The 144,179-nt window shown below is 39.7% G+C and overlaps 5 protein-coding genes across 5 annotated transcripts; 3 read left to right on the forward strand and 2 right to left on the reverse strand.

The window, feature by feature from the left end:
- Window positions 1-4,550: 4,550 nt before the first annotated feature.
- On the forward strand, window positions 4,551-69,609 carry LOC135706610 (uncharacterized). The gene is made up of 5 exons (XM_065228258.1): window positions 4,551-4,569; window positions 5,497-5,610; window positions 5,761-6,091; window positions 59,314-59,699; window positions 68,876-69,609. The coding sequence occupies exons 1-5, from the start codon at window positions 4,551-4,553 to the stop codon at window positions 69,025-69,027; spliced, it is 1,002 nt and encodes a 333-aa protein (XP_065084330.1). The 3' UTR covers window positions 69,028-69,609.
- Window positions 69,610-70,862: 1,253 nt separating this feature from the next.
- Window positions 70,863-80,585, forward strand: Oseg5 (intraflagellar transport protein Oseg5). The gene is made up of 3 exons (XM_065228259.1): window positions 70,863-71,660; window positions 79,070-79,449; window positions 79,511-80,585. The coding sequence occupies exons 1-3, from the start codon at window positions 70,866-70,868 to the stop codon at window positions 80,583-80,585; spliced, it is 2,250 nt and encodes a 749-aa protein (XP_065084331.1). The 5' UTR covers window positions 70,863-70,865.
- Window positions 80,586-87,931: 7,346 nt separating this feature from the next.
- On the reverse strand, window positions 87,932-89,706 carry LOC135706640 (reticulocalbin-2). The gene is made up of 3 exons (XM_065228284.1): window positions 89,567-89,706; window positions 88,506-89,349; window positions 87,932-88,439 (listed from the first exon to the last, which is right to left on the reverse strand). The coding sequence occupies exons 2-3, from the start codon at window positions 89,342-89,344 to the stop codon at window positions 88,268-88,270; spliced, it is 1,011 nt and encodes a 336-aa protein (XP_065084356.1). The 5' UTR covers window positions 89,345-89,349; window positions 89,567-89,706; the 3' UTR covers window positions 87,932-88,267.
- Window positions 89,707-96,393: 6,687 nt separating this feature from the next.
- On the reverse strand, window positions 96,394-118,606 carry Zir (Zizimin-related). Its single transcript, XM_065228152.1, has 6 exons — window positions 118,460-118,606; window positions 115,788-118,311; window positions 113,696-115,726; window positions 97,469-98,513; window positions 97,001-97,400; window positions 96,394-96,932 (listed from the first exon to the last, which is right to left on the reverse strand). Exons 1-6 carry the CDS (start codon window positions 118,498-118,500, stop codon window positions 96,734-96,736), a joined length of 6,240 nt encoding a protein of 2,079 aa, XP_065084224.1. The 5' UTR covers window positions 118,501-118,606; the 3' UTR covers window positions 96,394-96,733.
- A 1,344-nt stretch (window positions 118,607-119,950) lies between these two features.
- shams (glucoside xylosyltransferase 1 shams) lies at window positions 119,951-121,853 on the forward strand. Its single transcript, XM_065228285.1, has 3 exons — window positions 119,951-120,166; window positions 120,240-120,466; window positions 120,522-121,853. Exons 2-3 carry the CDS (start codon window positions 120,318-120,320, stop codon window positions 121,492-121,494), a joined length of 1,122 nt encoding a protein of 373 aa, XP_065084357.1. The 5' UTR covers window positions 119,951-120,166; window positions 120,240-120,317; the 3' UTR covers window positions 121,495-121,853.
- Window positions 121,854-144,179: the final 22,326 nt, after the last annotated feature.

The raw sequence follows: 144,179 nt of genomic DNA on the forward strand, positions 1-144,179 counted from the left end.
TTTCCAAATTTTAGGGAAGGTTCCGGATTCCAGGGACATATTAAAAAGGCAAAACAATGGAGCAGTGAGTTCCATTGCTAGACATTTAATAAATACTGGAGGAATTCCGTCAGGTCCAGGACCTTTTGAGGCATCTAAATTTTTTAAAGCCTGCAAAATGTCCTGCACTTGAAGTTGATTGAGACCAATGTCCCTTGAAAATTCTGGATAAAATGCAAAATAATCGCGGTCACGATCTTCTTCAGAAAATGTCGTATAAATTCCTTGAAACATTTTTGCGAATAGATTACAGTTTTTTTCCGAACTATCACCGACATTTTCGTCTAGATGCATTATTGAAGGAAAATTGTCAGATTTTAATTTCGTTTTTACGTAATTAAAGAAGTTCTTCGGACATGACTTTATTTCACGTTCAGTTTTTGCATTATATTCTTCAAATGCAGTACTGATAGCTAAATTCAGTTGATCGCATAGATCCAAATAAATTAATAAATTATTACTACTATTGTGTTTTTTATAAATTTTATGTGCTTTTTGCTTCCGATTTTTCAAGTTTTTTATTTGTCTGTTAAACCAGACTGGATTTTGTGTGTTTCTGTTACGTCTTTTTTTCTTCAAAGGTATTTCTTCCGAAATTATTTCTGTTAAAATTTTGTAGAACACGTCTATACCAATTTCGACATTTCCTACATTCATTTTTCCACAGTGGATTTAATGATTCGGTCACACAGAAATCTTCATAAATATTCGTTAGTAAAAAGTCCAAATAGCAATTTTGTTGGTTTTTGATGTGGTTAATTTGGTTCAGTCCTAAATTAGCAGTTTTGTCAAAAATGAACTGCAATGTTTCATTATCCCCAACGACTGGGAGTAAGATACATTCATTTTCAGAGTCCAGAATGAAGTCAGCATGGCGTTGATTAAAGTCTCCATAGATGTGAACTTTAACCTCAGGAGGAAGGTCAGATAGAATTTGTTCAGCACTTTGGAAGAAGGCTTCATAAGTGCTTTTATGAGCATGGTCTGGTGGAAAATACACTGAAGCGAACACGTGCGTTTCACCGGCTATGTGTGATTTCACCCAAATATGCTCAAATTCTGTAAATTTTGGTGTAAAGATAATTTCTGAGTTAAAATTGGCCGAAAGAGCTATAAGAACTCCACCACCTGACTTCTTTTCACTAGATTCATCAGAACTGATTATAATACTTAAATTAAATAATAATATTTTGAAGCCTCTGAATTTAATAAATTCTGGATCTATAAAGTTCAATGTGTGAATGAAAATACTTAAGGATATAAAATATTTTTATTTTAAAATGCATTCTTAATAAGAAAATATAGAAAGAAATAAGATTCCCTGAGACTTCCAGCTATTTTCCGGAAAAATAGGATTCCCTGAGAACTCCCGGTTTTTCAGGTTTTTCCAAGTTGTAGAAGCTTGAAGGTTTAGTCATAAACTTTCTATTGAATCTTTCGCTTTAAAGGTTCCCATCGTACATATTTAAGTGTTTATGAGAATCTAATTGAATAAGTCTAAAACATCAAACATTTATTTTGTATGCCATCAGAACTACTATTTTTTCTAACCCTAGGTCACTTTTTTACAACTATAAGTCACTATTTGGTCACTTATTTCTTCAACATGGTCACTAAAATCACTATTTTTGACAGGATTGATCACTACCAGCCCTGCTCCATGTCTGTCTTTTTCATCGGTATGTCGCTTGGTTCGAGATCAAGAGCACATTGCTTTACAAACCTTGTGTTCCCAATCCATACCCTGCCATCCATTTGTTACAATTTGTTACTCCTAACCTCGAGATAGCCGCGAGTAATCGGCCCCCGCTTTACTAACGTTAGTTTTAAGTAATTTTGTGATAATTGTTTAATGACTACCGGCTCCGCAAAGCTACGGTAAATGAGCCTGGAAAAATTTAAAAAATAATTGTAATAGATTATGAGTTTTCTTTTTTTAATTGATACTTATATCGAGGATTGTCATTGAAAACAAGAAAGCACGTCAATTTGTTTTGCTTGACAGCATCGGTTTCAACATTGTTTTTTTTTTAAATATAACAATCAGGTTACACAAATAAGATATTGAGCAACGCGAGTTATTCAGAGTTACTCAAAATTAACTCCGACTTTACTCATGATCGAAAGCTGTCTTATCCCTAGGAGGGGAGGGACTTGAGAGTGTTGTACACGGTAAGAAAAAAGTACCCAAAAGTAAGTTCTTTTCACTCATCTCGGCACTTTAGTGCAGGAACCCAAAAGTAGGTAAAGCGGGTCAAAGTAGTTTTCATTTACTTGTGTGCAATTCGTATGGAATTTTCCACTCGCTTTCTACCCAAAAGTAAGTTAGTTGTACCCAAAGGTAGGTAAATATGACTATACTCAACGTTGGGTTCCCACACTTTACTACCCCTGTTGGGTGGTTTTGCTCCTCCGTTTTTGACAACATTAGAAGGAGGAAAGGAGACAAACCAGTCAAAAGTAGGTAAAAGTGAACTAGCCGTTGGGTACTTTTTTCTAACCGTGTAGTGAAAATCTATGGAAAATGCAAAACATACCACTGTCAAACTCATTTTGATAGATCGTTTTCCATACACATATTTTCCATCCGAGGAATTTTACATGGCGAAGAGCCCATTAATGTTTGTTTCTGTATCTAAATAACAATAATATAATAAATGTACACATTCTGGCACGACTACTGTCTTACCTGACTCAACGAAAATTTATGTATATATATACCTATGTATTTATATTTACAACAATTCAATGAAAAACGTACTACCGAAAAAAAAAAATTGTTCCCATTTCGTTCAAACCTTGTATATTTGTTTTTAATTGATAAATTTTAGACCCTTAGGGTGCCGCTTTTTGAGTTAGGGTGGTCCAAATTATTCAGTAAATGAAAGGTACAGTGAACTTTGTTCAACTGACTTGTGATATTCAAGGGACCATCGAGTTATAGAATTATCGAGTTATAGAATAACAATCCAAACAAAATCGCTATCACAGTAGCCATGAAATTATTTTTTACCATGATTCTATAACTCGATATCGAGTAAGTGGACATCGAGTTGTGGAGAGTTGGCTGTATTGAAAAGGGTTGTCTAAAAAAATATAAAACTGAAGGTCAAATAAGTTTAATTATTCTAAAATATTTTTTTTTTTGTTTTCAAAGTGCCGAGACCAAAGAAACCCTTTATATTATATTTGGAAAGCTTATACTTAATACTTAATAATACTACTTAATACTTAAACTAAACATATAAAAATCCCGGAAAATCTATAAGGAAGAGGAGACAATAGGGGGACTTTTATGAACCAATTTTCTGTCAAACGCGAACCAGCACCTGATTGGTCGGGCGAACGTATAGAAACGCGATAATATTTACAACAGGGAATCAATTTTCTTGTATTTTGACAGTCGACTGCGTCGCTCATAATGAAATAGTTTTTGCACGGTCGTTTCCGCGAGAAAAGAAGAACACGTCACAGACAAAAACAAGCCAGTTGTCTCCTCTTCCTCTTAGAGAAAAACAATATGCATTTTGGAAAAAAAAAACTTGTACGCTGCCAACTACCATAACGTTTGTTGTATGAAACATAAGCAGAGGATGTAATAAATCCAACCTTAAATTGGATGTAAGAGTAATTGTTATACGTATAGTGGTGTTAGTTATTTATTACCGACAGAAATACCGCTAAACGAGACCCAACTGCTAACCACGTGATTTTTAGGCGAAAAACTACATCTAAAGCTAATAATACAATTTTACAAGCCAACATAGCATCATATTGGATCAAAAAGTATAACGTCCCTTGAGTAGAGTTCACTGAAAGGTTAATTTCAATCGTTTGGTTGACCCTCAAAAACAGATCGTTGGTCTTTTGAAATGCCATTTACATAATCTGATATACCACCTCACTAAAAGTAAATTGGTGCGCCCCTCGGGACCCGCTAGCACGTCTCTATTGTTGGGAATCGTACATCTTTGACAGCGGTTTGATCAAAGTAGTCGATCGCGTTCAGAAATAACGTCAAAAGGAACAAAAAATATTGTGCACAAACACCTGGAAAATCTGGTGTGGTCCGGTTCCAAGCTGGATAAAGTGCTGAAGATGCCTAAAACAACAGTTTGTCGAGTGCTCAAAACCTACAAGGAAACCCTGAGTGTGGAAAGGAATCAGCGGACCTACGAAAAAACTGGAACTAGGGATCGTCAGCTGCGCAGCAAGGTGTTGAGGTGCGACAAAGCCAACTCCGGTCTTTCGATCCGAGATGTGGCCAAAAGGTACAACATCAACTTTCAAACGGTGCGGAACATCCTTGCCTGGCAAGTCTTACAAAGCCAGTCAACATCGGAACCGGCACATGAAGCAGAATTCCGTGGCCAAAAAGCGTGCAATGCTCTTGTACGACCGTGTTTTGACGAAACACAAGAGTGGCACTTTGATCGATGACGAAACATACGTCAAACTCGATTTTAAGCAGCTTCCCGGTCAAAAGTTTTACATCGCGACTGGACGTAAGGATGCGCCTGGAAGATTCAAGTTCGTGTTTGCCGACAAGTTCACGAAGAAGGCCATTATTTGGCAAGCTATTTGTAGTTGTGGCCTGAAAACGGAACCATTCGTCACATCCTCGACGATGACATCTCAAGTTGACATCGAAGTATGTCTGAAAAAGCGTGTATTGCCGTTCATCCGCAAGCATAGGGGCAAAGTCATCTTTTGGCCTGATTTTGTCCCCAAGCTAATGAATCCTCTAAATTGCCTGGAATTCCGACCAATCGAAAATACTGGGCAATTTCAAATCAGCGACTTCGACGATTCGGCGGGGCAGTCAAGAACATCCAGCAAATGCGGGCAAAATGGAAGAAATGCGCTGATTCCGTGTCCGTTTCCACTGTGTGGGCGCTGATGGGCTCCATCAAGAGGAAGGTTCGAGATTTCATTCGAACTGGAGAAATGTAACCATCTAATGCTGTAACTTTGAAGTTTTTATAAAATTAGTGTAAAGCAACCATTAATGGACTTTTTAAACTTATTGAATCACGAATTACAGGTCTTTTTGTGCGAACCAATTTAATTTGTGTCAGTCTTTATCCCAGTATACAAACCACAGGCACGTGCCACAAATCGTATTATGCCTATGCACGCCTCTGATGGAGTTGCATTCAGCTTGTTACATTTTAAGCGGAAAATAAAAAAAAATCAATCACAATACTATTTGACCTCATAAAGTAGCGAATTCAAGGAAGAAGATTCAACCGTCTATATCAAATTCCACTACAACAATCACATCGTACAGGTAATCTGACCACAAAAGCCACACAAAACGATTCAATTCCGATATATCAATCAATCCGAAAATTATGCCGCATCAATTCAGCAGCGTTCATCCTGTAAATTGCCGATCCAATGGTAGGCGTTCACCTACGGCTTGTAATTTAATTTCACATTCTGATTTCATTCCAGTTCACCACGGCTCTGAAGTGACCCAGTCTCATCAACCTCAGCAATCCCGGAGCAGTGCCACGTCTAGTCCCACCGAGGGCAGAAATCAAATATCCGTTCCTCAGAAGCGTGGAGGTAAACTAAGTTCCCATCACAAACAACGAACTCTTCATTCCTCCCCATCTTCATCTCGCATCATCTCCGCACGAGCGAACCCATTTCAACCCAATTACATTTCCAATAACAATCGATTCGCATTCTCACTGCTTGCTTACCGATTTCCAGTGAATCCGCTGCTGTACAACGATTTGGACTATTCGGGCAATTCCATCCCCCATGGGGGCTTGTGGGATGACATTAACGGACCTCCACTAGCATCATCGTCATCGGCCGGAAGACTACCCCTCGCTGCGCTTTTCCCCGATCCAGGCAGCGATAGCCAAATGAGAAATTATGACCTGTTGGCCAGTTTGCTTGGTCCACCGCCAGCGCAAACCTTCTACGGCGATCCGATTACACCATCCGTCAACTATCCCTACGTGTATGGCCTTGGCTATGGCGATAGAAGCAAACGGATGGCCAGTTCGAGCGAAAGAAACCCTCCGCAGTCGCTAAGGTAAGTGGCATGCTTGACACCTATTTACAACTACAATGACATTGTGTGGTGATGACCCAATATGAATCAGTTGGAACACGAGCATGTTAAAGTGAAACTGATCATATGAACTTACCAACGAAAGTTTTCCAGTGCATTGATTACAGTAGTGGTTTGTCCATCTAGGATCTGTGGTATGGATGTTACTGTTACAGAAGGAGATTTTATTCCTGTACGGTGTTCACGACCGGGTCCGCCCATCCCCTGAAGGAGGTATCTTATCACATCATATCACATACCTCGGAAACAAAATTCAATGGAATCGATAGCTCCGAATTTTTTTCAGAGACGCGCCATGGAGCCGAATTTCTCACACTAATGCCAGAGTTTTTCTCAGCAAAAATGTTCAACATGCGTCTTGAGCACAAAAATAAAAAAATAAGTAGACCAAGCTCCTGGTGTGGAATATTTTGGAAACCAGTAGTGTAACCACGTGGTAAAGACCGTGCATGCGATCTGTTCTGTCTACATAAAGCACAAACCCATCGGAAATCGTTCTCCGTGCTATTTTTTTTCTTCAAATAAACAGTCGTAAGAATGCTTACTTCTTCCATTGCGTTGTAAAGCAGAAAAGTCAACAAATTTTATCAACACTCGAGTGCTGGCTTGTAACCAAACCAAAACCACTTGAAATGTGCTTCTGGCAATGATATTAAGCAGAAATACACAATCAATATCGATCACAATGTCGTCGCCCAGCATTCCGATTCTTCTCAGTCTGTATCAGTGCACAGTGGTCCAGGAATGGAAATAAGGAGGAAAAAATAGGCCGCATCGTGCTCTCTTGCCGTTGCTTTTTACTGAAGGAAGTGTTATTGCTACCTAAAGCTACACAAAATTTAAACAGCACTTTCCAGTGCTCAATATTACCAGCAAAATGTCTGCCTTGTTTGACTTTTATTCCTCTTCGATCCTAGTTTAAACCATACCTGGGGTAATCTTGCTTGGATATCGATTTGAAACCTCCTAGATCCTTCAGATTCTTGGAAGTCAATTTGGAAAAACGTTTTACTGCCACCATGGTGCCTATAAGCAAAAGAAAAGGGCAATCTCTTGATCTCCCTTCTGATTAAATCTATTTGAGCAATCAATTTAATATACTCACGGATGATGAGAATGATCTAATCAACTTTCCTGGCTTAATTCCAAGAAGAAAAAGATTCCTCTTATTTTTATCCACTTCCGATTTGCGTGCTCTTCTCATGAAACTTTTGAACTTCATTAAATTTAAGTTTTCACTTCAAATTGGTTGTCGGGGTGAATGCCGTGCATTGGCTGAAACCTTCGACGGACTCAAACGTCTTCTCAAGTATCTTACTGAGCAGCAGCACATTTAAGCAAATCTTCCGGCCATTTTCCACAGAGATGGCGTTGTTCCGCTGGTAGGAAGTGATAAAAATCCCCATATAGAATTTGAGAGAAGTGGGAATAATTCGCTTTCGGTGCATATTCAGGTCAAAAAAGTGAACGACAACCTAAAGAAACTTTGGGACTCTGTCGTTCAGTTTTTTCCCGGAAATTATTGTTATACTAGCTACAAATAAATAAAAATGATTTTTCCCAATACAGTTTTACCTGATTTACTACCAGTTCCCAGAGAACCAAAAAATTCAAATTTTAGAGAGAAAATTTGCTTTCACTAGTTCAATTTCTCAACATGCCATGTATTTTGATGACACTCTATTTGGGATTTTCCTCTCACAGACTACAAAATAGAGTAACTGACACTGCAAAATATGTCTGGTACCTCTATATATGCATTTTGATTAACATCCGAAGTCCTTCCTTTTTTACATATTCTGCCGTGTCTGCCCAGCCTTGTTCATATAAATCGGCAGGAAATTCTGTGATGGGTGAGCTATTTTGTGTGCAGAATGTGTAAAAAAAGGGACTTTGGATGTTAATCTACAGTATGCAAAACAAGTTTATCCACCCCCCTACCAATTTACAACTTTTTTGTTTTTTCCTGGTGAAAATCAGTTTAATTTTATGGAGGAACACATGATTTTCCAATTTTTGTTTATTTATCACATTGTCATTTTCTTGAGATTTCATGTGATAAATTATGAAAAAGGGTAACAAATTACGCAACAAAAGTTTATCCACCCCCAAACGGAACTTTCTCGAATGTAAACATTGTGTCTAGCTGTCATGTAGTGCTCTTGAAGTTTTCGTGCTCAAAATTTCATATTCGTGTTCAAAATTGGAAGTTGTTTGTTGTAAAATGCCCAAAAAAGCACAAATTTCGATCAGTATCCGAATTTGATTATTGAGCATCACAAAACTGGCAAAAACTACCGTGATATTGCCGATATTGTCCAGCTTCACAAAGATACGGTCGCTAGAATTGTGCAGATGTACAAAAAGCGTGGTTCTATCTCACCAGCTAAGCGATCGGGGCGTCCTTCAAAGACAACTGGCTGAATTGACAGAGCTATCGTGAAGAAGGCAGAGCTGGACCGGGGACTATCAGCTCAGAAAATTGCGAAACAGATTGAAAGCGAATTTTCCATTCAACTGACATCACAATTCGTACGAAATCGACTTCATAATAAAGGTCAATATTCGCTGCATACAGCTGAAAGTACAGTCGCATCCAGCTTAACCGGCTAAGATGGAACGGGTTTGTGGTAAATGTTGCAAAGAAGTTCGTGACATCGAACCAGCGCAATGTGCTTTTTGCGCAGCATTTTTTCATGTCAAGCCTGAATGCTCGGACGTTAGCCGCAGTCTTTTGGCTATGTACATCATGCAGAGTTGTCCTAGGAAATCGCTATCTACGCGATTTGATTTTGACCTCCCTACGTGATCAGTCGAAGGAAATAGCAGAACTTCGTGAGCAAGTAGAGCTGCTATCGAATTTGGTTCACGATTTGCAAGGCACTATCACCTCGACTGTTACTAGTTGCGAAGATGCAATCGTATCCGAGATACGTGAAGGGACGTCAAAAGGCGAAAAATCAAAACAGAATTCTGTTAGTACCTGTCCTGCGCTGACTACGGACACCAACAAAAACAACAACAACAACAAAAACAAAAACAACAACAACAGCAGCAGCCACAAGCCCCAGTCAAGGAGCAAGGAGTGGATCAATTTGGTGAAACCACTTATTGGAGGTACAAGATCTGTGGAAGGTGGTGACATAATCGTTGCTCCACCCACGTCCAAGGATGTATTCTGGATCTACCTCTCGTATTTCCATCCGTCCGTGAAAGCTGACACCGTTTCCAAGCTCGCAAAGTAAGCTTTGGATTGCAATGATGCTGTGAAAGTAGTTCCGTTAGTGAAAAATGGCGCAGACTTAAATTCATTCAACTATATTTCATTCAAAGTTGGCATCAATTTTGAACATCGGGAAGCCGCCCTTAATCCTGACTCGTGGCCGGAAAGAATCCTGTTCAGGGAGTTCGTAGACAATCGTGCAAAAAACGCGCAGGTGCCCGCATCTCCAGAATCATCGAATGGGTCAGATACAGATACTCCTTAAGTTCACGCTGTTTCTTCGCTTCCGGGATGAATCGTAGAAGATACTATGGAAGACCCTGATCCACCACAGTCGCGCCAATCGCTTGTTCCAGCCATCGGAGTCATCCCGGCCCTAAGTGTGGAATTGTGAAAGAGGTCTTCCAGACTTCAATACTAGGCAAGTACTCGCAAAATTCACTCAACCACGTCTCTCCTGATGATATTTCCCTTACCGGTGCTTCTACACCAGCCAATGTGGTCGCTCTGGTTGCACCTGAACGCATTTCAGAAAGTACCACCAACCGGTGAACACTCGTGTTTATTTCAGTTACCGGGGGACGTAATTTGTGATTAGCCCGGTCCCTTTCAAATTGTATCATTATTTATGTACGGTCCTTATATTTGAAATGACGTTTCACATTCATCTAGTGATGGCCGGTTTTCATTTGAATAATCGATTAATCGATTAACGAACCGAAAAGAAAAATATTTGTAATCCGTTATATCATGTCGATATAAGCATTAACATCTCCAGAAGATCATCACCGATCGTTTCAAACATGTGATGCACTCTCATTGGTGGAAAAATGGCAGCACAACGAACAAAAAAAAATCGAATAGTTGTTAATCGAGTAATTAAAAGATGGGACATCTCTGATTTTAGTGTGATTGTTTTGATCAAAATGAGCGCAAATTTTCATCTCTACCGAGGGAGCAGCAAAACCACAAAATTACCTTGCATACGGGGGGTATTCATTTAATGAAAGGGACCGCGAAAGAGGACACTCAAATAGAAAGTTTTTCTTCCGACAGTTTCATCTTAGTATTCATCTTTGGTACCACGCTGGTCCCTATGCCACTGAACTCTGCCGCGCCGGTTCGTGTTGTATGTAGTTACAGTCTTCTTGATCCGGCAGTCGAAAGTGAATTTCCGGGACGCACGTTAGGAAGCAACATGGAAGCCTCTAATTCACCTAGCACAGTCGAGCCGTTTCCTCATCAATGCAGTCCAAGTCGTCGTGGCCCTGTGTCTGGAGTGGGAGAAGAGGTCTTCCAGCTTGCTCATAAAGGCAAGTATCAATGTAATAATGTGTGTTCCCTGCCTGAAGATGTTTCGCCCCACAGTTGGACTATTTGTTATGCCACTGCGCACTGTTCCTGTCACATTGAACTTCATTCTGAACACGCTGAAGATGCTTCAAACACTGGATTCTCAGGACGCGTCGTGGAAAGCACTTTGGAAGCCTTTGATCTCTCCGACCCGGTCCTGCATACCGCTGCCTGCGCTCTTCACAGTCGTCCCAGACCCGTTGTTGGATGTAGAGAGAGGGTCTTCCAAGCTGCTCTAGTAGGCAAGTACCACGTTAATGTTGGATTGCCTCTTCCTGATGTCTGTTCGAATTCCAGTGGTATTGTATGCAGCTCTTCACCTTCCACCACGGCTCCTTCGGCCGACAACGCATCTGTTGCTAATAGCGCTGTAAACGTAGCTCATCTCCTGCGCATATACTACCAGAATGTTCGAGGACCACGGACCAAGGTAGATTCGTTCTTTTTGTCCACCAGCGAGTGCGATTATGATGTAATTGTATGGACGGAGACATGGTTCGATGACCGTTTATACAGTGCTCAACTGTTCGAAAATGCCTTTTCTGTTTATCGCACAGACCGTTATGCCTCCAACAGTGCCAAAACCCATGGTGGAGGTGTCCTAATCGCTGTTTCATCTCGTTTGAACATTTATATCGATCCGACACCTGTTTTCGATGCTCTAGAACAACTGTGGGTTAGAATCACTACGCCAAGTCGAGTAGTGTAGGCGTGATCTATTTACCTCCTGACCGCTGCAACGATGTCATTGGTATTCAGGATCATGTGAACTCCATCGGTGCTATTGTTTCCAATTTGGAATTCAATGACTATGCTCTGCAACTCGGAGATTATAACCAGCCTTTGCTCCGATGGAGTAAGTCGTACGATGGGTCTTTCCAGGTTGAGCCTCAATCGGTTCTATCGGCTGCTAGTTCAACGCATATCGACGGTTTCGCTTTACATAGCCTCACGCAGATCAATGGTGTATTGAATAGGAACGCTCGCTTTCTAGACCTTGTTCTGTCTAACGAAGCTGCAGCTCTGGCATGCACCGTTTCGGAAGCCATAGAACCTCTGATCTTTCTTGATGCAGACCACCCTGCTTTAGACGTCCTGATGAACCTCCCAGCGCCAATCGTTTTTGATGATTGTTATGTAAATAATCGTATACTGGATTTCCGTCGAGCCTACTTTGTTCTGATTAGTGCTGCTATTTCCGGTATCGATTGGTGACCATTAGAATTAGCTGGATGTGTTGACGATGCCGTTGAATATTTCAGTCAAATGATTTGGGATATCATGGCTGAATTTGTACCTATTGCCCGCCCCGCACCAAAGCCACCGTGGTCTAATGGTCACTTGCGTCGACTGAAACGGTATAGGGCTAAATCGCTACGAAGATACTGCCAAAATCATTCGTACATTACGAAGCAGGAGTTCAACCGCACAAGTAACGACTATAGGAAATGCAACAGATTCCTGTATCGATGATATGTCTTCCGCACGCAATCATCTCTTCGCAGAAATCCAAAGCGTTTCTGGTCGTTTGTAAACTCTAAAACGAACGAAGTCGATTTTTCATTGTCAGTTCATCTCGGTGAGCAAACCGCTGAATCTGAAGCGTAGAAATGCCACCTTTTTGCTCAACATTTCATGAGTTCGTTCAATGAATCTTCGGCCTCACCAAATCAAGTCACGATTGCTATAAGCGATTCTCCAACAGATATATTTGAGCTCCGTCCGTTTCACATCAGTGAACATACCTTCAATCTAGCTCTTCAAAGGTTGAAACTCTCGTTTGCTGCCGGGCCAGACGGCATTCCTGCGTCCGTTCTGAAGCTGTGTTCGGAGTCGTTGCTCACTCCCTTGGCGAAGTTATTTAATCTGTCACTACAGGCGTGGAAATTTTCGTATATGTTCCTCCTCCACAAGAAAGATGATAAAAGGAATGTCCAGAATTACAGAGGAATCACATCACTATGTTGCTGCTCCAAAGTATTCAAGATCATCATCAATGAGGTGCTCTTCAGCTCTTGTAAAAATTACATCTCCACGACTCAGCATGGATTCTACCCAAAACGAACAATTTGACAGAAGTCATGTCGCTCTGCGTTCGGACAATGGACTCTGGCGGACAAATCGACACGGTTTACACTGATCTCAAGGCTGCATTTGGCCGAGTAGACCTCAACATTCTTTTGAGCAAGCTTGAGAAACTCGGAGTGTCTGGATCCTCATCTCGTGGTTCATATCTTACCTTACGAACCGTTCGCTTTGCGTTAAGATTGGAGCTTCTCGTTCTGAAGTGTTCATGGACGTTTTCGGCGTTCCCCAGGGAAGTAATCTGGGACCCCTTCTGTTTTCGCTTTTCGTCAACGAGCTTTCGTGTCTACTGCCACATGGATGCCGGCTTTTCTACGCTGACGATGTCAAAATGTATGTGGTTATCAATTGCATCGCTGATTGTGAGGAGTTGCAGCTGATTATGGATCGTATGCAGAGTTGGTTCTCCCGTAATTTCTTGACGCTCAGCATCAACAAGTGCAATGTGATATCATTTCACCGCAAACAAAACCCGATAATATTTGATTATTCCATTTCCGGGCAACCATTAGAGAGGATTAGCCAGGTCAAAGATTTGGGAGTAACACTCGACTGTGAATTGATCTTCAAACCGCACTACAATAACATCCTGACTAAAGCTAACAGGCAGCTTGGCTTTATGTTCAAAATATCTGAAGACTTCGTTAGTACGTTCAATCTTAGAGTATAGTGCTGTCGTTTGGTGCCCATACCAAGCATGCTGGATAGCCGGATTGAGAGTGTACAGAGAAAGTTTGTTCGCTACGCGCTTCGTCATCTGCCTTGGCTAACGGCTAACTTGCCATCTTACGTGGATCGCTCTCGTCTGCTTGGAATTGACACCTTGGAACAAAGAAGACGGAACGCTCAAGCTGTGTTTGCTGCTAAAATCATTGAGAAAAATCAGCGAGATTGATTCCCCCGAATTACTTCGGCAGCTTTTCTTTTACGCACCTGAGAGAGTGATTAGACAGCGTAATTTTGTACATCTCGCAGCTCGTAATCGGCAATATGGGTTGAATGAACCTATTCGTGCCGTCGCAAATGCGCTTAATGACGTCTATGCATTGTTTGAGTTTAATGTGCCGTTAACTGTTTTTATTAGACTGTCCTGAATTAGAATGTGTCCTGTTTTTGTTTTAATTAAACTTTTTTAATTCATTAAGGCAACCATATGTCAGATGAAACACTGGAACAATAAATAAATAAATAAATGAAGTGGACTTTTATTCCACTCAGGGCTCCCAATTTCGGGGGTTTGTGGGAAGCTGGAGTAAAGAGTACCAAAACACACCTTAAAAGGTTCTCCGTGATGCTTCGCTGACGTTTGAGGAGTATTACACTGTCCTCACACAGATTGAGGTGATCCTTAACTCCCGATCACTACTTCCGTCCTCTTCAGATCCTACTGAGCTCGAAGCTGTCACGCCTGGGCCCTTCCTCATTGGTCGTCCATTGACTGATATTTCATAACCTTCACTCGAAGATGTAAACATTAATAGACATACACATTGGCAGCTCGTCCAGCGTATCCGGGACCATTTTTGGAAGCGATGGTCTCGTGAATATTTGAAAACCCTCCAAAACCGTCAAAAATGGACAAAGGGTTCCAAGAATGTAGCTCCAGGGATGCTGAAGGAAGATAACCTTCCACCTCAGGCGTGGAATCTGGCTCGAACTGAGAAGGTCTACCCCGGATCAGATTAAACTATTTGGGTTGCAGATTTTTAAACTTATCATGGTATTGTCCGTAGCCCAATCTCGAAGTTGACCCCTTTACCCTTTGAATCAACCCAGTCTTCTGTTGTCTACCAAGTTCCTCTTTGCCCGGGGGAAAATGTTTTGTAGAAGTAGTTTTTTGTTTATTAATTTATTTTAAAGGCTCAATCGAATTAACTTTACAGAGCCGAAGTTTCTAGTCATACATAGCATCATACACAATAAACACTTTATCTTCCGCTATCCACCTACTCCATCTGAACCGGAGCCGCTTCCAGTGGTTACATTGTATGGCAGTATCGCCAACGGGGGGCAGAGCGCTTCCATTGCAGTAATGGACGCATTGTAGCAGTAGTAGTAGTTTTGTTTATGTTAATCGCCCTACCCGTTTACCCAATCCTTTAAAACTCTACTAACCCCGAGGCGACCGCGGGTAATCGGTTCCCAACACTAACCATTATCTATCCATCTTAACTTTTATCAAACTAATGGCCTTATTATACGAAACAGCGTCGCATAAGACACTGTTCTGGTAAAGTTGAAATTTCTGGGTCCACATGTTATTTTATACTTAATTTTAATTTCTGAACCACTGTGCAGTGTAGAAACGTGTAACGATGAGGAGGAGGATGAGAACGACGGCGGCAGAGTACTACGAACAGTCAGTCAGCAAGAAAAAAGCACTGAACAATCAATTCAAACATCCATGGGAGCACTGTGTGCATACCTAGGGTAAATCGAGGTAAAACGGACACGTTAAGGAATTTTATTGTTTTATCGACAATAAACACACCATACAACTGTCAATTTATTTTAAAGCTTCACAATTAACACTTTTTTAACCTATAATGCTCGCTAAATTCACATTTTTGTTTTAGATGTGGCTGAAACGGCAAGTGCTGGGGATAAGACGGACAGTCTTAAAAATATAATATTTCTACATTATAAAATCAATCGAAATAATTGTATGATTATCGTGGCAACTCAAGACTGCATTCACCACATCTGGATATGTTCTGGGTACCCCGAGGGAAGTGGGCACAGTGGGCGGATATGCGACGCATTAAGACATATTAGCATATAAGAACAAGATTTGAACATTCTAGGCATCTACACAATTAAGTAAATTCGAATATTAAAATGAGTGTCTTATAAATTATTGGCATTGTCCGTCTTGCCCCGATCGTAAACTATTTACAAAAAACGCCTCTATTTTGCAATCATAAACACAACATTTTACTACTAATTGCAACAAACAATCAAGAAGTGAACCAGGAACAGAATAGTTTATAAACAATATGGTAAGCATTTTACTGCTTTGGTGCTTTACAACCTTAAGAATTGCACAACGAAGTTTACATCACTTTACCGCTAGGGGAATCACATTTTTGTTTTAGTTTAAATTTTTACATTGGACAGCTCCCGTAGGGGAATCAGAAATGCATTAAATATCGTAAATTAAGAGTGAATGTGACATTAGTTAAGCCTTCAAACAATCAACTGTCCGTCTTACCCCGAATACCCCTACTGTACAATTGCTCCACTCGTAAGGAAAATACGAACAAACTTTGCGCCCGAGTAGGAAGGAGCGTGACTTTTCGCCGGCAGCAGCTAGCAGATAGCAATACGCCAGCGTTGACTATGTGGATATTGTTGTCGGAGATTGGAGTGGAGTTCTATTTCTTGACTTTCCATTCACACGGGGAAGGAAACTCTATTGAATAAGGGAATGTTTGGGACAATGACGAATTAGAGTATGTACACCAGTTTGTAATGTTTTCTGAAACGATAGGAAGCAGGTGGGGTTTACCGGATACTTTAGGCAGAATGTCAGGATTGTTTCCTTATGCTTAAATGTGTCATTCTGATGGACGAGGGGGAATTCGTAATGGAATTTTGAAGCAATTGCAAGTATGAATGATAAGTGATTGATTTCCCAATTAACGGCAATGCAATACGTGAGGTAGGTCTAATGAAATTGACGAACAACAGTAATGCAATCAAATGCTTAATGGTTCGCATTTTATGAAGGAGATGCATGATGTGGACTGTCTTGTAACATGTTCTGCATAAAGTATCTAGAAGCTAAACCGGAGACTTATCCTAGACACTGACCAGAAATTAATGATGATGATGGTCCCACCTCTTATAACCCCTACAAGGGTTTGAGCTGGACGATTTATCTTTAAGATAATTAAATATGAAAATTTAACCAGGTTTGCAAACAAAATCGAACTGGTTTCAGTTACAGATAAATATTCCCTCTAGAGTTTACAGTTACTTTACAGCGATATAAATGTGGAAAAACTCAGGCGTCCACCTCTTAGTTCGCTTTTTTGTCCACCTACAATATTCATAAGCATTACAAACAATCAAGAGTTAATGAACAATCAACAAAGCATCCTATTACACTAGCAACCACGCAATCTGATGCTATCATAATTTCCAGCAATATCAGGAATGCTCACGAACCCCCAACATTTGCCAGAAAACTAACTACTAACTCAAGGTATCGTCCAAATAAACTTAAAAATTGCATTTTTTTTGTTTTTATCAGTCATCTATATCCATAATACGAGCGCGAGCCTCAAACCTTTGTAGACAATTTTTTTTATTGATCTACCACTATTAAATTACATATTAAAAATCCAGCATCACCATCGTGGCGAACAAAAATAGTTTTTTGCAGTGCTACAATAATTATTAAAAAGTCATTATGACAGCTATCCATACAAAATAATCCGTTATAGATAACTTCGCCCAGATACATAATTTTTCAATTCATAAAAACAAATGCTACAATAATTATTAAAAAGTCATTATGACAGCTATCCATACAAAATAATCCGTTATAGATAACTTCGCCCAGATACATAATTTTTCAATTCATAAAAAAAAATCACTAGATAACTGATCAAACGAAAAATTTAACGTGTGAAATGTAGTGTCTTTTAAATTCTGTAAGTGTTGCTGAACGATTGATATGTCTGATTGATATGTCTAGGCATTGAATTGAAAACATTTATTCCTTCATAATATAATGAATTTTGTGAAGCACAAGTCAAGAAATGTGGTGTTCTTATTTCAGTCACGTTTCTAGTATTATATCTATGAACGTCACTTCCTCTTTCAATTCGATCACACAAATATCGAGGCAGCAAACCGTTAACTACTTTAAAAATGAACACCATAGTCAAATATACAATTATTTGCTTCACCGACAACCATTGTATGGCGTCTAGCATCAAAGTTGAGGGAGTGAATCTATTACATCTCAATATCAAACGCATTATTTTATTCTGCAAGCGCTGTAGGTAATCTCGATTTTTGTGTTTCATTGGCCAGAAATAAAATGGAAGGGCAAACGTCTAGATGAAGAGAGATGATTGATTTGTATAGCTGTATTTTGTTTTTCAGTCGAAATAGAATTCCATACTTCTTGGCAATTTTCTTGATGACATTGTCAACGTGAGAGTTGAACATAAGTTTGTCATCAATAATCACGCCAAGATATTTAATCTCCCGAACATGATCAATAGTCTCATCATCAATTACAACAGAGACGTTCTCATTTAATCGATTCCGTGAAATTACCATAAATTTAGTTTTACTTGTATTCAATTTCAACTGCTTATACTTCAACCATCTACTTAGAGAACGCAAATCTTCATTCAAGTGTAAAACGGCATCATCTAAATCCTTAGCTGCAATGAATAACACAGTATCATCTGCAAAAAAGATTAATGTCGCAAAATCGTAAAACATGTCGCAACGTGATTAGTATACATAATAAATAACAGGGCCCCTAATACACTTCCCTGGGGCACTCCAAGGTTATATCCCACGGGACTTGAAAAAGAATCATTAAAAAAGTCCGTTGAGTTCTGTCAGACGAATAGCTTTCAAATTTATATGCAGTACTCGAAATTCCAAAGCGCTTGATTGATTATAACAATTAGGGCCTAGAAATTGTTTCAAAAGCGCGTTTTAGATAAAAAATAAAAAACAGCAACAATCGTATCTTAACACTTCAAGTTATTTTTCCACTTCGTTAATACCAAATTCAACGCGGTTTCACAGGAATGACCTTCCCGATATCCCGATTGTTCTGGTATCAACAAACTATTACTATTCAAATACGCCAACAGCTGGCCTTTAACAACAAGTTCTAAAATTGTCTCTAATGTGTGCAACATGTTGATGGTGCAAAACGCTTCGGCTTTAATCGTTCCAGCAACTTTTTGAATGGGGACCACTAAGGATTCCTTCCAAATTTGTGGCACGTGTCCAGTTTGCAATGATTCGTTAATAAGGTCCAGCAAGATGTGGCCAATGACATGAAAGCAATCTTGAATAACTCTAGCATTAACATTATCTACTCCATCCGAATAACAAATAAGCCGGCGCCGGTGGTGTAGTGGTAAGCGTGACTGCTTTCTAACACCCCGATGGGTCTGGGTTAAATCCCAGCCGAGGTCGGTGGGATTTTCTGAGGCATAAAAATCTCCGGTCACGTCTTCCTTCGGAAGGGAAGTAAAGCCGTTGGTCCCGGCCCATGTGTGTTGAATGGGTGCAATATCCTACGCAGGTGTGGAAGCTGCCTTCCTGCACATTCGATTGCCGTCAATGGATGGTTATCGATGTCCGTCGGTGATTGGCACTAGATTGCGGAACAGAGACCGACGTTAAATAAAGGAAAAAAAGAAGGATAACAAATAACTCTAAGTTCATCTAATGTAATTGGGTGAAAACCTTCAAATCTACAACTATTATTAACTGGCTATTTTATTTCGTCAGGTTCATCGACCAATTCAATGGATTGATTAATCAACGAAACACTGTCGACAAAATAATCATTAAACTTAGATGCAATTACTTGTTCTGACTATTCTAATGTGCCATTAAAAGTTATGGACCGCGGTGGTTTGCAATTACTAGGTTTCAATAAAGATTTCAAAATTATCCATAACTCTTTGTTGTTGTTTTGATGCTGATCAATCTTCCTTTGAACATATTCACAACGAGTTTTCTTTATCGATTGTTAATACTTATTATGCACGATTGTGTACCTACTCCAATGATTGTCATCATTTGATCTACAAAACTTTTTGTACCATTTGTCCCTTTTCCGTTTAAGACGCAAAAGATCAGAGTTTTTCTAAGAAACAAACTTTTGCTCAATTGCAATGACTTTAGGATTGTGACCCAACCATGCATCCTAGAGCCCATGGAGCGATTCTCTAGTCATTTTATGTAGCTTATCATAGCGCTCCACGATTTCTTTTGAGATCTTGCTTGAGCTTATTAATGAATCATTGCAGACATAACATGTGCCACTATTTTGCAAGGAATCCTTGGTGTTTCATATTCAAAAAGTTGTTGGAACGATTAAAACCGAAGAATTTCGTCCCATCAACATGTTGCATACATTGAAGAAATTTTAGAAATTGTTGTGAAAGGCAAGCTGTGGGAGTATTTAAATGGCAATAGTTTGTTGATACCCAAATAATCGGGATGTTGGGAAGGTCATTCTTGTTAAACCGCGTTTAATTTGGTTTTATCGAAGTATAGAAAAATAACTAGCGCAGCGTAAAGATACGATTGTTGCTGTTTTTTTTTTATCTAAAACGCGTTTTTGAAACAATTTCAAGGTCCTTATTGTTAAGATCGATTTGGAGTCACGACTACTGCATTTATATATTAGGGTGGGTCACCGTTATATGAAAAAAAACATACTTGACCTCATCAAGCGAGAACAACCTTTTTTGGTTCCATTTGGGGTCCCAAACAACTGTGCAAAATTTGGGGACGATTGGTTATAACCCGGCTTTCCACATTGCGTTTGAAATTAGTATGGGAAAACCTAGTGTTTTGCATTTGCATCCCTAGGGACCACAATTTTGCTTGAACCACGCAACAAATATAGTCCAGGAAGTACCTAACAACTTTGCTGAAAGAAGTACGGTGCCAGAGTGTGTCTAAAAAAAAGTTATAGCCGTTCAAATACTTATGGTTTGAATTAAATGCCAAAAATCACTTTTCCTGCCAACACTGCAGGTCAGATAATAATTTCGGAGTATCTCATCTCATCGACTTTGTATGTTCAGATGAATAATTGAACTATTCAAAAACAATCGATCTATCTCATATGCGAAGTTGGTGAAGAGGGGGGGGGGGTATGACCTCACCCCTCCACACCGCTCCCTTCCCTCATATTAATCGAAGTAAAGATGCAAGCTGATTTAACGTCGGAATTTATTATCTTATTAACTCTTGAAATACACTGACATATTGGTAGTTTATCCACAAGTTGCAAGTAAATAGCAACTTGGAGAACTTCCTTACAGACGGAATCACGTTTTGACGTAAAATCGGTTTCATTGGTCCAATATATGGTACATCGAAATCAAATCGCATCTGTCGGTCTGTCAGAAATAAGTCTGGTAAAATAGCAGGTTTATTTAGGTTCCATCTGCTAAACTTAAATTCACCAAATGGAAAACCTCCTAAGTAAAAGACTTTCGTTAGTTTGGCTGAGCTGACAAAGCATACAATTTGTTGAGGAATACACGGATTGTTTATTATAATCAAAATCGCTTTAGAAAATATCCAAATTGTTGTTGCGCGAAGTTGAACCAATGGACGCAGTGGTTCAACTCACCCAATAAAAAAAAAATAAGTTTGACTTTGATTAAGGTGGGCTACAGTCCAGCTAAAACGTAGCCCACTTAAAGATTGCCCAACGAGTGAAAGAACATAGTGGGATAAGATATCTTCGAGTAATTCTTTATCCAAAAGCTTAAATTAAGTTGAATAAAAGGTAAACAAACCACCACTGGATGTCAAACTGATTAATGTGGATTCATCGCGTTCCTTCGTGACGTTAGGGTAGAGAACTACTTCGGCCTAATCGCTCATTTTGGGCCTATCGAGCAGAAAATTTCAAATAAATCTTGATTTCAGAGTAAACAAGTCAATTGTGCGTTTGGTACGATACTTTAGTTAACACGCTACGGAACGAAGTCAATGAGAACGCGTGCTATGAAGGTTTGCACCCATAATTCCCAAAAACAAAAGAAGCGCTCCGACCGAATCACGTTTTATCTTCATCCGATAGGCCGAAGTGAATTCATTGGCGTTTCAATGACGTTTCAATGCGTTAGGCCGTGTTTAGAATCCGTAGGCCGAGTTTAGCGTCAAGAAGCAGTGTTAGACTTTTGACAATATCTCAACGATTGATTTCTCTTTATCAAATCTTACGGTACGTACGGAAAGGTAAATAAATTTGGAAGCCATTAGTAATAATAGCATTCCGTTTGGTGCTAAACTGCGCTAGATTAAGGAAGACTAAGTGCGGGTTGTGCTTAATAGGCCGGAAATGGGGTAATTAACCCTATCTGATACTAAACTTGTTCTTTGTTAACTTATAATACAGCAGTTGAAGGAAATGCACTTCCCGTCTAAACCTCGCAACTACTCGAGAAGATTGGAAAATCCTAAGTTATTTCAGTCTATAGCCAGATTTTCTTTGATATAAGTGAAGGGGAGGCGATACAATAGCCCTCCTCCTACGCATATTAGATTGAGCATGTTTGAATAATACATTTGAACATTCCAACCTGACACAAACAGAAACACCAAAATTATTTCAGTTTGAAACTTTACTTTCATAGATATAATTGAGAGGGCACTACTACTACATCTACGTTTTTGAGATTCAGCATTTTTTTTTTCCTTGGATTAGTTTTCCGCGCTTTATAGTACGTTCAGACTACAGAGTTATAACATGTTATAGTGCTATCTTGATGGTGGTTTGTGTTGCAATTTTTTGACAACCGTTATAACATGTTATAACTCTCCAGTCTGGACAGCGTTTTACTTCCCTTTTGAAGGAAGCCGTGATCAGAGATGTTATGCCTCAGAACATCCCGGTGGTGCGGACTGGGATTGAACCCAGCCCTGATGGGGTGAGAGGTAATCACGCTTACCACTACACCACCGGTGCCGCTTAAGATTGAGCAATTGTTTTTGAATAATTCATCTGAAAATAACAAAACGATAAGATAAGAAACTCTGAAGTTAGAAATTTGATTGAGCCTTTACTTCCATTGATATTTATGAGTGAAGGGGCCCCTTCGCTCCTCTACATCTACAAATATGAGATAAAAATATTGTTTTTGAATAATTCATCTGAACATACCAAATGGAAAAGATGTGAAACTCCGAAATTATTTCAGTTTGGAATCTGACTTCCCTTGTTGTCACCGGCAGTGTTGGCAGGAAAAGTGATTTTTGGCATTTAATTCGAAACAATAATCTTTGAACAACTATAACTTTTTTTAGAGACATTTTAGCACCGTACATCCTTTGGCAAAGTTGTTAGGCACTTCATGAACTATACTATCATAAATTGATTGTGGCATGGTTCAAGCTAAATTGTGGTCCATAGGAATGAAAATTCAAAAAAGTAGGTTTTCCATACTAATTTCCATAAAAATTTCAAACGCAATGCGGACAGCCGGAAATCATCGCACAAATTATGCAAAATATGGGCCAGCAAACCGCATGATGGCCTTTTACAATCAATATTGCGAAACCATTGACTTTACAATGTCTCGGCATAAACTAAAACAATATTTTTACTCCATAAGGCATTATATCTCATAAAAAAATAGGAAAGCTGACACTGCTTAATTTTCATTAAAGACAAAATTATACTTTTAACCTCTTTTCCAAAGTTGACGAAATAAAAAAATAAAAGAATTTAAGAAAACAGAACTGTATTCGAATATGTACTAGTCTACGTTGGTTGACGAAATAAATAAATAAATAAATAAAAGCAATCATTCCCAAATTTTGCACAGTTGTTTGGGACCCCAAATGAAACCAAAAAAAAAACATTGTTTTGAAATAATGATCATGATGACCCACTCTAATATATATGGTTTGAAAGCTATTTGTCTGACAGAACTCAACGGACTGTTTTTAATGATTCCGTTTTTAGTCCCTTGTGGAATAACCTTGGAGTGCCCCAGGGGCCCTAATACACCTTTTATTTATTATGTTTTTTTAATGACATGAGGACGTGTTTTTTATAAGTTGCTGCAAATTGATTGTGACTGGAAAGAATTGTTCAGTGACAAGTGTGCTGCTAAAGTGCCGTTATACACTTTAATGAAGATTTTCGTTCTCTTGGATGTAATATTAAAATTCATTTTTTGTTGTGTAGCTTCATCTTCTTTTTCTTCTTCGCATTTCAAGCTTATTGCATATCGCATATTAGCTTATTGCGTGCTCTCAACTTAGTGTTCTAGATGCACTTCCACAGTTATTAATTGAGAGCTTTCGATGTCTGTACCATTTTTGCATTAGTATAATTGTGTGGCAAGTCCAATCATACTTTTATGTCCAGGGAAGTCGAGAAATTTTCCAACCCGAAAAATTCGTAGACCGGACCGGGAATCGAACCCAGCCACCTACAGCATGGTCTTGCTTTGTAGCTGCACCTTTACCGACTGAGCTAAGGGAGGTCCCTGTGTAGCTTCGAAACAAGTGATTTAAACAAATCTTGAATTGACCACTTTTACGGATCTTTCAATTTCCAAATTCATCCATGTAACTTCACAACAAGTGATTTAAATAAACATCGCGGATCTCTAGGATCTTTTAGGCAAACTTACTATTTTCAATGATGTTTGTTATTTCCGGCACTTGAATAGCAACCCCCTGTACAATTGTTGCGTTATGATGGAAGTTGCTTTAAGGCGGCTATTCGGTTTAATCCGATACAAATGGAAGTAGATAAATATTGCATTAATTTGCAATCTGTTTCATCAAAATCGGATACAAATTGGTTTATTACAGCCAAAACAAAACAGGTGCCATTAGGTAAAGGGATTGATGAAGTCGTCATCAACCCTTTACCGATTTTATTCATACGATCTATTGGCGTATTCTCATAACATAGGGGAAATGGATGTAATGTCGGCCTAAATGTTCCTAATTTGGGCCCATACATAAATTCAGCAATCGACTAAATTTTCAATAGCGACCAAAAATATTCATTAGTACCGTCCCAATGACGCGTTCATCTAGATAAAATGGATAGATTTTTAGCCATGGGTTCAATCTTAGATCCATAGGCCAACATTAGAGCCATTTATCGTATATTTGTTTTGAAGGAATAGCTTCTGCGATTCATGACTTGGGGATAAAGAATATCGAAAAAATTGTCTTCCAAGAACGGAGCGCCAATGTTTAATTAAAAAAATATTCCATCACTTTAATAGCATTAAAACTCCTTTATTGACAAGATCTAAAAGCAGCGGCGCCGGTGGTGTAGTGGTAAGCGTGATTACCTCTCACCCCAGCAGGCCTGGGTTCAATCCCAGTCGGCACCGCCGGGATGTTCTGAGGCATAACATCTCTGGTCACACCTTCCTTCGGAAGGGAAGTAAAGCAGTTGGTCCACGGTTCATGAGTTGATGAGTCGATATGCAGGTATGGGAGCTGCCTCCCTGGTATCGGTAGCATTGGTACTCAGGACGAAAAACAAATCATGGGAAAAAAAAAAGAACCATAAGCATCTAATGTTTATTTGATGCTGATATAAATATCATTGTTGAAGCCCAGATGTTACAAATGATGACCAGTTTAATGCATATTATCTACATGAACTAGATCCTGAAACAAAAACTCCGAATAAACCCATTAACACTCGCGTCAGTCGGAAACATCGTAACTTTTCTTCCCCATGGTACGATCCATTGACATTGGTAACTGTCGACTTTTTCCCTTCGATTTACTTATGCAAATCAAGAGGACCTTCACACTTCACACCACGCGTCGCTGCGTGCAAATATCCTCCAGTAGATAAACGATTTACATATTTGATTTAGGTTTGATAGCATTATCGCAACACAGCATAGCTTTTTTCTCTGTTTATTTCAGCAGACGGGGACCAATCGGATGTAATGGCTTTTATTTATGTGTGATGACCAGACAACACCCATAGCGCTCGCGAGTGCGGCGGCTCATGGCAATTGTTTGACAAACACTTACCAGTTATCAGGAAAACAGTTGAGTAGAGAGTCAATGTTACCCAAATCCTCTGTGATTAAGTGGATCAACAACAGTATTATTTGAGCTAGGAAAATCAATGACGTAATCCCAGCAGATTTCGGTGAACTATTATTCAAAAGCTATAATTTTCGGTTATATTTTTGCGTTGACACACAAAAAAAAAAGTTCACGATGAGTATGTCTACTCTAATACTGTGTCATTCACTAACAATAAATATTAATATAACCATGCAAATCGTACCCATCGACATCCCATTCGAACCCATTCACGTACAATACATTGAATTTGATGAATAAACATCCTCCTCAACCTTTTCCATGTACCTATATTGAATCTTTCTTTTCACTAGCATCGGACTGAATCAACACGTTGCTAGATCCATCCCGTTGTAAAGCCAGTAGAATTTCAAATCTGAAGCGCATGGGCATGGGAGATAGTGCCGACGACGACGACGACGTACTTAGTTTGATCGCAAGTGAATATGCTATGTGGCAAATACATAACTAAATCCAACCGGCAGATGATTGACGTCAACTTGACAGTCTGTTGTGACAATCACAGTGACAGTATAACACGTGGGGGCCAGAATTGGCAAAAAATTATAATATTCGTTTCTGGCTTGGCGCCACCAGTTTTCTTCCTCGTCCATCATCATTCCCCGAACGGTGCTGGGTGTCCTTGGATTTGAATAGGATGAGATAGTCAGCCGGATTGGGACGGCACCAAGCAAAATGTCTTTTTTTTTCTCCGAGGTAGACGACAACAAAGCGACTACACCGATCGACTGTCATCATTTTTATTTTGGCAGGCTCCCACTATCCAATCACGTCAGCTCAGAAGATTTTCCTCATGTGGCTTGATTGGTAGATGGAATTGAAAGCTGGATTTATAGCTACTTTTCTATTATTATTATGATACGAGTTGAGTGAAAATAGTGAAAGGCATACACACACAGCAATGGCATTACATTTGATGTGATTACATTTACGGAATTTTGTTACTGATTATCTTCGAGAGGTTTGAAATTGAATCATCATTCATACATCTTAATTGCAACTGTGAAAAATTCATGGAAACTAGTGGTATGCCATCATGACTGTTGTTTTTATAGAACACTTTTCAGGTCATTCGTGATGGTTTGCGGCCTAATGCAATTTGGCCGAATATGTAATTTGGCCGAATATGTAATTTGGCCGAATATGTAATTTGGCCGAATACTTTAGAGAATTCATCAATTTTCGAACAATACTAGATTCCTGATTTGAAATAAGAAATTGAGAAATGGAGAAATTGTTTGTTTCCAGATACCAAGCTTAGTGAATCTTTACGATCCGGGACTTAGACATTTCTGGTTTATGCTTTCATATCTTCCTCTTAAGCCCAAGGCAGTGGACTTCTATTGAAAAGCGTTCTTCTCAGGCAAAGACAATTAAAAGGACATTTTCAAGAACCTTAACTTTTCACGCTTCTAAAGTTCAGAGGGACTGTCTTTTCTAAAGGGTGTCCACGATGAAATTGCCACACACAAAATTGATTCGCAAAATTCGAGTTTTCATCCGATTGCCATCAAATTTTCAGGGATTGAGAAATAACTATTAAACTTCATTTTACCATTTTACTCGTATTTTATTTACAGTCCATACGCAAATGTCCGCACCTTGGCCTTAACCCCGGCCATAAGATTCTGCACAACCTGTGAATCAACCGTTTTTTGCATGTAAACCCATACTTTCTTCAGTTCCTCGACTGTCTTCACTACCTTAGGTCGTTTAAGAAGGTGCTGCTTCATAATCGCCCAGTACTTCTCGATGGGGCGGAGCTCCGGAGTGTTGGGAGGGTTGAACATTTTCGGCACGAAATTGACCTTATTGTCCGCATACCACTTCAGCACATCCTTGGAGTAGTGGCATGAGGCCAAATCCGGCCAGAAGATTGTTGGGACGTTGTGGGCCTTCAGGAGAGGAAGCAGCCGCTTCTGGAGGCACTCTTTTATGTACACCTGTCCGTTCATCGTGTCCTGGGTCACGAAAGGTGCACTCCGCTTCCCGCACGTGCAGAGGCTTGCCAAACCAGCAATTTCTTCGCAAATTTGGACATCTTCTGAGTGCGGACATGCTCCGGAACGCTGAACTTATCCTTGGCCGTGAAAAACAGGTTGCCGGGGATCTGTTTGAAGTCGGCCTTCACATATGTTTCGTCGTCCATGATGCAGCATTCAACTTTCGTCAGCATGTTGAGGTACAACTTCCTGGCATGGGTTTTGGCGGACTTGTTCTGCTTCTCGTCGCGATTAGGGGCTTTTGTACCTTGAACGTTCGAAACCCAGCCTTAGTTTTGGCCTTCTGGACAAAACTTCGGCTTAGGTGCAGCTTCTTAGCCACATCCCTAACGGAGGCGTTCGGATTTCGGTTGAAGGCCCCAACTACGCGGTTGTGATTTTTGGTGTTGTACGGAATACTTTTTCCTTCACTTCTGGGCTTCCGATCGGTGGTCAACCGTTCCTCGAACCGCTTAATCACTCGCGACACCGTGGAATTCGCGATTCCCACGTTTTAGCGATGGAACGATGCGAGAGATCCTTGTTCTCGTGATGAATGCGCAAGATTTTATCACGCACGAGCTGTTCTTTCGACTCCATTTCCGCGAGTTTTGATCACAGGACTTTAAAACTTGCAGGATGCAAATAATGCACTATGAACTAAATCCACCCAAATTTTGATTAAATTCTACCCAACGGTTAAAAAGTTAGAGCAATTTCATAGCGTGGCAATTTCATCGTGGACACCCTTTACATCACAGTTTGTTCTATTTCTGATTAAATTACAAGGGAAGTTTCCAATCTATGAAAAGTTCCACCAGCTAGAGTGCGGATTGAACTCTCTTTTCATGGCAATCGCTAGATGTTAGAATGACAGGTGACACCGCCAAACATGAATTTAAGATTTACTAAATTATGAGTAATCAGAAATTACTATTCCATCTTATAAACATTACCATGAGCAGTTCTTTAGAATTTAATTTTCAGCTATAAATCCCACTTACAGTGGGATTACCTAAAAAGATCACTACTCATTTTAAATTTTGATATGCAAGCGAAGCTGCTAGTAATGAGACGAATACAGTCCATTTCCAGCTATATTTTAATGAAACACTGATTTGTGTTTCGTTCAGTGTATGTCTGCATCTTGCACCGCCATCATCTCTCGCTATGGCCTTACATGTGGAATGAAAAAATTACAAATTTAAAAAACAAAACGCGTGAAAAAACTTCTACCTACAAATGTGAAAAGATTTTGCACTCATCAGATGTAAAATGTGTTGTACCCAAGGAATCAAAAATATCTCCAAATGACAAAATGACAAGCGATCAACGAACCGAATAATAACGCTATGTCAGAAATCGAAAGCAATAATGATATAATCTTCTTCGTTCTTTTTCATGACAAGCAGCCCGTGCGACACAACTCACTCGGGGCGGTAGAAGGAAACGAGTAAATTGTTGGCAAGCTGCTTCTCGAAGTAAACCCGAAGATGATACACGTGTGTTAATGGGATTTTTTTGTTTTGTCTTTTCTCGATTCATATCAAGCTTTGTCCCCATCCGTGTATATTGCAACAAAGCAGGCAAGCAATATATCATTATCCTTCTACCACTCGGATCGAGCTATGTTACAGAGCGACTTTGTCATGGTAGTCGTAGCAACCGTTTTGTCTGTATCGTTGGTTGCTTTATGTGTTTGGATTCGCTGGTTGTACCCATGACCTACTAGCTGTTAGATTTTTTTTAGGCTGCATACGTGCTGCTTCATGAATTCTCATGCGCTCCTGTATATACAAGTACCTACATCCCCAAATGCTTTTTCTTCGGATCCCATTGTATCCGCAAATCGTGATAAAATCAAACGTTTGAAAAAAAACTTCGTCAAATTTAAAGAAAAAAACCTATTTTGACCCCAGCATGCTACAATTATAATTTTATAACTTTTAACGTTAGGGATTTTCCGAGAATTTTAGATAACCTTTAAGAAGTTCCGAGAATTTCAGGGAAGGGAAGTCAAGAGAAATCTTTAGAAATATTGCAGGAACTTCATAGAAGTCTAGAGAACTTCAAGGATGTTTAAACATTTTACCGGGATTTTTCATTTATCTCAGTGCATCAAATAAGCACTTGAATTGCGAGCACTTCAGGAATGCTCAAAGAACAGTAGAGAAGATCAGAAAACCTCAGAGCAGTTCAATTGACCTCCATTAAATTACAGGACTTTCTAAGTAGTTCTAATAAATTCAGAAATGTCCGAACATTTTAGCAAAGTTTGAGAGTTTCAGGAAAATTGAGGAATATTCAGGGAAGATGCGGGAACATTTTGTATGAGGTTCCAATAATGTTGTGGCAGTTTTGAAAACTTCAGAAAAATTGCGGCAACTTTTGCGAAGATTAAAGAACTTCAAGGCAGTCCCATTAATTTCAGAAAAATACAAGAGAATTTTCAAAAATTGTCAAGATATTCAGGGTAATTTAAAGAACTTAAAATAAATTTAGAGATTTTAGAAAGTTTGTTTATCATCAGGAAAGTTTAAAGACCTTCGTGCCAAATCAAGAAACTTCAGAGTACTTCCACTAATTTAAGAAAAAATCTCAAAGAGTAATGGGAAATTAAAAAAAAATCGGGAATATTCCTAAAATTTTAGGAAATTGCATTCATTAAGAAATTTTCTTAATATCAGACAAATTGATGGAACATTAAGGAATTTCAAGAATTTCATGACAATTTAAAGAACTTCAGGGTTGCACAAACCAATTCAGCAATTGCAGCTAAAAACAGGCTGTTTTAACCAAGAGAGTGTTAAGTTACGTTGACGAATCGGTATTCGAGTCTACCAGACTTTCCGGAGCACAAATAAAATAAACACAATTAATTTTGGATTGCTACTTTATACACTATTTATTGCCTCCGAGAGGAAGATCGACTAACTTAACAAATATGTAGAAAAATGATTCCTTAAATATTAAATTTGAACAATAAAACTCACTCACAATAATTATTTACAACAACAAAAAACCATACAAGATGTAAACAATAACAAACGCATACAAAACACTATAACCCTAGTAGCACGCTTGTCCCAAATCAATTGTAGAAACTTATATACGACTTATTTCAGTCATAAACAAGTTGCTGTAACTTATTGTGATGAAAGTGTGCTATTCGGGAAAGCAAACAGTGTGGGTCGCATTACTACCATCGCGCCGGGAGGCTTTTGCTGGTAACGCTTTATACACTCAAACGTCGTAGAGCCCGGCGCCGATGGTGCGATCCAACACAGGTTTCTTCATCTTTTCGTCTGCTAAATTGTTTGATTGGAAACTTGATGTTCCGTGAAAATCAAGGAAGTTCAGGAAATAGAACTTTTAAACAGAACAAAGAAATTCAAGTCTATCTATGTCTAGACTTTCGGAGAAGTTTAAAGATCCTCAAGATTTTTTTTTATCTTGTTCGTGGTAGTTTTACGGAGCCGATTATTAATTGTTAATTTTTTTAACCAAAGACATAGAACTAGTAAGAGTTGTGCCGAGTACTCGTGGCTTACCCGAGGTTAGATGGGTACATTGTCAAATGATAGGATCAGGGGAGGAGATTTGAGGTGGGGTTTCATTGTCTTATAAGAGTGTTGTCGACAGTAGTGGTAGTGCAGTTCTAGATTCGTCTGGAGTTCAGCCGGCTATGGTGATCAGTGGGCGACGATGAGACTCATCAAGACGAGAGAACAAGACAAACAAAAACTAATACACAGAGACAAAATACAAAGGGATTCAATTCTTATACTAGACATTTGCAGAAACACATAAATCGACTGCATATAGCAGAGATCGCGGGTTCGCAAGACGTCTCTTATAGGGATATAGGGTTGTCTTCCATTGGCCTCGAAGGTATTCAAAAGTCTACCTGTTGGAGACTGAATTTAGGTACCTTACTTAACAATCCTGCACACCCCCAGGGGTGCAAAGGGCCTTTGTGAAAGATTTCCATCCTGGGCGATTACTAGCTTTGGCCTTGACCTGTGCCCAAGTCAAATTTCGATCAACGTTCTTAATTTCACTGTTTAGACTCCGCCGCCACGAGCCTCTGGATCTGCCTCTACTGCGATGTCCTGCTGGCCAGTGCTTGCCTTCAGATTTCGTTTCCGCTCCGTCGTAGTGTGTGGCCACTTCCGTTCACGAATTTCTGTCTCTATAGGCTTCTGATGGCACAAACGATGAAGCTCGGAATTTGAAATCCAATTGTGGGGCCACCAGGCACGAATTATGTACCGCAGGCATCGATTGATAAACACCTGCAGCTTCTGAGTGTTCTCCGCTGATACACACCATGTTTTACTGGCTTATAACAGCACAGACTTCACGTTCGAGTTAAAAATTCGGATTTTGGTGCATCGCCTGATCTGAATCGCTCTCCATACGTTTCGCAAACTAGCAATTTAGGTACCTGTTAGGTAAATTGTGACATGGCAGTGGATACCTGCTGATTTTTAGTACCTATTGATTAAACTTGTAGATAAAAAATGGATTCTTTAGTGGTTCTTCAGTACTTGGCACTGCAAGTCTGCAAGTAGTAGACGAAATACGCGTATCTGTTAAAAGATAAGCAATTATAACGGAATTTAAAGGAAATAAACTAACCCACTCAAAGCTCTTCATAAAGGGATTCCGTTAAGAGGTTCGACAAATTTAAAGAATTATTCAAAAGTCGCTCTCTAGTGGATCTTGAAGAATTAGTTTTGATTAAAACTGTGAAAACATGTATGAACTCTACAGGAAATCTTAAAACATCATTTATTGATCGATTTAACTTCAGTATAATATCGGAAACCGTACAAAAGTGCCGGGAATTTCAAGGAAGTCCAGTAATTTCTTTTTTTAAGGGTAACTACTAAAACTCCACAGAAGTCCATAGAACTCCGGTTGCGTTTTGGAATGTTTTGAGAACAACGGGGAAATTGCAAAAAAATATCGTGAGAAGTTCAATGATCAATGAATTTAGGTTATGTTTTGTAAGCTTCACGGCAGTTTCAAGTATTGCGAGAAATTCTGGTAAGGTTATCTCAGTTCCATTAATTTAAGGAAAAAAGAAATAAATTTTGAAAAGCTTCCAGTTTTTTAAGGAAGCCTAGAGAACTTCAGAGCAGTGTAGAAAACTTAAGACAAAAATCAGAAATTTCACAAAAGTTCAGGAAACTCCAACGAGGTACAATTCTAAAAACTTCAGGAGAATCTCAAGGACTATAGACAAAGAACATCGATACAGTTCTAGGAACTTAAGGAAAATCGTGGGAGCTTTAAAGAAATACTGAAAATATCTCGTCAGTTCAGAAAATTTCAGGGAAGTCCAAATAACTCAAAGAACTTCGAAAATCTAGCGGAATTTCCGAAAATTTGAAGTTGGAAAAGTATGCAGAATTTGCAATGAACTGTATTGTGGTCCCTGGAGTGTTTTTTAAAATATTTTTTTTTTAACATTTAGCTTATTTTTCGAACAAAATTTGTTTCCCCAAATGCATTGCACCTAGAAAATCATCTCGACATAGTTTTGTCAAAAATATGCATTCATAACAAATAAAATTGCTTGGAAGGTTCCATTACATTTGTTGTATGAAATATATGCAGAGAATGTAAGAGAAATTGTTCTTGCGTGTACATTCTTTTATTATAATTATGGGCGTAAAGATTTTAGGGTGGTGGCGTACACAGTGTTGGCAAAATCTTCAATCAAATGATGTTTTACCGCTCTCATACGCTCTCAATATCACGCATGATATTGGAACAAAATATCATGCTTTGATATTGCGAGACTATTCACAACGTGCAAAAATCAAGCCGAGAGTTGACTCGAAACAAAAACTGATTCCGTTGAACATCGTTTTCTTAGATTCCTACGGGCTCGAGGTAGACAACCTTATGTTCCAGTTCGGGATATTTTAGCTAGACGCGATCTGAAGTTTATGAAACTCATATATGTTTACTTTAAGAATATTAACCTTAGATTGTAAGTTTGACTAACCTTTGTTTGTATTTTGTACGTGTGGGTTTTTATGTTTGTTTTCAAGATGAATAGAAATACGATCATGTTTTAGGATTAATTAAATATTTGTATCGTTAACCTCCTTCTCCCTTTTCCTATCCAAAAAAATTGAAAATCTCCACTAACTTCGAGACAACCGCGAGTATCCGGTCCAGCTCCTTTAACTTAAAATATAAGACAACAATAATGTATAACGAAAATGATAACTCGGCTCTGTACAGTTTATTCGATTGAGCCTGTACAAATAACGTAATTAATAAATAAAAAAAATCGTTTTCTTAGATCGAGAAAGTATTGTTTGCTATCTCTTTTTACTGTTCATCATGTTATAGAAATTTCGGTTGCGTTCGGGTGTAAAGCAAAAATCATGAAGCTCAATCTCACCAAAGTTTGTTGAAATTAGCAGCTGGTGAGTTTTGTTAGCTTGATATTCCGAGCTGCAATATCACAGCTTGCAAAATCAACCGCAGTTGTTTGCTTGTTGTCCACAAAAATCAAGCGTGATCTTGGGCATTGGTGGGATTTGATTTTTTTTATATATATTTCCAATACTGGGCCTACATATGCAAAATCAGTGAGTAACCAGCTCTAAATTTAACATGGCAGCACTGTGGAGAAACAATAACAAGATTTAAGGTTTTTTGAACGCTTTTTGTTTTAATTTACTAAATGAAATTACTACACATATTAAGAGAATTGTATAACAGTTACCCAGAGTGAGTTGTAAAAAACAACCAGCAATCTATTTTCAAGGACTATTTTCGACGGGCCGATTCTACATTCATTATTGAGTTGATATGTTAAGTTGACCAGTGTTGGCAAAATCAAATATTTTTCCACTCTCATACCATAGAGCTAACTCTATAACCAGAAGGTCCCGAAGAAACGTGCTCAACTTTTTGGCTTAGCCTGGTACTCTCTTCGGTCCCAAGCTAATCGATGCACCCCTCGAAACAAGGGAAAATCCACGAACACCTCAATTTACCTGTCGCACTTTCATAGCGAATCAAAACAAACATAGTGTAGTGCTAGAATTTCGACTAGAATGGGGTTGTTCATCGATGTACTTGGTACCGATAGGCTAGTCCAGTGCAAGCCAATTTTAAATCGTTAGTTTCCACCAGTTGGTTATAGGCCACTTCGGCGTAATTTTTTCGTTTCACAGCAATTTTTCGGTTTTAGAATCATTGTGGCTTTCCTAGGTAATTTTTAGCGTTTTTGTCTCTAAATCTCGGGTCGCAAGTATATGGAATTTATCTAAGTGGGTCCCAATTGCTTATCAATATATGTGCGGAAATACGAGAGTTTTTCGTAGTGTATTTCTAGCGTTCATAATCAGACCTAGCTGAAATGATCGATTAACATTTATTTGTGCATTTGGTGTTGCTTTTGCTGGTCAATGCAGTTTGGTTCTTATAATTCTGAGCGTTAGATTTGCATTTTGTTTATTGAAACACCTTACCAACCGCACAAATACAACAAAACCATGTAATCAATATAAATCCACAAAAGAATTCTTACAATATATTGCTTGGCAATGCAGCCACAGTAACTAATATTTAAATAATTGACTTTTCGCTACTTTGAACTCTTCACAAAGTTTTCCGACCATGATGCAAGACCAGTCGCTAAGTTCTCTTCCCATCTAGCATGGTCCATACCTAGTATTGAAAACTTTACTTTATCTACAAGATAATGCAACTTACCTCATCGGAATCTCATCAGAAAATCTATACAACTATGACTCTTTGTTAAAGTTGGTTGATAAGATGAAAACCAAACACAGGAAAATAATAAGGAGAAGAAGATATCATCTCCTTCAGTTGGCGTGCCAGTTTCCGTAGGGTCAATTGAATCGCATTCGACGTCGTCGCCGTTATCTTCGTCGTCTGTTTACCGATGTAATTTCCGCTTGCCACTTGTTGCTAGTCTGTTGTCTTATGTGACGGATGAAGCACGAATGGCTTCCCATTATTCCATTATCGATCACTACAACCTGTAGTTCTGCTACTACCAAGCCTCGGCGAAAATTGTGGTTGGGGCTGGAATTATTTCAAAGTCGACAATGAACCCAACAATGCTCCTAATTAAAAATATCCACCCAGATAACTCAGAACAACAAACAGATACCGGTATAGCGTTCCAGACTTATGTTTTTCTGATAGAACAACAGACTCATGAAATTGGAAACTCAAAACAATCATTAATCAGTTTCACATTAAGTTAATCGATTTCCACAGATATGTCACCGAGACAGATGGATTGCTGACTGTCACGACTCGGTAGAGCGCTTCCCGTGATTCATTGTATAACTTTACTGAAGCTTTAATCTGGTTAAAAAGTTGGTGAACAGTACCAGAGCGTAAAGCATTTCTCTTTATAAAGACGTTTAACATTTTCTTCTTAATTAGATACTATGTATAGTTATACAAATTTTTTTTTTAAGCATTAGGTGAACCTAAATGCTTTTTCGAAACTACCTAATTTACAGTTCTTCTAAAAAACAACCTTTAATAACCGGTACGGTAACAATCTATAGTTACCGTAGGCATGACCCTAGTAGACAAGACATAAACCATGGACCATCGGTAGTATTAGGGGATCGACAAAATGTCTTCACTTCTACATTTAAAAATTACAGGTGGTGAAGATGTATACTCTTTCAGATGTTTTAAACAGAGCTTTTGTAGAAGTTCGAGGACCTTCTTAGAAATCAATGAAAATTCGTAGAACACTTAAGAAATTAATTTCACAGAACTTCGTAGATTTATGGAAATGTTCCTCATAAACCTCATAAATATTCAGAAATGTCATAGCACCTTTAAAAAACATTAAAGAACTTCAGAAACTGCTCAACAAATTTCATAGAAATCCAACGAACTTCGTAGAACTTCAGTTAAATGAAAATTATTTAGTAGAACTTCATCAAACTTTATAGACATTTGTAAAAATTTGAGAAAGTTCGATAATGTTTTGGCATTTGTCTGAATTGAGTTTCTTTCAACTTAAGTGGCTTTGGAAATGTTCAAGTGAAATTGTAGAAATGCTTGTAATCTAATATTAAGTCGGAGAGCTTCGAACTTTTGTACGAAAATTACGTAAACTTGGGGACAATTTTGGGAAACTTCAATTAAGTTTATGAAATTTTGATTTATTGCAGGAATTTCCATTAAAATGTTGACCTTCTATGACCTTTGACACTTCTAAAAATAAATATTTAGAATTGTTTGGGGAATTGCATACAATTTAATTTTTTTTATAGAACTTCAAGGAACAGAAAATAAACGTAATTTTTAAAAGTTTGGAAGCGCAGCGAATTTATAATTGTTCAGTGATCTTTATACAAGTTGAGCGAATTAAATAGAAAATCGAGAAGCTTCGCAAAACTTCTGTGAAGATCGAGGAATTATGTAGAAGTTCAGGGAACTGCATAGAAGTTTTGCTAGATTTCCGAGAACTTCGTGACATTCACGGAGTTTTATAGACGGGAACATTGTAGAAATTCAACATGATGTTCTGAGATCATGATAAAATTTCCGGAAACAGTCAATGAGACACAATAAATATTTACGAGTGCAGATATCGTATTAGTTGTGAAGGTTGAACACGAATAAATCCGAACACGAAAATCTAGTTGGGGTTTAAAAATGCGTTTTATTGTTCATAGTTTAATGTAAGCGATATACATTAGTAGGTATTATGCTTATTGCAAGACCATTGATTCAGACCTAGGGGCAAGACGGCTGTACTCAGGGTTAATATTTTCACAGCGAGCAAATTTGAGTAACTCATATTTTCTCATAAGTGATCAAAGTAGTCTCACATTCGTCAAGAAATTAACAATTAAACCAGTATACATTATCAGTCAGAGTGTCAGGGTAATCCTATCAGTATTTTATTTTTTGTATTCTTGCATCAAATATTCATTGATCCGTGTGTACTTCTTTTCAGTGTGAATTACTCTTATATGCGTGGTCTCTACTATCGTGGGCAATAAAGTTGACAAATCAGGAAAAGATATTTCCGATATGATCCGGAGAAATGAACCCATTATTTGGCGTGCTTTATTACGGGTTGCAAAGGGTGTGTTCTTTTGATGGTTAATTTAGCATTCTATTAGGGTAGAGAACTACTTAGGCCTAATCCTCCATTTCGGGCCTATCGAGCCGACAATTTCGAATAAATCCATGATTTCAGAGTTAACAAGTCAATTGTGCGTTTAGTACGATGCTTTAGTTAATAACCTACCGAACGAATTCAATGGGAACGCGTGGTATGAAGGTTTGCATCCATTGTTTCCAAAAACAAAAGAAGCGCTCCGACCGAATCAATTTTTATCTTCATCCGATAGGCCGAAGTGAATTCATTGGCGTTTCAATGTTTCAATGCGTTAGGCCGAGTTTAGAATCCGTAGGCCGAGTTTGGCGTCAAGAAGCAGTGTTAGACTTTTGACAATATCTCAAAGATTGGTTTCCCTTTTTCAAATCTTACGGAAAGGTAAATAAATTTGGAAACCATCTGTAGAAATAACATTCCGTTTGGTGCTAAACTGCGCTAGATTAAGAAAGATGAAGTGCGGGTTGTGCTTAATAGGCCGGAAATGGGGTAGTTAACCCTAGCAGTTTTGGCATTGGCTATTATTATGATCATACATTGGAAAAGTGCTGATTAGACCTATTCCTAGTTTTAAACCTATTCAAAATTTGACCAATCAAGCAAAATCGATGAAGATTGAAAGTTTAAACCATTTCAAATGTGTGATTCAATTTCAGCATCTTATATAAATAAGTTGACATGAGTTGCGAATTCTAGTTTGAATTGTTCTGATAGAGCATTAAACTTTTACATACTATACAATGAGCTTTCCAATAATGTCGGTTTAAACTTTGTGAAAACTGTAACTCCTCAATGATTATTTCTCTTCAAAGTCGCAAGTGAAACGCGATGCAAAGGAAGAGAAAAACGACCATCAAAAACATCAGTTTTCATTCGTGAACAATACCCAAGTAACAATATGGGTTTTATGTGGCTTCTGTAGACTATGATTTATACTTGTAGAATGCTTTAAAACCTCGATAAAACTTGCAATGCTACTTGGATACAGTCCTGGAATCACAAAGCGGTAGTCTTTGACGTGTCGTGAAGTGAAACTTGTAAGGGGCACTGACACATTTTGCATCTTGTTGGTGGGTATGCAATCTGCCAAAATGTCCATCGAAAAGTTTGAACATACTGAGAGGTAAGCACATATCATCGTGAACAAACACAGCTCATTTTTGTTGTACATCTTACATGCTGAAATGTTATATTCATACTGCACTGGACATATTTCAGCATGTAAGATGTACAACAAAAATGAGCTGTGTTTGTTCACATCGACTGATACTGAGTGGTTGCGGTACAAGCACATATCGTCGATAATAGACGATTGTTGTGTATCAGAGAACGCTTGCGCAAAAAGACTAGGGTGGGGAACGGATTCGAAACTCAAATGTCATTAGCCAAATACATCCGTAGACCATAGGTCCACCGTTGTATAATTGGCAATGCACCCGTGTACTGAATGGGAATTGTGGGTTCGAATCCCACCGGTGCCATTAGATTTTTTCGAAAATTTTCTCACACACATGTCTCTTACCGATGATATGTGCTTACCTCTCAGTATGTTCAAACTTTCCTATAAACAATTAAATTGACTGCAAAGTCGCTAAACCGTAAATCAAAAATGTCCATCGTCAATACGTTAAATTATATCAACTCCATATTCACTTGAAAATCCCATTATTATCATCGTAAACCAATGATAAGCATACACAGATTTTGCAGGCTGCGACACGGATTTTGTGGATGGCGATCCGGTATCTAATGTTGTTAAATGATGAACGTAGATTTTCCTCGTCAAACGTCTTTGCTTGAAAATCGTGGAATGCAGTCAAAACTAACAGGTTGCTATGTCACCGTGCATTGAATATTGAGCAACTCGAGTTACTCAGAGTTACTCAAAATTTACTCCAATATTACTCATTATGAAAAGCTGTGTCACCCCTAGTTTCAGAATTCCTTCTAACCATAGGCCATTACTCGAACTTTTCTTCGTGCCCATCATCTTTTGCACAAGTTTCCACTTGTTTGGCTGCCAAATTTCATTTCCGCTTGAAATCTTTCTTGTCATTTTCAGTTCCAGTGTTCACTCAGCTGTCGACAGAAGCAGACCACTCTCAATGTGTGTCACACGATCGTCTGTTTACTCGGCAGCAACCATTGTTCATTGTTCTTCATCAGCAGTTCTTTCAGTCGATGCGTCGTCGACTTTGCAAAGCAACCGTTTCGTGATGAATGTGTGAGTGCTGACCACGTTTTGCGTTCATTGCTACAATGGAAGCGCTCTGACCCTCGTTGGCGAATCTGCCATACAAGTAAACCACTGGAAGCGGCTCCCGTTCTGGTAGAGGAGGATTACTGGATAGCGGAAGATAAAATGTTTATTGTGTTGTACCTTTAGACTATAGTTTCAAGATGTATTGTATAGAGAACAAGAATCCTCGGCTCTCTAAAGTTAATTCGGTTGAGCCTTATCAAATAAATTAATAATAATAATAATTTTCAGTTCCACCCTTTTTCTTCAGTATGTGCTTCACAATTGAACAGTATTCTTCAATAGGCCTTAGTTCCGGAGTATTGGCCGGATTCTTTGAGAACCACTGTGACGCCATTTTTGCTGTACCACTGTTTGGTAGAATTTGAGCAGTGGCAGCATGCCATGTCCGGCCAGAATATGCAATCCGCCTCATGCTGTTCCAGAAAAGGTGTTTCTTCCGTAGGAACTCTTCCTGGTAAATTTGATGATTAATGGTCCCAGAAGTAACGAAAGTTCCGCTTTCCAACTGCAGATTCATTCCACATCGAACGCTCGACTGTTTCGGTCAAGTATTGCTTGCACTCCGTAATCGGTACTAGTTTTTTCCCCTATTGAGGTTTTTTTTTCAATCCGCTTTCATACTGAGTGGTGTTGTAGTATACAACAGTGCAGTGAGCATCGCGGAATTGTAATTGCCGCTCAATCGTTCGAGAAAGGAAGCAGTCATTTCCGGCCGAGTCCGGCAGATGAGCTGTACATCTCTAACCAACAAGTTTCATCGCATCACGAAACGGCAAACTCAAGGTCATCGAGTTCACCAGCCGGCGAGCCAGCCGGTGCTTTGTTGCAAACACTCGAGGGCAACAATAGAACGATCATCACCATCATTCTCACATCAGGATAGATCATCGTCATCAGCCACACTCCGTGCGCTTGTGTGGAGAGTTAAGTAACAAACGGTTATCTTCCGTTCTCCGCAACCTGATTAATCTCCATACAGTGTTGATTAACTTTTCTGACACCTTTTTGTTTTTTCCTGAAAAATTTTTCATTTTTTTTTTCTCTTTTTTTTCATTTACTGGTTTTTTTTTTTTTTGCAAGTTGATTAATCTCCCTATAGTGTTGATTAACTTTCCTGGCATTATTTTTTTCCATTTTAAAGTTTTTTTTTTTTTTTGCTTTGTTGGATTAAGTATTATTTTTACCGTTATATTTTTTGGATAAGTTTATTTTTTTCTTATTTTTTATTTTTATTTATTATTTTTTTTTTCTCAACGCATATATATATATATATATATATATATATAAATATATATATATTTCCTTTTTTATGTCGAAATCTGTTGCGGAGGTACTTAAGACCCCGCAATGGATGAAACCAATGATGGCGGGGGTATTTCGCTAGCAGATATCTCCGATGATGAGTCTGTTAAATCTCCATCATTCGAAAATCTGCTTCTCACTGAAGAGGAAATGGATACCTCAGGGGATTCTACTTCGGACCCCAAAACGAGCACTGGAGCTTACCCAAAGGTGATGTCTAAACAACAACCTCCTTCACCCCCTGCCCCCCCTTCTCCACCATCGCCCCCTCGTCCACCTGTTCCCCCTACTCCAACCGTTCCCTTAAAAATTTCTGCGACCCCCCGCCATAAAGCTTACCCAAGCGACTCAAAAGGTCCGTGGGTTGTTTTTTTCCGGCCCAAACAAAAACCTTTGAATATTTCTCGGATTTCGAAGGATCTGACAAAACATTTTTCGGCCGTAACCGATATCTTTAAGGTAACGTCAAACAAACTGCGCGTTACCGTTGATGACCTGAAACAGGCAAACCGGATTGTTGCCTGTGAGCTTTTTTCGATCGAATATCGAGTCTACGTCCCCAGTTGTGACGTAGAAATTGAAGGAGTGGTCACCGAATCGAGTCTGACTTGTGAGGATTTCCTGCAAGTCGAATCTTTCGGCATTTTCAAAAACCGTGCCCTCCCGAAAGTCAAGATACTGGACTGCATTCAACTGCAGTCAGTGTCGCACATAGGCACAAAAAAAAAGTATACCCTCTCAGATTCGTTTCGTGTGACCTTTTCAGGATCGGCATTACCTGACTACGTCACAATTGGGAAGGTTCGACTACCTGTACGCTTGTTTGTACCGAGGGTAATGAATTGCTTGAAATGCAAACAACTAGGTCACACCGCGGACTTTTGTTCCAACAAACCGCGGTGCGATCAATGTGGGGAGGAGCATACGGAGGGTCCTTGTCATGCTACCCCAAAATGCGTTTACTGTAAGGATGCTCCGCATGCTCTGAGTGATTGCCCGAAGTACAAACAGCAGGGAGAAAAACTAAAGCGGTCTTTGCAAGCTCGCTCTAAGCGCTCGTTAGCAGAAATTTTAAAAACGACCGCTTCATCTTCCCAAACCACCCCAAAAAGCAACAACACATTCCTCCTCCTGCCAGATGATGATCAGGGCTCTGACTCAGAGGTGGGTGAGAGTAGTCCTTTTGTCTTTAATGGCAACACGAGGAAGCGGTCCAAAATAAACGTCACCCAAAAACCTCGTAAGGCCTCTCGTATGGACTACCAACCTACCTTGACAAATTTAAGAGGTAGCGGAAATGTACCGAAACCCCCACCACCGGGATTTAAATCTTGTAATTTTAACAAGGACTTTCCGCCACTTCCGGGATCATCTAAAACCCCAGATATCCCAGTTTTTCAGCCAGAAAAACAGCTGAATAATCAGCAAGAACATGATGCCATGTTCACGTTTTCTGAAATTGTGGAGAGCATCTTCAATATATTCAACGTCTCTGACTCAACTCGGAACATTATTAATTTAGTGCTTCCATTCGTGAAAACTCTTTTGAAGCAACTAGCTTCTAGGTGGTCCTTCCTTGCATCGATCATATCCTTTGATGGATAATTTTCCGAATGAGGTCGGGGATATGATCTCTGTTCTTCAGTGGAACTGTAGAAGTCTTATACCGAAACTTGACACATTCAAATTTTTAGTTCAAAACTCACTTTGTGATGCATTTGCTCTTTGTGAAACATGGCTTTCTTCAGACACCGATCTCCCTTTCCACGATTTTAACATTATTCGCCTTGATCGAGCAGATTCGTATGGAGGGGTGCTTCTCGGGATTCATAAGCTCCATTCCTTTCATAGAATCGATCTGCCTTCCGTGACAGGCATTGAAGTTGTCGCATGTCAGGTAAATATTCGAGGTAAAAGCCTCAGTATTGCCTCAGTATATCTTCCTCCAAGAACTGCGATTTCTCGCCAAGGTCTCTCAGATATCTGCTCAGCTTTATCTGAGCCTCGGTTGATATTAGGAGATTTTAACTCCCACGGTACAAGCTGGGGGGAACTGTACGATGACAACCGCTCAACCCTGATATACGACCTTTGCGATAACTTCAATATGACAATTCTAAACACTGGGGAAGTAACACGAGTGGCCAAACCTCCAGCAAGAGAAAGTAGATTAGACCTCTCCCTCAGTTCGAGTTCACTATCGTTGGATTGCTCGTGGAAAGTAATTCAAGATCCCTACGGTAGTGACCACTTGCCAATCAAAATTTCTATTACCAATGGTTCATCTTCCACTCGCTCGGTTGACATCGCGTACGACCTCACGAAAAACATCGACTGGCAAAAATTTGCGTCCGCGGTTCTCGGTGGTACTGATTCGGTTGACATACTCCCTCCGCTGGATGAGTACTCCTTTTTATCGCGACTTATCGTTGACTGCGCTCTTCAAGCACAGACGAAACGCGTTCCGGGTGTTTTCGTTCGCAAACGACCTCTCACTCCGTGGTGGGATAAGGATTGCACCGACGCGAACAGCGAGAAGTCCGCCGCGTTTAAACGCTTCCGCAAACACGGTAAGGTCGAGGATTTCGAGCGGTACACCGACCTCGAGAAAACTTTTAAGAGCTTGATTAAAGCCAAAAAACGCGGTTACTGGCGTCGGTTCGTCGATGGTTTGTCGAGAGAGACTTCGATGAGAACACTCTGGAATGTCGGCAGGAGAATGCGCAACGCGTCATCACCGGTCAACGAAGACAAGGAGTACTCAGACAGTTGGATATTCAGCTTCGCGCAGAAAGTTTGCCCGGATTCGGTGTCGGTTCAAACCAACGTTCGTGATAGTCCGTCGGGTAGTAACGAAATAGATTCTCCGTTTTCGATGGTGGAATTCTCACTTGCTCTCCTCTCATGTAACAACTCAGCTCCAGGAATGGATAGAATCAAGTTCAACTTGCTCAAAAATCTCCCAGACGTCGCGAAGAGACGCTTGTTGAACTTATTCAATCAATTTCTGGAGCACAACATTGTTCCGGATGATTGGAGGCAAGTAAGAGTTATCGCCATTCGAAAACCCGGTAAACCCGCGTCGGATTATAACTCGTACCGTCCCATCGCGATGCTGTCCTGTATACGGAAATTGTTGGAGAAAATGATTCTTTTTCGTCTAGACAAATGGGTCGAGTCGAATGGTTTACTTTCAGATACGCAATTTGGATTTCGGAGAGGCAAAGGAACGAGCGACTGTCTTGCGTTGCTTTCAACTGAAATTCAACTGGCCTATGCGCAAAAACAGCAAATGGGTTCAGTTTTCTTGGATATTAAGGGGGCTTTTGATTCTGTTTGTATCGATGTCCTTTCGGATAAACTCCACGATAGTGGGCTTTCACCAATTATGAACAACTATTTGAGCAACTTGTTGTCTGAGAAATATATGAGCTTTTCTCATGGAAACTCGACAACTTCACGAATTAGTTACATGGGTCTCCCCCAGGGCTCATGTTTAAGCCCCCTTCTTTATAATTTTTATGTTAAAGACATTGATGGTTGTCTTGATGAAAATTGCTCGCTAAGGCAGCTTGCAGATGACGGCGTTGTGTCCGTTATAGGGCCAAGTGCACCAGACCTGCAAGGACCATTGCAAGATACCTTAGACAATTTGTCTACTTGGGCTATGAAGCTGGGTATCGAATTCTCTCCGGTGAAAACTGAGTTGGTTGTTTTTTCTAGGAAGCATCATCCTGCACAGTTACAGCTTCAACTAAAGGGTAGAACAATCACTCAAAGTATATCTTTCAAGTATTTAGGTGTCTGGTTCGATTCCAAATGCACATGGGGAAAACATATTGCGTATCTAAAACAAAAATGCCAACAAAGAATCAATTTTCTTCGTACAATTACCGGAACTTGGTGGGGAGCACACCCGGAAGATCTTATCAGGTTGTATCGAACAACCATCTTGTCGGTTCTAGAGTACGGTAGCTTCTGCTTTCAATCCGCGGCGAAAACACATATTTTGAAGCTGCAACGAGTTCAATACCGTTGCCTCCGAATCGCGCTTGGCTGTATGCACTCGACGCATACGATGAGCCTCGAAGTACTCGCGGGTGTTCTCCCACTGACAGACCGTTTCGCTGAGCTGTCTTTCCGGTTCCTCATCCGTTGTGAAGTATTGAATCCTTTGGTAATAGAACACTTTGAGAAGCTACTCGACCAAAATCCTCAAACAAGATTCATGAGTTTGTACTATGAGTACATGACGCTGGAGGTTGGTCCTTCTTCATTAATCTCCAATCGTGATTGCTTCCAAGCCTTCTATAGTTCCTCTGTAAATTTTGATCTGACCATGATGCAAGAAATCCATGGAATACCAGATCACCATCGGTCGATGGTTGTTCCCTCAATTTTTGCAATCAAGTACCACCATGTAAGTAACGATAAAAGATTTTTCACAGATGGGTCAACCATAAATGCTTCCACTGGATTTGGTGTATTTAATCAATTTCATAGCGCCTCCTATAAACTGCAGAAACCATGCTCCGTATACGTTGCGGAACTCGCAGCTATATTTTACGCAGTAGAGCGAATTGCCTCACTACCTTCTGACCATTATTTCATTTTTACGGATAGTCTTAGCTCATTGGAGGCTATTCGTTCAATGAGGCCGATGAAGCACTCCTCGTATTTCCTGCCTGAAATACGATCTAAACTGAGTGCTTTATCTAACTGCTCCTATACTATCACCTTAGCTTGGGTCCCATCTCATTGCTCAATTCCGGGTAATGAGAAAGCGGACTCGTTGGCTAAGGTGGGCGCTATGGAAGGCGATATTTTTGAGCGACAAATCGCCTTCAATGAATTTTTCTCCATTGCTCGTCAGCAAGTCCTCATCAGTTGGCAACAAAAATGGAATGATGGTGAATTGGGAAGATGGTTACATTCTATTCTCCCACAGGTGTCGAACAAACCATGGTTCAAAGGGTTGGACATGAGCCGCGACTTTATACGCGTTATTTCAAGGCTTATGTCCAATCACTGCTCGTTAGACTCGCACTTCTATCGAATTGGGCTCTCAGGCAGCAATTTATGTGCGTGTGGCAGTGGTTATCACGATATCGAGCATGTTGTTTGGTCGTGTACCTTACACCGTGTTGCCAGATCTGAGTTATCCACATCCCTCAGGGCCCGAGGAAAACAACCCGCGATACCCGTTAGAGATGTCTTGGCGAGCCGAGACCTTGACTATTTGAATTTAATTTATGTGTTTTTAAAACGGATAGATTTGAGGATTTAGAAGTTAGTGTCATCTTGTGTTCTCCCAAGTTGTTAGCTACCCATCGGTGTACCCCCATGTTTGTCTTTTTCATCAGAGTGTCGCCTAGTTCGAGATCAAGAGCACATTGCTCTCCAAACCTTGTGTTCACAATCCCTACCCTGCCATCCATTTGTTACAATTTGTTACCCCTAACCTCGAGATAGCCGCGAGTAATCGGCCCCCGCTTTACTAACGTTAGTTTTAAGTAATTTTGTTATCTAAACAATGAATATCGGCTCCGCAAAGCTACAGCAAATGAGCCTGGAAAAATAAACGAATTATTAAAAAAAAAAAAAAAAAAAAAAAACTGCAGATTGCTTGAAAGACAAGGAACTTTTTAGGGAATTTCGACTTTTTGACTTCCGGTCAATCGAGGTATAAAATTCCTGCCCAGGAATTTGATGGAAAACTGCCAGGAGCCGATAGATCGGGATTTTCGTTTCAAGCGTGCAGGATCGAATCGCGACGTGCTTGCTCCGGTGAAGCCATGATGTAAACAAATGAAGTTATCCTGACAAACAATGCCTACTGTGATTCTATACACTCTTAGCTTAATTCAGTGAAATTTTGAAATTGTTTACTCAAACAATGCCTTAATGGTAGTGTGTTTATTGTGTCCGGATTTTTCGTGTTCAACCTTTAGTTTGTGTAAGCTATAAAAAATCACGTAAGTTCAGAAAATTACGTAGAAGTGGACATATCTTTCCAGCAATTCGCAGAACTTTCCACAAATTTAGGGAACTTCATAGAGACTTAGGAATAAGTTAAATGGAATTGAATTATAGAAACTTTATAGAAGTAGTTACAGGAAACTTCGTATAAGTATTATAGAATTTTTCAATACGATCTCAACAAAGTTCTCTGGATGTTTTTCAAAGTCTTGAAATATGAAAAGGTTTATTCAATATTATTCTGAAGATAACAGAATTTCAAATGTTTTCAAAATTTAGACATATTTTCACACTACATGAAGATATTTAACCTTTATAGGAGACGTTTTTGTGAAGCAAAAACGAGAAGATGCAGGCCAACTATCAGCCGTCAATAGGCGATACATTAAGAAATTAAAAGTCGCTACAGAGTTTATTTTAGATAATCTAGAAAAAAAAAAAATATCCCAATTCCTCTATGCAATGTAAAAATGGTTTGTTCAGGTATTTATTTCTTAAATTATCTGGGGTAGGCCAGATCTAGTTCTGGGGAGGGAGGCAGGCCCTCTTTTATTTACGCCAATGCTGGTTATCCAAATCAAACCAAATGTTAAACCGGAAGTTAAATGAAAGCAAAGCAAAGCAAGTTCGAACATTAAACATGACAAATTCATCCATCGGCCACCGTATCTCAATTTTCTATTATTGCGCAAATATATGGATGTATCCAATCTTTATTTAGACCAAGATTTATCTTGTTTTGAAGTTTCTATTATATATTCAGTTTGTGGAATTACGTTGAATAGGTCTAAAACTATCATTTTATCCGTGGTATGTTGAAATATTGTTAACTGTGCTTCTAGTGAGTCAACTTATGATTACATCACCAAACATCGAGTTGATGCATATTAACGATTATTTTCGTTAGTAAATAGTGCTTAACTTTGATACAGCTAGTTAGGAGTCCCACCCTGGGACCTTGACCATAGTGGTCGAAAAAAAAAAGTTTGTTGTGATTGTGTGTAGCTCCTCTTTTGCCTTTTCAAGCAACAAGGATCAACCTTACCATGTTTTTATGTTAAAAAGTAATTGGAGTAGTTATTTGTGTTGGGATTTTTGAGGAAATTTTCATTTGACGGCAATTGAGAAACATATGGAAATCTTGGATATTGCAGGTATCGATAAGCACTCGATTTAATTTATCGTTCTGCTTACAAAATTCTTACGAATGAAGTTTACCACAGTTTTGCTGTGTGAATCAAGGTGATGAATTTGTTAAAGTTAGCTATATAATTATGGAAAAAGCACATAAATGGTTAAGGAAATAGTAAGACATGAGTTCAGGAGTGTTAGGAACACATAGAATTATAAACCACGGTAGAATCATTCACAAGAATTGACAAGGCCCTTTCTCATTTTACAGCTGGTATAATCAATTTGACAGATCGATGTCCTTCTATACCACTTGAAATCACTGAAATGGGGTCGATTTTAGATGATCGAGTTCCACATATGTTATGTGCCTAAATGCTTCTAATTTGGGCCCATACATAAATTCATCAATCGAATAAATTTTCAATAGCGACCAAAAATAGCCATTAGTACCGTCATAATGACGCGTTCATATAGATGGAATTGATAAATAGCAGATTTTTAGCGATGGACCCAATCTTAGATCCATAGGCCAACATTAGAGCCATCTTCTCTATATATATATAATTTAAAGACAGTCCCTTAAATTTAGCTGCAACATGCCATGCCACGGATTCCCCATCCTAGCTGAGCCGAAACAAACCAAGTTAATATAATTGTTTTATTATTGATTTTCTTGGTCAAATAATGCTTGCGGAGTAAAGATTCCAAAAGATAACTGAGTTGTAAATTAATTATTTTCTTGACATTCAACAAAAACAAAAAGGGTTCGCATGCATTTAAAGAAGAGAGCATAAGAAAATTCTACAGACACCAGCTTTTCCCCACATCAAACAAACGATAAAAAAGAAGATAAAAGAAAATAAGTTGTCAGCAAAGTTGTAGCTATGAAAATTTCTGCATGTGCAGATAACAAGCAAACTCACAGAGCTACACCCCCACGAAAATATGTGTGCTTAGGGGAAAAATGGTGCAGGCTTAGAAAGCGCTCAAATAACAACTGTAGATGTGATAAAAAAACACTAAGTTGAAGCACCCTACTGGTCATGTTTTAAAGAATTAGTCAACTTTGAGATTGAGAAATATATTCGAACCTTTTCAGCTGGATCGTTAAAGAGCTGCAAATGTTTTAAAGACGGAGTTAACTACAAGAGAGAGTAATTACTTTTGAGTAATTCAGTTAGGTTACACAAAGCTTAAGCTTGATTTACTTGCCTTTACGACCTTTTATTTGTTTTATTTTGAGATCCACTAAAAGTGGTTTGGCTTTTCAACCTTTTAAGCACCTTCCGTACCTTCTAATTTTATTCGACCATTTGTCCATTTGAACCTTTTGTCCATTCGACCGTTTGTACCTTTGACCTTTTTTCCTTCGTCCATTTTTTCTTCAACTTTAAAATTCTAAATAGCTAGAAAAAAATTCTAGAAGGCCTAAAGTTGTCCAAATGGATTGAAAATTTCAAACGTCAAAAAAGGCATAAGAAACCAAAACAAAAACCAGATCGAAAGTTTTTCATGAAGTGTTTAAAAATATATGAATATTTGTTTTAATTTTCAGCAACAAGTTTTAATCTGAAATTTATGGACGTTTTTATACAGAATTCACTGCAAATATCTCGGTTGTTAATTCACCTCAGTCTTGATAATCACAACATGGTTTCTAATTCAGATCAGTTTTCCATTGAATTTCTGCGACTCATCTAAGGTGTGCCCACAACAGTACAAGTGTGCACATTGGTAAACGCTTCCAAGAATGATATCTCAAAACGTTTCATTACAATTTCCGAGTATACAACATTTCATCTTTTCCATACAGTGATTGCCTCATGCCTTTATATTTCCGTCAGTAATTGTAATGCACATTTTGTATACACTCTAATGCACATTCTACAACCACTATCATCATATTAGTAGACGCTTTTCCCACGGGACCTCCGAGGTAAAATTCCATCATCGTCAAAATACCAGAAGCATTAAAATGCTTTCCATGCATCGACAAATATGAACGCATGCACAATTCAACATTACTCCATAAACATACGGACGAAGGAATTCCGCTCTGGTTGAGCTTCATTCTGGCACTGCTAAACAAAAACGCTACAAAACTTCATCGCCTCTGCACTGCTAACCAGGGAACGTTAGGTTTGTTTAGCTATAGAAAGGCAGCGAGATGAGCGATGAAGTTGGGAAAGAGTTATGACATTCGTTTAAAGCTACCCGTTTCCTATCTGGCTCGTTTTTGTAGTAGCTTTGATTTATGAATGTACCGTAAATACGACAAACGAGATTTAACACCCACTATCATCGCCCTTTTGGCGATGGTGTGATAGTCTATGTCCTGTGTCTATTTAGCATCCATTGTCCAACACTGTTCGTTAAACGGAATCTTTTAATCCTTTGTTGACCCATTCGACGTGACTGTTGGTAAGGGGCAGCCCTCGTGGTCAACAGTTTCTTCCTCTTAGAGATGGTTGGACTGAGAGCGTTTGGCTTTGACTGTGAACCTCTAGCTCCACAACAGCCACAGCATCCCAGCAGTGGCGAGAAGGCAACAGTAAGCAGATTTATTAACCATATGGAACATTTAATGAGTTAATAACGTACAGCCACAGTATACAGGAAGAGTAATGAGAGCTTGTTTCATGGAAAAATCACTGCTCTAACCCAGGCGACAATATTTCATTCGTCGCTATTCCCACATGCTCGCATAAAACATATTATGGAAGTTTAATTTAACTTTGTAATCATCGCTGATTTCATAATGGAACATTTCTCCACAGCATCCTTTCAGAATATTGGTGTTGCTATACCTACCCACCGGCGTCTCTTTGACAAATTACGAGGAAAGCTGCGCTTCACGTGTGAGGCGATATGACCCCGTTTCTAATTAGTGATGAGTTAATTAGTGTTGGTAAAATTATCTCAAAGGGAAAAAGGTTTAAGTTGAAGCCTGTTGACGTTTCTTCTTATTCTTCTTCTAGATTATTCAATTTCAACAGGAACTTAACACCACATCAGCAAATCAAACTAACTGTCTCCAATACGGTTTGCTTGAAAGCCACATCTTTATTACCTAAACTTACGAAGCCTCCATCTCATTTGAAGCACTACGATGTCATTGCTATTTAAAGTAAATTGTCTTTTCTTGTATTCATGTGTCAATAAACAAGATTCAGTTTCATACATACATACTCTTACACCTGAACAGAGGTGTGACAAAGGATTGATTTATTGGATTCTGAAGCATCGTGTTTAAATCATTGATTTAAATAGGTTCGATGAATCTGTATCATCTTGCCCCTTAAATGCTACACAATAGGCAAGGCCATTTTGATATATTTTGCGCTTCTCTGATGTGCAAAATATATCGAATAGCCAAGAAAAATGGTGGAGGTATGTCTATCATTTTCCAGGATGCTTTCACTGGCTGTGTTAGATTTTATTACATTAGATTAGACAAAAAGTATGCTGGGTGATAGTTGCCGTGAATGAATATGCATTGGCGTAGCTTATGGAGGGGTGCCAAGAGGGCCAGGCCCTCTCTAGAATTATCTGCCCCCCCCCCCCCCCGCAGAATTTTTGGCCTTTTTTTGACCCACCGATGTTTTGTCAAGCTTGTCAAGTTCGATGTTACTATTTACAGCGATTAGTAATAATGGATCACAAACAAAATTTTATTAAAGTCCTTTACGTTGACTACTTTTCTTGTGTTTTGGACTAGATGAAACAATTTTGAGAAATTATATTATATCGATATCTAATCGATGGCATAATAAGACGTCTTCAGGCTCTACAAATTGGCCATGCGCCTAGGAATTTTTCTTTTACTTCTGGGAAGTTCGCAAAACTTCAAGGACTTCTATGAAGTCCAAGGAACGTCGTAGAGCTCGATGAAACTTAGTTGAAATTTTGAGAACAACATAGATCTTCAGAAAAAAATCGTAGAAACAAGGAACATGGAAAAGTTCTGAAAATTGCGTAGAAGTGGAAAATTTATTTAAGTTTGAGGAGCTTCGTAGAAGTTAACTGAACATAATTTTGTTTCAGGGAAGCTCATTATTAATCGGGAATTTCTATTTAATTTTAGGGAACTTTTTTGAAGCCAAATGGACTTGGAATAGTTGTGGAAATTAAATACAAATTCAAGAAATTTCGTTCATGGAATTTCGCGGAAAATCATCGAGACACGTAGAAGTTTTGCGAATTTCGTAGCATTTTGAGGAGCTGCGTAAAACTTCACATAAGTGTAAGGAATTTTGAAAAAGTTCAGGGAATCTTGCAGAAGATCTAAAAATAGTTCAATAAACTTCTAAGAACTTCAGGGATCCTCGCTTCAGTTTAGGGAACTTCACTGCAGTTTGTCAGAGATCTTACTTCAAAAAAGTTCTATGAACTTCTAGGAGGTTTTGGGAACTTCATTAAATTTCAAGGAACTTTCTAGATGTTCAAGAATATTTGTAGATGTCTTAGGTGTCCTTTCAGAAGTGCAAAGGTGTTCAGAGAGCATCGTAGAATTAGGAGATAAGGAAAAAATATGGAATCTGGAATAAATTCAGGGAACTTCGTAGAATTTTTTTTTTCTTTAACTTTATTAGAGAGATTTTTAGCCGTTGGCTAGTTCATCTCTATAAAATGGGAGGCCCCAGAGGGGGGTTCCGCCAGCAAATTTTGTTACGGAGTTGGCTTACAATTCACATGTACTCAAATAGAAGCAATTAAAACAGATTCCAGTAAAAAGACTAACAATACAGGCAACGAGAAGAAAAAAAAACAATCTGTTACATCAAAGTTAGGTAGGGTTTTGAAAGAGATCGGAGCTCCACCGTAGGAGGGGTAATCCCCCGTCCGGTAGAGATGTACCGTCAGCCAAAACAAAGTTAAAAGGACCTAAATGTTGTTGTATAACCCAGCGTCCTTAAGGAAATAAATAACTGTCGCTAAAGTGGAAGGTTCGTCGCCCAGTATGTCCCTAATGCGGTTGGGAAGTGCGTACTGCTCCCTTAGTTGTTGGTATTGCGGACACAGGCATAGGATGTGTTCCACCGATGCAGTGGTTCCGCAAACGTAGCACATTCTGTGGAACTGCGTCCCACCAAAACTATGTGAGATCCTTGTATGGCCTGTCCTAAGACGAGAAACCACCTTCTGTCCCGTAGTTTCGACATATCCGTCCACTTGCTTGTCGTTCCTTTGATTCTTCGGATGAAGAGGGATTGGGATTGGCACCACTCTGCTTCCCAGGCTTCCCACATTTTGCTGACTATCCATCGCTTTATGTCCTGTAGTGGCACTTCGTCGGTGTAACGGGGGCCAGCTGGTCCAGACCCTGCCAGGCTGTCGGCTTCGCTGTTGCCTGGGATACCGCAGTGCCCAGGGATCCAGGAAAACAGATGTAAGGGCTTTTATCACGCTGCACGTATCGGGCAGCACCAGTATGGGCCGGTCCGAGGGTGTTGTAACGGCAACAAAGATGGCCGCAGCTTCAGCGGAGAAAACCGAGCATTGTGGTGGTAGGCTGCTACTCATCGGTGCTGAAATTCCGGCTACTCCAATTCCGACCCCGGCTCGGGAAAGCGATCCGTCTGTGTATATGTGGGCATGGGTTGGATAGTCCGAGCCTAGCAGTTTGGCTATTGTTCTCTTCAGCGCTGCAGAGTTATCTCCAGCCTTGAACCTGCTTTTTATCCGACTATCGATTTTTTGTGGAGGTAGAACTTCGTAGAAGTTGAGGAAAGTGTAGATGTTCAGGAAACGTTGCATAAGTTTCAAGATATTCTTTCAGACATCCTTCCTAGACAGCAGGAAATATTCAAAAGATCTTCATATAAATAGACGAAGATATTAGTAAAGTTCTCTGGATATTTTTCCAAAGCTTCAGGTTGATGAAGTTCTGAGAATCTCCAACTGTTTAATTAAAATTAAAATATTCTTTCAAGACTGTAGAACTGTTTAATTAAAATTAAAATATTCTTTCAAGACTGTAGAATGTTCTTGAAGTATTCAAAGTTTCAAAAGCCTATTGAATGTGATGGAATCCATTGACTAGATTCTACGGACTTGATTTAACATTCTCTATACGGAAGACCCGTGCCTTGGTGATTTAGCTATATTGTCAAGAATTAGCCTCCAACAGCTGAAATTCGGGCATAAACTTCAACGAAGAGATGGAAATTTCTACATACACCTAATATGTATAAATTTCTATCTCTCCGATGAAATTTATGCACGGAATTCAGCTGCAGGATAGTTTGAATGGCTTCGCACATAAAAAAGCCTGTGCTTCCTGTATTTTTTAATTAAATATTAATAAAAAAAAGCTCTTACCCGTATAAAATGCGTGTAAATAAGGAATTGGTACCGAATGGTGTTAACCAAAGCTAACTCCATTTAAAATAAAAATAAATATCCCAATGCTTTTGTAAAAATTAATTCAATCATTACCTAGTTACAAACAGGGACACAATGCTTCAGGTTAAAAAGTCCATTTCTTTCGATTAGAATTAAAGTCTTGATTTTGTATATAACTCCGAATGTGAGTTCGTCTCATGCATCGAATAAAAAATCCCGTTGAAATTAAATTATAACTTGATTTTTTTCATTTTTTTTTTGTCAGATGTCAATGTTTTTCGAAATTTTGAAATCTTGATTTTATCTTTCTTTCTTATCTCGAAGAATTTTCCTCTAGAAAAATACTGTAAGTCTCAGAATCTTGGGATGTTTCCCAAGATTTTAAAGGCCAGGAGATTCACAGCTTGTCTAATTTTTTTTGAACAAAATTTCATCGAATTTTTTGTAGGCATAAGTGTTTTGTGGAGATTTATGAAACTTTTGAAGAGGTCAAAAATATAATTAATAAAATTCTCATTCAATTTGTTTTTAATATTCACGTACTATATTTTTATTAAATGACTGTCAAGGAACGATCTTGCATTTTTATCTTAGTCTTAGAATAATGACAATTGATCTAATTTCGTAAAAGTCAATGTTACATTTCTATTTGAAGAATTTATACTTACAATCTGGGACCACATTGCGCATCTCTAAACGAAACACTCTTTGTACGAATGATTGTATGAAAAAGTTTTTCGTTTCGAGATGCGCAATGTGGCCCCTGTATAAGAGATATATATTTTTTAGGTAAAAAATCTTGAAAACAAATGAGTTTGTGATCTCAAAATAAATTTTTATTTTAACATTCAGAATGATATGAATTGTGCATGGACAAATATCTTGAACATTTTTCTAAGTACTCAATGTATAAAATTTATTCTGTGTGCACTTTACATATGTTTCAAATAAAGAATTTTAGAAACTTATAAAAATTCAAACTCCTATAATCTGATTTTGGTTCCTATGTCTGAGATTTTACTGATGATGAAATATTCAAAATTTAAAAAAAGCTAATTATAGAATTCATGGAATTAACTAACTCTGAGAATGTTCTTCAGTTTGGGATGCTTACATTTATGCGATCCGGAAGCTATGTGGTTTCATTGCAAACGACAAACGATCATTGCGTGTTCAAAATCAGTAAGTTTTTAAGGCTCTCCCAATCAAGGTCCGAATCGTTGTTATGAAATAAATATAATCAAATGTATTGTTTCACCATTAACATAAACAATAACAACCTTCCACATAATTTTTCTAGCTAAGGAACTGTGAATATTACGATGTAAAGTGTACACGAGTGCAAAACATACTGTTCAACTCTCTAATATCTTTAAAACGATCATCAAAAGGGAAATCAAAACTGATCAGCTTTTTCTGTGATCGATCTGCTCATTATCCCTCCAATACCAACTGGCAACGTACCGCTTTGCCAGGTTCCTGATTGACATAAATATCGATTCTTCGAATTTAGATTCCAATAGCAAAGTAGATCTGCAATTTATTTTGCTGAAATTCAGTAAAACAATTGTCGAGGCTCAGCTAACAAATTAGGTTATTGCTGAGATCTCAGCTAGCAAACATATATTTTGCAGAGATATCAGCAAAAGTAATACCGACGCAATCGGTTGTTGGAGATTTTACCGAGCTAGATTCAGTTTGTAGAAAGCCTAGAAGTAGCGTTTTCAAAATACTTGAAACTTCAACTGGGAAACGGAGCCGAGGATTGATGAACGATTCAGAAGATTGCCGAGGATTGATGAACGATTGATTGAAGATTATGAACAAAATCGACTTTGTTGCACTCGATATCCCTCCACATATGTCTGGCCCTGGGCTTTCGTAAACGTAATTACGCCCTGCTTACAATACATTATGTATGACGATCAAAGAAGGACACCAGTTGCAATTGAAAGTGTTTCAAACTATATTCCTGACCCATTGCTCCTGTCGATGACGACTTTGGTGCTGCACAAGATATAACTTACAACATTTAGCCTGACCCGTTGAAATGAATTCAATTTCTTACGCAGTTTAATTCCAATAAACTTGAAATTGTCATCCCTTCTGATTAGTTTTTATCGTATCAATTTTTAATATTCCAAAGTAGGTTCCGCAGGCTCTTGTGCAGCGAAAACCAATTAGCATCCAAAGCTGGACTGGCTCTAATACAATTTACGGACGCCTCGAAAGAGCCATATCACGCAAAATCTCCTGCCGTGGCACATTGGAATGCTTCCTTGGGTGCCACAGTCTGAAGTTTCTTATTCGTAGATAGGTATATACCAAGCGGTATGTAGCGCATTACAATGCATTCGGCTTTGAAGCTGAACTCAAACAAAATACTTTACCGAACGTTGTACACGTGGTGGTGGCATTCCGCGCGTATAAACATTAGACTGGCCCACATTTATATGGGGGAAATTTTTTATCATTTTTTGCTACGGGCCAACCTCTAAATTTGTGCCATTAGGTGAGAAGAACCACTCTCTGAAAATTTCAGCTCATTTGGATGTAACACGAGCTGCCGCTTTTGATTTAAAATTTATATGGGGATATTGGTTGAAATGTATGGAGAAATAATATTCTTTCACTCTTTCGTGTATAGAACTGGTTTGCCCTTAACACAGCATTACGATTCAAGTTAGTTTTATGGAGATATTAATTAATTGTGTGCATTCTGCTCGTATATTGCAACAAATTACAGGCATGTTATGCAACGTATCGTATAAAAGTTCGTATTTTCCACAGGCCAACATCCAGGCTCGTGTCTTTGGGTGTGATATCCACTCTCTGAATGTTTCAGCTCTTTTTACGTTACACGGGCTGGCGCTTTTGGTTTAATGTTCATATTGGACATTTGGTTGAAATTTGAAAGTCTTGAAAATCTGAATCAAATCGAGAATAAGGAAACTTTTTATGATCGATAGAGTGTACCTAGGAGTGTTATTTTTTCATGTACTTTATCCAAATTCCCCATACAAAATTCAAACTAAAAGCGCCAGCTCATGCTACAACGAAATGAGCTAAAACTTTCAAAGAATGGTTTTCTCACCTAAAGGCACAAATCTAGAGGTTCGCCCGTGGAAAATTAGATCTTTTATTTTTGTGGGCCAGTCTAATAAACATGGCTTGGGTACGAAATGTAGGGAAAGAATTGCACAGAAATTATCCCAATAAAGAAAAGAGCAATTTAATACATTACAAACTTTGTCCAAATAACGTTGACGGTGATGAAGGATGGTGGTGGTACATCAACAGGTAGCACCGAAGTTTATGAAACAAAATACAGGTATCACGAGAGCAATCAATCAAGGGAACGTTTTGAGCAGGGAAGAACAACGCTAAAAGCTATTTTCTCAATAATATTTTCGGTGCCATTTCAACATGACGATTTCCTGATTTTGCTAAGGCTACATCACTCCCGTTTGGGCGAAGGTAAATTAAATTAATAATAATGATAACAGAGAACACAGCCACCTTTCGAAAATCGATACTCACTGACACTGGTGGGAGCTCTTTGTTCCAAATCAATAAAGTATGGTCGACAATATGAGGTAGTCGCAGCTTTTCGAAAATATTTGATTGATGATACAACAACAAATTGCATTCGGTGGTAATTCCATTATCACCCGTGTGCCTTATCCCGGCAATTGAGTTACAATGACAGTCATTATAATTGGATTTTCGTGAAAATAACCTTTGACAATTTAAACGCATGAAACATAAAACACTGAAACGTATAAAATAATCTAAATTGTCTATTTCGAAGCATTACTAACTTACAACAGGTATCATCAATTTGTGCGATAAGACTTCCACTTTGCACTTCCTCTACATGCAACGAGTGGGGGTATAACTGATGCGATATCATTCCGGTAACCGTGGCTATCGCTTAGGTTTCAACCTTGAGTGTCACTAAGTAGTGTGAATGTCAACAGCCAACCCCGCCAAGAAGGGTCAGGTGCAATTTAGCAGGGCAGTTTCTCAGTTATTTTTCTGATGCCACCCTCTGAAGAACAAAAGAAAGAAAAGAAAATGCTCTCCACATTGCAAAAAAGCGGGCAAATGACAAGATAGGACAAAATGCTGGAATTTATCGTAATCTAATATCAGATTGCAAATTTACTTGAGTATACAAGCTTTGCGCGCCCAACGGGAGATAAACCACGCTCGTCGTTCGGTTTGGGACGTAATGTAACCGGATTACATTTCACTCGTAAAACATTTTCTATTGAACGGTGGTCGATTCTTTGGAAGAAGCCTTTAGAAATCTATAAAATAAGGTGCTATATAATTTTCCCATTGCCATATTTTGCAACTAAACAAGCAGAAACTGAACTTTAATATTTAAACACCCACCGCACTGTTGTCACTCATCTCGCTCCGTGCAAACTCCAACATGTGGGCCATTTTAATCCATCAAATGCGACTGCACTGTCTAACAACTGACTCCCTTTCTCTTTCTCCCCGAAATTATTGCAGACTAAAGCGCAGCCCATCCAAGCTAACCCCAGCCGACGCTCTGTCGCTGCTGGCACTGCTAGAGTCCCGTGATCCGTATCCCGCGATGTCCGGCTACTTCCCGCTCGTGCCAGCGAACGGTCCAAACGACGTGCTGCCCTACTCGCCCAACTCGGTCTATCAGGACATTCCCCTTTCCCTGGCATTGGCTCAGCTCGGTGGCGGCGGCGGCGGTGGTGGTAGTCTGCATACTTCCAGAAATGTTGCACAGTTGGCACCCTACAGCGATGACGAGGGTGAATGGATGAACACGTGGACCGAGCCTGCCGTTGACTATCTGGGCTTCCCGATGGACGTTGACACACTTTCCCGGCTGGACCATCGCGACACGAAGCCCTCAAAGAATGGTAAGATGCTGATGGGCTTAGAATGGTAGATTTATGTTGAAGGGAGGTTTGAATTTGACGGACAAAATGGCTAGGGTAGAAGAGGCTGTTGTAGCTATGCTTATTCAAGTGATAGAACTATTTCACAAATGTTTTGGATGATACCCTGAACACGTCGTTAAGCAAAATAACCATACACATTTTATTAGGGAGCCCCATAATGAAACCAATGGTTTCAAATTTCTTCAAAACAACACTTGGAATCTGATTTCTCAAATCTAAAAGATGTCTCAGAAGTGATGAATTTCTCAAGTGAGTGTGACAATTGTCGGCAGCCTCTTTTTCAGCAACCTTTCCATTTGAACTGCGTGTTAACCAGCTGTTCTATTATCGGCAACTTGAAATCATCCGCATTTTGTAGAGCGGATATTTCATGATAAGAAAATTCTGACATAACAATATTGCTCAGTAGTGAACATTTAACCAGATTATAACTCATAGACTAAGGAATAACGTTTAAATTTCAGTTGCCGAAAACAGTCAATGGGTGCCCAGCCATCATATAACCTTATTCTTTTTTGAATTCTCATTAGAATTCTCTGGAAATCCTCCTTAAAATTCACATGCTATTCATTCTTCTCACGATACGCATAAAATCTCCTTTGAATCACCTAGGAATTCAATTCAAATCTTCTGTTGAGTTAGTTTCTTGTAACGTCCACAATCGAGAAAAACCAGGAATTAACCGGGAATTTGATTTTCACCTATAATAAATTTTTAACATGTAGTTAGGTATTTGAAATTTAAATATATACATGTACATGTAAAAAATATGGAATATTCAGCCCGTTATTTCTAATATTTCAATTAGAATCTTGAATAATTCATCAAGCTCGAAATTATTTACTCTCCTCAGTTCGGGACTTAAGAGTAAGATCTAAAAAATAGCAAGTTTCCGGTAGGACCCAAGTCTGGTCTTGTGGAAGGTCCGGAACATCCGTATAAGTGGTCAATTCATAAAACTGATCTTACAACTCCGTGGTTTTTCCGAAACCACTCATAAACGTTTTATCACAATTAATTCGGAGTTTTGACCAGACAATGGATGCTGGGGACCACGGGATGGTCCAATTATAGATCCGAAACATCCGTAAAAGTGGTCAATTCATGAAACTGATCTTATAGCTCCGTGCTCTGAAACTGATCTTAGAGCTCCGAAACCACTAATAGACGTTTTATCACAATTAATTGGAAGTTTTGACCAGACAATGAACGCTGGGCACGACGGGATGGTCCATTAAAGATCCGAAATATCCGTTAAAGTGGTCAATTCATGAAACTGATCCTAGAGCTCCGCGGATTTTTAGAAACCACTCCTTGACGTCTTATCAGAATGAATTCGGATTTATGTTCGTTAAAAAATTCCGTTAAAGCACCTAAAAATTATAAAATAATTAAATACTACCTAGAAAAATTTAGTACCTATATGAGCAGTTCTACAAAAAAAAAACACAGAGTGATGAGATCAGTTTTCTAAAACTATCCATTTTAACGGATGTTCCCGGGGTCCATTTTACAATCACAACTCCGAGTTCATTCTGATGAGACGTCTACGATCTTCCAGAGGAGTATTCATGATCTCCAGGGTCTATTTTCCAATCATAATTATAAGACGTCTTTGAATTGACCACTTGTACGGATGTTTCGGATCTTTCGGAGGACCATTCACTGCATAATGGTCCCAAAGCCGTATTTAGGAAGACAAAAATGTTTCCGCCCAAACCGTCAGTTTGAGGTATGTGGGTATATCAGGAAAGTTTCTTCATATGTTTTGGCCGATCTTTTTATGTTAGTGAAATAAGGGTGGTTCATAAAAGTGGTGAATTGAAAATACATTAATTTTTTTATTTTTGAGATAGACCAATGCAATGTTTTAAAAAGTGATAGAACAATCAATTCGAAGCAACTTTGCTCAAGACACCACATTTCTAACTCTTATGGTTCATGTGTTATGATTTTTATTTTTAAACAAGCAGGTTAGGTGGCTCCTAACAAAACAGATTTCTTTTCATACGTTCATTTCTCGTAAAAACTTTGTTCTAAATACTTTTAGAACTTTTTATGACGCATATTTTGGCTGGAGCAACTATATTGTTGTCTCCTTTATTTGATAAGGTTTCGGAAAAACCGCAGATGTTTAGGATCAGTTTCATGAATTTACTACTTTTACGGATGTTCCGGATTTTGCGGTGAACCATCGCGTGGTCTCCAGGGTTTATATTCCGGACACAACTTCGAATGCATTCTGATAAGACGTCAATGAGTGGTTTCGAAAAATACGCGGAGCTTTAGGATCAGTTTCATGCATTGACCACTTTTACGGATTTTCCGAATCTTCTAGTGGACCTAGTCCCCAGTGTCCATATTCCAGTCACAACCCCGAATCCATTCTGATAAGGTATTTATGAGTGGTTACAAAAAAAACGTGGCGCACGAGGATCAGTTTAATGAAGTGACCACTTTTACGGACGTTCCGAATCTTCTAGAGGACCATCCCGTAGTCCACAGCGTCCATATTCCGATCACAACCTCGGGTTCAGCTTGGTGAGCCGTTTATGAGTGGTTTCGAAAAAAACAAGGAGCTCTAGGATCAATTTCATGAATTGATCATTTTTACGGATGTTCCGGATCGACCGGTGAACCATCCCGTGGTTCCCAGAGTTTATATTCCTGTCACAATTCCGAATTAATTATGATAAGACGTCTATGAGTGGTTTAGAACAAACCACGGAGTTATAGGAACAGCTTCTTTAATTTGCCAGTTTTACGAAAGTTCCGGTACTAACGGTCGACCAGGGTTCATATTCCGATTACAACTCCGAATGTTTTTCTGATACAACGTTGATGCCAGGTTTAAAAAAAATCGCGGAACACCAGGATCAGTTTCACCACTTTTACGGATGTTCCGGATCTTTCGGTGGACCATCCTGTAGTCCCCAGAGTCCAAATTAAGGTCATAACTCCGAATTTATTGTGATAAGACGTCTATGAGTGGTTCTGAAAGAAGCACGGAGCTCTACGATCAGTTGCATTAATTCACCACTTTTACGGATATTCCGGATCTTCCGGTGAACCATCCCGTGGTCAACAGGGTTCATTTTCCGGTCACATTTCCGAATTCACTCTGATAAGATGTCTATGAGTGATTTATAAAAAAAAAAACCACGGAGCTCTAGGATCAGTTTCCCGCATAAATGCAAACTATTGCTTGACCTTACCAAAAATGTTTGAAGAAAATTTGAAATCCCTGCTTAACTTTAACTGAAACGGTTATGGAACTTTACATGAACTTTAAACAAAACAAAAGTGACCAATAGTGACATTTATTGATCGGAAAGATATGGTTCCAATCATCCGTTATTACGGTATTATTCATGCTTTATAAAAATAAAACAAATTATTTAAGGATGACATAAATTTGTTATAAAAAAATAAGTATGAATTGAATAAGCAAGAGAACGGTCAATGTCTAACCTCCATTTCCACACTCTGCAGATCACGAATTTGTTATTAGATCGCAAACCTGAGGCACAGAGAAAAATGTTCAAAGTACCGATTTTAGACTTTTTTTTTTACAATTTTTAAAGATCTTGGACAAAATATGAAGCGATGCATTTAGAAACATGAAGAACTGCAGTCTAAAATTAAATGTATATAGATCTAAGTCAGCCATGAGTATTAGACCTGCTCATTTTAACTTGTTGTTCATGTTAATTTGAACTTCTGTGCAAGTTTTCAGCAAAATCGGTGATGATTTAGAGGTGCTTCAAGTTAATTTTATGTTTTTTAGGTAATTTACGGCTTATAATATTTGTATTTCGTGACTGAAACGACGAAATCTGCTGTAACAACTTTCATAGCGAAGCTTAATGTGTTATCTACCAACTTTGTGACTAGAGGTTGACTATTCAAAGTGATTTTATTGAAGTTTGACTTAGTGTCATGCTCGAAGATATTTTAAAAAGTGGAGAATTTTAAAGTATTTGTTCTACGAACTTTCCACCCATATGATATAAAAATGTTTAGTCTACGGCATGATGTCCCTTATACTGTTTTAGAAATTTCGTTCAAACAAAGTTTTCGTGTAGATTCCATAGATTGAGAGATAAAAATCAGAAAAGAAGCCGTTTTAGCTAAAATTCACAAGACAACAGAGCCAAAGATTTTTCTCATTTCTGGTTATTGGACAAATTTCGAGAGCTTGAAAATTTTCCTACACCATTTTTTGTCATTATACATTGAACCAACCGGGAAAGGTAATTTTTACCAGAAAATTTAAGTAACCTCTTCAAAATAGGAATTCAATAAGGTTCACGTGCCGCACATAAAATCCAACTACATGGTAATGAATTCCACTGGATTCACTGGACCAGTCCACATAACATGCTGGTGAAGGTTAAGTAAAATTCAAGTAATTTTTTTTCGTAATTTCATGGTATGAACAATTTCTTGTCGTATTCGTAATTCAAAAATGGCGATAGAAGAAAGTGCGCTTTTGTCGTTGTTGGATGAGTTGGAATTACCAGGCTTCTTCATGTTTTCAAGTGTTATTTTTATAATTTTTATAAATTAACACTCATTTATAAATTGAAAATGAAATTGAAGAATACGGGAATGGATTGTTCGAGGTGCATACAATCAACAATTGACGAACTATAAGGGTGCTACTATACGGTTAAAGTACTTCAACTTCGAGATCATCAGTGTCAGTTGTTAAATAATGAAAATTAGTGAATTTTCCTAGAATGCAATCATTTAAAGTCTCAAATAAACCGAAATATATATCTATAGTATATCACCAATTCACTTTATCGTTACAACAAAATTCAGTAGCATTTCCCTAGCAAAGTCCAGCATCAAAATGACAGCAAATTGAAATCAAGTTTTGATATCAACATCAAACTGAAATCCTAGTTTGATTTCAGTTTATGCAATTGAAAAATTTTGTTTTCATTTTGCTGTACATTTGCTCTTCAAAAATATGTTGTTGCGGGTTTGTTTTCATTCCCAAGTAGCAATTCAGTAACCATTTAGCATCCACTCTGATTTATGATGGTTTTATAACGGCAATGAACAATCCACTTAGTTTAAATATAGCATTTTAAAGTGTAAAACATTCCTGCTTAGTAATTCAGCTTTTTGCTGTTTTAAAAACCTTTTATAGTCTGGCAAGAAAGTCAAAAACTGTCTTGTTTTAAAAATAAATTTAAAACAGTTATCAATCCCTCCTTAAAACTGTTCTATAATTCAAGCATAAACGTCATTAGCAATTGTTTATTAATGTCATTATAAAATACTTTATAAACGTGTTCTATCATTATAAAAGCAACCATAAAACTATTAGGTTTTGCATTAGAGAAAAAAGCATTTATTGTTGCTTTTTAGCCTTTTTAAAAAGCATCATTAACTCCCCAATTACTTTGTTTACAAATTGAGCTTAAAAGATGGTTCCTCATATTTACTAAATGCCAAATCTATGACAAGGAAATCTCGAAGGGTAGACGAAGTAGGATGAAAAAATCAAGTCAATTTCAGATAAATTTACTTCTTTAGAAGAACCAGCGCACCACCAACGACTGACCATCTGTCGGAGAAGAGTAAAGTGAGTGGGGCCCTCGAACTCATAAAACATTGTCTAAAGTTGAAAAACATACCAGCCTTCTCCAGATCTTGCGATGACAATCGAAATAACAACCGACAGCAAACCACTGAAACTGTTAGTTAGCGGAGATCAGCTGGTTTCCGATCCAAAGCAGCGATTTTATTCGGCGAAAGACTCTTCGAAAATTTTATTCAACCGTACATCTCTGCATCATTGGATCGCGCACTTCTGTAACCATCCGGAAGAAGGGGATCTTTTTCGGGAACGATTGCGCTTCCAGCTGTTCGAAATGCGAAACGTTGTAAAACAGTATCGCAAACCAGGGTGCCTTCCATTCGTTTTGCCTAAAAAAATGTTTTATTAAATTATAGAATAGTAAGATATTATAATGATATTTTATATGTGTAAGTAACAAGAAAAGATTGTAATGTTTGTGTTTGACGCATAAAACCTGCAAATTTAGCTTTGGCAGAGTCACAATGAGCGATTTTCTAATCGCCGCTTCGCGAAGAGTGAAGAGCGAAGAGTGGGTGAGATAAATGACAAAATCGCTTATTGCGACACTCGTGTAGCAAAATTGGCAGGTATTATGTGTCAAACACAATCTTCACAGTCTTTTCTTGTTGCTTACACAAACAAAATACTACTATAATATCTTATTATTCCATAATTTAATAAAACATTTTTTTATCCAAAATGAATGGAAGGCACCCTGTCGCAAACTATCTGAGTAACTGCTCACAATCCATCGGGAGAAAACCTGGGGGGGGATGTGCTGTCAAATCAGCCTACTGATCATCTTGTATGAAACTGGTTCCAAACGTAAACAAACGCTGTAGGTTTCTTATGGCTTGTTTACGTTTGGAACCAGTTATGCGAGGTAGGCGACGATTGTTCGTATTTGACAGCCACCTCCCCCCCTTGGAGAAAACCGCCTGGAAGAATCCTGGATCTCACAGCGCAACTATCGAAAGATAAACAAACTTTGACGTTTAACTTTCTGCAGGCAACTTTGCCTCCATAAATGCTGCCATTAATCTGAATGGTTTAGGATCAACGAAACAAAGCAAACGAAAAAGAGATACAATCAGGATTAGTTTATTAAAGTAATAGTTTCATCTGAATACCCAAGTAACACATAAAACATCTTTTTGAAAAATAATTAGAACGGCTTGTTATAGAAATGTATTATAAGTGATGCAGAAAACATCCCCCCTTATATATGAGGTTTATAGATGTTTTCTTCATACTTCCTAGATTCAACATTTTCCAAAATAGTTTTATTTTGCTTTTATCTTTAAATGTTATTTAAACGTGCATCTTACTGTTTTAATACCACTAAAAAACTTGTTGTATACAAAATCAATCCTAGTTGCATTTATAAAGTTCTTTAAGAAATTCTGAACTTTCCAGATTGACGTAAACATTGACAGCGCCATTGAGCCGGACTGTCTCATCACGCAATGATTGACAGTTTCATATGAGGTATTCGGAGGTTTGTTATAAAGAAAGTTGAAAACACTCATCTCATAAAATAATAGAACTGAAAATGTGCAGGTTGTCTTATAAGTTGTTGAAAATACTTTTAAATAACACTCTGGCAATTAGATGTAAGCTTTGCTGCTAACAAAACATCTTTGTGACGGATCGAAAGCGTGTTGAACGAGAATATAATTTTCATGCCATTGGCAAGAACAGTGATCGAATCCCATGCTCAAGTTTTTTTATTGTTTTTTTTGCCGCTGGTTTTTATGATGTTTCCAGAACATGTTATAAGACCAGATTTAATTGTATGAGCTCCGCGTCTTGCGCTTTTTTGGTTATACAAATGTATTAAATGACGTATATTACAGTATTATTGATTCTTTACGTAAGTCATTAAAAAGTATTTTCAATTTTTTATGACAAGCCGTGTTGCTTGGGTAACTATATCTCAATGACATTGTTTCACTCTGAACCTACATTTAAAGTTATTTTGTGATTATATGGTTACTTTGGTACTCACATGAAATGTTGTGCAAGTACCACAATTTCAACAACACCCAACTATGGACAGCTCAATGTTAATACCATTTACTCTTTGAATCAGCGTACACCAATCTGCTAAGAAACACCTAATGATGTATATTTTTTTTAACTTTATTTAAGAGATTTTTAGCCTTAGGCTAGTTCATCTCTTCCTAATGATGTATAGAGATAAAGCACAAAAATATAGTTTTAACTGATGGTACTTTATAAACATCAAACTGTCCAATATTGGACCCTGCCAACGCCAACACACGGCGCCTGCACGGTAATGTGGGCCGTCAGAATGGTTCATCGGTTGCGAAGTGAAGTGGTTCTCAAACTGTATATCGCTTCAGTTTGAGAACCACTTCTCAATTTTTCAACGTTTTCCTAACGGAAACTTAATATTATCACCCATATGCGTGTCCACACCCGAAACCCATCCACCACACAAAATCAAATAAAAATGTTTCTGGTTCTGCAAACTTAGAAATTTTCGCCGACTTCGGTATTTTTTACCGAAATCTGAACAGCTGAACTGTTCGGTAAAATTTATACAATTTAATTCAACTGCTTTTCAGTACACTAAAATGACAAGATTTGATCGTTTAAACAAGGTTGAACATGTTTTGAAATTATTTTTTTAATTCAATGGACTTTAAAATGAAGGTCAAAGTTTTACCGAACGTTCAGCTGTTCTGATTTCGGTAAAATTTACCGAACACTAAAACAAAATCTTAGTGTGTGTATGGCAAACACGTCTAGACATAAACGAGAATATGGGTAACTTCACTGTAACAACTACGGGTAATCATCGAAAGTACTTGCATTTTACACAGGCACTTTTGAGCAAACTGCAATCACTCTCTCATACTCGAAATGTGCCACGACCAAATTGGCACAACGACGCCCTGTACGCTATCTGACCAAAGCGCAGGGTGAAAGTAAGCTTTTAGTCTAAAACGCTATCCAGACTGGAGTATTATAACATGAAACCACCATCAAGATAGCGCTATAACATGTTATAATTCTGTAGTCTGAACGTACTATAAGATTAATCTAGATCCCTGACTCTATCACACTTTTCTACGTTCTGGTTTCCTAAAGTTATTGTTATACAGGTATACCTTGATATAACGTAACTGTCACTTTTGAATTCCATCGTCAATATCTCGCCAATAACACTTGAATCATACAAATTAATATTACCAATAAATGGGGGATTATCTCATCTTCCGATAGTGTTATAACTTTGCTTGAATGATCGTTTACGAAAAATCAGCGATGGAAGTCAAGAGTAACAGTTACGTCATATCGAGGTATACCTGTATCGGGTATGTTTCGTTTTGCGATGGATCTTTCCATTCAAAGAAAAAGTTTTCCCTTGATTAAACATCAACACAGCAAAGCAAACAGTCTTCGAATTTACTTTGCTCGCAACCACAGCAACGCTCAATACGAGCACATAGTGTAGACTGTGACATATAGTTTTAAAGCTGTTAAACACAATATTTTTCTTCAATTTCAGGATTCCCCCATCAGAAGCGATTTATGATTGCAAAGAAGAAACGCAGCGTGAGCTTCAACGACAATGATGACTGCAACAAGAACGAAAACAAGAAAAGCTGTCTGCTGCGAAAGTACGGTCAACTGGCAGCCGCCAAAGTCGCCACAGCCTAGACGGTAATCGAACCTACTGGCAACTCTCACCCGGACACAGACACTATGTACATATATACGGGAAATTGAAAAAGGAAACATATCCGGACTGAATCGTGATTAGGACGTATATGCTTTTGTAAACAAACAGATCAATCGCAGATTTCTTGCGGATAAAAGCTCAATCTCATTCATCTACCTGTTTGACCTGTTAGTTTCCGAGATTGAGCTTTATTCGCAAGAAATCGCCGATTGACGTGTTTGCTTACAACAGCATGTACGCCCTAATCATGATGCAGTTCGGATATATGAAAAAAAATGCAGCCTTTATAATGCGAGACGAAGGGAAAACGGCTCTGCAGAAAACCGGAGTCGGACCACCCTTCCGAACGCTGCCCTACGCTGCGATACAGGACGGGATTAACGGTAACCAGCATCGCATCAACGGAAACTGAATTATGAATTTATCAATATCATTATTATTGTGAAGATACGGATAGCAAAATTGTTTCCTCGTATGTTCGTTGAACAAATATACTCATAAACATACATTGGGAATGGAATAACATTACATTGTCGAAATAAAAATTGTAATCAACATTATATGACACACATATTTAATCTCTTTCCAATAAGAAACATTTTCCCGTTTCAATGTTGTTCAAAATTAAACAAAATATCGTAAACAAGTATTATATGGCTACCATTGCAAATGAAAACAAATATCAGACATTTTATGACGTACGTTGAAGATTATGTACAATGTATAATCAGAGTTGTATCAGACATATATTATTCAATTTAGCTATTACATATAAACACATCACAAAATGACAAAATGCGATAAGATTACGGTTCAGAGGTAAAAATTTTAATTACTAGATAAAGAAAACTACATCCTACATATTCCATACAAAAGCATAGTAAATATCTATCGTATAATGATGCTGATCGTTCAAAATCCACAATAAAACATTAATAACCAAACGATGTCATGATGAACATCAGAGGCACAAAGCAAAGCAAAAACTGAATCGTGATTATTTCTACATTCGAATCGAGCAGTTTTAGATCTCCTAAGTTACCATACCGTATTATGCCACGTAATCGCTGTTTCAGGAATCAGCAAGAAACAGACCGATGCACTTGATCACGAATTTCAAATAAAAGCGCCCTTGGTTGGAAAACAAAAAAACTTCGCTTGTGTTCAATTTTCATTGCTCTGCGTTGGGGACATTCGAAGATGAAAACCTGTCTCAATGTATGAGGTAATGGTCATGTTCTATGTTCAAATTATATTGATTCTGTCAAGCAACGACTCACAAGATTTTAAATGCAGCGTTAAGGGTAAGTAGCTGTCCTTACAAAGCTTTAGGAAATGCTGAGCTTGAATTCTCCCATCATTTATGGGAGAATTCAAGCTCAGCATTTCCTAAAGCTTTGAGTCAATCGATATCCCAGGTAAGTAATCTGAAGCTTGGCATAGAACTAACAAAGCTTCTGCTTGGCTATATGCACCTCAACTGGAACTTATCTTCTTCCCTAAAGTATAATGGTTTGCTCCCGTACCTGCAGTAGCGTATAGCTACAGTGCAGAAAGTGGTTCCCGCACTTTCAACTCCTCTAAAGAAAAGGGAAAGTCAGAGTATCTACTGCTAGGGAACATAACTAATATTAGCTATGAACAAACAAACAAACAAATGTTTGCGTCGAGACATTATTGAACAGCAAACAACCACCTGTGGTGCAACGGGCGACACGTGCGCACATGGGCCTTCCCCTTGCACGATGTATCCCGGACAACGCACCGGGCCAAAACATGACCGTCTGTTTAATTCAAGAGTTAATAGAGTTACAAAATGAAGTTCAAAATTTACTCTACAAAAGAATCGAAATCCAAGGAAGCAGTTTCCGCCTTGGGTTGGTGCAACAACGAAGAAATCTACAGCTGCAGCGAAGACCATCAGCTGTACCGGTGGACATCCTCAAACAGGGAATTTATGCAAGTGGCAAAGCTGCCGGATGATTTCAATCCAACCGACTTGCACTGGTTGCTACCGAAAGGGGCCGCTGTTACCAGTTCCGGTGGAGCCGGTGCTAAGGGAAGTGATACCTTACTGATTTCCAGTGCCGATGGACGGTTCATTATTTTGAACAAAAGTGCCCGCGTCGAGAGAAACGTAGCAGCCCACAATGCAACCATTGTTTCCGGACGGTGGAGTCCCGATGGTGCTGGATTGCTGACGGCCGGTGAGGATGGTATTATCAAAATTTGGTCACGCTCGGGAATGCTCCGATCGACAGTGGTACAGCACGAGGGACAGATTCGCTGTGCCAGGTGGGCACCTAATGCCACGGCCATTGCCTACTGTCAGGGACCGTTTGTGGCCATCAAACCGTTGGCGGCCAACAGCAAACTCACCAAATGGAGAGCTCACGATGGTTTGGTGCTGTGCATTGCTTGGTCGAACAACACGGACATGGTGGCATCGGGCGGCGAAGATTGCCGGTACAAAATTTGGGACACTCAAGGCGCCAATATCTATACCAGCGTGAGTGATGATTATGCGATTACCTCACTGGATTTCAGTCCCGATGGCGAGTTGCTTGCTGTGGGTGGATTCAATATGCTCAAACTGTGCCATTATTCAGGGGTAAGTAGAAACAAGGCTTGCATGTGCAGTAGGACATTTTCTTGTTATTGTAAAGTAATAAAGATCACGATTCTCTGGTGACATATTTTCAAAGCATTGACCTTTGGGTCATTCCGCGCCAAGTGACCGAGAAAAATTGCAAAATTAACCTCTTCCGATTTTGACCAAATTTGGAGGGAAAGTTTATTTAGTCCAAATTTTGGCAGCTGATTGTTATTACCCAACATGCCACTTTAAACATTTGGTTCCTTGGTATTGTACACGACTAACTTTTTAAAAAGGTTCATGCAAAAATGATATCCATTAATTCAAAAAAACCTATTTCGAGAACGATTTGTTTGATTGAAACGGTGTCTTTGGCGAAAGTGTGGAGCAGTATTGTGCCTTTCTAGAAAAAAATACGCACATTAAAAAAATTGTGTATCTTTGCAATAAACAATTGAAAATTAAATAAAAACTTATAATGTCTCAAAGTGCATTTTCTTTTAAAAAAATATCCAAAATTGAAGCTCAGACAACGTGTGACAATGTGTTTAAGTTGGACAATTAATAAACAACAAAAAATATTTTTTTGAAAAAAGTAGTATTTTTTAAATACTGCTCACAGTTAAAAATTATCGTTGAAATAGTGTAAACATTAAACTACGTTAAATCTACAAAAAACTATCATAATGCTAAAATTGCTAAGTTATTTTATTTTCAAAATATTCATAGCATAAAATTTACTAATCCTGTAATTTGGGCAACGTTCGCCCTTTTAGAATACTATTGGTGAGCGTCCAATTTTGAGAATATCAATTAATTTCCTTGAACCTTCCAGTTTACAGTTTTTCAATCAGACGTATGAGTAACGAGATAATAAATTATAAATAAGGCTTCATTGAGGGCATTCAATATTCTTATATTTAAACACGTTTTCATGAAGCCCTTGCTGGTGGTCTAGTAGTTGCACTACCAGTAAAAAAGTACTTCAAAGAATTCAGAACAAAATTCTGAATATGATTTCGAAGTTGCCACTCTGGTACAGTACTAACAACCGGTGGAAACTAACGATTTTAAATTGGCTCACACTGGACTAGCCTATCGGTCCCAAGTACATCGATGAATGTACCCCAATTTTAGTGTTTGTTTTGATTCGTTATGAAAGTTTGACAGATAAAATGAGGGGTTCGTGGATTCTCCTATGTTTCGAGGGGTGTATCGATTAGTTTGGGAGCGAAGAGAGTACCAGAGCTGAGCCAAGAAATTGAGCACATTTCTTCGAGACCATCTGGTCTTAAAGCTACCTCTATGGTACTACCAACAATCAATACGAAACTAACGTTTTTAAATTGTCTCACTACTTGACTATTGGTCCCAAGCGAATCGACTAACGTACCCAATTCTAGTGTAAATCTCTGTACTACACTATGTTTAACGGCGCCGGTGGTGTAGTGGTAAGCGCGATTACCTCTCACCCCAGCAGGCCTGGGTTCAATCCCAGTCGGCACCGCCGGGATGTTCTGAGGCATAACATCTCGCCTTCCTTCGGATGGGAAGTAAAGCCGTTGGTCCCCGGTTCATGAGTTGATGGGTCGATAGGTAGGGTCCAGGTGTGGGAGCTGCCTTCCTGGCACGTCGGTAGCATTGGTGCTCAGCACGGAAAACAAGATCGACGGAAAAAACAAACCAAAGGGGAAAAAAATACACTATGTTTGTTTTTATTCGCTATGAAAGTTTGACAGGTAAAATGAGGGGTTCGTGGATTTTCCTATGTTTCGAGGAGTGCATCGATCAGCTTGGAACCGAAGATAGTACCAGATTTGAGCCAAAAAGTTGTGCACGTTTCTTCGGGACCTTCTTGTCTTAGAGTTACCTCTATGGTACTACCATCTCTCAACTTCTCGTCGGAAATTTATGAAGTCCACATCGGAAAATCTCTGAATTTTTCATCGGAATGTTTGCTGAATTTTTTCTCGGAAGCTTTGAACTTCTCGCTGGAAGTTCTCTGAACCACTTCATGACAGTTCTCTGAACTTCTCCTCAGAAGTCCTCTGGACTTCTTGTCGGAAGTTCTCTGAACGTACTATGAACATCTTGTCAGAAGTACTAAGAGCTTTTTGTCGGAAACTCTCTGAATTTCTCGTCTGAAGTTCTCAGAACTTGCCGTCAAAAAATCTTGGAGTTTCTCATCGGAAGTTCTCTGGACTTCTCGTCGGAAGATCTCTGATAAGTCAGGCGTTCTCAGAACCTCCTGGCGGCAGTTCTTTGAACTTCTCAACGGTTCTATGAACTTTGCGTTGGAACTTCAGGGAATTTCAATGAAGTTCTTTGAACTTCAGGGAATTTATGTTAAATTTTCGTCAAAAGTTCTGTTTACTTCTTATCGGAAGTTCTGTGAACCTCCTGTCGGAACTTCAGGGAATTTAAATGAATTTCTGTGAACTTCTAGGAACTTCTCTTCAGAAGATCTCGGAACATGTCGTACGAAGTACTCTGAATCTCCCGTCGAAAGTTCTTCAAACTATTCTATGGAACTTCCAAGAAGTTCTTTGAACTTCTTGTCGGAAGTTCTCTGAACTTCTCGATGGAAGTTTACTGTACTTTCTAACTTCAGAGAACTTTAATGGTGATCTATGAGTTTTAGGGAAATTTAATGACGTTCTGTGAAGTATTTGCCGGAAGTTCTGGGAACTTTTTGTCTGAAGTTCTTCAAACATTCGTCGGAAGTTTTGTGAACTTTTCTGAACACCTCGTCGGAAAGTCATTAAACTTGTCGTCGCAAGATCTTTAAACTTATCGACGGCTGAAATTCTCGACGAAACTTCAGGGAACTTTAATGAAGTTCTGTAGACTTCAGGGAAATCATGTGAAACTTCAGGGAACTTTTTATTGGAAGTTCTCTGAACCTTTTGTCAGAAGTTCGCTAAACTTTTCGTAGGAAATTAAAGGAAGTTCTCTGAGCTTCTCGTTGGAAGATCTCTGAACTTCTCATCAGAAGTACTCTGCACTGCTCATTGGAAGATCTCTGAACGTCTCTTCGGTAGTTCTCTGAACCTCTAGCTGGAAGTTCTCAAAACTTTTCTGCGAAACTTGAAGGAATTTATGTGAATTTCTTGTCGGAAGTTCTCTGAACTTCTCGTCGGAAGATCTCTGAACTTTTCGTCGGATTGTTAGTGATTGACTTATGGATGAGGACTTGTAAGTGACTTAAGAGTGTGGTGGTTGGCACATCTTTGAAGAGAACGCAAGAAAGGTGCCAGACCTGAAAAATGCAAGCCTGTTCGATTAATAAGACGGAGATGCTCTACCGTATGCGTGATAATGTTTGCACCATTGAGCAATGTAAAAATTAAAAAAAATTCTCAAAAATTTCGTTTCGGGTTTTTTTTTATTTATTCAAAGGGGGATGTTTCACTGAGTCTTAAACTATGTTAAACATCGATCGAGTTTCCATTTGCTGCAATTACGGCCTCCACACGCTTCCGGAATGCACAACAGGTTCTAATAATGTAGTCTGGATCCATTACTCTCCAGATACGGGTCAATGTTTGTCTGAGGCTTGCTGTACTCAGGTGGCGTTAGAACAGGCCTTGGCCTTCAAGACGCGCTATATTAAGTAATTCAGCGGATTAAGATCGGGGCTGGATGGCGGCCATATTTTCTTCACCCAGAATGGAAGATGTTCCTGCAACCACTTCTGAGTGCGGTTCGAGGTATGGCACGGAGCCCCATCTTGTTGAAATACAACATTTGGCTTCGGACCGTACTGTTCTTTGATCCACGGAAGAACATACTTACTTAAAATCCCGATGTAGACCTCCGTGTTGACCTTGTCGCCTTCTTGAATGAACACCGGGTCCATTTTTTTGCCATTGAAAGCCACCAATCCAAACACCATAACACTAGCAGGATGTGCGTTCTTGTGCTCGTCGGCCATTTGTTTTACCGGAAGAGAACTAAGATACCGGTCGGTTCTGGAATTTGATACGGGATCGACGGTAAACATGGTCTCGTCGGATTACCGGATTTTTTCGCTGAAGGAAGTTTAAGATCTTCTTGCATCGTTCGACTCGTAGCTCCCGGATTCGGTTGGTAATCATGTGTTTTTTTTTTCGTACCCTCGACTTCGCCCCGCAATCTTCCTTTACGATCTTCTGTGCCGTAAAGTCACTAATCCCGAGTTCCTTTGCAATTTTTTTTATTGAACACACTGGATTCACCCGAATCTTACCTTTGATAGCAGCGATAACCCTCGGAACCCGAGCTGACCTCGGACGACCTGTGGCCACCTTCGCGGATAGTTGTCCTTTCTTTTCTCGGTTTAAAACCCTTTTGACGGTCCACCAGGGCACTCCCACGGCTATTGAAATGTCTTTTTGCGACATTTGCGCGTGGGACAAATCCCGAATACGCTAGCACTTCGTCATGGTGCAACTGTCAAACTAAGTAAATCATTTTCTTTTATACAGAGCCTACTACGGTATGAGCTATAGGTTACGTGCATGCAAAGAAACCCAAGGCATTGTATGCACAGTGAAACGGGACCTTATTTGAACGATGGTGCAAACATTATCACGAATACGGTATAAATGACGGTGAATGTCCGGACTCTGATGGTCCGTAAGAGCTTGAAGATCCTGGCATAAATGCTCCATCTAGGTCATTTATAGGTGGCGCCTCTAATGCGTACTCTTCAACGAGACCCAGCGATGTGCCGACCAGTCCAAACTACAAATGAGTCCTGAACACCAAACACAACCGATATCTTCACAGAGCATTGTACACTATCTAGCGTAGCCTTGATCAGTCTGGTTAGTTTTCCGGAAAAACCGGTCTCGTGCATAATCTGCCATAGTTCTTCTTGGGCAATAGTATGGCTAAGAGGCTTTGAAATCGATGAATAGGCGACACTTTTGGACACCCTCTGCCACAACGTAAAGGTTGGTCTGTTGTCGATCACCCTAAAGCCCTCTAGTAAAAGTATGGAGGTCTGTCATAATTTCCTCCAATGAAACTAAAATCCTCTGCTCGATTGGAACAGATTGTTCCAGTTCTATGGTTTCAGTCGACCATAATTTTACTGGAGGGTTTTAGATCGCCCGTCTACAAAACTATAAACTGGCTTAATCAATTCCCAAAAATCTGCTTGCTACTCTCCAAGAACCCAACTGGTACCTTCTGCTGCGCTGTTGATGGCTGCTTTGATACTTTACTCCAACAGTTTTCAAGAGGAGCTTTAATCATCTCTCCTTTATCCGACAACACTGCCTCAAGGTTTTACCATAGAGGAAAATCTAAGATGCTAGTCAAAATTTCTAGTACTACACTACGTTTGTTTTGATTCGCTATGAAAGTTTGACAGATAAAATGAGGGGCTCGTGGATTTTCCTATGTTTCGAGGGGTGCATCGATTATCTTGGGACCGAAGATAGTACCAGAGCTGAGCCACAAATAGTTAAGCATGTTTCATCGGAACCTTCTGGTCTTAGAGTTACCTCTATGCTGGTATTCTCTTCGGTCCCAAGCTAATTGATGCACCCCTCGAAACATAGGAAAATCCCATAGTATAGTACTAAAATTTTGACTAGAATGGGGTACTTTAATCGATTTGCTTGGGACCAATAGACTAGTCAAGTAGTGAGCCAATTTTAAATCGTTAGTTTCCACCGGTTGGTTTTACGCGTAAAAAGTTGCGGGTTTGAGCCGACTTGAATCGAAGGATTTGAATTACAACTCTGTATGCGCTTTGTTCGATTTTGAAGGCTATTTTAAACGCTGGCCAGACTGGATAGTTATAACATTTTATAACATGTCAAATAATTGCAACACATAATCCACCATCAAGATAGTGCTAGTTGTTGTTTAGTTTACAAAGAGCCAGCTTTTGGCGTTTTTTTTATTAGTTCGTATTCCTAAAAAAAAACATATAAGTATTTTCTAAAATGTTTAAAGCTAGTGGTGTATAAAAATGCAATTTACTTAAATTAAGACAGAAATTAACTGACAAATTTATTCAGAGTAATTAATGCAAAAATCTTGCTCCTTTTTGCGCTGATTTGAATAATTGACATTTGTACAAAAATGTGTGATACATTTCAAAACATGTGAGATTTGGATCAGATCTATAATTTTTACAAGGCTTTTAATTTTGACCTAGGGGAAATGCAGGTAATGTCGGCCTAAGTGTCCCTAATTTGGGCCCATACATAAATTCAGCAATCGACTAAATTTTCAATAGCAACCAAAAATATCCATTAGTAACGTCCCAATAACGCGTTCATCTAGATAAAATTGATAAATAGCAGATTTTTAGCGATGGACAGAATCTTAGATCCATAGGCCAACATTAGAGACATTTGCCCTATATACCGTAAACAATTACGAGTAAGTTTTCTTACTGGGCCGATGCCTTGCTTTTTATGAGTCACAGGTCATTGATGTCTTGGACAACATTACTAAGAACTATAAAATGCATAACTTTGCCGAGTAAATCATCCTTCTATGACTCTTTATTTAAAATATAGAATCAAGCACCACCTGCGCGGCATGAATACGAACTAATCAGAAATCACCAAAAGTTGACCCTTCACAAACTAAGCAACTTTGTCGAAGACAGCAAATCTGCAAAATACATATCCACAGCGCAAGAGGTTTTGGCCACGCTACCGGGATCACTGCTTCACAGTGAGCGCGAACCACACTTCCTGATCCCTCATCCATTTTATCCTCAAATCCGCATTCTTATGCACATCAACGAAAAAAATCAGATTTTTCTTGTATTCCAGACATTCTTTTTCAATCTTTATGCATCCTTGTCTGTTCGGTAATTATCCACAGCACATACGAATTTTAAAAATTGTGTATGAACAATTGTCTATGCACAGGGAGGGGGGCAAGAATTCCAAACAACTGTCTACGTAGTTAATGAACAACCCCTTAAGACAATTTTTCGGGTTATTGAAATTGCAGTTTGAATTCCCTGTTTGACATGTTTAAACCGTTTTGGAGTTTTAATTTGTCATTTTGAACTTGCAATATCTGCCTGCAATATTCACGAGCTTACGAATATTTGAGAACCACTGGCATTAGCTAAAAGTTTCCTGTGAACATTAGGACAGATGTCAGCAATGTGCTTTGCTCATGTCGGTTTATCAGTGGGATGCATCATGTTTCAGAACATGCTTTGGCCAAAATTGAGCGTTCAAGGAATTCATTTCCCCCGCTGACGAGTGGGTGACAATAGGCAATTTGTGTGACGTGACTCTCCGTGCAAATAAAATGGAGAGTTACGTCACGCGACAATTCTCATTTCATTAGTGACAGAGGTCACCTCTCCTCACTCGCCACGCAAAATAAGACTGCATGTATTTACAATGCTATAAAACACAAATTGCGCCTGTTTCACAAATCAAAAATTTCATCCGCAGTGGAGCCACAGCATCAACCGATTCAACCAGGAAACGGTTGGCTCAATGTTTAACATCGTTTGGTCTTCGGATGGGACGCAGATAACGGCTGGAACCAGCACAGGAATTATATTATTCGGACATATTATCGAACGAGAACTTCGCAACCGCAATCTGAAGGCAACAACAACCGGTCGGAAGACGATCACCCTCCACGACATAGTGGCAAGGACGAAAGATACTCTTGACTTTTCCGAACGGGTCATCAAATGGGAACTGGGCTATGGACATCTGGTGGTCGCCACAGCTCATCAAGTACATATCTTCAATGAAAATTATATCAACACTCCGATCATAATCGACGGACGAACAGAGATCAAAATCATTGTTCTAGGCAAGAAGTGAGTTTCTCAAATTTCGTTCCTCCAAATTTATTTCAAGTACCTATATCATTTATTGCAGAAACTTTCTTCTGGTGGACAACACATCGATATGGATCTACACCTACACCGGCCGGCTACATTTGAACCCTCGATTCCCAGCATCGCAATCGCAAATTCCGCATCTCAACAATCGCTGTATTTCTCTGGGCTTGGATACGTTAGCCATACGTGATTACTCGGATCAATCGATTATACACGTGTTCGATCTTTTGCCAAGCGCAAGCCGACAGGAAGAACCCTACACGATTCAAAACAAGTCACCAATGGTGGAAGTCGCCGTTTGTCGTTTCGGCAATCCCGACGATCAGTATCTCGTATTCATTGACGTAAATCGAGATCTTTTTATTACATGCGTTCGGAGTGGGCCGGATTACGCAATCCATAAGATTGGAACACAAGTTTGCACAGTTATGTGGTCCAGCGATACAAACATCCTCGTAGGCTTACACGATTCATGCTACAGTGTATGGTACTGTCCAGGGGAGGCATGTACCGATCCGACGCTAATCGCGCTTACAACGTTCACTTTTGACACGAGTGAGTTCGGTAAGAACATAACTTTGGAGAACTTTGAAGGGGCGAATGTAACGTTTCGTAGTTCCGGAGCCATCTTCACCGTTTCTGTGAAAATGTATTGTGTAATTTTGCATAAACTATTCGCTGATAACTCTTGGGAGCGAGCATTGAAACTATGCCGATTGGTTCAGAATCAAATATTATGGGCTACTCTGGCTGCGATGGCATCCAAGAGGAACCAACTGGAGATCAGCGAGGAAGCATTCTCCGCTGCATTGCAAATCGATAAGGTGAACTATTTGGCCTATATGAACGATTTGGCCCATTCCAGTCCGGAACAGATGGCTGAAAATTCCATAATGAACGGGAGGATCCAGGAAGCGGAAATTATATTGCTTCACAATAAGAAGATACCTGAAGCCATTCGGTTCTGTTTGAGAATGCATCGCTGGAGCCGCGCCCTGGAGATTGCTCAGAAAAACGACGCATTTATGGAAGTGGTGATGAAAGAGCGCCAAAAGTACCTGCAAGCGCTCGGACGGGAAGAGTACGACCCAACCTATTTAAAGTTGCAGTAAACCGGTCATGTGTTTGAAATTTAAACCTAAGAAAATAAAGAAAATAAATGTTGGAATCAACCAATAAACAATCAAATCAATAAAACAAGCATTTGTGTAGAATTGTTTTTTTTTCTGCAGCGTTCACAAGGTAAAAGAATACAGATCTAAAAAGGAGTATTGGGGTATTTTCCCTATATTTAACGCGGCCGTTGATCTAAACAAACGACGCACCACACTTTTCGGTCACAATTTACTCAAACTTTATGTGGAATAACACAAGACACGGTCGTTTATTTTAGAAGCAAAGGTTGCGTGAAACTTTGTGCAAAGAAACATTTGGGAAAATCCGAAAGGCCCTACGCTGTATCAAATCCACTGAAAGTAGCATGTAGCATTAAGTATGTCACGTTTTGTCTGTGCCTTATGCATATAGCTTGTCCCACGTGACAAGTCCCCCACCTCTCCAACGTGTAAACGGTGATGTCGTCAATCAATCGTAGACCAATTACAATGAATGCTTATTAACTATGTCTTAAATATTATTGCCTGGCTAACCTTGAAAAGAATGCTTTTTTAGTGTTATTTTATTCATTGTTACATCAATTGATTGGGAATATGCGTTATAGCAGGTCATAATTCTATTCAAAGGCCCATTTTTAGCATAGTTTGTTCTTTGATTGTTAATGTAAAACAAATTACTAATCCTCAGAGAGCGAGTGGGAGCATAAAAATTTATATTTTCTAAAATTTCCGGAACATTAACTCTTTGAGCAATAACATCGTTTATAAATGTTACCATGGCAAAGTCTCTTCGTTTTTTCAGTCCATCTAAACTTATTAACAAACATCGCGATTCATAAGATGGAAGTGGTAATCTCGTCCAACCTAATTTTCGAAGGGCAAACAACAAAAACTGTTTTTGAACAGACTCAATGCGGTTTATATATGTATCCTGATACGGAGCCCACACTACGCTACAGTATTCAAGAAGAGGTCTCACATAGGCCACATACAATGTTTTAATAGTGTAAGGATCATTGAAGTGCAGACTAAATCTTTTGATAAACCCTAGCATGTTACTTGCTTTATATATAATGTTATTGTAGTGATCAACAAATGACAACTTAGAGTCGAGAATAATGCCTAAGTCCCTTACTTGATTACACCTTTCAACTGTTTTCTCACCAAGGGAAATTGTGTCATTTACTATGGCATGCTTTCTTGTAAACGATATAGAATTACATTTACTAACGTTAATCTCTAATAAATTCTTCTTACACCAAGTGTAAAAAATGTCAACTTCTTGTTGAAATAGCTGCATATCAGATGCTTTAGATATTTCCATGAAAAGTTTCATGTCGTCTGCATATATTGAAACATGAAGCAGCTTCAAAATGTATTCTATATCATTGACAAATAAGATGAATAGTAGTGGACCAAGATGCGAACCTTGTGGCACACCAGATGTTACATGAACGACAGACGACAATTTTCCTTCAAATCTTACTCTTTGCATTCTCCTTGACAAGTATGACTCGATCCATTGCAGTAGCCTAGTATTAAAACCTAACTTGGACAACTTGAAAATCAACAGTGGTATATCCACTATATCGAATGCTTTACTGAAATCAGTATATAATGTTTCTACGTAATTTCCCTTATCCATTACATTTAAAGCATATGTTACAAAATGTATCAAATTAGTGGCTGTAGATCGACCTTTAACAAATCCATGTTGTTTACTAGTAATGAGAGATTTAACTTGGGAAAATATGTTGGCATTAATGATGGACTCGAAAAGTTTAGGAATAGTAGATAATATAGCAATCCCGCGATAGTTTGTGATATCCGATTTTTTCCCGTTTTTAAAAATAGGGATTAAAAAAGATTCCTTCCAAATTGGAGGCAGCATACTGGCGTTTAACGATGAATTAAACAACCAAAATAAAGGCTTTACTAATTCATTTGAAAGTGTTTTTAGAAGAATAGGTGGTAAACCATCTGGACCAGCGCCTTTTGACGTATCCAAGGACTCAAGAGCATGCAAGATTTCTTTGAGGGATAAATTGTTAACTGTAATATCCGTCATTGGCTCCGGAAGGTATGAAAAATATTCATAATCGCGATCATTCTCGTCATGAGTTGTGTAAATGTTCTGAAAAAAGTCCGCAAATAAATTACTGATCTCACCAGATGTGTTCCCGGTTCTGTTATCTAACTGCATTTTAGAAGGAAAGTTCTTCGATTTTTGTCTCTCTTTAACATAGTTAAAAAATGATTTTGGATCTGTTTTAATATTATTTTCTACCTTGGTATTATGTTCTTCATATGCATTTTTCATTTCTTCATTCAGTTGATCGCAGACTTCTAGATAAAATGTAAGATTTTCTTCACTATGATTTCTTTTATAAATCTTATGTGCTTTCTGTTTCCTATTTTTAAGATTGATAACCTTTTTATTGTACCAAACTGGTGTCTTGGACTTTGTGGGTTTCCTCTGCTTCAAGGGTACCGTCTGTTGCAGAATTTTATAAATAATTTGATAAAATGTGTCCACTGCCTGTTCTATGTCAAGATTACGTATTGTAGTTTGCCAGTCAATACAGGCTAATTTTTCTTTGAGAAGTACATAGTTTGCTTTATGAAAGTCGAAGTATGTTTCAGATAAATTGTTATCAAACGTTACCGTTTTTTCATGTACCGTGCCGATTCAAATTTCGGACACTTAAACTCGAATTTCGGACACTTTTAAAAGTTGATTATCTCGGTCGAATATGATCCACATGTCTTGTAAATTTTAAATTTTTTTGACTAGTGCCCTCCACGATCATCTAACATTATTACTTTGTTTCTAACTGGATGTAATATTTAATTAAAAATGAAAGTGTCCGAAATTTGAATCGTCCGAAATTTGAATCGGAACGGTATGAATATGGAGTATTCAATAGCAGTGTGGAACACTTCGTTTTTCCAAAGAGGGGTGGGTGACTCTGATACCCAGAAATCATCAGTCATATTAGTGAATAACAAATCTAAGTAGGCAGTTATTTTGATTTTTTATGTGATTTATTTGGTTGAGTCCAATTTCTGCACTTTTGTCGAACAGAGTACGAAGTGTTTCATTTTCTCCTATAATCGGTATCAACAAAGATTCGTTGTCGTCATCAACAATAAAATTCACTGAGCGTTGGTTAAAATCTCCGTATATGTGAACATTTGCTTCCGCCTCACATTTCGAAATAATATTTTCAGCTAGTTTAAAAAAAATTTCGTATGAATCTTGCTTTGCATATTCTGGAGGAAAATATACTGTCGCAAAAATATGAACTTGATCTCCTATGAAACATTTGACCCAAACGTGATCAAACTACTTACACTTACAAGATGATATTTGTTCAGATTCATAGTCAACACTAACTGCTACTATGACACCACCACCACTTTTTTTGTTGGATAACATTTTATCACGATCATCCCTAAAAACATTGAATCGATCACCGAAAACTTCTTCGTTCTTTACTCCAGCATCCCAGCTGGTTTCCGTTGCTAAAATTGCATGCTGATACTTGTTTATAAATTTCGTTCACTTTGAAAGCACTTTTCATTCTGTTAAAATTTTGGCAATAGACGAGTAGCTCCTTGCTTTCATTTGTACATTGCGATGTTATGAACACTTAAAACTATTAAAATTAATTACCTCTTCTTCTTGATCCGGAGAGGTCGTCAAATCTTGAAAATCGGTCGGTTCTGCAACACTGTTGTCATCTACTTCCTCTGGAGAGAGCGTCAATTTCGACGAAAACACGAATGTCTACATAGACACGCTTCGGTCGATGTAGAGGGGTTAGCCAGCCAATGTGAATTCGCAGTACCGCTGACCGGGTAAGGGTTTAATATTTCACCTTTTTCAAATCGCATCGACAGTGTATAGTTAACCGGAGGTTTGGAGAAGCGATCCTTTGCCACAGTTAGAAGCTCTCGATCAGTGGGGAGCAAATTGGATCTATTGTAATTATTGTCGCCGTGGTTATTGTTGAAGCCGAAAATTATCCTCCGATTGTTGTTGTTATTGTTGTTGTGATTGTTGCGGTGATTTCGTAAGCTAAAGTTGTTGATGTTTTGATACCTTCTGCTTTGTCGCTTGCGTCGCCTTTTTGCATTATCAGCCTGTTTTTGCTGATTCGAACGTCTTAATTTCCGCGCATCGTATTCAGACCAATCGGCCTTCCATACTCTCCTCGTACCTATAAGACGCCACCCGGAGCTATCAGCGTCCTTTTCCTTGTTCAATTCTACCTCCAAACTGGGGTGTAAGTCGGGAGAAGATGGTAGCCATGCAGTATGGTGTGCTATGTTGGCAGACCTTCACCTCATCGAGTATTTCAAGCTCCAACATTGAATTTGTTTGCATTGTGCAACTTGCCGCGGTATCTAAAGAGAGCTGGGTGAGCTGGCTAACCTCATCATTTAAGTTACGTAGGTCAGTTGATAGCTCTGACGTCACTGATTTGACCGCCACATTAACATTCTCCTTTGTTGACATCGTTGCAGTATCAAGTAGCGAGGTAATGTGGTTTTTTATGGCAACGACACTGCCTGCTAAACTGTTACTTTTATTAATTGCGGCCAACTCATTTTTCATACTAGTCAGCAAAATTTCTATGCCATCGATCGCTTCATGAACGAGATTCGGTTTTTCTTGTTGAAACGTGAGCCGGTGCATCACCTCCGCATTGCCATTCAGTTGCTTTTCGATCGATTTTTGCTGTTCAGCAATGCTTTTAAAATCGAGTTTTGCCTGTAAAAGCTCTTGACAGGACTCGCAGCATGGTAGTATGTAAGATGTAAAGTCCGATACCTTCCTGTCCTTCCTGCGAAGTGAGTTGTACAGTTACCCCAATGCAGGTAGCGTGGAACATTCTTGGGCAACCTGCACACGTCCACATGATCGAGTCGACAGAAGTGTCGCAAGCACACATTTCGCAAACCATGATATATGCAAGTAAAAATAACTGAATCACAGAAGGTAAAAAAAAAAAAAAAAAAAAAAAAAAAATCGCGCCAATTAAAAACGCGGAGCCAAATAAAGGTACGTCCGAACTTATCGACGGTCGAGTTTGAATGCAATCACAGTGGATTGGGGAAGCAGATGTTCCAACGCAAGAGGGTACAGTCTGCTGGAAATTCTAGCAAAGCTGGAAGTGAGGCTGTCCAACGAAGGCAGTCCGTCGCTGGTACCGAGGACGATAACTTGTAACCGGAAGTGGAAGACGAAGGCTTTCCACAAGTCTTTGCGTTGAAGTTCTCGGTATGGACAGGGGCCCGGGATCTGAACGCGGACGGGCTAACAGAAACGATAGTGAGAGCATGTGACACGAGCATGAGGAGGCAACTGGAGCCAAATGACGGCGTCCAGCTTACAGGTGAAGGCCATCGCCGAAGCGCTGCATAGAATGCGGGTCCCAGACTGCCTGTGCAGGATCCTGAGGAGCTACTTCCAGGAGCGGGTTCTGGTCTACTAGACAGACATCGATTACGATCACAGCAGGAGTTGCACAAGGCTCCATCCTTGGTCCAACGGTTTAGGACGGGATTTACAACGGCGTGCTAACGCTGAAGCTGCCCAAAGGAGTTGAGATCGTTGGCTTTGCGGACGACGTCATCTTGACGGTAACAGGTGAGACGCTGGAAGACCTGGAAATGTTGGCGACCGAGGCGATCGTCATGATTGGTAACTGGATGCAAGGAGCGAAACTACAGATAGCCCATCACAAAACGGAAGTGCTATTGGTCAGTAACTATAGATCGGTGCAGCGGGCAGCAATCACCGTCGGGAAACACGCTTTAGTCTCGAAGCGCGGGTTGAAATACCTGGGAGTGATGATCGATGACCGGCTAATCTTCAACAGCCACGTCAAATATGCCTGTGAGAAGGCTTCGAAGGCTATCACTGCGATAGCTAGAATCATGCCGAACACCTCTGGTCCCAGCAGTAGCATGAGGCGTCTTCTGGCTGCCTGTTTTGCAGTGCTGGAAACGAAGAAAACTAAGCAGTACGCTTCGACTCATGGCCATGCGATTCGTGAGTGCGAACAGAACCATCTCATCGGAAGCAGTATGCGTTATTGCTGGAATGATCCCTATCGGCATCACCCTGGCGGAGGACAGTGAGTGCTACAAGCGAAGAGAAGCCGGAAGAGTACGGGAAGTGGTGAGTTGAGTCGTTGGTTAAGTGGCAACAGGAGTAGCACACGCCGGAGAACGGTAGGTGGACACATAGACTAATACCGATTATTTCGACCTAGGTGAACAGAAAACATGGATAAGTCAACTTTCACCTGTCTGACCACGGCTGCTTCAGGAAATACTTGCATCGGATAGGATACGCAACGTCACTCCTCTGTCCGAAGTGTGGCAACGTGGATGAAACGCCGGAGCATGTGGTCTTCGACTGTCCAAGGTTCGAGGCAGTGCGAAGGGAGATGCCCGTCCTTAACGTGAAGAATGTCGTAGATGAAATTTGTCGATAGGAGGGCACTTGAAATGCGTCTTCTGGCTGTCGTAACTGGGCATCATCCTACTCGAGATTTGGCTGGATTGCGCTACTTATTCAAATAAGAGGGCTTTCCGTGCCAAGTTCTCGATCGTAGTAGGCTGCTGGTATTTGGTGATCGGTACTCGGTGGTTGCCTTGGTTACCGTCGACAGAGGGCTCGCTTGGGGACTCTCACTTCCAGAAGAAGGAGAGGGCTCGCTTGCTCGTCGTTGGGTCGGTTGCCTTATTGTGCAAGTATATCTACTGTGGTACAAACATCTAGCCTGGGTTGCAGCAGGGAATCACGTCAAGTTGAACAGTACGATCCGGCTCATGGCTATGCGAGTCGTGAGTGCGTACAGAACCATCTGGTCGGAAGCAGTATGCGTTACCGCCGGAATGACCCCTATTGGCATCACTCTAGTGGAGAACAGTGAGTGCTGCAAGCAGAAGTAAACCAGAAGAGTACGGAAAATGGTGAGCGCAGAGACAATGGCCAAGTGGCAACAGGAACGGGACACGGCTGAGAACGGTAGATGGCCTCATAGGCTAATAGCGATTCTCTCGACCTGGGTGAACAGAAAGCACGGAGAGGTAAACTTCCACCTAACGCAATTCCCATCTGGTCACGGTTGCTTCAGGAAGTACTAGTTCGGACACGCAACATCCCCTCGCTGTCCGAGGTGTGAAAATGTGTCCTAGATTCGATGCAGTGCGAAGGCAGGAGTACTCATATCTTCGCGAAAAAATAAGAATAATTTTGTTTAGATGATGTTTATTTCACAATACATACCTGTTTTCGTACTAAACATTTTGTATGAATTATACACTTCTAAAAAAACTAATGTCAATAAATGCATAAATAAGGACAAGTTTGGTTTGTATTAATCTTAAGATTCCCACGGATAAGAGAATAACGAATTATTTGGTATTAATAAAGAAAAATGCTGCCATTTTGTGCCCAGATTGTGTTTTTGCTCCTAAATGTAATGTCATCCAAAATATAATCTTAACTTATCATGGCAATTAGCGATCGTTTGGATTATATAACTAACAATTTAAAATACCGGTCACTAAAAGACTAGAGCTTTGCAGAGATAGTTAAAATAAAAATTCGATCTCGAATAAAACAATGTTAAAAGAAAGTTAATGACCAGAGGGATGTTTTACAACTCATCATCGAAATGGTGAATATTATGCAGATGATCTCCGTAATCGGTTGCTTCGCTACCTACAAAGATGTCGTATTTGTTGATAATTTCTTCGTACGACAGACGTTCATCATGATCTTCATCGGCCGATACAAACAGATGAGCCACTTCGTCTTCAGCTACCTCTCTAAAAATGAAATTATCCAAAAATATACAGTAATGCTCAGCATCTATCATTAAATTCACAACTCACTCATTGCTAGGAAGAATCCAAGACAGAATTTCGTTTCCATTCAAATAACCGTCCCCGTCCCTGTCGAAATCAAGATCGAACCGCTCCTTCTCCGTTATCAACCAGTCCCTGTCGTGATCTCTGGAATGCTCGGCCGCGTACTCCTGGAAGTCTATCTTTCCATCCTTATTAGCGTCCTTATTGCGTAACGTTTGCTTCAGAACGACAGCAAACATTTGCGGGAATTCCTCCGGCGACATAAACTGGACAAACTCGTTCAAATCCAACTTTCCATCCTTATTGCTATCGGCAGCTTCGAACATCTCTTTATCATCGACCATCAATTTTCTCTCCTCTTCTTTATGAGGATCCAATTCCATCTGTTCGGCGTCTTCATCCTCATTCTCCATACCGTATGTATCGGCATAGTATTCCTCCCACGTAATCACCTCGTCATTATTCTGATCTATATCCTCAAACCGATCGGCAGCTTCTTCCTCGAGCAAACTCTTGAACGACCTCAGAATCCAAGCCTTCAATTCGTGTCGGTCGATAAATCCGTCCGAATTGAGATCCATTTTGACCACCAACAGCGCCAACCGTCGCTTCGATTCCTCCGGTGAGAGTGAATCAAATTCTTCCGCTTCCTTTACACTACCCAAAATGGCTTCATGGTCGAATTCGGAATGATGTTCATCCCCTTCCATGTGATGGGCATCGCGAGGGGCAAAGCTTCCATCCTCCATTCGTTCCTTGGCACCGCCAGATGGGTGATGGGTGTGCTTGTGTGTTGTGGCAGCTAAGGAACCAGCCACTATCGCTCCCAATAGGAGCGCCAGGAAGACACCGGTTCTTGGCATTATTGCTATGCAAAAATCGACAATCGAAGAGAGTTAATTCATATTACGTGACGTACAATAAGTCTAAATTTATTCTCCACATATAAAGAAGCCGAATGTCGTCTAGTGGTAATCTAATAATAGCTAATATTGTTAGTCTACAAACTTGATAATATTTTACAGCTTTCGTAACAAATTTAGAGAATAAATTAAGCGTAATAAAGTAGATAACACATTTCTCACCTGCCAATTTATAAATAATAATGAATTAAATTGATGATATTCGGGAAACCAATTAAATTATTTGAGATTCCAGATGTTCCTGCAGTGCCGACTCTGCACACGAAAAAAGTGAAGATTGGCGTGATGTAAACAATGCAGGCGGAGATTAAAATTTCACTTTGACGTCTTATCTTTCTTCGCCCCTCCTCCGGGGCAAGCCTGTTCTCCGGCTATTTCGAAGCAGCGCTGTTGTGCGTTTAGTGCTGCAGTTGCAGACAATTTAGTCGACATAGGGGAAGCGCTCCAGTTTTGGCCATGTTCCTATATTGGCCACCTTCTGACGATATTTCACGTTGTTTACAATTTTGAGTTTTCTTCAGTTGCTTTCAGTTTGTTGATCCAAATCATATTCAGCGGTGAAGGTACATAAACATGTCGACCACAAAATTGTAATTCTAATTTGTAAATGTTCAGTGTATAGGCTGTGCCAACCGCTAAGTTGCCTTATCTAGGGACTAACCCCCTAGTCTATACACCTACTGTCCTTCGCGTTGCACTCGTCAGCTCGTGAGATACTCTCGACACACATGAGTGGTCGTATCCAGATCCTTCCCTGGGTAGGCTCGTGTCTGTCCAGGTTCTGGTACATTAACTTCCATAGTAACAATTTTGGTTTTATGAGGGTTCTGTAGACCACGATTTAGACTTGTAGAATGCTATAAAACCTCTATAAAACTTGCAATGTTACTTGAGTTATCTCTATGCATGGTAATTATACTTTATAACTCACCTTTTGATAACTGACATAATCCCAAGCCATCGAAAGTTCCTCAAAGTACCAAGGCTGCAAAATGCGTGTTGATTCTTGTTGGACATGGGTGGTTCTCAGCAATGCGATAACCCATGGTTATGATTCAGCCACCAATCGAAAGATATGGCTATCTAATTTTATTTTGAATAGATAGAAACCCAATTGGACCTGTAGATGGCCAGCCGGAACGGAAAAACCCGGAAAAATCCTGAGCAAAATGCGTATCGATTTATGTTGACATGACTGGTTCTCGGCAATTTGGTTACCACATCTTAAGATTGAGCCACTACTTGAAAGGTATGATTATCTACTTTCAAACGGAACAGACAAGAAATCGATTGGAGTTGTGGATGGCCAATCGAAACGATAAAACCCGTGAAGGTGGCTCTGTGGAAATTCGGATTCACCGGAAAAATGGTCAATTCTTAAAAGTAATCCTAAAATAACAGTATAGCTTAAAGTACAAGTCCAGATAGAGCTAGAATAAGGGTCTAACAGCATTTGTAAATGATGACTTCTCCCGATGATTTCTAAGAATTCAAGATCAAGACACACCCACGCAAACTAACATAACCATCATGCTTTACCGAAAGGTTAGCAAAAGTTCCAAATTATGGTTATTCCGATGCTTTATGTTCTCGAAACCCGGCGATGCCAATTCATTCTGTTGTAAAATATGTTCAATAAGTTGATTTTTAGGTGGTTGGCCGCATTGCCCCCCACTGTCCCCTATCAACTATTATGGCGAAGAAAATGAGAAGTAGGGTAAAGTGGGACAATTTCGCCAAAAGGGGCAATGTGCGAGGCAATGCCACCCGCTTAAAAATCAACGTATTGAACAAATTTTACAAAAAATCTGTTGCAGGCTTAACGCTTAAGAAGGCTTCATTTTTTTTTCGTATTTCAAGCTTATTGCGTATGACATATTAGCTTATTGCGTGCTCTCAACTTAATGTTCTAGATGCACTTCCACAGTTATTAATTGAGACCTTTCGATGTCTGTACCATTTTTGCATTAGTATAATTGTGTGGCAACCAGTGATGGAAAAGTTCATCAAAGTTCCCTATGACACGCGAACTTTTCCCTTGGTGAACTTCGTGAAATATCGCGAACTTTTCCAACACTGGTGGCAACAACTACAATCATATACTCTGTGCCAACCCAAAAATATCGTAAACCGACCGGGAATCGAACCCAGCCTCTCCAGCATGATCTTGCTTTGTTGCTGCGCCTTTACCAACTGAGCTAAAGGAGGCCCTTGAACGGTCCATTTAATTTTAGTCTAAAAACATACTTTTCTCTAGAGCGAACATTCAAAAAATGTTAGACTACCGCAAAATGTAAGAAATTTAAAAGATTTCTGAATCATAAAATAAGGTTTACCAGTAGATTCGTAGTTTGCAATAAACATTGAAGTTTTTCTGAACAAGATATTACTTAAGTTCATTCGGGCATCAGTCATTCACAAGACTGCAAAAATATAACATAGCATATTCGATTGTACAAATTGTGGGTTGCTATAGGGTGGGTGAGCCAGTAGTGGAGGTACTAAGCCAATTTATCAATTCAAAAATAAATATACGATGTACACACAAATTGCAAATGCTCATTACAGCTAAAAATGGTATTTTTCGGATTTATGAAGCTATGGGATATTTCAATGATAATTCTTATTTACAAGATGCAAGAAAAGAAGGTAATACCCCGTTCACATTATAGCGTATATCACGTGATATACGCTGTCTTGCAATGAGCACTCATACATCTAGTCTTCACTGGAAATCATATGTATGAGTGCTCATTGCAAGACAGCCTATATTACGTAATACCTCCATACCGCAACTATAGGTACACCACTATTACTGGAACACCTACCCTATAATGGTCAACTAATACGTTTTGCAGAAAATATCGTGTGTTGACGCAAAAAAAAACACTTGGGATTAGTGATTTTCCCTTTATAGATGTTCGGGTTTTAGAACAGCTGAATGCTCGGTAGCTTTTTGTGTTACCGAATGCCCAGTTGTAGAAAATTTAACGTGAACTGTCAAAAAGTGCAGTTTGTACCGTAACATACAAGCGGGTTGTTCAGTAAGTTCGTTGTTGGGTTTTATAATGGAATAACAGGGTGTCAATATTTAGTAATACAACTTTTTCGGCAAAATTGTTATAGTTTTGCTGACTTACAGTTGAAAAATCGAATGGTGATTTTTTGAAATTTACCGACCTAAACATTTTTTTTTTCAATATGATATAGCCATTGCTTTGAGTTGTTTTTGATTAAAATATGAAAATGTTGGAAATTGCGTAGAAAATAGTTTATTTTTATTCTTCCGTTGTTGTCCGGAATACAGGTTCATTGTATTTAACTTTCTTTTTACTCGTGTTACGCTACTTTAAGATGCTTCCTACGCTTGACGTTTATATTGACTGTTTCTTACTTTAGTTTTATTCTTACTCAGAGCAACATCACATGGCGAATTTTCTTGCGGGTACCCACACACTTTGATATTATACTTTCACAGATTTTTACAATGTCCGAGACTCTGCTTTGCGGTAGACCTGCATCTGCATTAAGCCGGCAGATACTTAGACTGTGTACCATTTGCCAAGTTAAATTTAACTCGTGGTTAAAAGTGACATTTCGAAAGTTATTTCTTATGTTCGTAAATCCCTGTGTTACCTATTGATCGGTTTTTGAGCAGAACTCAGCCACGGTTGTCAAAATTTAACTTCTTTAATTTAACAAAAATTTAACTAAAATTTAACAAAAATTTAACTTGTTTGTCAGAAATAACCACGCTCGGATAGCAGGGTTTATCGATAACTTTCCATTTGTCCAAAAGTTAAAAAATCAAACAAATGGTTCAGAGCCTTAGTGCAGCAGCCCTTTTATTTGATTCAGTGTTGCCTCCTGATTGTTACCGGTGGTGTAGTGGTAAGCTTGACTGCTTTCTCACCCCAATGGGTCTGGGCTCAATCCCAGCCGAGGTCGGTGGGATTTTTCTAAGGCATACAAATCTCTGGTCACGTCTTCCTTCGGAAGGGAAGTTAAGCCGTTGGTCCCGGCCCATGTGTGTTGATGAATGGGTGCGATATCCTACGCAGGTGTGGAAGCTGCCTTCCTGCACATTCGATTGCCTTCAATGGATGGCAATCGATGTCCGTCGGTGATTGGCACTAGATTGCGGAACAGAGACCGACGTTAAATAAAGGAATTTCAGGGTGTCGACTCAAAGTCGAAAAAAAAATCCCTGACTTTCCAGCCGGTTTTCAGAAAAATTCCAGTCCACAAAACTCCGTTATTTCAACCTAAGAAGCTACAACGTGATGTGTTTATTATACCGTAGTGCAAATTTAGGTTAGTTTAAAATGAGCAGCAGGGCAAGCTTTCGAAAATATCAAGAATAACATACTCATGGCACGTACAACAGAACTTGATACTAGTACAATTTTTACAGAACATATGACCGACTACCAACGAAGGATGTGAATAGGCCTACGGCTATAAATACATATTATAATATAATAATGAATAACTACTGCTCACGACTAGGCTCACTATTCATTACTAAGTAATAATAGGAATATTTAATCAATGTCACCAAGCTCTCAATTTGTGTCCATAATGTCACAGTCAAATAAAAATCAACCCGTAGACGATCCTTTCTCTTAACATATAAATTATTGTAAAATAACAGAGCAGTGATTATTCATGCTTTGGCAAACGAACCTGAGGATGCACTGCTCATGCATTAGTCAGTTTCGTACTCTTTGGAACTCCATATGACAACCGCAGACATGGCAAAATAATTTATGTTTAATTAGCATTAACATTTTATTCTCTCAGTGAGTTCACATTACAAAGAGAAATTACAAGTTGAATAGGGAAGAGCGCTACTTCATCGTAATCGCCCATTTCCGTTCTATCGAGCAGAAATCATTAATAATGTCAATGATTTCACCATGCACAAAACAATAATACGTTTGTTCCGATCCGTTAGTTCATAAGCCACAACATAAAGCCTATTACAGCGCATTGTATATGAATATTTACATTCATTGCTCTTAAAACAAAAGAAGCGTTCCTAGCAAAACCCCTTTTTCTACGTTTATCAGTAGGACGAAGAAAATTTAATGGCGTTTCAATGCGTTAGGACGGAATTGAAACTCGTAGGACGAATTTAGAATCAAGAAGCAGTGTTAGATTTTTAATAATATCTCAACATTGTTGGACTGTAGATTTATTAATTAATTTAAAAATGTTTATCATTTGAGCAGAATAATTTTCTCCTGCAAACTCTCCGCTTCTTTTTGAGCATCTTGAGCTCTCGGAATCGAGAGCTTCTTTCATACGACGATCTTTGTCTACATGGAAAGCGAATGCGATTTTTTGAACTGGCTGAATAAGTTCATTCAAAATTTGTAAGTTTTCCAACCCGCCTGCATGAGTAACACCATCATAGATCTGACGTCGCGCTACGACTGAAACGTAATGTGGGCGGAAGCGGAACGGAAACGGCAAGTTTGACAATTATCACAAATGACATCAAGATGCCTAACCGCACTCGATTTGATTCTAACTAGTTTTCAATCCGACAAGTAGGCTTATAGTACGTTCAGACTACAGAGTTATAACATGTTATAGTGCTATCTTGATGGTGGTTTCTGTGTTGCAATTATTTGACAACCGTTATAACATGTTATAACTCTCCAGTCTGTACAGCGTTTTACTCAGATCGGGCTTTCCGCTACCACTGCCGTTCCGCTGTCATTGCGCTTGGGCCTTGACTCTTCCCTCATGTTTTCAAAAAGATATTCTGCATTTACCGAAAAACCTCTCTGTGTATTGGCGTTGCTAATTATCAAAATAGTTTGACCCATCTAATAAATACCAATTATGTTATATATCATGCTTTATTATAAAGTTATTAACATAAATGTCTCAAAAAAGTGATGCATAAAAATGTCAATTACTAAAAATATAGCAAAAAGTAGCAGCCAATTTTTTTACAGTGATTAGTGTAGACCTTGTTGGGTAATATAACGACCACAAATCAACAGGCAACTGCAGGCATTTTTATATAACATCATTTGAATATTGCATATTGTAAATTCTTTCAAATTTGTTGAAATTTTGCTATAGGTGATAGATTGTTTGATAAGCTCCGATTTATATTTGTTCGAGGTAAATTGTGGACTGTAAACAGCACTAATCATTTTTAAATCGAGTATTAATGGTATTAAATTTTGCTTTCTGTTATTGGTGTTAATATAGTAATATATATTGGTGTTCATAATAGTTCCGTTAATTGTATTTCAAATGTATTATTTATTTATAACAGATCTACAAAGCTTGATATATTTCAGAAACTAGATATTGTAATTAACTGCATTCAGTCCCAACCTTGAGGAATAATACATCCCATCCATAAGTGGCCGGCTTACCCCGATACAAGTCAAGCTGTAACAGCTTTTACCTCATAATTTAAAGTAAGCTTTCTACTTTTCTCTGTAATTCCATCGAACAGATTTGTGTTTTCCTAATAGTAACATTACTTTTACATGATAAATAATATAATAGTTCTAAATCATTACAATCCGGAGGCACTTTTCACCTGTTATCAAGCTAAGAAATCTACATTTTTTATCAAGAGTAGATTGTTTCAATAATCCAAAAGATGGCCGTCTCCGTTCTCCTCTAGAATAAATCTAGAACTACTGTAAGAAAGCCTTTTAAGATAAACTTAATGAAGAAGTTCGTTCCTGTTAAAAGTATGCAGTGATAAATTTATTCTAAAACGATTCCATCTGTTCACGTGAGACAACTCTTTATAGAAAAATACGTAGTTCTTGTAAGAGAAAAATTACGGTAATCGCTCTTATTCCCGCTGGTTTGTTTGAAAACGAAAATAAGTAAAGGACGAATATTCTTGGTTGAATATTGAAGTTTTCTACACCTGGCCTAGTCTTTAAGGCTCAATGAAAATAGATAATTAAGGACTGTCATCGGCAATGAAGTTGAACTTTCGAGCATTTACTAAATATGACAATTGATTATATTATATTCGAGTACGATGTAAAAAGTATGCAATAATGTATGCCGTGTGCATTTCATAATATAATAGGTTAGGTTACGTCATAATGTTTATGAATTCGGAAAATAAAACATGTTTACATAATTCATATAAAATACACTGGTAAATGAAAAATACCTGATTTTTTGGTTTTATATATTGCATTTAAATTATAAAACTAAAACTACCAGTTAAATGAGTGAGATATAAAAATTGGATGTCTTCCACGATTTTTGGTTTAACTTACAGGAAAAGTGTTTAGAGTATTATCACTGTGCAAAATGACATGTGTGTAGTACTTACCACCGCAGCGGCGTTAACTTACTATTGTGCAATCCATTGTTGGCAGCGACTACCCCTTGGGCCTGTGTCGGACTAATGGTTATCAACGGGGCCAGTCGTTCGGTGAATCGAGCGTAGTTCCTCTCCAGTTCTTTCTGATAGTCTTTCTGGTCGGAAAGAATCAGATTGCGGTTCTTTTTCAACGCATCCGAACATCTGCAAGCGGGAAATTTAGTTGCATTGAATGTAAGAATTTTGCTAAGTTCAATATTTGGGAAACCTACTTTTTGGAAAAATCTTTGAAACAAAGTCGCAGTTTATTCTGATGTTTTGTAGGAATGGTTGTGCTGTCTGCGATGCCGGACAAAAATACCATGGCCATCTCCATGGGACCCTGATTGACGGTGGTGCCGATGCAACCCTGCAGCACCATTTGCAGGATCTTTGGATCCGCAGGCTCCTGATTGGTGGCGGCGGCCAACTCGACAGTCTTTTTCTGAATATCTTCGATCGCGACCTCGATCGGTTCCAGCACGATCTGTTCCCGGCTAACCACCTGGATACGTGTCTTCACGTAAGGGAAATGATTGGCTGTGGTGAGCATGGTTTTCCGTTTGCATTGTTCGTGCAGCTCGCCGTGAGCCTTTCCGGATTTTGTGAACGGTGTTGCAAAGATGAAGCGTTCTGTAATACAGAAACGAGATTGATAATGAAGCGATATAATATAGTTTTAAGACAAATAGAAGGCTTACTGATGTTAAAGTTCCTCTCAAAGTACGTCTCCCTGTACCGGAGTTCGTACGTCTCGAAGTACGGTTCTACGTAGGTGATTTGGATGTATGCCTTCTCCGAGTCCAGCGTCTTGACATCAACCGCATTGGAATCCTTAATAATCTGAACCATATCCGGCCCAAATCGATCGGCATAGAAGTTCTGCAGACGACTGAATATCTCCGGCAGTTTGGTCAATGTTGGCTCCTTGTAGATGAATTCCTGCTGATCCAGATCACCAAACTTTGCTCCGTAGAAACCCACCCGGAAGTAGGTTCCAAAGACACGCTTTCCGTGAAGCTGAGCAATGCGATTGAACGCTTCCTGAAGCTTGCCGTGTATCTGTGCAAGCTTACGGAAGTCACGATTTGCCTCGCAAATCGGTATCAACACTTTGTAGACATCGTTCATCGCCTCGTACATTCCAGCGATCTGGAACGAATTAGCAGCCTCCTCAAGTAATGCTTTCAATCCACCTTCGGTGAATCTATTGCCTAAGCATATTCCATCTTCACCGGGGCTCAGTACGTCATCCGATACAGCCGACTCCATAAGGGAATTCGGGGAGATATGCTTGAATGAAACGGCGCCCACCGGAAGGTGAGTTTGAGATTCTAGCATGCTCAAATACTCCGCAACGAGCGCGGCACTGTGGACGTAACACATAGCCGCTTCGGTGTGATTAGCACGTTCCATGTGCTTCTTGGCCATGTTTTCCAACCAAGTCAACCGGAGATCCGGTGAGTTTTGATACCCCTTGGCAATCCGGTTCATCAAATCAAGCAACATTTCCGGATCTTCCTGGTATTCCTTCATTTTGACCGTGTCGGAAAGGATCATGTGCAAATTGAACAGCAGGTCTTGGACCTGTTCCGGGAAGGATGTTTCCTGCAGATCGTAATCGGATTCAGCGTACACGAGAATGGTCTTCAGCGCACGGCGAAGAGACTGCTCGCTGAAGGAGGAACTGGTTCCGACCAGGGAGCTAAGCGACATCGTGACTTGCATCTTGACGCGGGCAAAATTCTGGGAATAGAAAAATAGAAGCAATAAGTAGCGATTTGTTGTTGTGGCCAGGTCACTCTCGCTTTGCTTATTTCAAGAACAACATGTGAAATGTGCTTTCTCCTTCCCGATGATGTTGTTGGTTTGCGTGGGTGACCCTCGGTTGGATGAAAAGGGCCTACAAAGGTTTGTTTATACAAAAAGCTTGTATGCCCTTTTCACATGTGGCTCTTGATTTGTTTTCACAAATTCAGTGTCAACATTTCAAAGGGGCTTGATTGCTTTTGTTAACAATGGCTTTAGCTGTCGATTTCTCGCATCCTAAAGCTCACTCCTTCAAAATAACAATGCTAGATGGTACAGGAATCATTCTTCTACCTATTGGTGTCATTATTTTTCATGGGTGAGCTTTTATTCGCGAGAAATCAACGACTAAAACAATTGTTTACAAATGCAATTACGCCTCTTTCTAAGGCGATTTAATATGGTTATTTCCTGTTTGTTCAATGTGAGCCCTTTGCACCGGATTTTTTTTTGTCTGACTTTTTCATCCAGTTGAAATGCCATTTACCTTTTTCTGCTGATGTTTTTTTTTTTTTGTATTCTGTTTTTCATTGATCCCATATTTCCTTTTCGGCTAGCAGCAGTGCATCTGCCATGACCAGATTGATGTTGTCTGATATGTTTCCTTTTGTGGCTGACTGGGCTTCGTGGTCAGTCCTTTCGTTGCCATCTATTCCCGTGTGAGTGGGTATCCACTGAATTACTATTTTGTTCTTCGGATTCTCCTTGATTTTTTGACGATTTGCCATGATGTTATGTTGCTGGTGATCTTCCGATCGTTTAGCAGTGTTTGGCATGCTGAGCTCGAGTCCGTGAATATGACCGCTTTGTTGAGTTTTTGGGCCACTATCCAATCTGTGGCCTGCGTATAGCTAATAGCTCTGCTTTTGTTATTGAGTAATTATCGTTGATCTTGTCCTTCCGCACTTCTTGTGTTAAGTCGTTGTAGATTGCCGTTCCTGTTCCATATTGTGACTTCGAAGCGTCCGTGTACAAATGATGATAGTTTCTGTATGATTGGTTCTTCACATTCAAAAACGTTTGCTTCGAAACTGCTGGGTTGCAGTTTTGTTTGGATGGTTGATTGGTGTCTAGTTTTTGGTATACTTTTAGGTCCGGGCTTGCGTCGATCAATCTTTTGCGCCTCAGGGAGACTATCGAGCTGTCCTTTGGATGTACCTGGGCCACAATATCGTTGTGTTTAGATGCTATATCTTTGTAAGGTATGTGCCAGTTGGGGGATCATCGTTGTTGGCTGCTTGTTTGATGAACCCGTATCAACTGATTTGAGTGATATTTACTTTTGATGATGTCCTTTAATGCCAAAAGTTCCGTCCGTGATTGCACTGGCATTTACCCGGATTCCGCCAACATCACATGGATTGGGGTCGATTTGAGGTACCGCATGGAATTTGTGTTGAACGCATTTTGAAGGGTTTGAATTTTTTTAATGTTGGACTGTGCAGCTTCTCCGTACATTTGGGCTCCGTATTCATATCTGTTTTGTATCAGGGCATTTCCTATTTTTATCAGCGTCTGAGGGTTTTCATTACTAGAACGTTTCCCTAGCATCTTGATTATGTTCAGCTTCTTAGCTCCTGCTTCCCTTACCACTTCCCTTACCGTGTTTCCGGTGTGTGAGGGTTCGATCCATGGTTTATCCTAGATATTTGTGGGTGTTGTTGATTTGAACCTTGTGGTTTCCTATCTTTATCCTGAGTTGTTCCGAGTTTTTCCTAGTGAAGAGTACCGCTGCTGTTTTCGTTGGGTTGAGTTTTAGGTTGAGCTCTTCAAGTGCTTTTTTCCGGTTTAGGTAGGAAGTTGTTTGCCTTGACTGTGATTTACTCCACATCTTTCCCGATGACTACTATCGTGAAATCATCTGCAAATTGGACAAGCACCACTCCGTCTTTCTTGATGTCGTGCAGTGTAGTGGTGTAGAGGTTGAAGAGCGTCGGAGATAGAGGACATCCTTGGGGTAGGCCTTCAGTAACATCAGCTATGACTTCTTCTTCCGAAGTTTTTATTACCATCGTTCTTTGGGTCGTGTAGGTGTGGATCCAGGAATGTTTAGAGATGCTAGCAAGCATGGGAAAAATCGTTCCATTTTGCATTCTCAACTCACTCACACGCATACAACATCAGAAACGAACAGCAGCTTGTGCGAGCCGAACTGATTTCGTTCGTATTCGCATTGCTTCTATTTTCTTCGATGAATGCAGAATTGAGCAAAACAGACAGCTGAGCGTAACATGAATGATTCTGAGTGTAGTAGTGTGGATGATTCCTCTCTTATTATTTTTTCCATGCTGAGCCTTTTACGATTGCATTCTGCTGAGTGAGCTGAATGAGAATTTTGCAGAAAGAATCACTTTTTATTTTCTAGCTTTCAACATACATTGACACATTTAAATCGCTATTAATATCGAGAAAACTGTTATACTGTAACACATAAACATAAGCGTCACGCAAATAACTTAAAACTGCTGTGGCCAATTCAACTGATTTAAATCAGTGAGCCAAAAACTATCTGACTCGGCTATTTAAATCGTTAGCATTCGGATTTTACGCATTCAATCTGGTTCTCCCTCGCTAGAGAAAATTTTTCGCCTGCCTTTCAGTTTATCCTTATTTCCTTCTCATGCTGTCAGTTCTGAGTCGAGCTGCAGAGTCACTTGGTAGGAAGAATTTACCCTCGTTCTGCAATCTGTTTGTAGGCGAGGATGGCTATTTTGATTCTGTGGTGCTCGCGCGAGTGAATGAATTTTCCCATGCTTGGATGCTAGTAGTGCCTTTTAGTAGTAGCGTTGTGTCCACGGAGTCGAATGCCTGTGATAGGTCCAAGAAGATGCCCACTGCCTGTTTTCCTTCCATCTGAACTTCTTTTACTGTAAATATGACTACATGGTAATAACAGCAACTCGGTGATTAAAAAGGTGCTCGTCTGCCTAGTGGCAAACGTTTTTGCTTACCGAGCAGAAGAACGTTGGTTTAGTCCCAAGCTCCTTCGCGTTATATGATCGTTAGGACACCATTTCAGCTTATCGTTTACCAAAACGAACCCTGCTGCAAACCCAACCCTCTTATCCAACATCCCAGTGATTCCTCGTGGAAGTGCAGAGGTGTTCTCGGCTTCCATCAAAGCGAGTGTCATGTCAACACAATCCTTCCCATTCCTTTCTTGACCTGTGTTCGGGCGCGGCCGGCGCTGGTATTGCCTAATTTAAGATCACCAGTTTTTACACATTGAGGATGATTGCTAGTCCCAAGCATCGTCTATTGGTTCTCTGTGTAATTACAGCTGATCTGGCAATAACAGAGTAGCAACCGTGGGCGGTCAATCAAGCTCAAGCAAGCTCAAGCTCAAGCTCATCTGAACTTCTTTTACTGTATTGACAAGAAAGTTTACTCAAGATATTGCAGAGCTATTCTTTCTGAATCCAAATGACAATTCCGGCAAAAGTCCATCTAGGTCCGGTACTTGATTCAACCTGTCCTTTATTGCTGCGTTTATGAGTTTCAGGAACACATTCATCAACGCTATGGGACGTTTCGAGTCCGGGGAACTTGGGTTCCGATTTGGTTTACCCCCGTTGTTTTCCATTTCTCCGGAATTATTTCCGTGACAAATACCTGGTTTAGCATCTCGCTGATCTTCTCAAGGATTTCCGGTTTCAGTTTAATCAGGATGCCATATGATACGCCGTCTATTCCTGGCGCTGAGTACTCTTTTTTTTTTCCTTAAGGTTACCATGAACTCCTCTAGCTTTAAAGCTGATTCGTATCCTAATGGCTCCTGTTTTGAGGTGGTCTTTGGCATATAAACCTCCTTTAGCTTGCCTTCGAAGTAGTGTTCCATGAACTTCATGCCATCTTCCGTGGTCATTTGAGGGTTACTGGTCGTCGACTTTGTTGGCGCGTTGTCAACTCCTTTGATGATGTTCCACATCTGACGACTTGGTGTCGCCTCATCCACCATTTCTGCTAGTTCCTGGCTGTACTTCCTTTTGGCTTTTCTAATCAGTCTTTTGAGGAGTGCTCTTGCCTTTTGAAGCTTTATTAAGTTTGTTTCCGTTTTCTGCCGATTATAATTTCTGAGCTTTTCTCGTTTGATGATGTAAGTCTCGTTGATTTCAGAAGTCCTCCATCTTTTGAGATAGTTTGCTTTCTTGTTTTTGACTGTGATACTGGCTTTTTTCCAGGCATTCGTCGAAAATGTCTTGCATCTCATTGGGATCGTTGATGTATGTATTGCGGCCGGATTTCATTTATTAATTGAATGGCTTTTACCTTGTTGATGCACTTCCTTTTCCCTTCCGCTATTGTGCTTCCGATTTCGACTGTGATGCTTAGGTGATTGCTTCCGAAGTCGTGTTCTGTTGTCTTCCATGTTGAATTGCCAGCTGTTCCCGGAGTTGCTAGCGTCAAATCTACGGTGGAGCTACGGTGGTGGTTAAGCAAGTTGGAGATCTATCATTTAGCAGAACAAACGAAGAGTTTTCAATCAGCGTGTTAATTAGGCTTCCTTTCCTGCGCGTCTGCTTCCAAGTCCCATGTGAGGTGATGTCCGTTCCAGTCTCCTCCAACCAAGACCTCTTCTTCGATGTATGCAAGTGCTTCAAATAGACTCCGTATTTTCGGCAAAATCTCTTCGATTAGCGAGTGATCTGGGGGTACGTATACCGAAATTAGTGTAATAGGGTTGAATCCTTGGACGATCTTTACTGCTACTACTTCTATCGGCAAGAAAACTACCTAGATTTAGGACCTGGTATCCGTAGTTTGAGTGGAGTAGGATCCCTACTCCTCCGTGTCCGCTTGGCCTTCTAGCTGATTCCATGCAGAATCTCCTTAATCTGAAGTACTCTCCTTCCTTCAACAACATTTCATGCAACAAACAAACGTCGATGTTGTTTTCGTCCATAAAGTGGGCCATTTCGGCTCTTGTTTCCATGGGTATCTGGAAATTCCTCCTCCTCCAGACCATTGAACAGGTTCGAGAGCTTCGGATAGTGCTGCTCTGCTTCATTCCGTCTCGCACGCTGAGCCGGTCAAGTCGAAATCATACGCCGAGCGCTTTGATTACGGTCCAGCTTTAACATCAACATCTGTAAAATCATCACCACTATCGGCCCATTGATAGCAACAACGAAAGCACGTTAAATTGCCTACCGAGGCAACCGAGGCACACCAGCTCCAAGGTTATCGACCCAACAGCCGTTGGGGCATACAATAGCATCGCACCAGTCATCTGCCGCCTCAGTGCAATAGGTATACCGTGTCGCTTTGTTTTCACCAGTATCGCATCTCCCCGCATGGTCCAGTATTAGATTAGGTTGGGTCATAATCAGGGTGATCCAAAATCTTGTAAATAGTATATATCAATAATTTTTTTTTCTTGTTTTTTTTTCTCGTGCTATTTTTAAGTATTGTTAGGGTGATCCTTTTTTTTTTTTAAATTCTTTATTTAAGAGATTTTTAGCCTTAGGCTAGTTCATCTCTAGATTAGGGTGATCAGATTTTTTTTCAGTATTTTTTTTATTTATTTTTTATTTTTTTTTATTTATTTTTTATTTTTTTTTTGTTTTTTTTCTTCTTTCTTTCGTATTACACTTTAGTAAAGTAAAACTATATCAATTTTCTTTAATTTTTTTTTTGCATTTTGTTTTTTTTTCTGTTTTTGATGTTCTTTGAAATTACTGTAATTATTTGTAAAATATTTACCAAAAACACCATTGCGGCGATATTTAACCGCAATGGATGAAAATGATAAAGGCGGGGGATGGTCGCTTTCCATCTCAGACGACGAAACTCTTAATTCCACCTCACACGAAAGTCTCGAGGAAGTTGTGCAAATGGAAACACTTGACGTTCCAGTTGACTCGCTCTCCAGCAAAAATACTGGAGCATATTCCAAGAAAAGGTATCGCCCACAACCCTCTCCCCACCATCTCCTCCTCGTCCACCTGCACCCCCCACACCATTGCCTCCGAAAACCTCTGCGCTCCCCCGCCTAAAGGCTTACCCAGAAGCCTCGAAAGGCCCATGGGTTGTTTTTTTCCGGCACAAACAAAAACCTTTGTTCATTCCGAGGATCTCTAAGGATCTAACAACACATTTTTCGGCCGAAACCGATATTTTTAAGGTAACACCAATAAAACTGCGCGTTACCGTTGATGACCGGAAGCAGGCTAACCAAATTGTTGCGTGCGAGCTTTTTTGATTGGAATACCGAGTCTACATACCCAGTAGTGAGGTAGAAATTGAAGGAGTGGTCACCGAAGCGAGTTTGACTAGTGAAGATTTCTTGGGTCCCGATTCCTTCGGAATCTTTAAAAACCGTGCTCTGCCGAAGGTGAAGATATTGGACTGCCTTCAAATGCAGTCAGTATCCGTAGTTGGCTCTAAAAAAACTTATTCCTTGTCAAGCTCGTTTCGTGTGACCTTTTCGGGTTCAGCGTTACCTCACTACGTCGCTATTGGCAAGGTTCGGCTGCCTGTACGTCTGTTTGTACCTCGGGTAATGAACTGCTCGAAATGTAAACAACTTGGTCATACATCGGACTACTGCTCGAACAAATTACGCTGCGATCAGTGTGGCGAGCAACATCAAGAGGGCCCTTGCGGTGCTCCTCCAAAATGCGTGTACTGCAAGGAAAGCCTGCATACCCTGACTGACTGCCCGAGGTATAAACAGCAGGGAGAAAAACTTAAGCGGTCTCTGCAAGCTCGCTCCAAGAGAACACTAGCAGAACTCTTGAAGAATACCGCTTCATCTTCTCAGACCACACCAAAAAGCAGTAACACGTTCTCCATTTTTCCAGTTGATGATCTAGACTCTGACTCAGAGGTCGGTGAGGGTAGTCCGTTTGTCTTTAAAGGCAATACGAGAAAACGAGCAAAAAAACACACCACCGAAAAGCCTCGTAAGGCCACTCGTACGGACCACCCTTCCACCTTGGAAAAATCAAGAGGTAACGGAAATACACCGAAGCCCATTCCACCGGGTTTTCAACCTTGTAATTATGACAAGAACTTTCCGTCACTTTCAGGATCATCTAAAACCCCAGATGTTCCAGTTTTTCGGCCAGAAAAGCAGCTGATTAATCAGCAAGAAAATTCTCCCATGTTCACGTTTTCTGGTATTGTGGATAGCTTCTTCAGTATATTCAATATCTCTGACTCAACGAGGAGCATTATTAATTTAGTGCTGCCAATGGTGAAAACTCTTTTGAAGCAACTAGCTTCTAGGTGGTCCTTCCTTGCATCGATCATATCCTTTGATGGATAATTCTCCGAATGAGGTCGGGGATATGATCTCTGTTCTTCAGTGGAACTGTAGAAGTCTTATGCCAAAACTTGACACATTTAAATTTTTAGTTAACAATTTACTTTCTGATGCATTTGCCCTTTGTGAAACATGGCTCTCTTCAGACAACGATCTTGCTTTCCACGATTTCAACATTATTCGCCTTGATCGGGCAGATTCGTATGGAGGGGTGCTTCTGGGGATCAACAAGCTCCATTCCTTCTACAGAATCGATCTGCCTTCGGTGACAGGCATTGAAGTTGTTGCATGTCAGGTTAATATTCGAGGTAAATGCCTCAGTATTGCCTCAATATATCTTCCACCAAGAACCGCGATCTCTCGTCAAAGTTTCGCGGATATCTGCACGGCTATGCCGGAGCCACGGTTGATCTTGGGAGATTTTAACTCTCACGGTACAGGCTGGGGGGAACTGTACGACGACAACCGCTCAACCTTGATATACGACATGTGCGACTTCTTCAAAATGACAATTCTGAACACCGGGGAAGCAACACGAGTAGCCAAACCTCCAGCAAAAATAAGCAGATTAGACCTCTCACTTTGTTCGAGTTCACTATCGTTGGATTGCTCGTGGAAAGTAATTCAAGATCCCTACGGTAGTGACCATTTGCCAATCAAAATTTCTATTGCCAATGGTTCATCTTCTACTCGTTCGGTTGACATCGCGTACGATCTTACGAAAAACATTGACTGGCGAAAATTCGCGACCGCGGTTCTTGATGCCAGTCAATCGGTTGACGTACTTCCTCCGCTGGACGAGTACTCCTTTCTCACGCGTGTCATCATCGATTGTGCGCTGCGAGCACAGACGAAACGTGTTCCGGGTGTTTCCGTCCGCAAGCGACCTCCCACCCCGTGGTGGGATAAGGATTGCACCGACGCGAACAGCGAGAAGTCCGCCGCGTTTAAACGCTTCCGCAAACACGGCAAGGTCGGGGATTTCGAACGGTACACCGACCTCGAGAAAACTTTTAAGGACTTAATTAAAGCAAAAAAACGCCGTTACTGGCGCCGGTTCGTCGATGGTTTATCGCGAGAGACTTCCATGAGAACACTCTGGAATGTCGGCAGGAGAATGCGAAACGCGTCTACACCGATAAATGAAGACAAGGAGTACTCGGACAGATGGATTTTCAGCTTCGCGCGGAAAGTTTGCCCGGATTCGGTACCAGTTCAAACCAACGTTCGTGATCGTCCGTCGGGTAATAACGAAATAGATTCCCCGTTTTCGATGGTGGAATTCTCACTTGCTCTCCTCGCATGTAACAACTCAGCTCCAGGAATGGATAGAATCAAGTTCAACTTGCTCAAAAATCTCCCAGACGTCACGAAGAGACGCTTGTTGAACTTATTCAATCAATTTCTGGAGCACAACATTGTTCCGGATGACTGGAGGCAAGTAAGAGTTATCGCCATTCGAGAACCCGGTAAACCCGCGTCGGATTATAACTTGTACCGTCCCATCGCGATGCTGTCTTGTATACGGAAATTGTTCGAGAAAATGATTCTTTTTCGTCTAGACCAATGGGTCGAGTCGAATGGTTTACTTTCAGATACGCAATTTGGATTTCGGAGAGGCAAAGGAACGAGCGACTGTCTTGCGTTGCTTTCAACTGAAATTCAACTGGCCTATGCGCAAAAACAGCAAATGGGTTCAGTTTTCTTGGACATTAAGGGGGCTTTTGATTCTGTTTGTATCGATGTCCTTTCGGATAAACTCCACGATAGTGGGCTTTCACCAATTATGAACAACTATTTGAGCAACTTGTTGTCTGAGAAATATATGAGCTTTTCTCATGGAAACTCGACAACTTCACGAATTAGTTACATGGGTCTCCCCCAGGGTTCATGTTTAAGCCCCCTTCTTTATAATTTCTATGTCAAAGACATTGATGGTTGTCTTGATGGAATCTGCTCGCTAAGGCATCTTGCAGATGATGGCGTTGTGTCCGTTATAGGGCCAAGTGCACCGGACCTGCAAGGACCATTGCAAAATACCTTAGCCAATTTGTCTACTTGGGCTATGCAGCTGGGTATCGAATTCTCTCCGGAGAAAACTGAGTTGGTTGTTTTTTCTAGGAAGCATCATCCTGCACAGTTACAGCTTCAACTAAAGGGTAGAACAATCACTCAAAGTATATCTTTCAAGTATTTAGGTGTCTGGTTCGATTCCAAAAGCACGTGGGGAAAACATATTGCGTATGTGAAACAAAAATGCCAACAAAGAATCAATTTTCTTCGTACAATTACCGGTACTTGGTGGGGAGCACACCCGGAAGATCTGATCAGGTTGTATCGAACAACCATCTTGTCGGTTCTAGAGTACAGTAGTTTCTGCTTTCAATCCGCGGCGAAAACACATATCTTGAAGCTGCAACGAGTTCAATACCGTTGCCTCCGAATCGCGCTTGGCTGTATGCACTCGACGCATACGATGAGCCTCGAAGTACTAGCGGGTGTTCTCCCACTGACAGACCGTTTCGCGGAACTGTCCTTCCGGTTTCTTATCCGTTGTGAAGTAATGAACCCATTGGTAATAGAAAACTTTGAGAAGCTGCTCGACAGAAATCATCAAACAAGATTCATGAGTCTCTATTACGAGTACATGACGCTGGAGATTGGCCCTTCTTCATTCAATTCCTCTCGTGTTTGCCTCCAAGACTTTTATAGTTCCTCTGTAAATTTTGATCTGACCATGTTGCAAGAAATCCGTGGAATACCAGATCACCATCGGTCGATGGTTGTTCCCTTAATTTTTGCAAACAAGTACCACCATGTTAGTAACAATAAGAGTTTTTTCACAGATGGGTCAACTATAAACGCTTCCACTGGATTTGGAGTATTCAACGAATTTCATAGCGCCTCATATCAACTGCAAAAACCCTGTTCCGTATACGTTGCGGAACTAGCAGCCATATTTTACGCAGTAGAGCAAATTGCCTCACTACCATCTATACTGATAGCCTTAGCTCGTTGGAGGCTATTCGATCAATGAGGCCGATGAAGCACTCCTCGTATTTCCTGACCGAAATCCGAGCTAAATTGAGTACTTTATCTAACTGCTCCTATACTATCACCTTAGTTTGGGTCCCATCTCATTGCTCAATTCCGGGTAATGAGAAAGCGGACTCGCTAGCTAAGGTGGGCGCTATGGAAGGCGATATTTTTGACCGACAAATCGCCTTTGCGGAATTTTTCTCAATTACCCGTCAGCACGTCCTCACCAACTGGCAACAAAAATGGAATGAGAGTGATCTGGGAAGATGGTTACATTTTATTCTCCCACAGGTATCGAACAAGCCATGGTTCAAAGGATTGTACATGAGCCGTGACTTTATACGTGTCATGTCAAGGCTCATGTCCAATCACTACTCGTTAGACTCGCATTTCTTCCGAATCGGGCTCGCAGGCAGCAATTTGTGCGCTTGTGGTAGTGGCTATCACGATATCGACCACGTGCTTTGGTCATGCACCCTCCATTGTGTTGCTAGATCCGAGTTATCCGCATCCCTCAGGGCCCGAAAACAACCCATGCGGCCCGTTAGAGACATCTTGGCGAGCCGAGATCTCGAATATTTTAATTTAATTTATGTGTTATTAAAACGGATCGATCTGAGGATTTAGTAGTTAGTGTCATCTTGTGTTCTCTCAAGTCGCTAGGTCTCCATCGGTGTACCCCCATGTATGTCTTTTTCTCCAGTATGTTGCTTAGTTCTAGATTAAGAGCACATTGCTCTAAAAAACCTTGTGATCTCAATCCCTACCCTGCCACCCGTTTGTTACAATTTGTTACCCCTAACCTCAAGATAGCCACGAGTAATCGGCCCCCGCTTTACTAACGTTAGTTTTAAGTAATCTTGTAACCCAAACGATGAATATCGGCTCCGCAAAGCTACGGCAAAAGAGCCGCATTAAAAAAAAAAAAAAAAGTGCTGCTCTGCTTGCTTCTTCATGTCCGTTAGAATGGCTTGTCTTCTTTTTCTCTCCGGGCATGATCCGTCGTCCGCTCCGTGTCCTTGTTTGCAATTGAGACATTTGGGGTGAGATGAACAGCTCCCCTCGTGATTCTTGCCGCAGATATTGCACCGAGCCCTACCAGTGCAGAAATTCGCTCCGTGCCCGCACTTCCAGCAGTTCCTGCATTGTCGGATCGGGAAGACGTAAAGTTCTACTGAGAAACAGCATCCGAAGATTCTTACTCTCTGTGGCATGTTTTGTCCCTTTACAGTCATCTTGATGTTGTTCGTGCTAGTTAGGTCCCCGTCTCCGGTTTTCCTTCGGATTCTCTCGATCTTCAGTATTTCGTGCTCCGTGTCGATGTTGTCCAATATGTCCTGTTCTTCGAACTCTGATGAAGTAGATGGTTTTTCTCCTTATTTTCGGATCGTATTGCCTGATATTTTGGTTTCAGATTCAACTGCCCTAGTTTGATTTTGGCTTCTGCTGAGTCGTCCGTGATTTTGATCCGGAACTTTCCCACCTTTGTTACTTCGCTTGATAATTTGAAACCGCATGCTCTTTGAGGATCTTGTCGACCTGACCCTGTTTACTGGGTGGGGTGCTGGTTTCTGGGCATTGGTCTGGTGTATTTTCTAGTTCAAACCGAAAACAAGATGTCGGACTCTTTTTGCCGACGAATCGAGGTTAGAAGGGCCAAAAAGGTTTGAGAGAATCAAAGATTTCCGAGCTAATTTAACTTTCTCCCTGAAAATATCATTTTCCCCATTTACACGGGGTCTTTATCTACACTTCTGAACCAAATTCGACGGAAACTAAACGGATTAAACGGGGTTTTTGAGTAAAAACACTGGACCGACGACATCGTTTTTTTCAAAACCCAAACTCGTCATTAGGGTGAGGGGCATGCAATACAAAGAACCGGTGCGTTGAAGTTAAAATGCAATCAAAAGTACTTAAAGTAATTAATGCGTTTTGAAGTAGTACTGACGGTAATTAAATTATCTATCCGTAATTAATGTAATTAAAAGTATTGAAAACGTAATTAATGTACTTTAATTACGAAATTTCAACTGTAATTAATGGAGTTAAAAAGTAGTTAATGATCTACATTGTGTAATTAATGTATTTAAAGCAGTAGTTAATGGAATTAATTTAATTACAGCCGTTGCCTGCGTTGGAGTTAAAGGTTATTGCGAGTCCCTAGGGTTATCGTTCAGTTATGGTCAGGCATTTACATTCATTTGCCCCTAACTTTTTTCATCAACAGAATTCCGCAAAATGATGTATGAAGTTTTCGTAGGTTTTCTTATTAACTACAAAATATATTAAAAATCCAAATCCGTATCTCTTATGCATGACGAACCAGAGCAAACAGAATCCACTACTGTTTTTCAGTGATTTTTTTTTTTTGTTGTTGGGATTTTAACCGTAGAACCGGTCATTCATCCCCCGATTTTCAGTGAATGTATATTACATTCACTGAAAAACAGTAACGAGTTCTGCCCGCTCTAATTCGTGATGCATAAGATATATAGATTTGGGTTACTGGCAAAAGTGGTAGCTAATAACAAAACCTACAAAAGCTCCATACATCGTTTTACGGAATTCTGTTGATGAATAAAGTTAGGGGCAAATGAATGTAAATGAATGCATGAAATGAATGTAAATGATCTATCCAAGCAGAATGTCACGAACACCAAGGCAGACAGCGTGTAAATTCATAGGATTTTGACAGTTCTCACAGTAACACATATGCAATTTTTATACAATACATATGCAGCTGGATAAGACTATCCAGCTTTCCATGCTCGGTAATGGCGGCCTGTTTGTATGAGTAAATGTATCCTTCACTGGCTTCACTGTGCTTTTTGACACTAACTGGAGGGCGTATGTTGTTCTATTTTCTTCTGTTCCTGGGAGAGGGAAAGGAATGGGTCGAAATCCGAACATCCAGATGGTGTCAAAAAGCACAGTGAAGGATACATTTATTCATACAAACAGGCCGCCATTACTGGGAAAGCTGGATAAAAGGGGTTCATTTTTAATTTGAACTTCTAGTAACCCTCCCACCATCCTGAAAGCGAGCTTCTAGTAGCCTTATTTGATGTTTTGTTTTGATTCTGCGTTTCGTTTCGCAACGTTCTATTTCACTTTTCTCTGTTACATGTGCTAGATGACGTTTGAGCAATTTTTGGTTTGCACGGCGTGCAGATTAGCGGGGTTCAAATTAAAAAGTTGTGGAGTCAATCAAACAATTAAAACACGCGGTTCACTTTGCTTTAACTTTATATTTTTTCCCGTCCGAACGTGGTGAGGGTTGAGAGACAATTGATTCTCCTTTTTTTCTGGCTCACGCTCGTACCTACTTTTCCATTCATACTTCACACACACAGCCATATATACCGGAAGTCAGTCGCGTTCACACTCACATCCGCTCGATGCAACAGTGCTGCCAGCGGACAACAAATCACAAAACAACACACATAAATCTAAATACTCAGAATACTACAAAGTGATCAGATTAAAAGCGGTCAGATTACCGGAGGTCCACGGTACCTGACACTGCAAAACATGTATGGTGCCTCTTCTTATGCATTTAGATTCATATTCAAATTCTCCCCGAAAAAAATTCAATAAATATACAATGATTTTCCGAGTGATTTTCACTGTTAATCCATGATATTTACTGTCAAAACGTTGAACATTGTTGTCCATTACCATAAAATCACAACGAAATGCATGATAAACAACCGTAAAAATCATAGTATTTGAGATAATTACTATTAAAAAGAATTAGGTAAACTTCATTTTTTCCCAAACAATTTTGATTCCAATTCAGCAATTTTCATTGTTTGAGCATTGTTTTCTTTAAAAACTAAAACCGTGTTTTCACCACTACAAATTTAAAATTAAATTTTAATTTTACAGAAAATTAAATGTGAATAGTTGAAGATGCTAATTTCAAATAACAGACTAAAGTGGTAATTTTTATACGATAGATGAGGAGATGAAAGTATAGAGTTGATAGTTCCGTTAGAGTACGGCAGTGTGAAAATTGTATATAGAGAGTAAAAGCGAGCAAAGACAACTTTTTAGGAAGGTACAAATCGGTTTGATCATCTCTCTTTACCAAACTCCCCCATTGGAGAAGGATGGTGAGCTTCGATGACCAGATGCAGGTCGTTGAAGTACAGTATAAAAATCAACGGTCCCATGTGGCTTCCTTGAGGTATACCTGATGTGGCGAAGAAGCTAGCTGATTTGCAATCTCCTATGGCAACCTTTAGTTGGCGACCGGTAAGATATGATCGAAACCAACTCAGAAGATTACCGCAAACACCGAGTCTGCCGAGTTTAGCATGGTTCAACTTGTCGAATGCTGCGGATAGGTCTGAATAAATAACGTCCGTTTGAACCCGATCCGACATGCTTTCGGTTATATAGAGCGGCCGACAGTAAACCCATGTTGATCAGCACTCAAATACTGCTTGCAATGGGACAGCAACGGTTCCATAATCACTAGCTCGAATAGCTTCGAAACGGCACTTAACGAAATATGACTCACACATGACCACTCTGGATGGCCCACGACGCCCACTCCAACATTGCTGAACGTTTGGAGTGCCTATCTTGAAATAAGCCGAGATATTGAGAACAGCGGAAGTTAAAAATAAAGAATTATGGTCGTAAAAACAACCAAATGAGCTGAAATTTGCTGAAAAGTCTACTGCGCACCCTTTTCATGGAAAGTCGAGAAAATTTAAAAATCTCAGACGAAATAGCAAATAGCTACCCATCGTGATAGTTTTGAAGACTGGATAAAACGGGAAACCAAAAACCGAATACTTACATTTCCAATCTCAAAGTTCTGCCTCATGAGCAGATACAGGGACGCGGCCGCCTGTGACCGGACGCTCGGCAACTGAGATCCACAGTGCTTTAGCAGCAGCAGACACAGGTCCGCGCAGCTGTCCGTTTCCTCGTCGAACAGGAGATTGTGATATTTGAAAATCAGCGACCGCTGGGAGGCAAACAGATTCTGTATCGCCAGTGTGCTCTGATTGCGGGACAACGCATGAAGCAAAACTTTCAGTACCGTTCCCAGGAGATTGTGATGCAATTCCGATGTGGATGCCACTTGGACAATCAACTCCAGCGTGTCCAAAATGGCGAGACATACTTCGGTTGCCAACGATCCTTCGATGTAGTAGGTTATCTCCATTTCCGCTTCGTTCTTGATGTTGCTATCGTAAAATTGAGTTCGAATTTGATCCTTTTTCCAACGGAACTTTTCAGTCGAGTATCGATCCTTACGCCTATTGATGAGATCGTTCCGAGCGGAGCCCGTTCCACGAATGCACTCCTCTAGCTTTTCCTTCATATCCGGCGTCTTTCGGAAGCTGGAAGTGTTACGCTTGGATGTTGGTTTCTTCCGTCCGCGGTATTCAAAATTGGGGATGCAGATGTTCAACACCTGAAGCATTTGATGGACGCGATGGGGGCTCAGTCCGAGGGTGTACTTGAACAATGTGCTTTGCTCGAGATTTTTGACCACCCACAGGAAACAGGACAGCAGATGACGGGTGTTTTCACTGCTCAAAGGTGTTTTATTCTTGGGGGTCTCCTGAACGTAGCTATAGTGGCGAATACCGGAGATTGCATACGCCACTTCCGGACTGATTGTGGAGGCAGCAATTGACGTCGACGGTCCCTGGTAGTCTTCCAGCAAACCAATGGTGTTCAGGCGATCGTGGGATTCGGCAGCCGGAGTATGCAATTGCGGAATGGCGTCCTTTACGATGCCCAGCAGTGGAATGTAGAGAGCAGCTACGCGAGCCCGTGCTTCCACTTCATTGTAGCGTGGGTCCAAATCGTGAGACGTCAGCAAATTCCGCAGACAGCGAATTGCCTTACCGTGAAGAGGAGGATTTGAAATGTCCAGTACAGTTGCTAATTCCTGCAGCATTAATCCTACAAGGAAATGCTGCTGCCGAAACTCCACACTGAGTTCGGCATAGAGAGCTTTATCGATACCGGCCATAGCGCTGACGTACGAGTTTTGACTGTTGTTCGAAGTAACACTCGGCGTAGGACTGCAAGGAGCCGAGAGAGCTGTGTAGGGTGTTCCAAAAGGTAAATTCAGCGCAACGAAATGCTCGTGACTACAGACTATTCTCAAAAAGTCCAGCTTGTAGTGTATCATCTCCGGAGTCGCTGAACTCTTTGTCATGATCACTTTGTAGTACGTTCTGATCAAACCGAACACAAATCCCCGATCCATGATGCTCAAGAGATCGAAAATAAAGAATGCCAGGCTGGAATTGATCGATTGGGCCAACTTGGGATCGCTGCTGTTATATCCAACGACTTTCGTTGTCACCAAATGCACCAGAGTGGAGATATCATCTGTGAACTGATGTGGAAAGCGGCTCTTCCGAGGCGAATTTAGCGAATTCGTTAGCTCCAAATGCTCGATCATGCTTTTGATAATCAATTCAAACAGCATCCACGAATTGGTCATCGAAAGTTCGGCAGCCGCTCCGCTGGCCACCACCCAATTCTTCGCAATTTCCTCGTGCAGTAAACGGATCATCCCGTCCTTGGGTCCACCTGACGTTGGGGACATCTCGTTGCGCATGCTGGAAGTACGATCTACCAGTTTGCCACTCATAGAGTTGGTCATCTCCGAGTATGTGGAACTGCTGTGATGTAAATCCGGATTGCTGGACGAGCGGGCCATCTCCTCCGAAGAATTGGCCGCTCCCTGACGGGCATAGGAAAGCTTGCACTGCGGATCCAACGGGTGCGGGATCTTGCACTGGAACTGAATGTACGTGCTAAGAATATTCTGCCGGCCGTAGCGATCTTCCGGTTGAAGGAACTGCAAGAGACGAGATGAAAAGTTATCAACTTAAGCATTACAAATTACGCGCTATACTTACAAATATTTTATCTGAAATCTGACAGATGGTCTCGAATATAGTTTGTCCGAGAGACAGAGCTTCCCCTCCGATCCGGAACGTGGTGACCAGCAGCTCAATCAACTTATCCAAAATGACCTGCAAATTCTTCACCAGCTTCTCCTGGTCGGCACTCTGCAGTTCCTGCAATGTCTTCTTGAACTCCCGCTCCATGTTGCCCTCGCCGATGCGCGGAGGAACTTTCCGCAAATCCAGACACTCACACAGATAGATGAACTTGTCCAGATAATCGTCCAAAGCGTGAACCGACGTCACCGCATCCAGTGTAACGGAGAACACCGGCCGATGGTTGTCGAGCCACTTAGTTCCGGGAAGCTGAACATCCGGCGGAATGAAGGAATAATTATCCGGCGGTTCTTCCACCATAACCGGTAGGTTAAATTCTCCGACGTTCAGATGTCCATCCTTAAGGACCGGAAGCCAAGTATAGCCCACCGGAGTTTCAATGGTCGGCTGAATGTCCTGAGGTTTCTTCTGACAGGACACGTGGAACAGTGTGAACAGGATATGATGATTCTGTTTCAGATTCGCCGGGAGAGCAATTTTGATTTCATCGTAAAAGGTTGGCTGCTTGTTGTGGTAATTAACGGCCGTATATGCTTCGAGAGTGTACTCCGAACATGAGCTTTTTCCAAAAATTGCCGGAAGAGCATCGAATTGACGCTCTCCAGACATCAGCTGAACACGAACGGCTATGTTACGAGCGGATCCGGCACGGGTTGAAAAGTTCAGCTCCTTCGGCGATACGAACAGGATATTCCGATAGCTGTAGTGAGGGTTGAGAATCGGAGTGGCAGGGAACTCAAGAATTTCCTTCGTTGGCCTTGTGTGATCGTTCGGGTAGGGGTCGATTTTGGCCAGCTCGGGAGTAAGGGCACATTTGAGATCTTCGGGAATCGGGGAGATTTCTATTTTGATCGAGCCTGGAATACATTTGTGTTTCTTCATCAATGCTCCGGGGCGTTTCAATTCCGGTAAGAACTTGTACAACTCTTCGTCCTTCATTTTATCCGATTCCTGTTTGAAAAAGCTATTGACCGTAATGGAAATTGGCCGGAACGTTTCGACGCTGTTGGCAAAATCATCCGGCGACCACGACCTACGTTTTTCCATTTTTCTTTCCAGAGATCCTCGCCGAGTAAGAGTGCCCATATCGGTAGCCCGTTTGCGGAACTGATCAAAACTGCTGGTAGATGATTTCCGATCTAGACTGTTGGAACTGGAAGCCGAGGTTATACTTTCCCGATCTTTGTCCTGCTCTGGATTATCGCCATTGAAAATATTGGTAAGGTAGATTCCAGTCCAAGCGAATGGCATTCGATATTTGCCCAATCGTTCGCAAAAATCGGAGGCATTCGACTTGGCCTTATCGCGATACTTTTCCTTATCTTCCTTCAAGTACGGTTCCACCGAATCCTTGATATCTCCTTGGAGAACCTTCTCCAGTCGAATAACCAAATACAGCTCATTGCTAGGATTCGTAATATCAAAAATTGCTTCCCTCGCTTGAGTACTAATGTCAGCGAACGGAACGTGTGAAACCAGCATCCTCCGCAACGATTCCGAATTCATATCAAAGTAGAAATTCTCGGAAATCTTCTTTCGCTCCTTCGCATCGTAAATCGCCATCGAGGCGAAGATCGGTTCCACCTCCAGTTCTAACTTCAATTGCAAACACTTAACGTGGATTCTATTCCCCAGATGCTCTACGGGCATTTCCGCCGGGAGTCGTTTCTCGATTGCATCTTCCGGATCTGCTTCCGGGTATAGACTGAACAGTGCTTGCTGTCTTTCCTCCAATCTCTTGGTCTCATTGTCCTGGTCGATCGTTTCCGGCGCAACTCTTTCCAGCAATCCCGGAATCAACGGATCGTTCACTGAACTTCGCAAATCGAAAGAAGCCCACGAACCTCTCGGTGTCAGTGTATCCGTACAAGTTGAAACCGACGACAAACTCGCAATAGACTGTCGGCTACTCGGAGTACAACTCTCGCTGGCATACAACGTCGTAGACGTAACCGATTCTTCCAAAGATGCACACCCAAAAAAGTCACGATCTATTTCAAACTCCTGCTGATACGAACTAGGACTCAAAGCTCCCTTGTCCACCCGTTCCCTGCTGCTACACGAACTGGAATAATTCCTTTGGGAAAATTCCACCACCTTCCACGGCCTCGTATAACAATCCACACAGTGCTGAACGTGCAATGGCAGCTCCGAGAGATCCTCCTTCGGAACCACATGTTCCAAGGTCCGAATCTTTCTTGGGACCACTCTCATCTGCACATCATTAACGGGAAAGTCCAACATCGATCTCAATGGATCCCTAATCAGCATATTGGAGTGCTGGGTCAGGAATTCCTCATAATCGATCGGTTCCACCAGCTCACACAAAGAAATCGACGATGAACATACGGAACTGCTGTCACTTTTGGACAACAGCTGATAGTTGGCCACATTCTTACGAATGTCCGACGAGTTGTGCCTAGAAAATCAATCAAAATCAATGAACTCGCAATTCACAGATGAAAAGTACAAAGAAAAATCAGGGCGGAGGCTCATCCCCTAAAAAAAAATATTTCAGCACTTTCTTTCGGGAGGAAAATTTTCAACCCGCCCGAATCAATACTTACTTGGTGAGTTTGGAAGCGAATGCACGCTGGCTCGATGCCATGGCGGGTGGGCAATCGTTTAGCACTATTTTTAGCAACCGTGGACACGGATTATTACGTATATTTTCGTAAATTAAAATCCTATCTCACGGAAGCACAACCGTTTTGTTTTCGTTTAGCGGACGCCATTAAAATGTTCACGTCTGCTGGCTGTCAAAACAAAAACAGGAAAAGCAAAATAAATTCGTTAAATTAATAGATATTAGGGTGGTGCAAACTTAACGATCAAATAATTAGGTTAATACACGGTAAACAGCGTATTCACATAAATGAGTTAAAAAATACACATTTTTTAGATTTATATGCAGCTGTCAAAAAATGTGTAAATTTGGAGATCTTAAAATGTGTAAACAAATACACATTTTAAGAATGTAGTACCAGTCAAAAAATGTGTATTTTTATACTCATTAATGGGTAAAAAAAACTTCAAACTTTGCTGTATCCTGCCTTGTTTACGCACGTAATTTGTATATATTTCAGTGAAGTACAACAGGAAAATAAAGGAACTACGGTCCAAGCTGGACAGTGCAACGATGGATATACCAACCGGTGAACACTCGTGTTTATTTCAGTTACCGTGGGGACGTAATTTGTGATTATGCATTGTATGTTACAATGTAATAAAATCTATTGTAGCAGCCATAAATATTACATCAATGGATGTAATTTTGCTCGCAAATTCGATGTACATCGTACAACGTTATATTACACAACCGATGAATTGACCTGGTTGCAGCAGTTTGGATGTAATATCCAACAACTTTTTTTCTGTGTGAGATCGATAAAATATCATTGTGTTTAGAAAACGAAGCTCTTTCAGATAATGTATACCCTAATAAACGGATACCATAAACTAACGATATCATAGATGGTACGACCATACCGCATAAAGTTGGGATGATATCCCGAATTTGTGGTTAGGCTCTTCACGAGGCTCTTCATATGGTTATTGTTTATGCGGGTAATAACCCGTATGTTTTTCTGAGCAACTCAGTTCGGATTTACTTGCGCCTGCGTTTAATAGTAATTTAAATATTGAACGCGCATCAACTGATCTTATTAAAATGAACTTCAATATTTATTTAAATATTTAACTTTTTTTTAGACGTCAATGCCCTAATTAAATTTGTATGCTTATTTTGCTTAACGACGTGTTCAGGGTATCATCCGAACCATTTGTATAATATTTCAATTATTCGGGTTATCCTTCGGGTATGGTATTTTTTTATTAGGGTGATTCGCATTGATATTCCGATCTCGCGGGCAGCCATGTAAAACACAAAACACGCCACAAGGTGGATGGGGACCAAAGTTGATGCTTCATGAAACGTAAGCACCCCCACCCAGACTTCGATAAGTTTTTTTATTACGCATTTTTTTTTACTGTGCACAAAAACTGTCAAAATATCCTCTGTTGACAGACGCGACCGATGGGCGATTTCGATGCGAGAAAACGAGTTTTGTGGCACCTAAATCGAGAAAGTTGGTAATATTTTCGGACAAATTTGCATAAGCCTTTACCCCTTTTATCGCGCATAAGGTTTTTTATTCAATTGTACGACTCTACAGCGGAGGAAATAGTGATTCAATTCCAAGCTTACGCCAGTTTGATAACTCAGAACGGTTATCTCTTCGTGCCATACTCAAAGGAACCAGTGTGCAATTATGGTAAGGACCAGGTTTAGTTTTTTTTACTCGTTCTAAATTCCACTTCAATTGATTCCATTCTATCCCGTTTAAGGATGTTAAAAATTTACCAATCCGGAGCTAAATCGACAGCAACCGTTGGGATCGCAATCTATCCATCCAGTACAAAATCATGAGAGTCCACAGATTGCTGGCGGTGTTGGTGTTGACTTCCTTCTTTCTGATTTGGTACTACATCCTGCGTGTAAACAATGGATTGTTCAACGGGCTTAGCTTGGGAACAAACTCAAGTTTCAGCGGGTTTAGCTTGGGTAGGAAGAGGTAAGGAAAATCGGTATTGGTTGGGAACGCTAATATGATTTAACATTTGTTTTAGTCATCGCTCCTTGGTCAACGGAACTGAGATAGCGATAGTGGTGGTGGCCTGTGGCGAGCGGCACAATGAAGCGCTGAATATGATTAAATCGGCTATTATGTTCAATCGAAATCAAGCGCCGCTTAAATTCATCGTTGTAGCTGAGGAACAGTTGAAGCAAAATTTTGTAGAAAAGTTGGACGACTGGCAGGAAATTAACGACAATATCTTCACGTACGAAATACATTCCCTCACATTCCCGGAAGCGAACAAACACGAATGGAAAAAGTTGTTCAAGCCTTGTGCCGCGCAAAGGCTTTTCTTGCCGTCCCTTTTAACGCACATTGATTCAGTATTATACGTCGATTCGGACACGATATTCCTGTCTCCGGTGCAGGAACTGTGGTCAATGTTTCGTAGCTTCAATGCATCTCAGTTTGCCGGAATGGCTCCGGAACATGAGGACAAAAATGCCGGTTGGTACAATCGGTTCGCCAGGCATCCTTACTACGGCGATCTGGGAGTGAATTCCGGTGTCATGCTAATGAATCTCACCCGGATGAGGGAGTTCAAGTGGGAGGAGCACATTATGCCTATCTACAAGGAATACCGCTTGAAGCTGGTATGGGGGGATCAGGACATCGTCAACATTCTCTTTCACTACCACCCGGATAGGTTGTACGTATTTCCATGCGATTGGAACTACCGGGCTGATCATTGCATGTACATGAGCGTTTGCGACGCACCGGATGGCGTCAAGATTATCCATGGAAATCGTGGCTATTTCCACTCGTTCGTTCAACCAATTTTTAACCTAATTTATACAACGATTGAAGAGTACGCCTTCCGCACGGACATCCACGCCAACTTCATCCGAACGGTGGAGGATTCGCTGACGCTGCCGAGCAATTCAAACTGTGATAAACTGCTGGACAAGTTTTTGCAGGATCCTAGGAAGTATTTCAAACAGAACCAGTACATCGAGGATACTTAATCGTGTGACGGCATTTGCATATCGAGAAGTGAGAAGTGAGAATTATAAACGAACAATTCGAATCGAATATTAGTGCTAGTGATTTCATTTGACAGTGTAACAACAGAACAATCCGAACGATTTCTTCGCCCTCTAATATTTGCACGTAGCATTCATTGACGGGCGATTGATGGTAAATTTAGATAAAGAAAAACTCGCGCTAGTTGCTAGATTTTTTACTGCAACCTTGACATGTTTTTAGAAATTGTTTATTTTTTAATGTCAGTTGTGAGTATGTAAATTATACATACACATTTAGTCAGAATCTGTTTAGAGAGCTACATGTATTAGATGTAACTATGATTTCGGAATAATGCAAGTGTAAATATACGAAGTGTTTTAAACTCTTTTTAATTATTGGGTTTTGCTCTATTGAAGAATATGCCATTTGGCCCTGCGCTTCGGTCAGAGAGCGTATAGGGCGTCGTTGTGCCAATTTGGTCGTGGCACATTTCGAGTATGAAAGAGCGATTGCATTTAGATCAAAAGTGCCTGAGAAGAATGCAAGTACTTTCGCGGATTACCCGAAGTTGCGATAGTGAAGGTATGATCACATACAAGCAGACATAACACTCTTAAAGATTATGTGACACTACCCCGAACACCGTTACCCCAAATTATACTCTACCCCGAATGACCATTACCCCGAATGGCCATTACCCCGAATTCATTTCCAAAAGCTGTTTATTTTACTAATTGTCTTTTGTTGGTTAAACACTGGTACTATATTGTAAATAGAACAAAAAGTTAAACCTATGTATTAATTAACAACAGGGTGATTCCAGTCAAAAAGTCCAAGTGTTCGACGTTGTTTTTTTTTTTTGAACGTCAAACTGGTTTGATGTTGATATCGGAGTTAGTCAATACGATACTAAGAAAACATTTTACAGAAGATCATCCAATCAGGGCCGGTTTAACAATTAATATGGGAACGCCTTTGGCATAAATCCACTTGGCTTAACATAACGTAGCATAATGGTCCTTTGGCATAATGGTCATTTGGATTCAAAAACATTCCCCAGAAAACCATTCCTCCGAAAATCATTCCCCAGAAAACCATTCCCTAGAATTCCATTTCCCAGAATGCACCATTCCCCAGAATGAACCATTCCCCAGAAAAGTATGCCATGTATTGACTAAGGGAATATTCCCTGCTTTATCATACATCCAAAGAATTACTTATTTTCTCTTTTATATATTCAAAGCAATGTTGCAAATTTTCGCATCAATGAAAACTCAGTACCAGTATTTGAGAGATACAACTCACAATGTTCATTTTCCAACCAGGCTCTCACTACGAATAGGATAGAGGCAATAACAAAAATATTCCGACTCAACTCAGCGGGAGAACAGACAAATGCTGAGAATGTGTTCATCTAACCAGACATTCTTTCTCTCAGTCATTGAGCTTAGTCGTTCTGATTCACCATGCATCTAACTCGAGGTCTGAGTCAGAGTGTGTTGATAGAGACAAATTGAGTCAGAGTGAGTCTACCTGTTCGGTGAAGCAGTTATACCTGGGTACGTTGATAAAGGGGCAATGGAAATAAAACAACTTATTAGAAAGCATGCAAAGGGGCGACTGTGAACCTGAAAATAAATTCAGTATCGTCGGGGTCGCCCCATTTTTTAAATAAACACACAATGCATGGATGAGAATGAGAATGTTTAAATTGTTCATTTGGGTAAGTACAGAAACAATTATTTTTAAAACTGAAAAAGAAATATCAAATAATCTATTGTGATTTGCATTACAAATTATGTAAGGTATGTGGGGAAAGGATGATTTTTCGTTATTTATTATTACATAGGGGCGGGGAATATAGGGCCAGATGGAACAAGAGTGCCACCGAAATGAAAACTATTTTTAAACAAACTTTCGGAGATTGAAATTCCAAAGTTATGCCGGATGCACGATTTTTTTAAACTTGTTATTAATGTAGGAGTGGCATTCTTGGTCTATGTAAGGTTAAATTTCATGAAGTAGACTTTAAACCAACCAGTTTAATAAAGTATGCAAGTATTGTTCGATCTTGATGTTCGAATTAATCAATTATAACGGTGCCTTAGTACAAAAATTGGAGAAAAACGTATATGGGAATTTCAACATTAATATTTTATGATGTTCAATTATTATAAAAAAAATTCTATTTTCGGAAAACCAACACAACAATACATAAAAAAGCAGACAGTCTTTTTTTCGTACGAAATGCAAAATCCAGCCTATTTTTATTGCCGCAAAATAACCATAACGAAATAAAATATAAATAAATGATACACGAGGTCGTTGATTTCTCAATATTTTTAATACTTTGTCATACTTTTTTTTCATAACTCTGATTCATAGACAGTTTTCTTTAACAAACAATACCGCATTCAAGTTAATGGCATCAATCTCTATTGTACTAGAACTACTTGTTTGAGTGATGAAATTTGATGATTTTTAACATCTTTTCAATAAATCTGAAATTTATGCAGAAAAACATGTTTGTTTTGAAAAACTCGTCACAGCAGTTATTGGAGTCTCACGATGAAATGCTATCAGAATTGTCTTTATATCTACCACCAAAAATATGCTAACCAAAAACACATCCCATAGTGATCAATTTCACCCCGGTGATCAATTTGCCCCCAGACTACTGTAGTTATCTATCGGACAAGAGATATGGCAAATGTCCACAGCTCATACAATTTTCAATAAAAATATACACTAAAACATTAAACTGTGTAGAGCCCTCAAAACAGTCTATGCAGTTAATGAAAAGCCCCTATTTAATTATTATTGTTTATAAATCCAAAAACAATCTCTAAACAATTTCCGGTAACTATAAACTCTACATGTGGGCAACATTTAATAAATTAAAAACAAAGCACTTTAGTGCACTTTGTAGCACTATATTTAGTACATTTAATTTTATGCGACACTATTTTTGGATTAAAACAGAAAGTGTCCATCTTTCCCTCACTGCCCTCAAGATGCCTCGTTAGCGCGAAACCGTCCATTTGTTGCAAAATATTTCGCCTCCCCGCAGCAAAATTTAGGTGAGCATTGCTTAGTGGGTGAAGACAGCAAAATCTACATCAGTAAGAATAAAAACAATAAGCTTCACCAATGAAACAGAACGCGGACCGCGGCAGGCAGGAGATAAAAAAATCTCTTTCTCTCTCTTTGCCGTGTCTTTGACCTCATAAATTCTCTGCTTGAACGTCAAGCAGTTTAGTTCGGTTTGAGCTCGCTCTCGTGAGTTGTTCGGAAAGTATTTTTGTGAGTTAGTGTTCGCGCTCTTTCTTTCGTGGTTTGTCGTGCGTGTGTGTGTGCCCCGAAATGGGGAAGCATCGCTCGCGAAGCCCGGTGAAGGACCAGGACGCCGGTGAAGGTAGCTCCGGTGTGTCCACATCGAACAGGTTTGCTGTTCTTCCCATCGATGAGCATACCCAGCCAGCTGCAAAAGGAAAGCGCAGCAAGAAGAGGAAGAAGAATCGGAGCCAGTCCGATTGCACGATTTCTCGCGGCGATGCTACTGCGGCAAACGGTAGTGATGTCGGAGATTTCGGTGACGTTGCCGACACAAGCACGGCAAAAGTAAAGCTACCTCCGTTGGTAGTAAAAAATGCCCATCTTAACGATCTCATCGCAGATCTGGCTTCGCTGGGCGTTAAAGCCGAATTCAAGTTGGGCAGAGTCGGCACCAAGGTTATGCTCCGCACGAAAGCGGAGTATGACTTGGTCGTTGCCCACCTGAGGACTACCAAGGTGGAATTTTTCACCCACGACATTCCCGGCGAGAAACCATTCAAGGTCGTCATCAGGGGTCTACCGAATTTTGACCCGAAGCTGATTGAAGCGGAAATCAAGAACCGCTACAAGCTGGCCCCAACTGCCGTCTTCCGGATGACAAGGAGGGACGAGAACGTCAAAAGGTATCCAGATTGTCTTTTCCTGGTGCATTTCCAGAAGGGAACGGTGACGCTCAATGCGTTGAAGGCTATCCGCTCCATCAATTCCATCATTGTCCGATGGGAGCCATACCGTGGCGGCCGTCACGACGTCACCCAGTGTCAACGTTGCCTGAATTTCGGGCACGGCACCCGAAACTGCTTCATCAAGCCGCGCTGTGGAAAATGCGCCCAAAACCATATCTCCTCCGAGTGTGTTGTCGACGAGTCGGAAGCGGCCAAATGCGCCAACTGTAATGGCGCTCATCAAGGGTCCGACAAACAGTGCCCCAAACGCGAAGATTTCAAACGGATCCGAAAGCAGGCGTCCACAAGAAATCAACCAGGACGAAAGAAGGAAAATACGCCGGCATTCAGACTGGAGGATTTCCCGCCTCTTCCTGCTACGCAACACGATCAAGCAAATCCACGGGTGCAATCCGGCCCCCGCCAAGAAACGTCTGGTGCCTCAGCTGGACAAAGCTCTCCATCCCCCCCTGGATTCTGGAGACAACCACCAGCACAAAACGCCAATCCCGATCTCTTCTCTGCGGATGAGCTGATGAAGATTTTCGTCGACATGACCAGCGCTCTTCGCCAGTGCCGCAGCAAGCCCGAACAGATCCAAGTGCTCGGTAAGTTTATTATTCAGTATGGTGTCTAAACCGATAACTGTCGTCACATGGAACGCATGCTCTGTAAGAGCAAAAAGACTCGAGCTTGCTGACTTCCTCCGCAAGCATAGTATCGACGTGGGCCTCCTAACAGAGACCCATCTTAAATCCGGTGACAGCTTTTGGTTGCCTGATCACCACATTGTCCGGCTTGATCGTATTGACTCCAGGGGGGGTGGTGTTGCGATCATCATCAAGAAAGGAATCAAGTTCTGCACGCTGCCGCATATTCGCACTTCTATCATCGAGGCCCTTAGTGTCGAGGTGGAATCACCAACCGGAAACGTCCGGTTCGTCGCCGTATACTGCCCTCGTCAGTGTGCTGCCAGTAATGGATTAGGCATCCAATTCAAGCATGATCTGACCACCATCACTCGCACGAGCTCACGATTCGTCATTGGGGGCGATTTAAATGCCCGCCACGAAGCATGGCGGAACTATCAGCGGAATCAGAACGGACGTCTGCTCTTCGACCACTCGCAGCATGGGCTGTATACAGTGAAATTCCCTGATGAACCGACATTCATCTCTCCGGCGGGAAACCCTTCCACGTTGGACTTTTTTCTATCGAACATTGGACTATCCAAACCGATGGCGATCAACGATCTCAGTTCCGACCATCAACCGGTGGTGGCTGAAGTCGGCACCCACGTGGAACCTGCTCAAAGCCTGCGCAAAGACTACCATCATGTCAACTGGGTGCAGTTTGGGCATGTGGTCGACAGAAACATCGATGAAAATCCGCCACTTGACACCGTAGAGGACATCGACCGGGCACTGGAAGGGCTCCACCAGGCCATATCCGTGGCTGACGAGACGTGTGTTCGACAAGTTCCTGTGAGGGGTAAGTTTGTTTCCATTGATTCCCACACCCAATTACTGATTCGCTTGAGAAATGTGCGTAGACGCCAGTTTCAGAGGACTGGAGATCTAGCGAGGAAACGTGAAATGGCCGATCTGAACAGGCAGATTGCTTCCAGAATGGACTCACTCCGAAATGAAAGTTTCGGGCGTGTTGTCCAGAATCTGGATGACCGCTCCCGTCCATTCTGGAAGGTAGCCAAGGTGCTGAAAACTCATCCCAAACCCGTTCCACCTCTCAGAGTCGAAAATGATGACGATCGGCTTTTAATCACCCCACAGGAGAAAGCAAATGCGATCGGTGAGCATGTCGCTTCATCGCATTTGCTTGGCTCGTCTATCCAAAGTCCGCTCGAAGATCAGGTTGCGCAATGCGTTCAAAACCTAGATGCCTCCCCTTGTGTCGTGCCTCCGGTGGATATGATTACAGTACAACAAATTTGCTCAGCGCTGAAATGCACCAAGAACATGAAGGCCCCCGGGTTTGACGGCATATTCAACTTGATCTTGAAGAGACTCAGCATGAAAGTGCAGTCTCTTCTAACCGCTATCTTCAACAGATGTTTGGAACTGCACTACTTTCCAAACATCTGGAAAGTAGCAAAAATCATACCAATCCGCAAACCCGGTAAGGATCCAACATTGTCTTCAAGCTACAGACCAATCAGCCTCCTTTCAGCGCTGAGCAAATTGTTCGAGAAACTCATTCTCAATCGTTTGCTCAAGTTTGTGGAGGAAAGCAACATTCTCCTTCCGGAACAGTTTGGATTCAGAAAGGGGCACTCTACCAATCATCAGCTAGTACGGGTGATGAATAACATCCGAAGTAACAAAGCTGTATCCAAGTCCACAGCCATGGCCTTGTTAGACGTTGAAAAGGCGTTTGACAATGTTTGGCATGACGGACTTGTGTACAAGCTTTGTAACTTCAACTTCCCATTACATCTGGTTAAAATCACCCGAAACTACCTTCAGCAAAGGTCGTTTAAGGTATCGTTGAATGGTTGTCTTTCAGACACGTTTTCCATCCCAGCAGGAGTCCCGCAAGGCAGTCTGCTGGGCCCCTTGCTTTACAGCATTTGCACTTCCGACATTCCTCCCCTCGGTGACGGTTGCGTGTTTTTCCTGTTCGCAGATGATACCGCAATAGCCGTCAAAGGAAGGATGCCTCGCGAAATAACGAACAAACTTCAACGATGCCTTAACGCCTTTGCTGATTATGCCACCATGTGGAAAATCAAAATCAATGCCTCCAAAACACAAGCGATAATGTTCCTCCATCGGCAATCGCCCAAACTGAAACCGGCTCCATCTTGTACTGTAATCATGGATGGCACAAGGGTTGAGTGGTCCGCCGAAGTAACCTATCTCGGGATGTTGTTTGATGAAAAGCTCCTCTTCCGTTCGCATGTAGAGAAAACAGTAGTCAAGTGTTCTGCCTTGGTTAGGTGTCTGTATCCGCTGATTTGCCGCAGATCTCGCCTCTCAAGGGTAAACAAACTGGCCGTCTACAAACAAATCATAGCACCTGCGATCCTCTACGCAGCTCCGGTGTGGGAATCATGTGCACAGACTCACAGGAACAAAATTCAGGTCGCACAAAATAGAGTGCTGAGGATGGTTCTTGATCGTCCTTTCGACACTAGAATAACAAATTTACACGAAGAGGCAGGAATTGCCAAAATAGAGTCAAGAATTAACGAAATTAAGACTAAATTTGCAGAAAAATGTAATTTATCAGAACATGCTTTGATAAGCAACTTGTATATAGTAGGTTAGGTGCATATAGTAGTTGTAGGTTAGTTGTAGTTGTAAATAGTAGTTATAAGTAGTCTCCTTTTTCCAATTCAAATCAAACCAATCCCACCAAGGTGGTCATACTTTAAAATAGGCCTGATAGGACTAGTAACTGTAAATAATAATTAATATCTCAAATGAACTAAAGTTGAAAAGACGCATCTGTGTCACTTGAAAAAATTCATAAATGTAAACCACACAAACACAAGAAATAAAGATCATTTTAAGTCAACTCTTTGCCGTGTCTCCGTATCCGTACATAATAACCAGTAAAATCTTGCTCAACCATTGACTCAGTCAATCAGTGATACAAGCCACCTGAAACTCGAGCGGCACTCACCCGAGTTTCCTCGGTATCGGCTTGGATTTGTGCATTTCATAGAATGAACGGATAAAGGCGTAAACGTAAAGGGCACTCTTTCGCTCTTCTCTTGAAGCGGTAGGTGACTGATGAACAGAGACAGTTTTGGTTTGTAGTTCTCTCCCGTGGAGATTATTCTCGGTTTCAAATCGCGGCTTGGCTCATCAATCAGCAACATTGATTCAAAGAAAGATATATTCACTTCTTTATCGTTTATCCATAAAATTACTGATGTTCTCTTTTATATATTCAATATTCCCTTCTTTATCGTATATCCAAAGAATTAATTGTTTTCTTTTGTTACATTTTCAAAGAAAGGAATATTCCCTTCTTTATTATATATTTATCGAATTAATGATGTTCTCTTTTATATATGATCAAAGAAGGGAACATTCCCTTCTTTATCGTATATCCAAATAAAAATAATTATTTCCTTTTCGTATATTTTCAAAGAAGGGAAAACCATTAATTAAGGTCTCCTCAAACTCCTTGACCCATTAAGAAGTTTTTCTCATCTTTTTATATACGCGAAAGGAGATTCCTGGAGTGAGTATAATAAACTAAAATAGTCAATAATACATGGCATACTTTTCTGGAGAATGGTACATTCAGGGGAATGCTTTTCTGGGGAATGATATTCTAGGGAATGTTATAGAATTTTCATTTGGTATAAAATACATTTGGTTATACTAAATCTCTTCCAGATTCACACATTCACTACAACATTTGATAAATAGCTAAACTGACGCTCAAGCCTTACTGTCATTCCTGCCCAACTGGCATACTTTCAATAGAGATTTAACCTAGGAAAAAGCTCGCGAATCATAGTGAACTTTTGCATCACTGATTTGCATGAATCAATTTTAAATTGTTATTTTTTATCATTTGTGTTCAGTTTAAACTACAAAAGAAAATTTTCTTCTAAAAAATTTACCCATCTTTTGATCACATGCTGTTCTTCCATTTGTCTTAATTTCGGAGCTATAGCCATTCGGGGTAGTAGGGTATTCGGGGTAATGGCCATTCGGGGTAGTAGGACATTCGGGGTAACGGCGTTCGGGGTTATGGCATTCGGGGTAGCGTCACAGAATCCTCTTAAAATGTTCATCGAAATCGCTTTTAACGGTCAATTTAAATGTTTTTTAGTTGGTAGTACCTCCACTTGTGGCGCACACAATAAATTCCCTTGCGTTTAACGTTTACATACTACAGGCCATATGTTGAGTGTATTGCCCATCACAGTATATACGACAGATGGCGGTAGGGTTTACAATAAGAAATGTCTAAGAGATGTATGAGTGCTGATTACAAGACAGCCTATATTATTGCTGATTGCATCTGAAACTGGACTGTCCCAAAAATGCAAAAAGTGTGATAAAAGTGCACGTTTCCGTCAAATCGTTTTGATGTCTTCGGAGCACTTATTGCTTGCATCATAAGGAATAAGTGCACAGAAGGTACCAACATCAAAATATTGAGAAATATAACACATCACTTTCAGAAATACTTCACTTCGCAACCGATGAACCATTCTGACGGCCATATGAGTACCAGGCTTGCCTAAACTCCTCGAACTCAGATTATGCCGTATAGATGCTCATTTATCGTGAGCTATTTCATCCCTCACATATGAAGAGATTTACATCGGCTCCGCTCACCAAACATTTTGAGCTTCGGGATGGACTCGGTGAAACGGTGAGCTTCGTTATGCTTTCGGAGAGAGCACGCACGGCCTTTTTTTTTTTTTTTTTAACTCTTTATTTGTTCCAAATTCAAAATAAATTACATTTCATTTTTAACCTAGGTGCTCCAGTTACTACAGTAACTTACCAGCCTTAATTGTTATGATATATATCTAAGTGTTTTTACATTGTTCCTGTCTTGGCAATTCAGTATTTTAAACAGGTTTTTTAAACCTGCATGTCAGTATAACAATTGATAGCTTAAAACTAAATAACTAAAACTAAATCTTATCTAAGTATAAAGGGAATTAATCGTTGCAATTGAGGATTGTAACGATTTTTGCCGGAAATTATTAATTATTTTGTTGGACATTTGTGCTAAAGTCTCAACATTCGAAATTCTATGTACTTCGGTAGTACTGTACCAGGGAGGCAACTTCAAAATCATTTTCAGAATTTTGTTCTGAATCCTTTGAAGTGCTTTTTTCCTGGTAGTGCAACAACTAGACCATATTGGCACAGCGTAAAGCATGGCCGGTCTAAAAACTTGTTTAAATATTAGAAATTTATTCGTCAGGCAAAGTTTGGATTTCCTGTTTATAAGAGGATACAAACATTTTATATATTTGTTACATTTGGCTTGAATGCCCTCAATGTGATCTTTAAAAGTTAATTTATGGTCAAGTATTAATCCAAGATATTTCACTTGGTTTGACCAGGAAATTGGAACTCCGTTCATAGTGACTATGTGACTACTACTAGGTTTCAAAAAGGAAGTTCTAGGCTTATGTGGAAATATTATAAGTTGAGTTTTGGAAGCGTTGGGAGAAATCTTCCATTTTTGTAAATAAGAAGAGAAAATATCTAAACTTTTCTGAAGTCTGCTGCAAATAACACGAAGACTTCTTCCTTTAGCGGAAATGCCTGTGTCATCAGCGAACAAAGATTTGTGGCAACCCTGAGGCAAATCAGGGAGGTCCGAAGTGAAAATGTTATACAATATAGGCCCAAGAATGCTACCCTGAGGAACTCCTGCTCTAACAGGTAGTCGATTAGATTTGGAATTTTGATAATTTACCTGCAGAGTTCTGTCAGTTAAATAATTTTGAACTAATTTCATAATGTAAAGTGGAAAATTAAACTTTTTCAATTTAGCAATCAAACCTTCATGCCAAACACTGTCGAATGCTTTTTCTATGTCTAGAAGAGCAACTCCAGTTGAGTGGCCTTCAGATTTGTTTGAACGAATTAAATTGGTAGCTCATGGCGAAATCCAAACTGCTCATCTGCAAAAATTGAGTTCGTATTGATGTGAAGCATCATTCTATTCAAAATTATTTTTTCAAAAAGTTTACTTATTGAAGAAAGCAAACTTATTGGACGGTAGCTAGAAGCTTCAGCTGGATTTTTATCCGGCTTCAAAATTGGAACAACTTTTGCATTTTTCCATTTATTAGGAAAGTATGCCAAATGGAAACATCTGTTAAATAATTTTACCAGGAAAGACAAGGTACTCTCTGGGAGTTTTTTGATGAGGATATAGAAAATTCCATCATCACCTGGAGCTTTCATATTTTGATACTTTTTAGTTATAGACCTTACTTCGTCCAAATCAGTCCCCCAGGAATCATCAAAAATATTTTCCCGAGAGAAAATATTCCGAAAATCCCGAGCAACCTGATTCTCAATAGGACTAGTAAGACCCAAACTGAAATTATGGGAACTCTCGAATTGCTTAGCAAGTTTCTGAGCTTTTTCCAAATTTGTGATCAAAATTTTACCACCTTCTTTAAGCGCTGGAATTGGCTTTTGAGGTTTTTTCAAAATTTTTGTGAGTTTCCAAAAGGGTTTGGAACTCGGGTCTAATTTAGAAACATTATTTTCAAAAGTTTTGTTCCTCAGGGCAGAGAATCGCTTTTTAATTTGTTTTTGCAAATCCCGCCAGATAACTTTCATGGCAGGATCGCGTGTTCTTTGAAATTGTCTCCTACGGACATTTTTAAGACGGATCAAGAGCTGAAGATCATCGTCTATTATAATTGAATCGAATTTAACCTCGCATTTTGGTACTGAGGCAGCTCTTGCTTCAACTATAGAAGTAGTCAGAGATTCAAGAGCATAATTAATTTCATCTTTGGTTTGCAAAGGAATGTTTGGATCGAAGTTATATTCCATAAATGTTCGATATTGCTCCCAATCAGCCCTATGGTAATTGAAAGTAAAGCTGTTGGGATTAGAAATTATTTCTTGGGATATTTCAAAAGTTACTGGAAGGTGATCAGAACCGAAGTCAGCATGGGTAACCAATTGGCTACAAAGATGACATGAATCAGTTAAGACCAAATCAATAGTTGAGGGATTTCTTGCAGAAGAAAAGCATGTTGGGCTGTTTGGATATTGAATAGTGTAATAACCTGCAGAACAATCATCAAACAGAATATTACCATTGGAATTGCTTTGAGCATTATTCCATGAGCGGTGTTTTGCATTAAAATCACCAATAATGAAGAATTTAGACCTATGGCGGGTAAGTTTCTGGAGGTCACCCTTGAGAAAATTCTTTTGCTGGCCTACGCATTGGAATGACAAATAGGCAGCTATAAACGTAAGTTGTCCAAATTTTGTTTCAACAGAAACTCCCAAAGTTTCAAAAACTTTGGTTTCAAATAAAGAAAGAATTTTATGCTTGATTTGTCTATGAATAATGATGGCAACGCCACCACAGGGTCCATCAAGACGATCATTTCTATAAATCAAGTAATTTGCGTCCTTCTTAACCTTATGGTCAGGTTTAAGGAACGTTTCAGTTATAACGGCAATATGCACGTTATGAACTCTCAAAAAATTAAATAGCTCGTCTTCATTATCTTTAAGAGATCGAGCATTCCAATTTAAAATGTTTAATGCTTTAAAATCCATTACTGAATTTTAAAGTCATGACAATATTATTAGCAAATTTTACTCCAGTTTGAATAGCATCAAACATGGAGTTAGATTTAAGCATATCAGAAATCATGTCAATTAATGAATTCTGTAAAAATTCCATTTTAGGAGCAGTAATGCTTCCTAAGTCAAAATTGTCAAAATTTCCGTTAGAACGCAGCATAGGTAGCTCCATTAACTCGCTGAACATTGTTAGCAGCGAGGGGAGTAGGTACAGATGAAACATTTGAAGCAGGGGTGATATTTGTACCTACGGGTACGAATCTAGAATTTGTTCCTCGCTGACCGTTGTTAACAGCAGAGGAATTTATACCTGGTCGGAAACGTGGAGCGTTTCCTACCTGTCGGTTAGAACGAGATTGTAGGATCGCTTTGCGAGTCTTACATTCCCAAAAATTGGATTTGTGGTTTTCACCACAATTTGAACATTTAAATTTCTTAGGATCTTCCTTCACAGGACAGTCGTCCTTTGCGTGAGAGGAATCACCACAATTCATGCATTTAGCTGGCATGTAGCAATTTTTAGTTCCGTGACCCCATCCCTGGCACTTACGGCACTGAGTGAGGTTTTGAAAATTTCCTCCAGTCTTCCTGAAGTGTTCCCACTTCACTCGGACATGGAGCATAAGGCTAGCTTTTTCTAAGGCCTTAAGGTTGTTTAGTTCACTAGACTTGAAGTGAACTAAATAAAAATCATTAGAAATCCCGTTGCGCGAATCGCCAGGACGGGATTTCATTTTCATTTTGATTACTTGGAGTGGCACAACTCCAAGTAATTTTGCCAGTTCATCTTTGATCTGATCCAGGGATTCACCACTGGGCAGTCCTTTCATGACAACCTTGAACACACGTTCAGTTTTGGTGTCGTAAGTAAAAAATTTGTGCTTCTTCTCAGTAAGATACTTGAGAAGACATTTAAATCCGTCCAAGGTTTCAGCCAATACACGGCATTCACCCCGACGTCCAATTTGTAGTGAAAACTTAACTTTCACGAAATTCAAAAGTTCCATGCGAAGAGCATGGAAATCGGTAGTGGTTATCACAATAGGGGGAATCTTTTCCTTCTTGGCATTAAGCCGGGAAAGTTTACTAGAATTTTTCTTGGATGATGGATCATTCTCATCATCCGTGAGCAAATCAAATTGATTACTCAAATTAATTTCATCAGAAGGGGGGTCAAGAGTTTGCCCCTTTCTTTTGCGTTTAGGCGCCATGGCGGCAGTAAATTTTTTATCCAAATCGACTTCCAAGCAGATTACTATAAGAATCTGAAGGATCGAAGAGGAATTTTCCAAATCGATATCCAAGAAGGATTACCTCGGGTAGGGTCCAAACAAGGATCGAAGAGGAATAAGAGGAGTTGAACAAGGTAGAAAATTTTTACAGGTTGAGCACTGAAAAGTGCTGTTTAAATTTGTTGTAGCTTTAGGTAGTAGTAACACTTCCTTAAGCAAAAAGCAAATAGATCCGCACGGCAAGAGAGCACGATGCGGACTGCGCACGGCCTTTGATTGATGCACGGTTCTTCCATGTTCTTCCATTCAATATTATGATGCACAACAACACAACAATACATTCAATGGACCCATTCCCAGAGAACGTAACATTTTGAGGGATTGATGTTTTTCAAACTCAGTCCCAAAAATCTTTGATCGTTTTTTCCGCTAAGTGCTTTATGAGTGGATAAATGAAATTATATTTCTGACTTAGAATGTACGAGATGGATCATCCCTTGGTGGTGTTTTCGTATTCTCCTGTTGCCTTTTAACATGTTCATTCATTCAATTCGCTACTCTCGCTGCACGCATGGTAGCTCGGAAATCTTTCTGGACCAACAATTGAAATAGGCTGAACAACCCAAAGTAAGCAATGGTTTTAAACAAATAATTCTCGATAATCAAAACACTACCACGTAAACTAAAATTGACATTCGATAAAGGAAGTTTGCTCTATCAGATGATGGTGCTAGATTGTTTGGATGTGCTTTGATTTTCGAGGAATTAGTGTTAAAAACAATTGTTTACGTTTGGTTGTTCCGCCTTTTTTTTAACTCTTTATTTGTTCCAAATTAAAAATAAATTACATTTCATTTGAAACCTAGGTGCTCCAGTTACTGCAGTAACGTACCAGCCTTAATTGTTATAATATATATCTAAGTGTTTTTACATTGTTCATGTCTTGGCAATTCAGTATTTTAAACAGGTTTTTTAACCTGCATGTCAGTATAACAATGGATATCTTTAAACTAAAAACTAAAACTAAATCTTATCTAAGTATAAAGGGAATTAATCGTTGCAATTGAGGATTACAACGATTTTTGCCTGAAATTATCATTTCAGGCAAAGACATTTGTTCTAAAGTCTCAACATTCGAAATTCTATGTACCTCGGTAGTACTGAACCAGGGAGGCAACTTCAAAATCATTTTCAGAACTTTGTTCTGAATCCTTTGAAGTGTTTTTTTCCTGGTAGTGCAGCAACTAGACCATATTGGCACAGCGTAAAGCATGGCCGGTCTAAAAACTTGTTTAAATATTAGAAATTTATTCGTCAGGCAAAGTTTGGATTTCCTGTTTATAAGAGGATACAAACATTTTATATATTTGTTACATTTGGCTTGAATGCCCTCAATGTGATCTATAAAAGTTAATTTTTGGTCAAGTATTAATCCAAGATATTTCACTTGGTTTGACCAGGAAATTGGAACTCCGTTCATAGTGACTATGTGACTACTACTAGGTTTCAAAAAGGAAGTTCTAGGCTTATGTGGAAATATTATAAGTTGAGTTTTGGAAGCGTTGGGAGAAATCTTCCATTTTTGTAAATAAGAAAAGAAAATATCTAAACTTTTCTGCAGTCTGCTGCAAATAACACGAAAACTTCTTCCTTTAGCGAAAATACCAAAAATGTGTCATCAGCGAACAAAGATTTGTGGCAAACCTGAGGCAAATTAGGGAGGTCCGAAGTGAAAATGTTATACAATATAGGCCCAAGAATGCTACCCTGCGAAACTCCTGCTCTATCATAGAAAAAGCATTGGACAGTGTTTGGCATGAAGGTTTGATTGCTAAATTGAAAAAGTTTAATTTTCCACTTAATATTATGAAATTAGTTCAAAATTATTTAACTGACAGAACTCTGCAGGTAAATAATCAAAATTCCAAATCTAATCGACTACCACACATTTCCGCGAGTTTTGATCACAGGACTTTAAAACTTGCAGGATGTAAATAATGCACTATGAACTAAATCCACCCAAATTTTCATTAAATTCTACCCAACGGTTAAAAAGTTAGAGCAATTTCATAGTGTGGCAATTTCATCGTGGACACCCTTTAGAAGAGCAACTCCAGTTGAGTGGTCTTCAGATTTGTTTGAACGAATTAAATTTGTAACTCTTAAAAGTTGATGAGTAGTTGAATGCCCATGGCAAAATCCAAACTGCTCATCTGCAAAAATTGAGATTCGTATTGATGTGAAGCATCATTTTATTCAAAATAATCTTTTCAAAAAGTTTACTTACTGAAGAAAGCAAACTTATTGGACGGTAGCTAGAAGCTTCAGCTGGATTTTTATCCGGCTTCAAAATTGGAACAACTTTTGCATTTTTCCATTTATCAGGAAAGTATGCCAAATGGAAACATCTGTTAAATAATTTTACCAAGAAAGACAAGGTACTCTCTGGGAGTTTTTTGATGAGGATATAGAAAATTCCATCATCGCCTGGAGCTTTCATATTTTGAATCTTTTTAGTTATAGACCTTACTTCGTCCAAATCAGTCCCCCAGGAATCATCAAAAATATTTTCCCGAGAGAAAATATTCCGAAAATCCCGAGCAACCTGATTCTCAATAGGACTAGTAAGACCCAAACTGAAATTATGGGAACTCTCGAATTGCTTAGCAAGTTTCTGAGCTTTTTCCAAATTTGTGATCAAAATTTTACCACCTTCTTTAAGCGCTGGATTTGGCTTTTGAGGATTTTTCAATATTTTTGTGAGTTTCCAAAAGGGTTTGGAACTCGGATCTAATTTAGAAATATTATTTTCAAAAGTTTTGTTCCTCAGGGCAGAGAATCGCTTTTTAATTTGTTTTTGCAAATCTCGCCAGATAACTTTCATGGCAGGATCGCGTGTTCTTTGAAATTGTCTCCTACGGACATTTTTAAGACGGATCAAGAGCTGAAGATCATCGTCTATTATAATTGAATCGAATTTAACCTCGCATTTTGGTACTGAGGCAGCTCTTGCTTCAGAGAATGATCTTTAGAAGAGGGTAGGAGGATAGTTCTGTTAGAGTACGGCACTATGAAAATTGAATAGAAGTTGAAAATGAGCGAAGGGCCATTAATGCGACAGTTTTAAAGTCAAACGCACATCTTTTGCCTAACCCGTACGATGTACGTGGAGACTTGAAGTATGTAAGTCAACAGACATACTACAAGCATAGAGGTAACTCTAAGACTGGTAGGTTCCGAAAAAACTTGCTCAACTTTTTGGCTCAGCTCTGGTACTATCTTCGGTCCCACTAACCCCTCATATTATCTGTCAAACTTTCATAGCGAATCAAAACAAACATAGTGTAGTACTAGAATTTGGACTAGAATGGGGTACGTAATCGATTTGCTTGGGACCAATAGGCTAGTCAAGTAGTGAGCCAATTTAAAATCGTTAGTTTCGTATTGATTGTTGCTTTAAGTCTATCCTCTTTTAAAGATCATTCTCTAGCTAATAAATTATCACACTAAAGCTTCATGTTAGCATTTCCAAACAACTCTGAAGAATTTTATGTTTGATTCGTCTATGAACAATGATGGCAACGCCACCACAGGCTCCATCAAGACGATCATTTTTATAAATAAAATAATTTGCGTCCCTCTTAACCTTGTGGTCAGGTTTAAGGAACGTTTCAGTTATAACGGCAATATGCAAGTTATGAACTCTCAAAAAGTTAAATAGCTCGTCTTCATTATCTTTAAGAGATTGAGCATTCCAATTTAAAACATGTAATGATTTAAAATCCATTGCTGAATTTCAAAGTCATGGCAATATTGTTCGCAAATTTTACTCCAGCTTGAATAGCAGCAAACGTGGAGTTAGTTTAAAGCATTTATCAGTAATCATTTCAATTAATGATTTCTGTAAAAATTCCATTTTAAGGGCAGTAATGCTTCCTAAGTCAAAATTGGCAAAATTTCCATTAGAATAACGTTGGTTAGTATTTTGATTTCTACCCGCTGCAATAGCAGCATAGGTAGCTCCATTAACTCGCTAAACATTGTTAGCAGCGAGGGGGTAGGTACAGATGAAAAATTTGAAGCAGGGGTGATATTTGTACCTACGGGTATGAATGTAGAATTTCTTCCTCGCTGACCGTTGTTAACAGCAGAGGAATTTGTGCCTGGTCGGAAACGTGGAGCGTTTCCTACCTTTCGCTTAGAACGAGATGGAAGGATCGCTTTGCTATTCTTACATTCCCAAAAATTGGATTTGAACATTTAAATTTCTTAGGATCTTCCTTCACAGGACAGTCGTCCTTTACGGCACTGGGTAAGGTTTTGGAAATTTCCTCCAGTCTTCCTGAAGTGTTCCCACTTCACTCGGACATGGAGCATAAGGCTAGCTTTTTCTAAGGCCTTAAGGTTGTTTAGTTCACTAGACTTGAAGTGAACTAAATAAAAATCATTAGAAATCCCGTTGCGCAAATCGCCAGGACGGGATTTCATTTTCATTTTGATTACTTGGAGTGGCACAACTCCAAGTAACGTTGCCAGTTCATCTTTAATCTGATCCAGGGATTCACCACTGGGCAGTCCTTTCATGACAATCTTGAACACACGTTCAGTTTTGGTGTGGTAAGAAAAAAATTGTGCTGCTTCTCAGTAAGATACTTGAGAAGACATTTAAATCCGTCCAAGGTTTCAGCCAATACACGGCATTCACCCCGACGTCCAATTTGTAGTGAAAACTTAAGTTTCACGAAGTTCAAAAGTTCCATGGAAATCGGAAGTGGTTATCACAATAGGGGGAATCTTTTCCTTCTAAACATTAAGCCGGGAAAGTTTACTAGAATTTTTCTTGGATGATGGATCATTCTCATCATCCATGAGCAAATCAACTTGGTTGCTCAAATTAATTTCATCATAAGGGGGATCAAGAGTTTGCCCTTTTTTTTGCGCTTAGGCGCCATGGTGGCAGTAAATTTTTATCCAAATCGACTTCCAAGCAGATTACTATAAGAATCTGAAGAATCGAAGAGGAATTTTCCAAATCGATATCCAAGAAGGATTACCTCGGGTAGGGTCCAAACAAGGATCGAAGAGGAATAAGAAATGAACAATGTAGAAATTTTACAGGTTGAGCACTGAAAAGTGCTGTTTAAATTTGTTGTAGCTTTAGGTAGCAGTAACACTTCCTTCAGCAAAAAGCAAATAGATCCGCACGGCAGAGAGCACGATGCGGACTGCAAGTGGAATGCCAAACTCCTCGAGCATGTGTGCGTGTCAATAACGCAATTGTCGCTAGTCAAATCTTTGAAATAACAACCAGTTGGAAACCTTAATAAGCAATACGTGTACTGTTTCAGTGCCAGGTTCAGCGTTCCCAAAAGATCGTGTGAGTAACCACAATTTTGGCATTACTGCTAAAAGTGTTACAGCAATCCACACAATTTAACACATTCACGGGTGATTGAGTACTGAATGATTCAGTACTTTTCGGAGTGATTCCAAACATTCCTGAAATGATTTAGTACTTTCCGAAGTGATTATAAATTTTTTGAAACGATTAGTACTTCTGAAGTGGTTCCGAACATTCCTGAAGTGATTCAGTGCATTCCTAAGTGATTCTATTATTGCCGAAGTTTGTTTTATTTTTTTTTATTTTTAAGGCTTTTTTATGTCTTTATTAAGGAGACTTTCAACCCTTGGCTGGTTCGTCTCCGGCCACTTTTTTAAGGCTTTATTAGCAAGATTTCTAGCTCTTTACCCAAAGTGGACAGTGATTAAGTACTTTCCAAAGTGATTTCGAATGGTTCTGAAGAGTTACCGATCTTTTCCGAAGTTATTCATTACTTTGTGCAGTGACTCTTAAGCTTTCTAAAGTGATTCAGTATTCTCCGAAGTGATTGAAAACATTTCTGAAGTGATTTAGAACTTTCCGAAGTGAGGCCAAACTTTTCTGAAGTGATTCAGTACTTTCTGAAGTGATTTCGAACTTTTCATAAGCTATTCAGTGATTTCTGAAGTGATTCCGAACTTTTATGAAGTGAGTCAGTCCTTATCGAAGTAATGCCGAACTGGAGTGATTCAATGTTTTCGAAGTGAGGCCGAACTTTTCGGCAGTGATTAATGACTTTCCGAAATTAATTAGTTATGTTCTTAAGTGATTCAGAACTGTCCTTAGTGATTGCAAACTGTAATGAAGCGATTCAGTACTTTTCGAAGTGGTTCAGAACTATTCTCAAGTAATTCAGTACTTTCCGAAGAGATTTCAAGATTTTTTTTTTGTTTCCAAACATCTCTCCCATAGCTGAAAGAATTTTGAAAGCATTATTATGTCAAAATTTCTATCTTTCAACACTAAGTAGCACAAACTTTTGTCCGCCAATACGGATTTGAACCGTTCGTGGTTAACTTCAATCGGATAAACTTTTTAACAGTTTAGTGGTACTATTTAAGATTTTTTAAATTTTTCCCCGATCAGGGGGAATATACCATTTTTGATTAATTGTTTCCTTGACATGTTTATCAAGGGCGCAGCCATTTATTTTTTTTTATGTTTCCCTTAACATATCAGAGGCACTAGCCATTTAAACATTTACGATTTTGATAATTTTTCCCTGAACTTGTCTACCAGGGGCGTTTGCAATTTCAAATTTACCAATTTTTCAATATTCACCTGAACATGTATATTAGACCGATGCAAAATTTGAAATTTTCGCTCCACAGTATTCAAACGGTTTCAAATCGGGTCCTGATTAGTCTTCGACAGTTTAAACTCATTTGATAATAAACTGACTTGGCACAAACCTTTTGAAGTTTATATGGAAATTACTATGGGAAACAAAACTTTTTGTTCATTGTCTTCTAACCTTTTTACATATTATACTGTTAACGAATTTTATTGCTATTCTTATGGGAATTTTTATCAGCTACAACTTTGCAGAAAATCGTTTTTCAGCCAAACGTCAATATAAATAGTTATTAATTGTTTAAGAGATTGATAATCTTATGGCAAGATTAAGCAACTGTATTGTGGGCAGCACTGTATTCTGCAGTGTGACATAGTAGCCATGATTTTTGTCCTCTATTCTACGCGCCATAAACACCAATGTTGCCTGCTGAACAGTTGAGTGAGCATAATCATAAGACATAAGTGACTTGAATCATTAATCATTTTTGTTCCTTACGTTTGATCCAAAAATTGTTGTAGCTTAAAAATTTTTCAACAAGCTTAGCTATTATTTTCTAAAGTAGAGTGAACTGGTGAATTTTGAGATAGATATGAACCGAAATTATGGTTTCTCCATAGTAATTCCCATATAAACTTCAAATGGTTTGTGCCAAGTTAGTTTTTCACTAAATGAGTTCAAATTTTCGGATTCAATCAATTTGGAACCGTTTGAGCACTGTGGAGCAAACATTTCAAATTTTGCATCAGTCTTAGAGGCGCTTGTTACTTCAAATTAAACATTTTTTAAATTGTTTCTCGATCTTGTTAATGGGGGCGCAAGTGTTTGAAGGTAACTGAATTAAGTGCAAAGTATTTTTAAGTTTAACATTTCAGCTGAGATGTTGGTCTCATTGAAACGTGTGTAAATCATTTTTTTATATTAGATTGCTGTAGTTTTCCTATTTTGTAAACTTTTTTCTGGTTTGGAGCTAAGTAGTCATTGACTACCCGCGGCTATCCATAACCACATCACTGATTATACCGTATGGATTACTAGGTCGATCATTGTTTAACCGAAACTGAATTTTCGGTCATACTTCGGCATATGTTTATGATGCCCTCCCCATGGACATGGAGGTTGACGGTACTGAAGCAAAGGGTTATGTTTAATTTCTTTACATTTGCAACGATGATGATTTCCTATAGTGACACATATCACCTTCTTAATGCTTCAGTATGCCTAAAACGATTAATTCTTGGTTGTTAATAGAACTTCCTTGATGCAATCGGCTGAGAGGGCTTATTAAAAACTTCTCACCAATAAAGTAATGACCTTCTTGTAAATTTTGCATATAATTTTATTATTATTTTATTTTATTTAAGCATATATTTTTATTACAGTCAATTTGCATTAGCATATGATACAAGAGATTTAATATTACTTGCTCGTTTTTGCGTAAAATAATCAATATTTATTTTACTTGTAGTAATTACCTTTGAAAGTTTTTTTCAAGTTTTTTTTTGTGATCTGAAAATTTACCCAGTTTGGTTAGAAGTTTCGAAGCTAACGCATGTCCACAGGCCTAATAGAAAGATAGGCAGAAAAAGTGTATCATGAAGAATGGTTGCATGTAAGGTTGCTTCCACTCACTTGCTATAGATGAGTGATTTTCGGAGTTTTGAATTCGTTAGATGTTGTAATGGAGATTTGTGCTGTTGGATGCGGGAGAAGATTGGAGGGCGGGTGTTTGACGCATAGAGCCTGTCAATTTCGCTTTCAGAGTGTCGCAGTCAGCGGTTTTATGATTCGTGAGCGCTCACGATTCGTAGAATCGTTGATTGTGACTGCAAGTGGATTTTACTGGTTGTGTGTGTCGGACGCTTGCTTTTTGGCCTCTTCTTGTGTCTAACATGTGCAGAGTATCATTATAACGTCTTATAGTTTTGAGATTCCTGGTGGCGTGAAATATATTTGTCAGAATATCTTTTTGAGATTTTAGCAGTCACGTTTTGTTTGTAGTTTATATTTTATTTATTTCATTTAATTATCGTAAATATTAGTTATTCAATAATAGATAGTTTATCCATATATTCGTAGTTTGACGCGAAGCGCTGTGGATTATAAGATGCTCGATGACCCTCGAGGGATCGATTTTGCTTACTGAGCAGAAAATCATGGATTTAACCCCAAGCTCTTCCACAGCACAATAAATCGTCCATCATTTGTATATTTGATATTGAACATTAACCTCAGAAACTATTTGCATATCAAGCGAAAACGTAGTCCTGTATTGTCGCGAAGCGTTATGGTTCTGAGATGCTCGATGACCCTGGAGGGATCGTTTTTGCTTACTGAGCAGAAAATCATGGGTTTAATCCCAAGTTCTCCGTCATGACTCTTAACATTCATTATCACTAAACAAAATTAATATGTTCTTTCGATAGCCGGCTATCGAGAGATTAAATAAACAACAAATAAACAATACATACTTTTGGTTGCAT

The sequence above is a fragment of the Ochlerotatus camptorhynchus genome, unplaced genomic scaffold (genome assembly GCF_037179485.1).
Source record: "Ochlerotatus camptorhynchus isolate MF236.1 unplaced genomic scaffold, CSIRO-AGI_Acam_v1.1 ptg000284l, whole genome shotgun sequence".
In the NCBI taxonomy this organism is placed as follows: domain Eukaryota; kingdom Metazoa; phylum Arthropoda; class Insecta; order Diptera; family Culicidae; genus Ochlerotatus; species Ochlerotatus camptorhynchus.

What these genes read in the sequence shown, in the direction of transcription:
- LOC135706610 (XM_065228258.1), top strand. An exon ending in AACCCTCCGCAGTCGCTAAG is followed by an intron (nt 6,092 to 59,313) that starts GTAAGTGGCATG and finishes AAATTATTGCAG; the next exon opens with ACTAAAGCGCAGCCCATCCA. An exon ending in CACGAAGCCCTCAAAGAATG is followed by an intron (nt 59,700 to 68,875) that starts GTAAGATGCTGA and finishes CTTCAATTTCAG; the next exon opens with GATTCCCCCATCAGAAGCGA.
- Oseg5 (XM_065228259.1), top strand. Translation starts at nt 70,866, where the DNA reads ATGAAGTTCAAAATTTACTCTACAAAAGAATCGAAATCCAAGGAAGCA. An exon ending in AACTGTGCCATTATTCAGGG is followed by an intron (nt 71,661 to 79,069) that starts GTAAGTAGAAAC and finishes TTTCATCCGCAG; the next exon opens with TGGAGCCACAGCATCAACCG. An exon ending in ATCATTGTTCTAGGCAAGAA is followed by an intron (nt 79,450 to 79,510) that starts GTGAGTTTCTCA and finishes CATTTATTGCAG; the next exon opens with AAACTTTCTTCTGGTGGACA.
- LOC135706640 (XM_065228284.1), bottom strand. Translation starts at nt 89,344, where the DNA reads ATGCCAAGAACCGGTGTCTTCCTGGCGCTCCTATTGGGAGCGATAGTG. An exon ending in TGGATTCTTCCTAGCAATGA is followed by an intron (nt 88,440 to 88,505) that starts GTGAGTTGTGAA and finishes TTTCATTTTTAG; the next exon opens with AGAGGTAGCTGAAGACGAAG.
- Zir (XM_065228152.1), bottom strand. Translation starts at nt 118,500, where the DNA reads ATGGCATCGAGCCAGCGTGCATTCGCTTCCAAACTCACCAA. An exon ending in TTCGCTTCCAAACTCACCAA is followed by an intron (nt 118,312 to 118,459) that starts GTAAGTATTGAT and finishes TTGATTTTCTAG; the next exon opens with GCACAACTCGTCGGACATTC. An exon ending in TTCAAAGATTTTTCCAAAAA is followed by an intron (nt 96,933 to 97,000) that starts GTAGGTTTCCCA and finishes TCCCGCTTGCAG; the next exon opens with ATGTTCGGATGCGTTGAAAA.
- shams (XM_065228285.1), top strand. Translation starts at nt 120,318, where the DNA reads ATGAGAGTCCACAGATTGCTGGCGGTGTTGGTGTTGACTTCCTTCTTT. An exon ending in TTTAGCTTGGGTAGGAAGAG is followed by an intron (nt 120,467 to 120,521) that starts GTAAGGAAAATC and finishes CATTTGTTTTAG; the next exon opens with TCATCGCTCCTTGGTCAACG.